This window comes from Chelonia mydas, chromosome 3 (genome assembly GCF_015237465.2).
Source record: "Chelonia mydas isolate rCheMyd1 chromosome 3, rCheMyd1.pri.v2, whole genome shotgun sequence".
NCBI classification, from domain to species: Eukaryota; Metazoa; Chordata; order Testudines; family Cheloniidae; genus Chelonia; species Chelonia mydas.
Genome location: NC_057851.1, coordinates 143913373 through 144038661, shown reverse-complemented (window position 1 = coordinate 144038661; position 125289 = coordinate 143913373). Strand labels below are relative to the sequence as shown.

General features: G+C 50.5%; 2 protein-coding genes across 3 annotated transcripts; one reads left to right on the top strand and one right to left on the bottom strand.

Annotated features, from left to right (window-relative positions):
- Positions 1-5163: 5163 nt before the first annotated feature.
- Positions 5164-94573, bottom strand: TMEM63B (transmembrane protein 63B). Of its 2 annotated transcripts, XM_037895493.2 has the most exons (24): positions 94279-94573; positions 43645-43843; positions 41077-41156; positions 35057-35095; positions 27810-27900; positions 27035-27072; positions 25640-25782; positions 25127-25178; positions 24605-24713; positions 23953-24023; positions 22763-22843; positions 21649-21772; positions 21037-21170; positions 20710-20847; positions 20150-20303; positions 19011-19117; positions 17547-17633; positions 15573-15638; positions 14881-15043; positions 14257-14362; positions 10642-10809; positions 10289-10404; positions 9709-9789; positions 5164-7856 (listed from the first exon to the last, which is right to left on the bottom strand). In XM_037895493.2, the coding sequence occupies exons 2-24, from the start codon at positions 43819-43821 to the stop codon at positions 7689-7691; spliced, it is 2493 nt and encodes an 830-aa protein (XP_037751421.1). In that variant the 5' UTR covers positions 43822-43843; positions 94279-94573; the 3' UTR covers positions 5164-7688. The 2 variants fall into 2 exon arrangements, with proteins under 2 accessions (XP_037751421.1, XP_037751422.1); XM_037895494.2 differs by lacking the exon at positions 35057-35095 and having other exon boundaries at positions 94279-94508.
- Positions 94501-107197, top strand: MRPL14 (mitochondrial ribosomal protein L14). Its single transcript, XM_027833886.3, has 3 exons — positions 94501-94664; positions 103792-103885; positions 106675-107197. Exons 1-3 carry the CDS (start codon positions 94628-94630, stop codon positions 107039-107041), a joined length of 498 nt encoding a protein of 165 aa, XP_027689687.1. The 5' UTR covers positions 94501-94627; the 3' UTR covers positions 107042-107197.
- Positions 107198-125289: the final 18092 nt, after the last annotated feature.

The following is a 125289-nucleotide window of genomic DNA, read 5'->3' as shown; positions in this document are numbered from 1 at the left end:
GTTGCACCTCAATACGTCAGGAGTGATGTGTAACTTGTTTGTACCTGTGTATAAGAATGCATCCCTGGGGCGGTCTCTCTGTCCGGCCCAGGGGCAGTGGAGTGTCCCACACTGACTGAGCTGTGTCCATTGTCAGGGAGCACATATGTACTAGCAGAACTGTAGACATCTGATCCGGGGAGCTAGAGACTGTTTTGTTTGACAATAAACCTGGCCGGGTGCCTTCGTACCTTATCGGAGTCTGTGGTCATTGGGGCTTCTCTCGGGGTCTCCTGTGTCAGCTATCTGCGCAGACCGGGGCAGCGCACAGCGGGAACACACGCACGCAGCCGACTGTTATCAACATTGGATAGAGCGGAGCACTACACCGGGGGCATCTGACAACAGCCTTCTCCCTCAAGACACCTCTGAAAGGATGGACAAGGCACGGTGTCGTTCCCCCCACCCCCGGTAATACGCATTGTCACAGCCTGTGGGAGGGCAGGATGTGCTGCACACAGGGGCCTGGAGGTGTGTGTGTCATTGCACACATGTGGGGGTCTGTACAATGAGTTTGGCTATACAGGTGTATGCTGCATGTATAGCTTTATAGGAACACATGGGTATACAGGTGAGTGCAAGGGACTGCACGTCAGTATTGTGCCCTGAGCAGGCACACATGCACGGAGGGGGAGGGGAAGGCCTTTACACATGCAGGGCAAGAGTGCTGAGTGAGCATGCAGGACACTGCATGGCACTGTCTGCGCAGGGCAAATGCATGGGCTGGAGGAGTGGGGGGTGGAAGGGCGCCTGCACCTGCCCTGGACCTGCTGCATGAAGGGCAGTGATCCAGCCAGCATCCCCTCCCTGGAGCACTGGGAAGGGCATTGCACAACAAGGGGGTGTTGTGCGTGCTGCACTGTGTGACCGTGCGGTGAACATGGCTGGGTGAGTCCTGGCAAAAGAAGCTCTGGCTCAGTGTCTGCTTTAAGCTCACCTGAGCCGCCTGAGCCTCCTGTTTGTTTATTTTCTCAAGGCGCAGGAGAGGCAGGAGCCAGTGAGGGTGGGGACGGGAGAGAGGGAGCAGGTTTCCCCTGGAGGACAGGTTTTCCTTGGTGGTATGACCAGGGCATAATCCTGTGGCTGACAGGCTAAAGCAGGCAGTGATGGCCAGGTACTAATTAGAACTAGCTGCAGGAAGGAAAATGCCCAAGGGGCTATGTGTGAGAGAGAGTTAAGAACGGGAAGATCAGCCCTGCTGTAAAGGGGTCCCAACCCCAGTGACATTGCATACTTAGAGCAGGTTAGGTTTGGCTGAGGATCGTTGCTTTCACCCCTTCCAGCCTCAGCCTACTTCCACTGAAGTCAGTGGGAGATTTTGCGATTAGCTCCAAGGGAGCAGGATTGGGGTCACAGCCTGGCAGTCCCTGCCCCTAAGAATCCCCAGCCAGATGGCTGCATTAATAGAACACCCTGCGGGGACCCCTTCTGTTCTAGGTGTCACCCACTGGTCCAGGGCTAACTCCAAAATACCCAGCAGCCTTTTGTGGGATGCACAAGAAGCTAGGAACCAGGGAACAAGGGCCTTTGCCCCGTGGACTGGGTCAAACAGACAAAGCTAGGAAAGAACAAGGCAAGCTGAATGGAGCTGCCGAACCACTCCCGGTTCTGCTGGAGGCAGTGCTGCCCGTCCGAGGGAAGAGCCACCCTGGCTGAGGGAAAGAGCTAGCGGCCTACCCTTTCAGCCCTTTTTACCAGCCAGGGGACAGACATGGAGTAGCTCAGCTGCAGAGACAGCGGGCACGGCCCAGATGGCGCGAGATGAGTTACGGAGCCCTTGTAGGAGGGAGGCAGGGGTGTTGGGACCTCTGACCCTGAGAAGAGAGGCAAAGGCAGCCTTCGAGAACTGTGCATTTATTGCATGTGTCGGGCAGCCTCTGGGTGGGTGGAGCTGCTCAGTGAGCCCATCAAGGCCCCAGGCATGGTGAGGAGCTCAAAGGCACCCCAGGAGCTGGGCGATGGGCTCATTCATTCTGGTTCCAGTATGGAAAAGCGCTTCCCAAGTTTCAGGGTTTGCTGAATTGTCCATTAGCTCTAGGCCCTGCCTTATCTCAGACCAGGAGGTGGGGGCAACAAGGGCTCCAATTGGGAACACAAGGGGACCATTTCAAGTGGGAACGAGCAGTGAGTAGGGGGTATAGTCAGTGACTTACGGGGGATGCTGGAGAAATCTACACCTCTTGCCCCCAGTCTCCCTGCCCCTCTGGGGTTGCCCTGTCAACTCCTTTCTGGGGCTGGTGTTTCCCCTGTTAATCTACAGCTACTAGGGACCTTGCTTTGAGCTCCCTGCCTTGGGTATCCCTCTGGGCCCCAAACCCTCCTGCCCAGAGGAGCTGCTCCAGCTCCCGCTGAAGTCAATGACAGTCTGGGCACTAATTCTAGGGGAGCAGGAGCGGGCCCAGTACCTCAGTGGAGAGGTGCAACTGGTGAGCGGGCCTGCCCTGGCAGAACGGTGCCTCATGACCCAAGCAGAGACAGAATGGCTCCTGTGCCTTTAAGAGCCCTTGAGAGCCCAGCCCTCTCCTCCTCTTATTCTAGTGACACTCAGCTGCTTTTTCTCCAGAGCCATAGCCCTCTGCATGAGTCAGGCCTCAGCTATGCCTGGCTGGCGCCACACCCAGAACAGGGCCTGGATCCCTCCTGCCCTGGAGGGACATTTGACAGGAGTGGCTGAGTCCTGCCCAGGCTGCTTGGCTAGAGCAAAGCAGCCAGGCAGCCCCCAGCAAAGTGGGGGCCAGGACCCTTCCATCTGCCATTGACATAGCTAGAGCAAGCCACCCCGTGATTGCTCCGTGAGCGCCCTCTGCTGCCAGGAGCTGGCATTGCTGAACCCAGCCCTCCTCGGGGCCTGCCAAGGAGCCTTGGCTCATGCCCCATGTGTACTGTCCCTGCCCCAGGAGTCCAGGGCTGCCCAAGCGTATTCACAGCATGGGCCATATGTCGATAGAAAAATGTTTTGTGGGCCCCTCCACCCCATTTGTGCTCATGCCCTGCCAGTCACCATCACCCAGGATGCAGCTCCCTTCCAACCTCTGCATTGCATCCCTGGAGTCACTAAGCTCCCTGGGATATGTGCCATCAAGAAGGGGCTGCTGCTCTTTAATTGTCTATCATGCAATCGGGGTTCTGAAAACAAACCTTACCCTGCTTCTCTTTGCTCTTCATTTCCTCCCCCTACATCTGTGCTGGCCCCCCTCTCCCTGGCATGTGCCTCCCTGGGGCTTGGCTCCCTTCTCTCCTACTCACCTGAAAGGGCTGCCCCGCCAGACTCCTCTTCTCCATGCCATGCAGCCCAGCTGCATCACCCTCTTCTCCCCTGCACAGTGCTCTCCTCCTGGTGGCTCTGGTCCCTGGGAATGGCACCTCTTTCCTGGGTAGCAGCAGGCCCTGAAGAGGCAGCCAGACTGCCTCCTTGTTCTTTCCATCTGCTTTGACATGGTTTCCTTTGCAATGAAGAGTCTAGAGATTGGTAGAACCAGCTGGAGACAAGGAGGTGCTAGCCCTCAAGTGACCTGACAGCTCTGTACAAAGCAGAGGCTGGGACCCGCTGCTGTAAAAGAGCGATAATCTGTCCCGGGCACAGAGAGGGAACTGCAGCTCACCCAGACACAGTGGGACCCCCACACCACGTGATTTCTCCGCTGAACACACTATTGCTTTGCTGCAGCACCTCAGGCTCCCAACCGCTTTAGCCATGAGGGGCTGCTCCCCGGGCAATGGCAGCGCTTTGAACTGGTGATGTGGTCTGGAAGTGCCAAGCGTTGCCAGTGGGAGCATGCAGCCGTGGGCCTGGGGGTCCTTTGGGCAGTGCATGGAGGAGAAGTGTCAGGGGATTCAGGGAGGTGAAACTGAAGAGCGGAGGGGATGGGTGGGGGTTGGTGTATGATTCAAATATTCCTAGAGATAAGGAAGCTTCAGCTGGGCCCTGCCTGCCAGGTGGGACTGTGTGGTGGGTTGCAAGAAGATCTACTCCCCCTTGCCAGACACCTGGCATGGGCATGCAGAAGCTGGGCAAGATGCTGTCAAGCCTAAGGGGCAGCACAGGCACTGGGCAGGGGGCTGAGGGAGCACAGAAAAGCAACAATAGCCACCCTTTCTCTATAGCCAGAGAGTGGACACTGGGCTGCTGAGAGCACACACAAAGAGTGGGTAACACAGACACCAGCCATGTACACCACATTCCCCAGAGGCCTCAGTTCCCTTCTGTCTCCCTAAAAGAAAGGGCGAGATATTGGAGCCAGCCGATAGATAGCAGGGGAGGCCTAGGAGCTGAGGCTGGAAGGTGCCCCCACACCACTGGTTATTGGACTGTTATCCCACCAGCAAGCCCCCCCAACCCCTATGCTCAGGCAGAAAGAGAGGACCCCTTCCACACACGGCCGCCAAGGGGTTCTCGCTTCAGGCCCCACCTTGGGGCTGCTGAACCTTACAAGGGCTGCTTCCAGCCTCTGCCACCGGGGGGAGGAGGGGCAAATGCCACCCCACACCTGTCTTCTCTTGGGCAAAAGGCCCTGTGGGAGCTAACGGGTGGAGTGGGCTTGAGTGCAGCAGCAGGCAGCAGCTCGGGCGGGGCGGGCGGGACTCAGGGTGTGGCAACCAGGAGCCCAGGCTGGGTTCTGGGCGGGCGAGCCCGAGTCTATCCTGGAGGCAGAGAGGAAGATGGTTTGGGGGCCTGGAACACGTGTGGCTCCAGGCCTGCCTGGCCTTCCTACAGCCCTGTCAGCACACTAACCAGGGGGAAAGGGTCATAATTAAGGCTGGGTAGAGCCTCCCACCCCCAGTGGTGCCTGAGGTCCAGCTCCCAGCTCTAGGTGGAGCCCCCCCAGCATGGTACTTATGGCTTTGGGTGCTGGCCCCAGGCAGAGCCTGCCCCCCTTACCCCTGCCTGAGGCACTGGGTTCTGACTCCAGGCAGAGGTCCCCTCCCCACAGTACCTGTGGCTCTGGGGTTTGGCTCCAGGCATGGCCCACCTCACATGCAGTGCCCAAGGATCTGGGCAGTGCCCTCCGCACACATGGTACCTGAGGCTCTGGGCACCAGGCAGAACCCGCCACCCCACATTGGTGCCCGTGGCTCTGCATCCGCCAGTGCGAACCCATCGACACAGAGAGGCTGGCAATCTGATAAGTTCAATTTTTTTTTCTTTTTTACACAAATATATACAGGGTATTATACACAGCTCGACACAGACACAGTGCCAGTTAGAAGACAGCTCCCCTCCCACCCCCCAGGCAGTGCCCAGGGACTGCGCCCAACAGCTGCACATACAGAGCAACTGCAGCCTGCCCGCCACACTGGGGTGAAGGGGGTGGTGCAGATGGGAATAGGCAGCCATGGGACCAGCATCCTCCCTGCTCCCCTGTCTGGACACGGGCACTTAGAGCCCTGTGCTTCATTTCCCCCAGGCCAAGCTAGAAATCAATCAAAATGAAACAATGTGCATTTCAGCAGGGAGCTGTAGAGGGGAGGGGAAGTCTGCCTGAGGAACCCACTGGGCCCACCCTCTCACAGCCACTACCACAGAAGAACATGCTCCAGCCACCAGCTAGCTGCTAAGAATGAGGCAGGGTCTGAGCCCTTCATCCCTTTGTCTTCCCCCATCAAGGAGCAAGTCCTGCTATTGCCTCTGTCTCTGGCATTCCTATTAGAGGGGCAGGGTAAAGGAAGGACATCTGGTCTCTGTTCCAAACTGCCTTGGACTTGCTGTGTGACCTTGGGCAAGTCTCTTCCCTGCTGTGCCTCAGTTTGCCCCTCCGTACCATGGGGATGACAAGTCTGACTGCCCTCCTGGGAGCAGAGATGGGGAGGGCTGAGGCTTAACTCTTTAGTGTCTATAAAGTGCTTTGAGCTCCTGGCTGGAAGTTGCTAGCAAAGGACCAAGGCAGGTTATTACTGCCTTTCCTGGAGTCTGCTCCGACACACCTACTGGGCTCCAAGCGCTGCTCCGGCTGAAGTTAATTGGAGCAGTGTCCACGTAGGGTGTGCAGTCAGGGCTGTGGCCAGCAGTGGCCAATGAACAGAGCAGCAGGGTGAGGGAGGCAAGGGAAAATAAATATAGCTTACCAGCAGGGAGGTTTATTTTGTGTTCCTGCTGCTCACTCTGCCTGGCACGCAGCCCCCTGTGCAAATCCAGCCTAGCGTGGGTTTGGTGCTAAGGGTCGGAGGGAGGTTTTAGAAATATGCCCAGCAGGCAGCGATGTCCGGGGAGAGTCCCACAGCAGCATGTTACACTCACCCATGGGACCAAGTTCACAAGAGGGATGCAACTCTCCCGGGGACTGGGATTCCAGAGCTGGGCAAGGCATGATGGCAGAGGCTGCTTCTCACGCTGCCTGAGCAATGGGGACAGGGAGCCACAGCCCTATGCTGGCAGGAACCAACACACAGGAAGGGTCATCCAGGCTCTGTACCCGGGCCAGGGAATGACGGTCAGCCCCAGCGCCTGTTGGTAGCTGGGTTCAGTGCCCAGCTGCACTCCACAGCAGTCAGGGAAAGCTGACCCCAGTCCTCCCCCTCGCTGGCCCCGCTGCGCAGACACAGGACAGCATGGGGGGCGGCGGCAGCTGGGTGTCAGTTTTTTATTTTAAAGGGGGGGGGGGGAATGTACAAAATAACGCCACTTAAAACAATGCCACATGCCCCATGGTGAGCCCCCACCACGGCCCGACTGGGCTCCAGCTACCGCAGACGTGAAAAGGCCGTGCCGGGGGAGGGGCTCCCTCTTCTGCTACAGGCTGGATAGGATACACGCCCGTGCTAGCCCCTACGCTCCCCTCGCCCTGCGAGGGGTCCTCCCACTATCCTCGCCACCCGGATGTGCTCTCCACCCATCACTGAGCCTGCGTGGTTTTCACTGGGTGACACCTGCTCCCCGCACTCGGCTGAGTGCTGCCACTGACACTGGGCTCCATGGGGAAGAAGAGCAGGAACAGGCCCAGGCTGTTACACTTCCCCCAAACCGGACCGTGGCCCTCACGTGCCCACAGAGCCAGGGGCTGGGGAGGGGCACCCACACTCCGATGCACATGCGTGTGGGAGACACAGCCGCGGGGCAAAGGGCAAAGCTCCTTCTGCGGCTAGGACCAGTGCTAGCTGCAGGGCTCCCAGCCGCCCGCTACTAGCTGGGGTTGCAATACCTTGATTAAAGCTTTTTTCTTTTAAATCTAATAAATTATTAGTGTTCAAGATTCCAGATGTGGGGGGCTGAGGGGAGGCCGCTGGAGACCGGAGATCCCCTCAACACTTGCCACCTCAAAGCATCCAGGCTTTTGCTGCCCCTGGGTCCTCTTTCTCCCAGAATGGAAGCAGCATGGGTCAAAGTCATCTTCCTCCTCCTCTTTCTTCTCCCTTCCCGGGGTCTCGTGGTCTCAGTATGTGTTAGAGAAGGTAACTAGTAAGAGCAGGTCCCTTCTCACCCACCCAGACGGGAGTGAGAGGGAGCAGGGCAGGGGAAGCAGGGAATGGAGAATTTGATGCACGGCCCCTTCCCACCCTTGGAATGAGCATTAGGGCAGCAGCCTGGGCAGGTGGGAGGGGGCAGGGGCTGGCATCCTCCTTGCCACGCTCCCGGCTCCATTCGGTTCTCTCTCTGTTTGCAGCAGCCACCCCGGCTCCCAGGACTGCCCTGCCCCTCCTGCCCTCTGGGGTCGCTACTGGTGGATCTCGTTCTCTATCAGGCTGTCCTCACACGACTGGAAATCCGTGTCGTTTATGCCGTCCGGGTTGATGAGCTCTTCGTCCTGGGACCCCTGCTCCTCGGACTCGGCCGCGTCGCCCTCCGGAGAGGAATCCTGCAGCACTTGTGCGATGTACTTTTGCTGCGGAGGGGAGGTGGGGGAGGAGGAAAAGACAACAGACCTGTTAGCTCTGTGCAGGCTGCTGGAAAGCCACAGCAGTGCAGTACGGCGGGTAAGCGCCATGCAGACAGGAGGCTGAGTGCAGGGCATGCTGGGGCTGAAAAGAACTCCTACTGCATGGAATGCACAGGTTTCAGCATGAGACGGGGGCAGGGAGAAGGGCTGGATGATTTCAGGGAGGCCGCTTGGATGGGAAATGCTAGCAGCATGGCCAGGGGTGCAGCTCTTGACGTCCCATTACAGGTAACCCCCCCATTTTCTGAAGACCTCGAGGTAGATCTGAACCTTCCAAAGAGCCAGGGGTGGGAGCATTGGGAGTAGTGGGGGTCAGAGCTTCTACAAGACTGGAGGGCTTGATATTAAAGGGGTCTGATTTTCCCCACAGAAGACAGGTGCCCAGCACTTTCTGGCAATCTAAGATGGCTCAAGCTGGGCACTCACATATCGAGGCCCTTTTGAAAGAAGCTTCCCTACTGTGGGGATGGGGCGCAGCAGGGGATCTAACCGGGAGGGACAAAGCCACCCCCTCAGGAAGCTGGAGTTCAGCACAGGACCTGGTTTACCTGTACGGACACCTGTCTGGCTGCATGGCAAATGGGAGCAGTCAGGACAGTTTGGGGAATTCTGCCCATCCCTGCCCCCCAAATCTGCAAATCAGCCATGTCACAGCAGAACTTTACCAAACAGGCCCTTGGGTAACTGGAAAGCGCATGGCAGCAGGACTGCATGGGCTTGGGAAATGGTGACAAGGCCAGGTTCGCCGCAGCGGCCTCTACACATACACACAGCCATTCCAATGAGGCCTCATCAGGCCTCCCCCGTATGCTGGGGTGAATCAGGAGTCAGTGGAGTCACGCTCCTGGAGGGGAATCCAGCCCTTCCTTTACTAGTCACACATTGTTTGCTCTCAGGACAAATCTTGATGTTGCAAAGGACTCACAGCCCCACTTCCTTGTTCCCTTGTTCCCTTCAGAGCACCCTGGCATGGGGGAGTCCCCAGTGGGATCAGGACTGGTGTAGCCAGCTCCTGTAGGAGGCCCAAAGAGCCCTGGTATAGGAGATAAGGGAATGAAGGGGCATGGCTGGGATGCGTTGCAGTCCAGCTATCCCCAGCTGGCAAATGGTCTCTTGGAGATCATTACCAGCTGTCACAGGTCAGAGCAGCCCCCAGGTGGCTCCAACTTACAATGGAGATGCAGGCAGAGTCAGGCAATTGTAACCTGCTCCTTGAGGCTCCTTCCTCCCTCCCTCCACCACCCGCAGATCTTAGCTGCAGCAGAGTATCTGGCCTTGGAAGGAACTTGATTATACCAGAGCCGGTTTGCTCAGGAGAGATTTAAAGCGGCAACCTCAGGGACTCCAGACCCCAGAGAGCTGGGCGGGGGGCGAGAGGTTACCCCAAAATGTTTTCATTCCATCATGTCAGATTGCAATGAAAACAGCTGGCGCTGGGATGTGGCGCTCCCAGCCCTGCAACATTTGCAGCGTGCACTGATGGGCGAGAGCCAGAAAGTGAAACAAAAAGGGGAACTGACCAGTCTGGTTTCATTGTCCCAGCTGAGAGAGAGGCAAAAAGTGAACAAACAGCATCAGGGGCACGAGGGGGGGAGAGAGGAGACGGACAGTACAATTCCTCATCTCAGCTGGCGAAGGACATGCGGAAGGGCATTCTCTTCTGAGCCCTGCCTGCACCCCACGGATGCTGGCTGGGCCAGGCCCGGAGTGAGGCCCTCAGACAGGAAGAGATGTGTGCAGCCCCCTTCCCCTGTCCCAAACCGAGAGACACACGGCAGTGGGGGAACTGGCGACTCACAGCGGATTTGGGAGCTGGCGGCATGGCGGCAGGTTGCCCGTTCACCCTCCCGTCCACGGCGTCCACCTCCGTGTGGTCAATCTAGAGGGCAACAGAGTGAAATGGAGACATGGCACTGAGATGGCGGGGCAGCTGGTCCACTGACCCTGTCAAGCCTTCCCTGGGAGCCTTATCTGACCAGGGAACCTGGGCGCACAAGCAATGGCTGGGCTGCAGGGGGCTGAGTGCCCAGCTCAGGGACAGCCCCATGAGGCTCCTGTTCCAGGAGGCTGGAGAGGGAACAGGCTTATGTGTCAATGATGAGGCATGGCAAGGGGGTGTGCCTCCCAATAAGCTTTCCTGCCCCCCACAAGACCAGTGGCGGTGGTCCTGAGATGGGGGAAGGGCCCTGTCCCAACTACACCCACCTGCATGTGAGTGGGGAGGCAGGAGAGGTATTCGACCAGGGAGCCCATAATGAAGAGGAAAGGCCCTGTGAGGAGCTTCCCTAACAGCCCAACTTGAGGTAACCCCTCATCACCTCATCCACGGTTCCCTCCAACCAGACACCCCCCACCCCCAGTGCCTCCTGGGACCTCACCTTGTAGTTGTGAGCACTGAGGTATTTGAAGTGTCCGAAGCAGACATGACACAGGCAGATCACAATGGTGATCACGAGAACCACAAAGGTGAACATGGAGGTGGGGGCCAGGAACCCTGGGCAAGGCAAAGGGTCACAGTCAGGGTGGTCGCACACCCAGCATGCAGCTCTTGCGGCTTCACCACCCCCAGGGGCCTTTGCCCTGGCCCTTTGCCCACTACCAAGGGGGGACAGCCAGCACGTGGTGCTGGGGGGACGGGAAGCCCAGCACTCTCAGCCAGGCTGAGTTCGGTGTTTATAATTCGGTGCCCGCCACGCGCCCCCTTAGCTCCCTCCCCTCGCCCCGTGCTTACCTGTGCGCATGGTGGAGAAGAAGAGAAGCCAGAAGAGGCAGAGAATGGGGGCTGCCACCACCTGGTTCACAGCCCCCGAATGGATCTTCTTGTCCAACTTGGCTGGCAGGTAAGCATAGTACAGGTTGTACCTGTCAACCAGGTGCTTGAGTAGCATGTACATCAACCCTGAGAGAGAGAGACAGACACAGTGAGCAAGAGCAGTGAGGTGGCTGCTCGGCTCCAGGGTCAGCAGCAGGGGATAGTGGGAGATCAGGGACCGGCTCAGAGGTGCCAGCATGCTCTCTCTGTAAGGCTGCTCAGGGCTGGACTTTAGGGAGACGACTCCAAACTCAAGGTGCTGGGAAGCTGGAGTGAGTTAGCCAATACTCAGGTGAAGCCTCATAATTCTCCTTACCACGCCTGCTGGGAAGGCCCTTCTCCAGTGTCCACTTCACCACTGAACAGAGGGGTCAGAGTGTTGGGGGAGTTGCACTCCACGCAGAGCCCCACTTTCCATAAAGGAAAGGATTCATTCAACGGGGCTAAAGGAGGACTTTCCAGTGTTATCTGACCTATTCCACACTCCCGGTGCCCTCTCCGCCAGGCTGACCTGCTGTGCTAGGCATCTGAGCGTCCGCAGTGACACATGTACCTGCTGTAACACCCCCCCACCCCAGGGAACCCCCGCTCTGGGATGCAAGCAGATTGCTTTGCACCTGCTGGAGAGGGGGATCCTCAGGCCAGGTGCGATACTCAGGGGCTCATTTTCATGTCATTATTTGTGCCCCTTAGTGCCAGCAGAAGCCAGTGCCACCTATGCATGGCAAAGCATCGAGTGCCACACCAAAAATTCAACCTCCTGGAACACCAGCATCAGGCAGGGCATTAACACTGACCACTTCAGCAAGTGTCGAGAGGGAAGCACTTGCTTGGCTGAGAACCTCTGGCCTGGCTCACCCTTCTAGGCATGAGCTCTGCAAACATGGCCTCTCCAAGAAGATATTTCAGGGAACAGCAGACAAGGCCCATGATAATATTGGACAGAGAAGCTTCTCAACCAGCCACACATGGAGCATTATGTAGCTAGGTCATCGCTCTCCACCCTCATGCGGAGACTATGATCCACCAAACAGAGTGGTTCAGGGACTCCAGCATCAGCTGGACTGGGCAATAGGTCCATTCGCTGTCCCCACACACATGCACTTGTCACCCTGTAGGGACTGCTGTCAGGGCAGCAGAGGGGACATACTGCCAGTCAGGAAAGCGTTCTTTTGGGGCAAAAGGGGTCTTTGGGCAAGAGGCAGAGCAGAAACAGCTGTTATGCAAAGACTACCGAGCTGGGAAATCTACAGCTGGGAAATCTACAGCTTTCTTTTCCAGCTGGGAAATCTACAGCTCACTGCCCAGCCTGGCAGATGTTCTCACTGCAGTTACAGGGGCAGCCATCCCCTGAAATGGGGGCAGCAGAGAGCCTCCTGGTAGGGAGCAGGAGGATCATCTTTCTTACCTGCTCTGTGTAATACATGACCAGGTGAGAAACAGCAGCAGGCATGTGGGTGTAGCTTCCAGCTGGTACCTCGCTTGTCCCTTCACTGGGAATGCTGGGCACCAAGAGGGTGCGAGGGCCATTGTGTGTCTATTTACAGCCTGGCTCTCTAAAGGGTCTAATTCGCACAAATGCTCAAATACCAGACCCAGGTGACAGAAACCATGCCACACAAGGACTGTGGGGGTACCATCAATAACAACTAAATATCAAGGCCCTATATCTAAGACACCCCTCAAAATGTATTCAGAGGAACATTTCTAATGACGTTTCTTTGTAAGGGTTCACAAACAAAACTGGGCTTGGAATGGAAGATAAGAAATTGTGCCTTTAAAGAATCATAGCCATGCTTTCCAAACTCCCTTCCCCAAACAGATTAAGGGGATAACATCTACTGACTTATAACACTGAAATATAAGTATGCAGGATGGCTAAATTGTCAAATGAAAAGCTTTGCTAGTTCTAGGTTAAGGATTTGTAACTGTGGACAGCAAATGACCTCAGATGAGGTAACACTTAGGCCAAGACCTTGGTGGCATAAGTGTGGTTTTGCCAATTCTTCTTTTACATAAAATTGCTGATCTGCTTAAAACAGGGGTGAGCAAATTTTTTGGCCTGAGGGCCACATCGGGGAACAGAAGTTGTATGGCAGGCCATGAATGCTCACAAAACTGGGGTTGGAGTCTGAGAGGGGGTGTGGGCTCTGGGGTGGGGCTGGGAATGAGGAGTTTGGGGTGTAGGAGGGTGCTCTGGGCTGGGACCAAGGGGTTCAGAGGGCAGGAGGGTGATCAGGGCTGGGGCAGGGGTGCAGGAAGGGGTGCAGGTTCCGCTGGGGGTGTGGGCTCTGGGGTGGGGCTGCGGATGAGAGGTTTGGGGTGCAGGAGGGTGCTCCAGGCTGGGATCAAGGTTTTGGGGAGCGGGAGGGGGATCAGGGCTGGGGTAGGGGGTTGGGGCATGGGGAGAGGCTCAGGGGTGTAGGCTCCAAGCGCCACTTACCTCAAGCAGCTCCCAGAAGCAGTGGCATGTCCCTTCTCTGGCTCCTACGTGGAGGCGTGGCCAGGCGGCTCTGCACACTGCACCAGCCGCAGGCACCGCCCCTGCAGCTCCCATTGGAGCGCTGGGGGGGAAGGGGGGGACACTGGAGTATGTAGGAGCCGGAGTGGGGCCATGCCGTGGCTTCTGGGAGTCACGTGGTGCGGCCCCCTACCCAGAATCCTGGCTGGAGTGCCGGAGTGGGGCTCATCCACGTGGCATGGCCCTTGACCCAGCGCCCTGGCTGGAGTGGGGCCGAGCCGCTGGTGCAGCTCGCGGGCTGGATCCGGCCCGTAGTTTGCCCACCCCTGGCTTAAAACGATGTTATTGCTGAAGGAACAAAGGTACGTATTGTGCTGGAAGTTTTGAGGTAAAAAGAGACAAACCTGTGACAACAAAAAAATGTCTTCATGGGAAGACCCAGGGCAGTGTGACATAAAATGACATGACCCACAAACTGCAAAATCAAACAGGAAAAATGGTGAAGCTGGGTAATTAAAGCTTGTGCAGGAGTAATGTACGGGTTATCCCAAACCCAAAGGGCTAACGTGTTAAAAGCTGACTGAATAAAGATTGAAGTGATCTGTAACTTAGAAATGTACGAAAGATCTAAGAGAACATGGGCTCACACTGGAGAAACACCACGGCAGAAACTGAAGGAGGGAACTGAAGGATCCCACCGAGGGATCAGAGAAGACGATGACTACCATGGAAGGTGGCAGGATTTCCCAGTGCCCCACAATGTGGTAACTTGGGCCCATTTACCAATTCTGTCTTATCTGTTATTAATTGCCTGGCATAAATGTATGTAGACACTATAAGTGACAATAATTGTCTGAAATTGTATAAACAAAGGTAAAAATTGATTAAGCCTAAATTGGGTGGACTCGTGACTCAGTTTCCCAACTTTTTATCCGTACCAAGGTAATGCCTCCAATCGCACCCTGCAGATGGGGCTCCCCCACTGGAGGCAATGAAAGACACCAACCTCCCTCCTGCCTTTGGCTGCAAGCCTTTCCAAGGGCAGCAAGGCAGAGGGGGGCCGGGCCACCTACCAAAGGGGACGATGATGGGGCAGGTGATGCTGTAGGTCATGACCACGGTGAAGACGCACATCATCCAGGCATAGGCGGCTCCGAACTGGAACTCATACGCTTGGTGCTGCGGGAGGAAGCAGAGAGCACATCAGCATGGTACGCAGAGCTACCCAGCGCCCCGGGTAGCGGGAAGCACGTGGGCATGCACAGGAACGCACGCACTGTTCTGTCCGTGTGCAACGGTCTGTTCAGGCTCTCTGCGGATGGGTCTGTCTGTGAGCGCACACACGGCACACCGCATGGATTTGCCTTAAGAGGAGCTGTGGGAATTCCCCACTCTCCCCAGGCTCTCTGGCTGCAGCTCTGATCTTCCTGACGCGATGCCTGTTAGCAGGCTGTTTCCTTAAACACTAGTCAATGTACACTTATGTGTGAGCATGCGTCTGGATGTGCACGGGTATGGCAGCTTGCACAGGTACAGACGCATGGGTGCACGCTTGCACAAGTCCACAACTACAGGAACACGCCCAGTTTGTTCACCAGCGGCCTGACGTGCATCGGGTGCTCGGGACAGGTCTCCAAGGGTGGCCGCGAACGTGCCCAGTATCTGCTAGGGGAGATGGGGTCGGCTCCACCACGTACCCGCTTGACGTTCCTCCGCTCAGCGGCTGAGCGGGCCAGGCAGAGGCGGATCATGTACATGAGCAGGCCAGGGATGCGCAGCAGGTCCATGGCGTTCCCGATGAAGGCAGAAGCGATGACGTAGTTCACAAAGAAGGCCCCGTTATCAGGCAGGAAGACGCACCTGGGGGAGGGGAGGAGAGCGAGACAGGCAAGTAATGCTCCTTAACCTGACCACAGACATGGAGGGGCATATGGGCTGCAGGTCCGGCTGGGCAGAGAGGAAGCTGACCAGGGCTGGCACTGCCATGCAACGGTCACTGTTCCGCCTCTTTCTCCTGACATTCTGCTTTCTAGGAAGCTGGTGTGTTTTACCACAAACAGGCCAGTCTCCCCACATTTCCCCCCAGGAATAAATCTGGCTAGGAAGAACCAGCTCAACAGCTCTAGAAGCAGCTTTGGCTTTGGAAGACCTCACAGAGACTTAGGCCCCCTCTTCCAGCAGGAGGCACCGGATGGGACGGGGCAGGAGTACTGGCTGTGTGGGGAACTCTCCAGCTACGCCTGTCCCAGGCGCTCCCAGCAGGAGGTGTGGTAAGGAATGGGGCAGGAGCTCAGGCTGTGAGGCGAGTTCCCCCCAAACGCCAGTCCCAGCAGGAGTCACAATTACAAAGAGAGGCTTTCCCCGCCCCCTGGTTTCAGATATCACTTACTCAAATCGCACTGCGGCCTCAGCCAGGAATTTTTTGTCAAACAGCCAGCGGAAAAACACATCCAGACTAGGGAGAACAATTAAAAACAAAGAGTCTTGTGTGAGTATATAAACGTTTGGAGATCAAGGAGCACAAGCTGTACGCACACGTGGTCACGACCCATCTCAGGAGCTGGAACAACAGCTACTGCGAATACACAGTAACCTTGGAACACGGATGCTCTCAGACACGTGTATATGTGAGAGCGTGCTGCTGTCCTCCCCTTTCTAGTCTTTAGGACAGCATGTAAGGAGGAGGAAATCTTTAGTATATGGTGAGATTACTGGGAAAGGGGGCTCAGACCGTGTTGGGCTGTCTGTCTCTGCCGTCCATCCCATACTTCCTCACTCACTTCTGCAGGGGAGTTAGCAGCAACATCTGCTGCAATTCTCTGCTGACCCGGTGGGGAGTTATGCTGGGGCCTTAAATGGCTGCTTTAAAGGAAAACGGCACTACAATAGGAAGTGGTTTCTTGAACCAATATAAAAACTTGAACGACTTGAACCAATATAAAAAAAAATGACTCGAACATTTGACATTATATTATATACATGAAAATTAAAGATGAAATAAGGACGCAGTGATATTGTCAGTCTGAGGATTCATATCAAGACTGGAAGATCAGAACGGCAGACAATTTCTACAGCTCTTTTGAGTGCAAATATTTACACCCCCACCCCCAGAAAAGAAAACATACAGAGCTTGCCCTAACAATAGCTGTGGGAATGGTTTGCTGTCTCTGGCTGCAGCTCTGATCTTCCTGCCTCCTGACATGTCAGTGGCTTGTGTATCCATTGACCTTGAAATCTAATTAATTAAAATACCTTTGATTTCAAGGTAGTCTCAGGCTCCCCGCCCCTCTCCCTGCATCATATTTTTCCTGTTTTTTAAAACATTTCTCTCTCTGCTGGATGAAAGAGCCACACAAACAAACAGGTGAACCCCGCCTATGCAAGGCAAACAGTGAAACTGACTAGCTCCAAAGGCCCAGATCCTAAGATCAGTGGAAGTTAGGTGCCTTAATCCCTTTGAGGATCTGAACCAACCTGCCCTCAAACACAGAATAAACAAGCCGAAAGAAATCCTTGTTCTCTCTTTTAATTCTATTAGGTTTAGGCCCAAATTCTGCAGCCTATGGACTTGCACGCGCTCATTTGCGGAGCGCAGTTTGACCCTGAAGCATTGCTTGTGCAAATAGCCAGTAAAAGATTCTCAGTCAGAAGTGTGATTATTTTTAAACCAAGGGGATCCTTTTAAAGTGGGAGCCCCGTGGGGTCACACAGCTACTCAGCCCATATCAGTGGAGATTCAGATACAGCATCAGCTATTTTCAAGATACTCCTGGAGAATTTCCCTTACTCTTGTAGCACTTTGCACTCTCCTCCATTCCCTCTTCACATCAGTGCAGCCTGGGCTCTGAGGCCTCCAGAGCAGAGGACCTGTCCTAGCAGCAGACAGCCGGTGGGAAACCATTTGGGGTGGCTTTGTGAGTGTTGCCATGGAACATTGGCCTGAGGATTTGGGAAGTGGGTCCAGGAGGAAGGCTGAACGGGTGACACTTCATTGCAACATGTGGGGAGGATGGCTGCATCCTGCCCCCACCTGGCTACAATGGGGAATTGGCTGGTTTCGTACAAATGGGCTTATTTAATAGGTTTGTTGGAAGGGGCCAACTGAGCAGGATCTAAGCCCTGTGCAATTGGAGAGAAATTAACCAGCTTGCACAGAACTAAAAGGGCCAACCCTGTAGCTCTCGGGCAACTGCCACCATCCCAAGCTCAAGGGGAACAATTCCCTATTTGCAGTTATAGAGGCGCCAGATGGGCGTGAGGGCCGTCTCTCCTCCATGATACAGGACAAGGCACTGGGCTAAGGGCATCCGCAGCCCAGTGAATCATGTGGCGCTGAGTCTCCAGACCTGCCTTCGCTTCCCACCTGCTCAGGCCCAGCGAAGGCAGCAGCAAGACCATGAAGATGAGGAAGGTGTAGCACTTGTGCATGGTAGTCCTGTTCTCTCCAGACCTGTGGGCACAGAGGAGGCCATTAGCAAGTGGACGGGGAGCCCCACAGTGGGCGACCACACCCATCTATCGATCCATCGTAATGACTTACAATGCACCCTCTAGGCCCCTTTGGTACTGATCTGTCCATTGTACTTGTCTATTATTATTGTTAATTATTTGTATTCTGGTAGCATCTAGGAGCCCATCATGGACCAGCCCCCGGCTGCGCTAGGCACTGTATAAAAAGACTGTCCCAGGACGTGTGAAGGGCAAATGAGTACAACAGATAGATAAATGGGGGATTGCTGGAATATTTGAGGGCTCACAATCTGCAATGTCTTTATCCTCGGCAGTGCTGTTATCCCCATGCTACAGATGAGGACAGACTTGCCCAAGGTCACACAGGAAATCTGTAACAGAGCAGGGAATTGATCATGGTCCCCTAAACCCCAGACAGGCACTCTAACCACTGAATCATCCTTCCCCTCACCTAGTATACTCCTTTCAGCCCCAGCACTCCCAACCGTCCAGGGGCTCCTCCTGAATCAGCCACAGGAGTGAATGCAGACAGCATCATGCCTGGTGCTTTACAGTCACTGAGGCCTAGTCTACACCAGAAAAGATTTGCTAGTATAGCTGGAATGGTAAAGCTCTCCCCTATGGCAGACACATCTTATGCTGGCTAAAAAGTCCTTTTGTTTGTATAGCTTATAACCGTTCACCTTATTTCGCACTTTTGTTGGTACAGAATCATCACCCCCAGCCAACACTGGATTACTGGCACACACTTCTAGTGTAGACCCAGGCCTAACTCACCATCACAGATCTCCAGCAGGGGGCTGGGCTCATTCTCCGATTTGGAGAGATGTGGAAAGTGAGGCCCAGGGAAGGGATAGGACTTGCCCAAGGTCACTCCCAGCTGAGATTAGAACTCTGGATTTCCAGGGTGCCAGCTCTACGCTCAGACCACTAGACATACTGATTGCAGGCCTGCCGCAATCTCAGCTCAAACAGGCTGAGCCATGTGACCTAACAACATGCGATCAGGGCACCAGGGTCCGACACAGCAAATATCTTGGCTCACAAATACATAATAATCATACGCATACAAACGTAATGCCTGCCAGCCATCTGGAGCCCACGGAGCTTAACAGACTGTGCATATTGCAATCAGTTCATCCAGTCACTGAAGTGCAGCCACCTCTGAGATGGGGTCCAGCACCTGATTAACAGCTGCAAAGCACACTGCCCCCACAGTTTTACGCCAGGAAATGAAATTACAGGAGGATCTTAGGTGGGAGGAATAGGACAAGCAGGCCTTGCTCTTGTGCAAGGTGCTGAGCGCACACAGCTGGCAGTGGTGCTCAGGCTGAGAGCAGGAGCTGGCTGTCCTTACCTGGTCCAGTGAGCTTCGAAGAAGGCGGAGTAATACACAATGGTTGGCAGCAGAGCAGAGAAGCACCACAGCAGCAGGGTGGGGAAGAACTGGGTGATGATGGGGTTCTGGGAAGGCAAAGAACACACTGTTCACTGCAGTCAATGCAAATCCAGAGGCTGGGCACGTGGGGAGGGCAGCAAGCTAACTTGCTGCATTGCCAGTGGCAGAGGACAAGAGCTGCCAGCAGAGCTGAGCGTGACACCGCCCCTTTGGGGGCTGTATCCATAGGGGCACTTTCCTCAACTTGGGAATCCTGGATGGGAACCCGCAGCACCTCTGCCTTATCCCCTGGTGAGAAGCAAGAGTCTGGGAGTTGCATAGGGTGGGGAATGAGGCACCAGGCCTGGCCCTGCCCTGGGACTCATTGGTCTCCATGTAGGGATCAGCAAGGGTGCAGCTACTCCAACTGTCGGGCTGGGGTTTTTCCCAAGTGTAGAGGCAGCCTAATGCAGTCAGTGTATCCCCTATAGCTCTCCTTTGCTCTCATAACACTTTGGTCCCTCAGCACATCAGTGGAGTGTTTTCTTGGTCTCCGTTATGGAAGGGAGAGCCAGGATTTCCTCCCACTTGCCATGCATACAAAACTGAGTGCTGACTGCTGGCCAAAGAGCCCAGCAGTCCCTTGGGAGAGTGCAGATTGCCTGTTTGCCCAGGTTCTGACAAGAGAGGGATCCTCAAGGCCTCTCATAGGGTCACAGGCAGAATCCTTGGCCGCTCACGTCTCCTCTGCAAATGCAGCCACCTTGGATGCTCTGGCTCCAACAACACGTGCTCTCTGTTCTACTCCAACAGGCTCTGTGGTGCCGCAGCTCAGGACAGGGGGACAGGGAGTCTGGCTGCTTTCTGCCCTCACAGAACAGAGCAGTGCCCACACAGCAGTGATGTAGACAAGGCCCTCCCCTCCCCACACAGGAGCACTTGAGACCCGTAGGGACCTTGCTCGGCCTGATGGGGTCAGGCCTAGTCTGTCTGGATATGTGAGGTGGAGGGACCAGTGCACATTCGTGACCCACCCCCACCTCCCCAGGGCTGTTCCATGGGACGGGAGGAAGGGGAGGGCTCCTCATTCCTGCGCCTGTCCCCCTGGCAGGCCTTACATTCAGATACTCCACGGGCTTGGTGACGTTGAACTTATCCATGGTGGTGATGATGATGGCGGGAGTGGTGAGGAAGAAGAGGAGGAGGAAGAGGACGACGTTGATAACAAGGCAGCGGATCCACCAGATGAAACCCCGGATGGAGAGGTGTTCCCTGGGGGGAGACAGGGTGCAGAAGCCAGTCAGGAGAGGATCACAGGGGGAGGCAGAGAGGCGCCAGAGACATTGGTCTGTGCTGGGCAGAGCCTAGGATGTTACTCTTCAAGTGCCTGAACCCCCTTTAGAGGCACCCAGATCCCACTGCTCCCCATACAGAGTCAGACCCACGGCCCAGCCAGGCTGTGACCCTGCACCCAGATGTTTCAGTGGAAGCTAACCCCTCCAGCCAGCTGTGTGGGCCTGTCGATGGGGATACTCCCTCTTCTGAGCCCCTGAGCTGCCAAGGGCAATCCTGGGCTAGGCCCATGGCCCTGATGGTTCCTTCCCTTTACCAGGCTGTCCATGCCCCCATATCCCTGCTGCTGCCCAGACCTGCCCTGCAGGAGACGCGGCCTGCTCACCAGTAAATGTTCTGTGGGTCGGGGGCGTAGGTGACGGTCCAGTTGGAGATATGGAGGGACTCGCTGCAGGAGGAGGCCCGAGGCTCCCCGCGGCACGTGCAGCCCTGGCACTTGCACACGTTGAAGTCTTTGAGGATGCTGGAGGCAAGAGGAAGAGGGGGAGAGCATGAGGCATCCCCAGAAGGGGAGATCAGGGAGGCTGAGCCCCCAGCTATGGGGAGGGGCACCTGGGCATTGTTTTCTAGCCGCTCACACGCCTGCCTGGAAATGACAGTGACTCTCCCTCCCGTCCCCTCCCTAGTCCCATGGCAGGCCCCTTGCACTCACATGGCCGTAATGGTCTCATTGTGGAAAGTGACGAAGGCCATCCCCAGAGGCTTCTCGTTCACCTTCTCCTTCTCCCGCTTGTAGTCATCCTTGAGCTTCTCCTCCAGCTTGGTGTAATACTCGATGGCCTCCACCTGGACACACGGACACGGGTCAAAGCCGAGAGCCACGCAACCCCACCATGCTGCTGCCCCCTCAGGCCCCAGGCCGGGCACGCCCCCAGAGGGCACAGTGACACTGCTCCTCCCCGTGCGTTACAGCCAGCGGTGGGGGGCACAGCAGGGCTAATCCGGACCAGCCGCTTGGTGTTAGGATTGAAAGAATCAGAGTTAACGAGGCAAATGGGTGGGAGCTGGGGCAGGGGGCTGTTTAGCGGGGGGCAGCAGGGACAGTAACAACAACGGAGAAAAACAAGCTCTCTCTCCTTGGAGGGCCCCGGAGACGCTAAGGGCAGACAAAGGGACAGCAACACGCTGGTGTGCCAGGATTTGGGCTGAGCCCTCCTCTACGTGGGGGCTGGCAGGAGCTGGGAGCGGCATGGGGGCGGTCTCCCAGCACCCCCCACGCCACCCATGCTACTGCCTAGTGCCCTTCCGCCCCCTGCCCCCGCACCTCCTCACAGCCCTTGATGACACAGCAGCACAGGTGGCCGCAGGGCTTGGGGTTGATCATCGACGAGGCGTTCTCCTTGGTCTTCAGGTTGGTGAAATAGATTTTCCCACGTTCTGCTTTCTTCCTGCAAGAGGAGGCGGCGGGAGGGGAAGAAGAGGCTCAGACAGGCCCTTCCCCTGGCTGCGACCACCACAGGGGCAGCAAGCAGGGAGAGCGGGTGAGAATGCAGGGAGGGTGGTGGTAGAGAGCACGGGGGCTTGATCTGCGTATGTGAATCTCATATGTGTGTTTTTTTTTTTTTTTTTTTTTTAAGAAGGTTCCCACTCAGCTGAAGCAGAAGCTAGTGGGATTTCATTACCCCAGGGTGAGTAACCAGGGCCCCTATGAGTGTGTAACTAACTCTCCCCCCATGCCGGGTGGAAGCACAGCTCAAAGGTGGCGCCACAGACACTTAAGGCTCCGTGCCGGGGCGTGGGACAATCCCAGGCTCACTGCGTGACTGCAGCAAGTCACTGTCCCTATGCCTCAGTTCTGATCCTTCCCGGCCTCACAGGGGGGCTGAGAGTCAAATCCGTTATGATCTGCGGAGTTCAGACACTGTGGTTGTGGTGGGGGCCATACAAGCAGATTGATAACCCCAGAGCAGCCCAGATAATTCAACTCTGCCCTACCCCACTCTGCCATGCACCCAACACCAATGCTTAATGTCTCCTCAAAGTCCGAGGCTCCCCACACACAGCTCTGCCCATACCCGCCTTGCCATGACCTGCACCCCCTGCTACCCCAGCCCTGGGCTCCCCTCACACAGCTCTGCCAGTGCCCCTCTAAACCTAACCTGCAGCCCCCCGTTATCCCAGCCCTGGGCCCCTCAAGCAGACCCTATCTCCTGAGCTAAATAGTCCCCAATTCCTTTGCTGTTTAGTGGTGCAGACAAGGCCTACATAAGGACTAGCCCGAGACCATCCCATGCTCATTTTTTTGGTGACCTGTTCTCTGTAACCCTCCTGTTGCTGAGTCTCACCCTCTCACCCCAGCTGCATCCCTTGTGCTCTGTGCAACACTCCTGGCCTAGGCTTGTTGGGGGCCCTCCATCCATACCTGCCCCAGACTTTACCTCTCTGTATCAAGGAACATCAGCCTGGCCACGTTGTAGCAGGGGCGCGCCTCCAGCACAGTGCAGTTGGAATATGCCTCCCTGTGGATAGGAAACAACCCCCGGCTCATTAGCGATGAGGTGGAAAGCAGCAACTCAAACAAATCCTCCAGCAGCCAGTGGGATTGCTGTGGGTGGGTGGGAACCCAGACTCCATCTTCAGGCCTAGCCCCAATCATCAGGGAATTCTGCTAAAGCTGTGCTGGGTGCAGGGGGAGGATATCGCCCATGCACTCTGCTCTTATGGGGGAACATGGTGGGGAGGAGAGTGCCTGCTTGGAAAGCAGTGTTCTTGGGCTCCTCTTCAGTCCTTTCCCCCTAGAAGAACCAGGGTCTCATTGTGGGGCTTCTAAAAACAGGTGGTGGGGGGGAGAGTCCTCTACTGTTGGAGAGGGTCTGGGTGTACCTTGGCCACCGCCCCCCACTCCATCTCCCCTGACATCCCTTGGTTTGGTCGTGCCCAGGGAGATTTCTACAGCGACAGGGCTGGTGCTGAAGGGTTCAGCATTCCCTCTCCCCTGAGGGCTGGGACTAGGGCTGCTTTCTGTATTGATTTTTTGACAAAAAACCCCAAACATCTGAAAACCAAAACCACTCAATTCAGAAATGCCACCATAGTGCCTCATGGGAGTTGTAGTTTTGGTGCCTTATGTCTACATCCTCCTCTACAAACCAAAAAGAAAAGGAGTACTTGTGGCACCTTAGAGACTAACCAATTTATTTGAGCATAAGCTTTCGTGAGCTACAGCTCACTTCATCGGATGCATACTCTGTATGTAGCTCATGAAAGCTTATGCTCAAATAAATTGGTTAGTCTCTAAGGTGCCACAAGTACTCCTTTTCTTTTTGCGAAAACAGACGAACACGGCTGTTACTCTGAAACTCTACAAACCAGGCTCCCCTGCCGGACTACATCACTCATGATGCACTGTGGCACTTGGTGCATCATGGGAGATGTAGTCCAGCCCACAGAATAGACCGTAGGCATGAGGCACTTGAACTACAACTCCGATGAAACAGTGCGGTGACAATACTTGTTTTAAAATTTATTAAATTTTCATAGTTTTCAATTTTTTGCCAAAAAGTTGAAATTTTCTGCAGAGGAAAAAAGGTAGCTGAAGCTGGGACCCAGCATGCATGCACAGACTCACTCAAAATGCTTCTTGATCTTCTCCGACTCAGCGTATTTTGAGATCCCATTAATGAAGAGAGTTCGCTTCACCTGGAAGAGACAAAGGGGCAGGGGGAGGTGAGGGCAGTATGGGAACCCAAACTAGGGCAGCACAGGACACCAGGCTGTGGCCAAGGGGTGACGCCAGGTTAAGGTTAATGTCAGGGGAGTGGCTCACATTTTCCCGGCGGTGCCCAGAGCTACACATTTAGCAGGTTGTCTCCCATCCCCCACCGGCTGGCATGGGGGCAACCCGCCACGCAGCCAACATTTGCTCCAGCCCCAGTTCTGTCCTGGCGAGACGGTGATACAACAGATGCCTGAGCAGAGATGGGGCGGGGGCATTAACCATAGGTGGCGAGGTGGCTTTCAGTGGGGGAACCTAGAACGTACCTAGCAGAGGCGGTGCCTAGTGGGAAGGGACAGGAGATTGCACGCTCACTGCTGGAGCTCAACTCACCCAGTGGGGGCCCTGGAGACCCTGGGACTGTTACAGTTGCATCAGGGGTGAGGTGCGGGCAAGAACCCTGCACGGGGAGTCACCCCCAGCATGAACGGGAGGCATGGCTGGGGCAGCAGGGAGAGGGAGGCTGGAAGAGCAGAGAAAGGGAGGCTGGAGGAGCCAGCCTTACCAGGTCATCCTCTTTGTAGCGCATCTTGGAGGTGTGCCGACGCATGCTGTACACCGTCAGCAACAGGTACAGGAAGGCAAAGGACGTGTGCAACCACAGCAGGTTATTTCTGTCACCAGAGAGATACCACTCAGCTGAGGCCACCCGGTCAGTGCCGTGAACCCACCCCCACCTGGTGCCTGGCCAGTCAGCCAATGTGGGCTACCCCACTCCTTCCAGGGCCAGGCTACCAGCCAAGGGCACTGCACCTGGGGACAGTCCAACTGGCTGGCATGGTGCATGCATGCTGAAAGCCTGCTACCCAGCACAGGGCTCAGTGGTGGCATCCCAGAGGCTGCTCCCAGGTTTTTGTTCTGGAGACCGCGGCTGGGACCTGGCTCTGCAGAGCGAATGAGCTGGGACAGCAGCAGCAGGGGACAGAGGAGGCAGCAAAGCCGCCTCCCAGGCCTTCCTAGGGCAGCACCCCCTGTGGCTCCACCTGATACTTTCCAAGGGCCCCGCTCCGCCCCCTCCTCAACGTACCCAGAATTCAGGTTAGCGATCGTTGTTCTCCCAAAGCTGTAGGGGTTGTTCTCTGGGGAGAGAGCGACAGACAGACACCTTTAATTCAATCCAGAGGGTTGTGGTTTGGGCTGGGACGTCATGGAGCAGGACAGGGTTGCTCTGGGAGTCATCCCTGCAATGCCTCTGAAAATAGAATCACCCTGCAATCCCCGTGAAACACTGAAGGGTCAAAGGTTAAGTTTCTGAGCTCCAGTTTTCCTGGCTGAGTTGCAAGGGGGTGAGGGCTCAGCAGAACTCCCCTCCCCACTGAGAGTGAAGCCCCCCCCAGCAACAGCTTCCCTGCCAGCGGGCGCTCCCAGCTGCCACTGCAGCGCCAGGGCAGGAAGGGATGCTCCCTCACCTCAAGAGCCCATGTCCTGACTGGCCCCCCCTCTGCAAGGACTCTTGCTAGGCTGCTGTGAGCAGGGCTGGCTAATTCCCTTCAAAAGGTGGGAACGCAACAGGGCCAGCAATAGCCCCCCCGCCACTCACCTAGCAGGTCCCCTGAGAAGTTCACAGGCAGCACGATGCCAACGGAGAGCACGCCCACGGCCACCAGCAGCCCTATGATGTGCCGCTGGAAGGAGAGATAATGGACTGCATCGGCCCCGCACTTATCCCGGATCTCATCGTCCCTGGCAAGGACACAAAGGCGGTGAGGCATCACCTAATAAGGGTACGGGGCCAAATCCCAAGAGCCCTTCGGTGCCCAGCGCTCAGCACCTTAAGCACCCAGAGCACTAGCCCCTAACACCAGGGCTAAAGGAGTTCGAATGACGCCATCGCTTAGAGGAGCTGCAGAGCCCTCAGTCCTAGCCCAGGGAGTGGCCAGTTAGGGACCTCAGCACCTTGCAGTCTGGCCTTGCGCTAGCCCAAATACGAATCCACTAGCCAACATCCATCTGCTGCAACTGCACCCCAGTGCTCCCAGCCCCTGCAGGATGGGGATGCTCGCTCGTGGCAGCCTGTCAGGCAACTGTGCCCATGCAATCCACCGTCACTGTAACCCCTGTGGGTTCCCCATCTGCCAGAGGGGGTAATGGCGCCGACCGCACAGACTTCAAGAGCTAAGGATGGAAAACACTAGAGAAGAGCTTTGGGGCACCCTCTTCTTGAGGCCCTGGTAGGTTCTCCTGACCTTCACTGGCACCGGACCCCGCTTTGAGAGCAACGGGCACAGCAGGGACCAGAACGAAGCAAGAAAGGGGGTATCGCCTCCGAGCAGGAGCTCGGTGGGTGGAGGGAAAGGGTTTGTAATTGGGCACTGGGAGATCTGGGCTGAATCCCCTGCTGTGCCACAGGCTCACTGGGCAAATCACTCAGGCCCATCGAGGCAGCCGTTGGCCGGCGTAACCCTCAGCGCAGGTCCCAGATGGGCGCTAGCTCGGCTCCAGCGAGCATGTTACGAACCAGCAGTGTGGCTGCAGCGGGCTAGCGGCACACGTACGTTCTCAGGGGCCCGGTGGGCTTGCACTGGGGTGGCGGGCCCAAGCCGCTGCCAGTGCTGTTGCAGGCACGCTGCTGTTTTTAGGCACTAGCTCAAGCAGAGCTCGTGCATCCGTCTAGCTGCAGTGGGAACCATGCCTGCATAGACCTTCCCTTAGTCTCTTTGTGTCCCAGTTCCTCAGCTGTAAAACAGAACAGTCCGTCCTTTGTCTGCCCTTTCTAGCTGGCCCATAAGCTCTGTGGGGCAGGGGCCGTCTCCTACTGCACGCTCGTACAGCACCTACCGCAAGGGGGGGTTTGAGCCTGCCTGGGGCTTCCAGGTGCTACAACGAGCAACAACCAACCAACCTAGAGCCACACAGCGCCAGGTCCCCCACTGGTCTCTGGGCCCTGGAAGTGACTAAGCTCTAGAACCAACACTTGGATTCAAGGGCCACTTACTTTATCCTGAAGATGGCAGTCAGCCAGGAGCAGAAGCCCTGTGCAAAGAGACAATGGGAGCCCCAGGTTAATGAGGGCTCTCTCAGCCATACTCCCCCTTGGTAGGCCCCAAGTAGACTAGCCCCACTGCTCTCTTCTCCCCAGGCAATATAAGGCTCCTCTTCCCTGTTTTCCCCAGGACCAGTGGTTCCCCCTGCCACAAAAGTGAAGCTGAAAGGGCACACAGACCACAAATGCCCAGGCATGTAGGATCCCAGATATGCCCTTCTGTGATAGGTCACAGGTTCTCCTGACACACTAGTCACTCGCCTGCATATGACATGGGCCAGGCTCAACACCACGACCAACTGGCTGGTCACCCTCCCAGTTGAGTCATGAGGTCAAAGCAGCCATTTTGCTACATTACAGTGAGCGATGGGGACAGTGCAGACCCCAAGGGCCGCCAGTTAGCACAGGAGCTCGGTCAGGAGTCAGCTGTCCCAGTGCAGGGTCACATCCCCAGGGGACACCTCAGCAATCAAACAGGAGAGGAGGAACACAAGATAGACTGGAGAAGGAGCAGGAACTAGACCAGGGCTCCTCATGGCATGGCGCACACCTAGACAGAAAGCATGTCTCCTGGGAGCCACCCTCCTATTTGTCGGCCTACCCAGACCCATCCCATTTCACCAGAGCTGCTTCCGACGGGAAAAGGGGGCAGTAGGGAAACATTGCTCCTCTGATGCGAAACTACGGAAGGGGTTTTTCCACTGGATTAGATTTTGCTCCTACTCACATTGTCCCTCTGGTCGAAGTCCACGGAGCTGGAGACGGAGGTGAGGCGCTCATAGCGGTCGTGGCTGTCAGAGTGCAGAGCGGATGCCACACTGAAATTACAGGGCGGGTGGGGGGAAAACAATCAAAGGGTTAATGAATGAAAAGAGAGCAGCTCAGCCAGGAAGCAGCACCCAGGAGGTCAGAGGTTAGTCAGAGGTCAGTTTGCCCCAGGCGAGATGGAGAGAGAAGAGCCGCAGAGAGAGGTCAGCAGTTAGTGGAAAGCCCCTCCTCAGACAGCACTGTTCACACTGGAGTACCGGGGGTGTGCTGCAGTGCACAGGGCCAGCCTCACAGACACCCAGCTCTGCCGGCCTTCACAGGGACTGACAGAAGGGGAGTAGGTGTGAGCAGCTTCCCTGTCCTTCCACTCTCCCTGCTAACTCCTCACTCCCAGGCCTGGCTGGAGACACCCGCAGCAGCCCAGACACATTATCAGAGAACATGAAGAGTCTGTGCACGTGCACAGGAGAGAGTGAGGACACAGTAGATTACAGCCATACCCACCAGTGAAGAGGGGCCTGCAGAGGCTGCCACAGGAGGAGAGGTTAGGTCTGTTTAGTTTAGAGAGGCGATGAATAAGAGGGGACCCAATAAAGGGACACACAATAACCAATGGTTGCACGTAGGTCAGTTGGGAGCTCCCGTTTTCCCTTTTATAACCCAACAGCAAGGAGGTGCCCCATGAAATTAAGAGGCAAACTTTAAAACTGATGAAAGGAAGAGATACCCCCACACAATGTGAACAGTACCCTGTGGCACGCCACAGGATATTATTGAGGCCAAGAGCCAAGCAAGGTTAAAAGACAGTAAGAAAGAGACATTTATAGGAATAAATATAAATCACAGTTACTAGCTAGGATAGAAATGTCTGAGGGCTAGACACACTTCAGCTGATCATCAATTGCCAGGGCTTCCCATACTGGGAGGTTATTCTAAAATTATCCCCTAGACTCGAGGGGTTCTTGGTCCTTCTTCGGAGGCATTTGGTGTTAGTGAACGATGTCAGAGATAGGATCCTGGAAAAGATGGACCATTGGGATGGTTCATTTCCTATGTCCTTCTGGATGACTAAGCGGGTTGGTGGGAGAGTGAATTAACATACATACTTTTTTCTTTCTTTCTTTTTTTTTTTTTTTTTTTTTTTTTTGTAAAAAACACACACTGTGTAGCAAATATATTAATGCAAATTATAATAAACTATTTCATTTCCAGGATCGTTCCAAATGGCAGATGAAATTCAATGTTGATAAGTGCAAAGTAACACTCAGTAGAAAAAAAAAAAATCCCAACTTTGCATATATAGTGATGGGTTCTAAGTTACCTGTTACTCCCCCAGAAAGAGATTGTGGGAGTCACCGTAGACAGTTCTCTGAAAACCACTGCTCAGTGCACAGCAGCAGTCAAGAAGGCTAACAGTATTTTAGGAACTATTAGGAAAAGGACAGATAATAAGACAGAAAATATCATAGTGCCCCTATATCAATCCATGGTATGCCCACACCTTGAATACTGTGTTCAGTTCTGGTCACCCCATCTCAAAAAGCTCTGGAACTGGAAAAAGTTCAGAAAAAGGCACTGAGGTCCCTAACTGGGCACTCTCGGGGCTACCCTAAACCTCTACAAGAAGCTGGGAATGGAAGACTGCATGCGTCGCTCCATAATTGTTCCTCCATGATTTTCCCAACTCTTTACCCGGAGTGTTTCTTCCCTTGTTCTCTTATCCTGCCTGCACACCTCCACCATGACTCCCTCTCATGCTCTGCAGACTGATTCAAGAGCAGGGGGGCTTGTGCACAGTGGGAATAGCAGCTTGCCCCCCATTCAAATCGGAAATCCTGGAGCTGGGAAACACAGGGGGAGGCGAAAGGAGAGGTCTGGCTGAGGTTCCTTCCCTGCTCCTCAAAGCCAGGCCCAGCAGAGCTTGCTCAATAGCCTCAACTTGGTCCGTACTGCAGAGTCTGGGTGGAAATCCCTTCTCAAAGGGCTAGGAAAACAGAGGGAAGACGGTGTGTGTAGGGGGCTGGGTTAATAAGAACATAAGAGCGGCAATACTAGGTCAGACCAATGGTCCATGTAGTCCAGTATCCTATCTCTGACAATGGCCCTTGCCAGATGCTTCTGGCAGTTGGAGATTTAGGGACACCCAGGGAGTGGGGTTGTGTCCCTAACCATCTTTGGCTAATAGCCACTGATGTACCTACAGTCCATGAACTTATCTAATTCTTTTTTGAACCAGTTATTGGTTTGGCCTTCACAACATCCCCTGGCAAGGAGTTCCATAGGTTGACTGTGTGCTGTGTGAAGAATACTTCCTTTTGTTTGTTTTAAACCTGCTGTCTATTAATTTCATTGGGTGATTCTTTGTTCTCGTGTTATGTGAAGGGGTAAACAACACTTTTTTACTTTTCCCATACCAGTCATCATTTTATAGACCTCTATCATATCCCCCCATAGTCATGTCCAAGCTGAAGCATGCCAGTCTTTTTAATCTCTCCTCATGTGGAAGCTGTTCTATACCCCTAATTGTTTTTTTGCCCTTCTCAGTACCATTTCAAATTCTAATGTATCTTTTTTGAGATACAGATCTGCATGCAGTATTCAAGATGTGGGTGTACCATGGATTTATATAGTGACATTATTATTATATTTTCTATCTTATTATCTATCCCTTTCCTCATGGTTCCTAACACTTAACTTTTTTTGACTCAGCTGCACATTGAGTGTATGTTTTCAGAAAACTATCCGCAATGACTCCAAGATCTCTTTCTTGAGTGGCAGCAGCTAATTTAGACCCCATCATTTTATATGTATAGTTGGGATTAGGTTTTCCAATGTGCATCACTTTGCATTTAGCAACACTGAATTTCATCTGCTATTTGCCCCCCCGAGTTTAGTGAGATCACTTTGCCACTTTGCAGTCAGCTTTGGACTAAACTATTTTGAGTAATTTTGTATAGTCGGCAAACATTGGCACCTCTCTGTTCACCCCTTTTCCACATCATTTATCTGGGTTAAGCAATTCATGGAGCAATAGTAGGGGAGGAGGTAATTTCTGCCCAGAGGAGATGGTGATGATGGAGGTCAGGATCCTGGAATGCTTTGCATTAGTAGCATCACAGCTGAGAAGGAAACGAGGCCAGAGAACATAGTGGGGGACCTGAACATGCACTTGGAGCTTGAGAAAGTGGGAGTTAGGTTGTTGAGGAAGCAAAGGGGGAGCGTGTGATTACCTGAGGTGGGAGTTATAAATGGCAGGACACTCAGAGAGTTCTAGCAGTGAAGAGGGGAGACCTGGAGATGGCTAAGCCCCGAAAGTCTCCAGTAGGCAGAGACCTGCTTCAAGGAGCACACAACAGCTGGGATACAGCGTACGCTGTGGCAGCTGGGCCTCAGGTCTGCGGCACGGGCCCTGAATCACATAGCAGTTGGCTATGGCAGATTCTGGGGCAGCTTGCTGCCTAAGCGTTCAAAGCTGGCTGATGTGGGACATGCAGAAGGCCTCTCGTTATGAGCAAAGACCAAGATGGCTGTCCACAGATGGGCCACAAGCTCGTTGCTGTTCTGGACAAGGTTGGAGCCGTGGGGCAAAGGAACAGCTGAAGTCACCGAGAAGAAACAGTGGGAGAGTCCCAGCAGGCTAAAATCCTGGAAGGGGAAAGGAGGGATGAATTGAAGGAAGTGGGAAAACCTGACAGCAATAGGAACAGAGGGAAATGTGGAGCCATTCAAACTGGATCCTCATAACAGGCACTACCAGGCAGAGGATCAGATGGAGAAGAGCCCAAAGGAGGTCAGGGGCCCAGCAAGTGACCAAGAAGCAAACGGTCCTCATTACTGATTCCATGGTAAGGCCTATGGCCAGAGACACCTGTGACCCAGTTAAAGGAATTAGGATGATACATGCTGCCTGCCAAGTGTCCTGAGAGGAGACTGGAGAAGAGCAGAGCAGCTCCTGAAGAACTTGGCTCTCCCTCCATCCCAGCTGACACCTACATAGGAATTAATGCCATGAGCGAAGGGTGATTAGAAAGGCTTCAAGGGGTGTGGAAAGAAATGAGGGTGAAGAGCTGATGAGACAGATGCTTGCAGGTCTGAGGCTGCATATGCAGACACACCTCTCCACAGGAGAGAGCTGCTCTCTGCACTGCCCTGGGAGACTCAAACTGGGATCCTGCGCTGAGCTCTGGGCCCCTCAATTCCACATGCCTTATGGCCTGGAGCAGGGAGGGGCTAGCTCCTTTCTCTGGCTCCGTAGCTGGGTGACTGTTCTGTTCCGACTCCTCGGTACCAGAAAGACAAACTGAGGATGTGCAGAAAAGGGCAGCGAGAGACCAATTTGGAGAAAAGAGTAAGGAGGGCTATATCTGACGAGCTTGGCTTGGCAATGAGAGAGAGTGTGAACTGAGTGGGAGGAGGAGGAGAGGGTCTGTTTAGGGAGGGGGGCATAACTAGGAGTAACGCCACAACATTAACAAAAGGATTATTCGAATGACACTCAGGATACACTTCCTGACAGAGAGATACGCTGGGCTCCCACGGAGCGTTGGCAGCCCCAGCAACTAGGACGTTTAACGCCAGGCTGGGCAAAGCTCTAGCAAAACTTGCTGTAGGGCCTGATCCTGCCTGGTCCCCAAGAACCGGTCAAGATGGGACCGGGCAGGCCTTCCCTCCATCTGCATCGTCCGGGATTCGATTTCTGCGCAACTATGACTCACTGGAGAAGTTAATAATCCTGCGCACAGGGAAACAAACACATACAGCACCCACCAGGGGGAGCCAGCGGGCAACGTGTTGCCAGGCAGATGACGGGAAGGTTTGCAGCGGTGTGATGTCGCCGTGATGCAGGCAGCTGCGTGGGTGGGGAGCTCTGCAGGGCTGTGAGCTCCCCACTCCTACCTGAGAGATGCGGGCTGGTCTCCTCCTTATGGCATGCAGCTGGCCTTCTCCTTCGCTTCAGCTGACACCCGCTGGCTGACTCACTGATTGCGCCACGGGGAGGGGAGGGGCGCTCTCCGGTGGCCAGATGACCAGACTGGTGTGTGCAGGGACAGACTGACACAAACACACACCACATGAAGCCGCCAGATATTTGCTAGCAAGGAGCAACGTTACAGTGGGAACCTACCAGGCTCACTGTGGTGCTGCTGCCAGCCATGGAGGAGGAGGGGTCTGGCCGGGGTTTCCTCCCTCAGCTCCATGAATTGGAGGTGAGCCTCACATCAAGGTTCAAACAGCAGGTTGGGGAGAGACCCCCCCCCCCACCCAGAGATCTCATGAGGCTTGTGCCTGCTGCTGGCTGAGAAAGAGGGAGGAAGAACTGGAAGGGTGGGAGAAGCCGTGGAGTCTCTCTGGACGGGTTTGCTCTAGGCCCTGGTAGCGGGTGGCGTGAAAGGTCTGCCCCATCTCTGCTGCCTCGCTCACACTGAGTGGACTCAAAGAGCAACCAGTACCTGCCTGCATCTCCCCGGGCAGCACCCACAGCTGGGTCTGCGCCTCCCCCCAGCCAGCACCTTGGCCAGGAGAGATGGGGCCTCTTTCTAGGTGGGGCCCAGCACCCACATTGTTAGCAAAAAGGCAGATAAGTTAATCTGGGAACAGCTCACCCCACAGCCTCACCAAGTGCAAGATTCAAACACAAGAAAAGCTGCAGGATTTGGCACAAGCACAAGATGCCCTCTCCCTGCATAGGTGCACTTAGCTACAGACAGCAGCCCTCCTCCTGTAGTCCCCACACCGGCAGCACAGCATTAGCCGGAGTCCCACCAGCCAGCCAGGGCACACGTGCAGGAGGATGAGCAACTGGGCACTGGCGCTTCCTGGATCATCCCAAGTGAGCCAGACACACAGAACGAGGGCCAGACGCTTTCTCAAGCCAAAGGCTGCAGACGGTGGCTCTGCACCAAGGACCAAGAGTGCCAGAGTGGGGGAATACAGCAGGACGGTCCTCCGTTACCCATGTGCCATGCCCACAGCCCCTACCAGCTGGCTCCAGCAGCAAGCAGAGCAGCAGTGGGAACTTGACAAGCACAGAGCACTCCCGAGATGAGATCAGTTTCTGTTGCTGCCCTACTCTCCCCTGGCGCTGAGCAGAACTAAGAAGACAGGCACCAGTTTGCTGTGCCACTGTGTACTGCCTCCCACCCTGGTCCTGCGTGACGGTGAGAGCCAATCACCCCCCAGCCAGGATAGACCGTCTAGCCAGTTAAAGCAGCACAAGACAGACTCAACAATCAGACCTAAGCCTCTGACTGCCAGGTGCTGGGGTTGGATGACGGGATGGATCACTTGATGATTGCCTATTCTGTTCATTCCCTCTGAAGCATCTGCTACCAGCCACTGCTGGAAGACAGGATATGGGGCTAGATGGACCTTTGGTCTGACCCAGTGTGGCCATTCTTATGTTCTAGACTGTGGCTCTGTGGGAGATGGAGCATTTTAAAGAAGAAGTCAAAATGCAAAGGGACATCCCCAGTGGGGAAACAAGAAGAACGTGCAGCTGTACGAGGGGCTATTCAGTCTATCTGACCGGCCCACACACTTGCTGCTGGGGTCTACAAGGGGCAATGCCAAGCCAAGGTACCAGATGGTGCTGGCAATGGTTCTGTAATAGGAAGCTCATGTCTGCATTACTGGCTGAGCTGGAGGGAGGGACTGGGGAGATGGGACAGTGCACCAGTGCATTATTCACAGCTGCTTATTCTCTGGGTTTGGTAGCTGAATTCTGGCTCCCCTAGGGCTTATCTGACCAAATCCTAGCTCTGAACAGGGGGTGAGAAAAACCTCTTTCCCTGCTCACCCCAACAGAACAGCAATAATGAAAGGTAGTCTGTATCTAGGGTTCCCTGTTGCCTCACTATCCATAGACACACGGGAAGGGTGGAAGAAAAGATCTAGGGGTAAGTAGTGTGGGGACACAGCCAGCCTTTGGAAACGGGCATGATTTGGTCCGTCCCAGTCCCAGCACACACATGAATTTGTGGTGAAGCAGGGTGAGTGCTGTGGTACCCTCCCAGGATCACTGTGGCGTTACTGTTGTTTGAGAGGGACCAGAACGAGCCCCGTCCCCTTCCCAGCTGTGATGTATGGCTGAAGAGTCTGCATTGATCAGGAGACATTAATCCCAGCCCTGAACCCCTAGCCATTTCCAAAGGAAAAAAAACAGGAGAGAGAGGGAAGGGAAAATACCCTGAAAAAACAACAACATACTATTCCCGCTCCTCTCGCTCTGTCTGCCAGTGCCGCCGCCTGGGGGCAGAGAAACAAAAAGGGAGGGTTAAGACAATGGGAACTTTGCAGCACCCACAGGGAGCCTCCTCGGCCCCAGTAGACACAGCGCCGGGCTGCTCCTCACCATCCTGGGGAGAAACCTGTCAACGATCAGATCAGAGAGAGAAAATAAAAGGAAAAACTTCCTTGCAGCACTCTGTTTCCCAGCACACTGCAGGCTCCTCAGGGCAGGGCCCTGTCATGTTTGTCTGGAAATCTCATGAACACCTCTGGTGCTGGCTCCGTCCGTAACACACACACACCGATCAGATCTGCACTGCAGTAGAGGCGGTCACAAGAAGGGTCTTTAGTTTGGAGTGGGAGACCCTAAGATGCGCTGGGCTTTGGGAAACCTCTCGGATTCTACTTGGGTGTGCATCTAAATCTGGGGTTTTGCAGAACATTTGCCCCATCACTTAAACTACTGCTTCCTCAAACGAAATGAAACAAACGTTGTTTTTCCCTCCTGAGCCAGTGCAAACAGTGTCTTCAAGGACAGATTAGCTTGCTCGGCCTCAGGGAATTAAATAAGGAAATACACAGCAGCCCAGAACGCAGGGAACCCCCAAAACTCCAGGTTCTGTCCCAAATCTAGGACCCACAATATACAAGTGGCTCCTAAATCTAGGACCCACAATATACAAGTGGCTCCTAAATCTGGTGAAATGAGTTCTCCACTCCCTAGTCTTAGTGCAAAACGAGTATAAGGCCCAGGGAACTCATACATACCCATGAGGCTTGGCTCTTTACAAACATGCTGAGTAATCTGTCTGGACATTCCAATAGAGGCCCGCCCTGCCGCAACCAGGAGGGACACTCCTATGACAGCTACAAAAGAAAGGGAAAACACCTGCTGATCTTCAGGAACTGCCCTTCCTGGGAATGTCAGCCCAACTCCAGACCAGACTGGGCCAGCTGCTGAAGAATTGAGCCTGGTGAGCTGAGAGAACTGCACTGACTGGGGCTGCTGATCTGGTGCAGCTGTTCCAGGCTAGGCCAAGATCCCTGCAGGGCGAAGTTAGAAAAACCTGCTGGTCCAGCTTCCCTTCCTGTCTCTCTTTTGTTCCTTCTCTTGAGCGGTTCTTGCGCATGGAGGCCTCTCCCTGCAGTGCTGTCCAGCCAGCTCAGACTGACAGAGAGGGAAGGAGGCCCTGTGTTTTATGTTAGGAGAGGGGACAATTTAGGACAAGAAGCTCCGCCTTTCCTAGAGGCAAAGACCACTGAAGAGGATGGCAAAACCCCACTGATTTGACTCGTGTTCCATTGTCTGGTGCATCCCGAATGGGCTACATGAAAGCGTCACACCGCAGAACTCCCTCCCCGCTGGCAGGGACCAAAGAGTCAGCAGTGATGTGAGGGAAGACCAGGAGCCCTGGCGCCAGGGAAGCACCTATCTGGGAGAGCCTCAGATTGAGGGTGCTGCCCTGTGGCCCTCAATGCAGCCTTCCCCACCACACACTTATGCAGCTGACCCAGCTTCCACCAGCAGCAGTGGAAACAGATCAGGGCCACCCACACACAGTGTGCAAGCTTATAGGATGGTTTAGATTAAGAAATTAGTGGTAGTTACATTTGGGGCCTAAATTAGCCGAAGTGTAGAGGAGTCAGGGGAATGGAGGTTGCGAGTTAGAGAGAAGCTGGAGACAGTAAGATGGGAAAACTGCATTTAGCAAGGACGTGAGCCAGGGTTACTGCGGCGTTATGTTTTGGTTATAACTGCTTCAAGCAGGCTTTTTAAATGAGTGTTTTTGAGAATTGTTAATGTTTTTTATAATTCTGTCTGTATTGATAGTATGGGAAGGACATTGGGTCAGACGTTCATTTACACAACGTGTAATGTAAAGCGCCAATAAGGAGGAGGAGAAAATACAATTATGGTAAGGGGAAGTGTAATGTTAGGTAGTATGATGATGGATTATAAAAGGAGTCATTTTGTTAATTTGGAAGGAGTTCCAACTAATGTTCAAAGGGTCCTCTTAGGTTCCAGGATCATCAGGCTGTTGTCAGTGGACTGATCACTCATTGATTAAGTAGTAATTGCATGCCTGTTTGCTTAGCTAAGCATTTTGCTTTTGAATAAAGTTTGGTTTTATCATTCTAAGTGATGCCTAGTGGTCCTCTGCTAAATGCATTTTCTGTATCCCACCTAGAAGCTCACACCTGAAGACTATGTTGGGCTTTGTTGCACCCTTGTCTTTAACAACTTCAAGTTAACTGGAAACATTTCAGCCTACGGTTCCCAAGGAACCAGCTGCAGAGATCTCCCATCCCCACTCCTGCCGATAGACAAATCGGCCCTATGGGTCCATTTATTGATGAGGCAGAGCAATTTGCATTCCCTTGTGGTGCGACAGAACTCTGGCTGCCTCCTCTCAGCCCCCTTTCCAACCCCAGATTCCTCCTTTGACCTGGGGGATGTAATCTCTTCCCATCCACGTCAGAAGCAAACATAGGATCTGAAAGAATGGCCCTGGCCTCTGCACCAGCTCCCCACTATTATCTGCACAAGACTGGAAGAGGCATTCTCACCATCTCCCTGCCCCGGTCAGGAACAGGAGGCAGCCAGGAAAACCCTCTCAGATATTTTTGTTGTTCCAGCTCCTATCTGTTCTGCATGGAGTGTGTCCCTGCCATGGGTTACCCAAGGGGCAAAAGGTTTGTTTGTCTAATTGAGACTACAGGCCCCCTGTGGCAGGGGCCGTGTCTCTGTACATGGGCTGTACATCAGTGCACAGATACAGAGTGTGTTTGGGCTCTGGCCAGCTGTCACCTTTGGGATCCCATGGGGGCTGGGTTTCTTGTCCCAACCCAAAACTAGCAGCACTTGGGCACCACATTTCACGGTAAAATCCAAAGTGTTCCCTAGGGAAGCAGCACCCCAGTCACCTTTGCCCTGCTGCCTGCCCCGGGATGGATAGGAGAACCTGCTTGTCTGCTAGAAGCCCAGCGTGAAGCAGTTGGAACCTGGCACAGTTCTCAAACTAGTGCCCCCCTCGACTCCCTCGCCGGGATCATGGCTTCCTGCAAACACTCCCACATAGCCCTTCCCTTCCAGTTCACACCAGCCCCCACAAATGGCTGTGCTACTGAGGCTTATGGGGATGCACAGATGGGGATGCTTTGCTGCCAATACCTGCTGCTGTCTCAGCGACTCTCCTCTGGGCCTCCTAGTGCCCTAACTTGCCAGCTGGGCATTATTTGTTCCAGGTTAGCTGCGGCTCTCCTTCCAGTTGGCAGCACCCAGACATAATGCGGTGACTCACAGATAGGTGCTAGCAAGGGCAGCAGGCCATCTGAGCACAGGGCGAGGATCCAACCGCTAGCCAAGCTGTGCCAGTGTAACGCCAACAGACCCCGGTCAGTGGCGGGCGGGATTGAACCTGGGACTTCTGAAGCTTAATGCATGAGCTGCTACTGCATGGCTCTTAGTTGAGGCTGCAGCAGACTCATTAATTTCTAAGTGGTCTAGGTGTCACTAGAAGGGGACAGAGCACCACACCCAGCAGGCATGGGTTGCACCAGGACTAAACTGGACCTCATGGAGCATGCGAGTTGGGGCCCATCCCACACAGGAGTCGGCTCTGAAGGTTCTGGAGGGCACCAATATTCCCAGGTCTGAGGGAGCCAAGTTTGGAGGAAAGGTGTGTTGGTGGGTGGGTGGGAGGAGAGGACCAGGCAGGGAGATTTGAAGTTTGCATAGTTCTCAAAGGGACTGAGCGAGTCAATAGAGAAAAAATGTCCCCCTGGGGAAGGGCACGTGGCCTAAAGCTGAAGAACAAATGAGGTTCCCGGGCAGAGCCACCTCTCAAAGGGGAAGAGCGGACCGGGCCAGTTACAAAGGCAGGCAGTTGGCGCTGGGTATATGAGACAGGCAGTATGGCCCAGGCCAGTGTCTCTCAGCTTTTCAGGCTGGTGACCCCTCATTCTATGCCACGATCCCCCTCAATAAAAAGGAAGAGTAGGAGATGCATCAATGCGAACAGCGCAAAGCCTGGATAGTTCATTTGTGGGTGTGGTTAGCCAGGTGGGTAGAGAATACTGGACCTTGAAGTGTAAGGGCATGTGAGATTTCTTTTGCTTTAGAGTGTAATAACTCTTCCAACTCCTTGCCATGACCCCGACTGCCTTTGGTGACCCCCTGGGGTTCTGACACCCTGGTTGAGAAATGCTACTCTAGAGGACTGAGATTGGCACTGGGAGCCAGAAACCCTCAGGCATGGAGGCAGCTTGAAGTGAAGCTACTTGCCAAAAACACAGCGCCAGTCACTTTCTCCCTGGGGACGGTATCCCCTCCCTGCTCTAAAACAATGCCTCTTACCCTGCCACCCATGCTGCCCTGGCCTCACTGCAGCCACATCACACGGCAGGCTCATTAGCTGCGTGTTCTCGCCCTGGGTCTCACACACCATTGCTGCTGACCAGGTTCCTCCGTCCCATTGAGATCTAGTTGTGGATTACTTTCCCCACAAGGGATCAGCTACGTTTCCTCACGTGGCTACCTCCTGCCTGCTTTCCCCTCATCTCTCTGGGTCCCCTGGTGCTGTTTTCTCTAGCTTTAGTAGCACTCACAGCTCCACCTAAGTAAGGAGGAGACTGAGTAGCTCTGGCGATACAGCTTATTCGAATAAAGGTCCTTGTTCAGTGTTAGAAGAAAACGTCTCTGCCATTCTTTCCCTTGTCATGTAACAAGAGGTGCAAACCAGACTAATCTGAATGCTTAACACACAGAGCAGCGAAGCAAAGGTCAGCCTGGTAGCTTGTACAACGGAAAGTGAAACTGAAAATACATAGAACTCCTTTGCCTCCATTGTGGAAGGCAGTGCAAATACCTGGGACTTGGTTCTTCCGAGATTCTCTGAGCGCTTCGTTCCCCAATGGAACTAACGTACCTGGGTGCAATGGCCCAGAGAGCACAGAACCCTTTCTAAAGGCTGTCTCTGACGGAGCTGAACAGCGTTTGAACACAAGATCATCTAGCAGCTGGGATTTGAAACAAAGAATGTCATGGAACAAGGAGACCAGCGCAGCCCCTGAAACTACTCTGCCTCTTGTTGCTTCACTGTTGAGCTGGCATCCTGCGACAAACTCAACAACATTCACATACTCTTCTTCCATTTCAGTAAAGAAAGTCATACCCAGCAGGGATCTTTAGACACCTCCTCCAGCTGGTACACTGCACTTTATCATCAGAACCCTCGGCTCAGTCCTTCAGCCAGTTTTCAGTCCACACGGCAGTGTCTTAGCCAAGCCACGTTCAATTATATTTTAAGACTAAGATTCCATTAGCAGTTAGGAAAAAAGGTTTCCCTTCAGCCACCAACACAGCCATCAATAACTTCACTTGGATCCCTTCTCCAGACTCACTTTGCTCATGCTTCCAGCTCAGAGCCCTGCTCCTGAGCCATCCACGCTTGGCTACCTTTGCTTTCTCAGATTTAGTGCCATGACCTATAAAGCTAAGAACTACAGTACCTGAAAAGCCAGTCCGTGACTCCCAATCTACTTAAAAAGAAATCAGTCAGTACAATCACCTCCAGCTGCATTGCTAACAAAGCAGGTAGTGTGTCAGACCTTGCCCTCCCCGAACCTCTTCCCCATCCCACCCTTTTCCTTGCCCATCCCTGGCTGGGCCATTGCTGGGCCTTTCCACAAGGCAGGGAGCTGCCTTGTGTTGTAGAGCCTGCAAAGCATCATGCACACAGTAGCTGTAGGAATCATAAATCATACATTGCAATCTTATCTCCAGAGCCACCAGAGGTTTGCTCCTGCACAGAAATGAAGTCAGAATGACAAAGGGCTGGCATGTTGGGCTGCAGGGACTCCCCCTGTTCCTGGGATGTATGGGGTTAAACCAACCTGAGCACCACTCCTTCCCCACCCACCCCTGCCATCTGGGCACACAGCAAAGGGTTTAACCCTGTAACCCGTTTGCTTCAAGCCCACCCCCATCCTGACCTTACCTGTCAGCATCAGTCACCAGGGCCAGACGTCCATAGTCCCAGGCTACTTTACGCAAGATCGAAAAGACAAACAACAGTGCCTGTAAAAGTGCCAAGGAGAAGCTATGAGACAAGGCCCCCTCTGGCTGGGGGAGCAGCCCTCCCTGACTCCTGCCCTCCCAGCCGTCTGCCTGGCACGGAGAGAACAATGGCAGGGGACAGAGGAAGCAGCTGGATCTGTGCTTGGCTTGCTTGTGTGGCATAAGAAATTGGACCCTTGTCACTCAGGTGTGGCAGCAAGGCCTGGGAAGAGAGGAGCAGACGGGGAAGTGGGATCCAACTTCACAAGCACAAGATCCCCCCAGTGACCACGTTCGCGCTATCACAGCTTGACCTGCTGTCAGAGGTGGTAGCACTACAGAGCGGGCGTCTGGCTCTGCTTGGGTGCCTCATCTACTGCAGCTGAATGAACGAATGGCAGCGTCCTACAGGGGAGTAAAAGCTTCCCGGAGGCCTGCTCTTGGTGGGGGTGGGGAAAAGATACAGCGTGATGTGGGGGTGGCCACAGCTCGACCTGCAGAGCTCTGCAGGGTGGATCTCCCATCTGGTGGGCAGAGGGGTGGCCCACAGGAAGTACAGTCCCCGCATGCAATGTGCTATGACCTGAGTGAGCGGGTCGCGCTGCGTATTGGGCCTGGAGTCTCTGTGGGTAGCACCATCCCTGAATCAGAAGGGAGAAGGGTGCACTGCAGAACTCCTGGACTCCAAGGGGGCTCCAATCTGCTCTGTTCCGTCTGTGCTGGGTGCAGCCCTGCAGTTCCTGACAAGGCACCAACATGGCTCTTTTTTGGGCACCTTGGCATCTACACCCAGAAAACGGGACTCTGGGATGCAGAATTGTCTGCATCTGTTCCCTGGAGCGAGTCTGTAGCATTCTCCCACGACAGCCCGGAGCTCCGGTACCTGCCCCAGCTGCCATCCCACTCCAAGAGTGGCTGGGAACTTCACTGCTTGCATATTACAGCTCCTTCCTCTGAAAGAACCCCACAGCAGGGCTTGGTAGTATTCACCCTCAGCTGATCCCATCCCAGCCTGGAAATGCATCCGAGCAGGACAGGGGCTGTGAGGAGACAAGCCAGCCACGAGCAGCGTGTGCCCACAGCTTACGACGGAAGCCTGCCGCACCAGAGAGGTGGATCCAACGCAGACACCCCAGATGAAGGAGCTCTGTGAATTTGGTCGTGGGGTGGGGGGCGGGGGGCAGGGGGCACTGTTAGCATTGGGGCCTAGCCCTGGCTGGAGGTCCCACAGGAGCGGCTGCTGGCTGATGCACAGGCAGAGTGAAAGCATGCTGGGTCATCCATCCTGCCAGCCACGCACACAGATCAAGGCTGTGTTTGTCCAACACCTAGCACAATGGGGACCGGATCCATGACTAGGGCTCCGAGGCACTATGGTAATACAAATCAATAATAATAATAATAACAACAACAGGTGGTGACCTGCCCTGTTCTCCAGAGCACAAACAGATGAAACCTTGCCGCCTCCCAAGCCCCGATATCACTAGCGGAGGTCAAGCCATCTGTTCTCAGACTACGCAGGAAGCGGCAAAAGAATCAGAGAAGGGCTTAGGGGCTGGCAAGGCAGGAAAGCCCAGTGTCTTGGCATTAGGTTGGCCCTAGTCAGATACATAGCCCTAGTGGCCACCCTAAACCTCCACATTCCTGACCCTGACCCTCTCCCCATCCCAGTCTTCCTGCCTGTCAAGTTCAGGCCGCTCCTTAGCGCGACATGAGCTAGGGCTGGAGGAACGCGGCACGAGGCCGGGCTGGGGAGGCCTGAATCAGAGTCTGCTCATCAGATCGTCCCAGCTGGCCCTAACTGGCCCCCTCGTTGGCAGCCCCGCCAGAGAAGCCAAAGGACTGAATGGACCACGGAGAGTGAGCTCCCTGGCGCTGTTCCTTCTGGTGGGGCTGCCGGGCAAGCTCGCCCTGCCTGCACTGCGCCACGCCATTTCAGCAGGGACACAGTCACGGCATTTTTTTCTTAAAGCTATTGAAAAAAAACCCAAACATTGTGCTTTGATGACGGAGAGCCAGGGTTCTCCAGCTGGCCAGCCTACCGCTGCCAGGGGAGGGGGCTGCGTTAGAGCAGCACATGGGTGGGTAAGGAGAAGTAGGAAGAACAATACTGTGCTTTTCTAGAGACTGGGTTGTCAAAGCACTTGGCAGATGCTAATTGAATTTCAGAACCACACCGCCTCTGGGAGGTCAGTGTCATTAACCTTATCTCACCAACGGGAAACTGAGGCACAGGGCAGTCAAGTGACCTGCCCATGGTCACAGAGGAGCCAACAGCAAAAGCTGAGAGGAGAATTCAGGAGTCCTAGCTCTAACCACTCCTTGGCAACCAGGGCCAGGAGTCCTGACTCCCGTGCGTCCCAGCTCCAATGAGTAGATTACACTCCTCCTCCCACACCTGGGGATAGAACCCCGGAGTTCTGAATAGTTATGTCCATCCTTCATCCTCACAGCCGTGCCCTCCCCTCCCCCAGCAAACGGCAGCCGCACAATGGTGTGGGAGACTTACCAGAAAGCACATGAAGTCAAGGGCTAGGACGGTGGGCACTCCCCCAAAGGGCAAGCCCTGCAGCACAGTGCTGCGGATGCGGGCACTGTAGCAGTAATCCTTCGTGCTGTTGTTACAGCCGGTGACTTTGCAGGTGGCTCCTGCCGAGCCCAGGGTGGCAAACAGGAAGGGAAGCATCTCTACTGCCTCATCGTCTTACCTGGAGGAGGGGGGGGAAAAGGCACAGTTAGAAACACACCTGACCAACTAGTCAGCAGCCCGCTTAACAGGAGGTAGCGGCAGATGAGGAGCAATCAGGGCCAGCTCACCCATTGCCATCTCCCGCATCCTCCAGCCTCCTCTGCGCAGCAGCCTCTTGCATTACAGTTTCCAAGGGAGCTGGCTAATGAAGTTACTAACTGGCCAGCGATCACGTGTGGGAAGTCCTGGAGAACCAGGAAGGTACCAAAAGACTGGGGAAGAGGAGACCTACTTTGCTTCAGTCTTCTCTCAAAAAACAACACGTGACCAGACAACTAGCAAAGTTACCACAGACAATAAAGGGGAAGGGATGCAGCTCGGGATAAGTAAAAAACACATCAGAGATCTTCTGACCAATCTGAATTAATTCAGATCAGCGAGGCCTGATGCTATTCACCCCAGAGTGCTGAAAGAATTAGCTGAAGAAATCTCAGAGCCATTGGCAATAATATTTGCCAACTCATGGATGAGAGAAGAGGTCCCAGAAGACAGGAGAAGGGCTAACGTGGTGCCCATCTTTTAAAAGGGGGAAAGAGGAGCTGGGAGCTCTAGACCAGTCAGCCGGACTTTGATACCTGCAAAGCTACTAGAGCAATGTAAAAAACATTCAATTTGCAAATACCTGGAGGATGAAGGGGTAGTCACGAGCAACCAGCATGGATTCACCAAGAACAAATCACGTCAGACCTGCTTGATTTCCTTCTCTGACAGGATAACTGGTTTGAGGGATAGGGGGAATGCAGTGGACATATTGTACCTGGGCTTCAGCAAGGCTTTTGACACAGTCCCATGTGACATTTGATAAGCGTGCTGGAGAAACACGGACTTGGCGGAGCTACCATTCAGTGGATACATAGTTGGTTAAACAACCACAACAAAGAGTAGCTATTAATGGAATGATGTCAGATTGGAGAGAGGTCTCAAGTGGGGTTCCACAGGGATCTGTTCTGGGCCCCATGTTGTTTAACATCTTTATTAATGACCCGGATGCAGGAACAGCGATCAAGTTTGCAGATGACACAAAGCTGATGAGGGCTTGCCAATACTTGGGAGGATAGAGCTAAAATGTAGAGGGATCTTGATAAATTGGAGAACTGGGCTAGAGACAACAAAATGAAATTCAACAAAGACACATATACAGTGCTACACATAGTCAAGAAAAACCAAATGCACTAATACAACATGGAGGAGAACTGGCGTGGCAGCAGCACTGTTGAGAAGGATTTGGAGTTGTGGTGGATCACAACCTCAACATGAGTCAGCAATGCAATGCTGCTGCAAAAAAAGCAAATGCAGTTTTGGGCTGCATTAACAGAGGCATCGCATGCCAGTCACGGGAGGCGATAGTAACGCTCTACTCGGCACTGGTTAGGCCTCAGCTGGAGAACTGTGTCCAAGTTTGGTCACCAATGTATAGAGACTGGAAAGGATCCAGAGGTGAGCAACAAAGGTGATCAAAGGGATTGAACACAAGCCATATGTGCAAAAGCTGAAGGAACTGGGTATGTTTAGTTCGGAGAAGAGATTGAGGGGCGACATGATACTTGAAAGGCTGCCATAAAAAAAGATGGAGAAAAGTTGTTCTCTCTTGCCATACAGGGCAGGACACGAGGCGATGGGTTCAAACTACAGCATAGCAGATTTAGATTAAATCTCAGGAAAAACTTCCTAGCTGTGAGAACAGTAGGAGAATGGAACAGACTGCCCAGGGAGGCTGTGGACACTCCTTCACTGGAGGTTTTCAAAAGGAGGCTGGATCCATCTGTCTGGGATGGTTTAGACACAACAAATCCTGCAGCTTGGCAGGGGGTTAGACTAGACGACCCTTGCGGTCCCTTCTAACCCTATGATTCTATGATGTGATACTGGGAGCAGAGCAATCCTGGCAATTGCTGCCCTGGGAGCCCAACCTTGTAACGCTACAGAAACAATAGAACTGCAGCAGGGCCCCTTGAATACAGTAATGCAGCACTTAAGAGCCTCTCGCACTTGGACTCCTCCCTCTCCCAGTGTAATCACCAGCAATCTGGTAACTTCAGTCCCCTTCTCTATGGCAGCTAGAAACGGCCAACCAAGGAACACCTGACACACCCATACAGGAGACCAAGGGGCAGAAAATGGCTTGGGATTTTTAGTTCAGTTGGTCAGAAAAACTCCTGGAAACCTTAAAAGTGTCCTGGACTGTGCAATGGTCAGCAGGAGACAGACAGACACTTCTTCACTGGCCTGGAAGCAGCTCTGTGGACCACATGGAAACGGGCAGTGGATCACAGTTTCAGAAGCAGTGACTAGAACAGAAGCAGCATTAGGGTGGTTTATAAAGGACCTAGCACCACACTGGGATGTTGGCTCATTACTGACCAAGAGGAAAAAAAGTTCCCCTTGCTGAATGGCCAAACACTACTTCCTTGAATGCTTGGGTTTTTCGGGAACATCTCCCATCCAAGTCCTAAGCCAGCCCCACCCTGTTTAGCTTGAGCGTTCGATCATCATCACAGCACAAGGCTGTCTGGATGCTGGTCCATGGGAAGGAAGATTTGCTGCTGTGTCCCACGAGATCTTGCTTGAGAAATGAATCCCCCATTGGATCAGCTGAGCCATAGTCACATGGATTTGAGCTGGCGGAAGAACAGTAAACAAAAGGCCATGACAAAACAGCAGCGTACTGATTGGCTAGAGGTGTCCAGTGGGAACTGGGAGGAGGCTGGGATTTTATTTAAGAGCATCACTTATGATCTGGAAAAGAAGCCAAACATCACCTTAAATTAAATTCACAGATAAGCATAAGAGAGAGGGGGTGCTGACATCATCAGAGAGGAGAGGGAAAAGCAGGACAGCAGGGGCAAGCTGCGACAAAGTGATCAGGGACTAATAACATGAGAGCCAGCCAGCTTTATTCATCCTGGCATAATGAATGAGAAACAGATACTAGGTGGGAGGGAGAGACCTGGGCAGCTCAGAGCAACCTGGGTGAATAAAGCAGGCAGCAGGTGACACAGGAGCCTGCAATGGAGCCCAGCAGCAAAATTAAATAAGGACCCCTGCGATTTTGGGCTGCGTGCAGATCAGAGAGCGGAGGCCCTGTCCGATATAGCGCTGGAGAAACCCCACCTCAAATACTGCAGCCGGCTCTGAGCAAGACCCTCACAACAGGGTATCAACAAACCTGGAAGGCCTGATTCAACAGCCATTGGAGTCAATGGGACTCTTTCCACCAACTTCAATGGGCTCTAAATAGGAACCTTACAGATCATCTAAAAATGGTAAGAAGCTGGAGGGAAATATGAAAATGACAATTAAAGGGGAAAATGGTAACACTCTGCTAGAAATCAGAGCTATGAACATCAGGAGGGGGAAAGCGACCAGAGAGGGAGTCAAGGAGAAGCGATAGAGTGAAATGGCAGAAGAGGAGTATCAAAAACCTTCTTGGCTAAGATCTAGGAGGCCACAGGGCAGTGTCGCAAGGGAAGGGCTAAAACTCCATCAGTCGGGACGTTCAAAACTAGACTGGATAAAGGACCAGGAAAAGTGCTGGAGGGAGCAATGCATGAGTAAGTAGGCATCAGCTTACACTCCAGGGGATCGGGAAAGGGCAGAGATTAGTAATTTATAGACAGACCCAAGTCAAAAGAGAGAAAGAATAGCTCCATCACCCTCACACACACAACACCAGCACCATCAGCAGGAACTAACTCAATTAGCATCGATTAGCCCTCTTGTAGGTAGCTTCACTCTAAGGACTGCATGGGCAATGGAGATCCAACTCCTCTCTAGAGGTAGGTCCCTCCAGGGCAGGACATGGGGGAACCTTGCTTTGTCCTATGGCTGCCTGGGCTCTGTGTATCATTTTCTTCAGCTGTGTCCATCAGATCCATGCATGGGCAGAGGTGAGGATGGGAGCAGTGCCTGGTCAGAAGGGGGCAGGGAGGGGTAGAGGGAGGGACCCTGAGGAGCTGTAAGGGCAAAACCCTTAAAAAGCAAACCCTGGTTAGGCTCCAGAGATGGTTAGCTTGAAAGAGCCTTGCTCTGAGGTAAACCAGACTGCTCAGTGGTCAGCCATGTAGCCTGCAGAGATGCGCCTAAGCTTCCTCGCAGCTCAGAGCATGGTTTCCCCTGAGACTCACTCCTCACCTCTTCATGCAACATCCGCAGCTGCATAGTAATTAGCCTTGCTTAGCTCAGCCCCATCCACAGTAACAGGGCTGAACGGCTGTCAATACTGCCAGTTAGATACAGGTCAGGCAAGAAAGGACCATGACAGTAAGAAGGAAGAGGTGCTTGGGGCACCTGGCACCAGGTGTATGTGAATGCCTGGGCCAGGGGAGCCCTGGATGTGCCATCTGTGCATTCGTGCCTCCCAAGGGTCAGTTCCATGTGGCCCAGCAGCCCTTCACACAGTTTGGTTCTGTCTGCGGCTCCCAATGACCGACAGGGGCAATCACAAAGGCGCCTGGGTGCTCATGCTAAAGGCCAATTAGAGTGGCACTGGCAAAGCCACGGGCTAGCAGACTTGCACAGCTGCAACACGCCGCTCTCAGGAACTGGAGCATGCAGACCATCTGAATCCCCAGGAAATCATTCACAGGATTTCCGAGGAGAAACGTATCGAGGTGGGGAGGAGACACCAGGCAAAGCTGCCTGAACCCGGGAGCCAAACACAGGCTCAGAAGCTGGAGGTGAGGTCAGAAGCTGGCTCTGGGGATCTTGCAGTGAGAGTGGGAGCCTTAACCTCTGAGACTCCAGTTTCCTCCTTGCCCCAGGCTGCAAATGATTGACAATGGCAGGATGGCTGGTCAACGGCCCCTGTGTGAGATGAGCTGGGGACATTGGAACAGACTCACAAAAGGTATTTAGGCTCCTAACGTCCATTGAATTCAATTGTCATTTGCAGTGAAGAAGAAGAGCTCTCTTAAGCTTGTCTCTTCCATCAACAGATGTTGGTCCAATAAAAGATATTACCTCTCCCACCGTGTCTCTCTCATTGAATACAATGGAAGTTAGGAGCCAAAATACCTTTGCGATTTGGACCATAGCAATTGCCATTCTGGATCAGCCCAGAGGTCCATCTAGCCCTGTATCCTCTCTGTGACAGGACCAGATGCTTCAGAGGAAAGCGTAATGATCCCTGTAGCAGGCAATTGCGGAAAAATCCATCTATAGGGAAGTGTCTTCCTAGCCTCGTCAGGTGAAGGCTGGCACATGCCCTGAAACAGGAGGGTTTCTGTCCTCTCCATTGTACCTCTGGATGGCCTCATTAACAACAGAAAGGTCAACACTTTTTTTTTTTAATCCTGCTACACTCTTGGCCTCAGTGACTTCTTGTGACCGTGATTTCCGCAGGCTAATTATGCCAAAACAGACCATATTCTTTTATCCATATTAAAATCTATTCCCTTTCAATTTTCCTTACACCTGCGTTATAAGAAAGCGTAAATGAGGCCATGTCTACACTAGAGACCTTACAGCAGCACCGCTTCACTGATGCGGCTGCGCCAGTGCCAGGTCTCCCGCATAGTCACTCTATGCTTACAGGAGAGAGCTCTCCCATTGGCATAATTAACCACCCCAATGAGCAGCGGTAGCTATGTCGGTGGGAGAGCTTCTGCTGCTGACATACTGCTATCCACACCAGTGCTTCTCTTGGTATAACTTGTGTCAGTCGGGGTGTGTTTTTTTCATACCCCAACTAACCAAAGTGCTAGCGTAGACATAGCCTAAGAGCATCCACTCTCCCTTCCCTAGATCATTCTTTCTTTTATACACCATTATGCCCACATATATGTGCTTCCTCTCTGAACTAAACAGTCCCAGTTATTTTGATCTCTCTTCATGCAAAGTTTCTCCCAGCCTCTGCTCATTCTTCTTGCCCATCTCTGAATACCTCCTCTGCCTGCAAGGTTTTTTCTGACCTACTAGATGAGGCTGTGCCACTGATTTACATAATGGCATCATAATATTTTCAGTACTTTTCTCTATCCTACTCCTCATGCATCTGAGGATCGTGAGCAGAAGTCGTTAATGAACCATCCTAGTCTTTCCCCTGAGTAATAGTTAATTTAAAACCCTGCGATGGCTGAGCAATATACAAATTATTCCTTTCAATGTGCATTCCCTTGCATTTCTCAATATTGAGTTTCATCTACCATTATTTTGCCCATTCACTTAGCTGTATGTCATGTCACTCTAGAGTTCCTTAGTCTTCTCTGGTCCTGACTAACCTAAATAATTCCATGCCATGTGCTGATTTGGCTACTTCTTTGCTCACCCCCCTGCCCAGAGCATTAATAAATATATTTAATAACACATCTTAGTACGGAACCTTGTGGTACCCTGCTTTCAACCTTTTGCTATGTTGAAAATTTGATCATTTATTCCAATTTTTTGTTACTGGTCCCTTAGCCAGTTTCTGATCCATGACAGTACATCTCCTCCCATCACTAGTTTCCTTAATAGCCTTTTGTGAGAGACTTTATTGGAGACTTTTTGAATGTTTCAGTAAATTAGGATGACCAGAGATCCATTAACCACAATTTTACTGACATGTTCAAAGAATCCCAATTGATTAAGGAGACATGTTTTTCCTTTGTGGAAGCTACACTGGTTAGTCCATAGTTAAGTGTTTTATAATACCATTTTTAAATTATTCCAACCAGCTAGGCTCACTGGTCTATGGTTCCCAGGGCCTTTAAAAAAAACAAAACAAAACCAACCATGCACAACTCTTGTTTTCTTTGACTCCACTGATATAGAAGTTGATTGAATTAGTGCGGAACATTAGTATTAATTGGCAGCACATTTTGAAAGCATGTGTTTCTTAAAGACACAGCCCAAGTTCTGGTGCGTGGCTGGAAGCGGAAACCTCCACCTCTCACATGGGATAAATTGAGGTGTTCTTTGGTGCCAGCACTGCAAGTTCAGACAGGCTTTGCTTGGATGCACTGAGTCTTTCTTGCATAATCTCTAGACACCAGTGTGGAGAGGTACTGGCCAAGGAAAGAAGTAAAACTGCCATGTCAGGTATGCCTTGTTGTGGTTCACATCAGCTACAAAACAGACATGAGTGCAGAAGGGAAGCATTGGTTCAGACACCAGAGGGCTTCCAGCTGCCTAAGTGGTCTGGAGAGTCTGCAATGACTCCAAAAGGACTTCTCCCCTCCTTTCCATCTCCAAGCTCTCTACCTCCTAATGGGGACATCTCAGGTGGTACACAGACCAGACATGATGGACCCCAACACAGTGGCAACACTGAGTACCTACCTAGTGCTTTTCAGCTTCAGAACCTTTCACCACTAGCTGATTAGCTCAGCCGGACACCGCCTGGTCTTGTGGCTCGAAATGAGGTCTGGGAACCAGGAGGGGCCAGGTTGTAGCCTCCTGACTCACTGGGCATTAACAACTGGGAAATCAGGTAATGTCAGGGAGCTCAGTGACTAAATAATGCTGAGTCTGCTCTGAGTTTCCTGAGGGGCAGAGGAAAGGAGAGCCCAGCCCAAGAAGCCGCAAATTCCCAGCGCCTTCTCAGCAGTGGGACACATCGTGCACGTTTGGCCTGTGTGTTAAATAGCTAGTTCAAAGGAGGAAGCTCTGGCTGGGTGCTCAGAGAGATGGGAGAGGTTTATCTCTTGTCCTTTCTCATCTATCCCTAGGCTGCAGTGTAGAATTATTCCCTGCTATTTCATTGTACTGGTACACCTGTCTCTCGTGACAATTCCCGTCTCCTTCACTGACACCAGCTGATGCTACCATGCCCATTGTCAGCTTTCTCCCAGCCTGGCTGAGGTGGGGGATTTCCTTCTCACCCTCCCCCCCCGCCCCACCCCCGCCCTGAAGCAACTCCTGAAAAGTGTGGTGTGTGGTCAAGGAGGACAGAAGGGGAGCTGCCCTCAAGCCTAAGCCACAGGGCAAAAGATGGAAGCTAGACAGGGCAACTGTTCAGTTAAAAGCTGTCCCCTGCCCCACCCCAGCCCAGTTGTGGCACTGGAGTGCCAGGCGCAGCATAGTCCGTGCTGATGCAGCAGGAGGGCCCAGCCCTGGCACAGCAATGGGCAGTGAGATTTACTCCCGGCCAATGAATAGGGGTGAGAGAAGAATCCCAAGAATGGCCCAAGCCTTTATGGCTGGGTGGGAACAAGGTCCCTCAGTCTGTGAATGCCCATGGAACCAGGAGGGGAAGCAGTGTGTCCATTCTGGGCATAGCTCACGGGGGAAGGATTCCCTGGGCCCTCTGGAATAGACTCTGGGTACAGGCCTGGGAGTGGGCCGGAGAAATGCCACTTGCCATTTCTGTCTCAGCACCACCCATATCAGCCTTTCACTTGGAAGGTGAAAGCCAGGTCTTAGGCTGGATCAACAGTTTCATGCAACCTGCCTGAGCAGACAGCTTAACATACACCCACTGTCCACGTCTGCTCCTGGATACAGCCTCAACAGCTGGCTAGCCAGAGCATTAGCTGTAGGCATGGCTCTCCCAGACAGCTGAACCGACAGGAATTGCTCCAGCTGGCTATGCTCTCCCTGGGCACCAGACATCTCACGCTGTTTCTGCTGGAGACGGGACCACGAGAAAACATACCTCTGCCCCAGTAGGGTGTGCGGGCAAAGACACATCGGTCTTCCTCACAGCTCCGGTGGAGGTGCCTCAGTAACCAGTGTCATTCCCCAGGAAGCTCCCAAACCCATAAATGTCCAGTCAGCAGGTTCTGAGAACCATAATTAGACCCACCAGCACCACCCACATGCTGGCAGCTACAGATCAGCCTCCCTGAGGGGTTCTCCTCCATCTAAGAGACTTGGGAGTCTCAGGTCAGGAGGCTGATGGGCAAATTAGATCCTACTTCTCTACCCAGCTCTGTGACTGTCAATTATTCTGCTTCTCCCAAGATACGCTAACAACACACCCACCACTGGACTTGCACCAGGACACCTTTGTGCTCCATGTATCCCACCTGTATTGTCTGGGTCTGAACTGGACTACGTGGCCGGGATTGTGCCTCATGTGTCTGCTGAGCAGGTGCTTGGGTCCCGCCAGAGGAAGGGTCTCTTCACCTCTCCTAGGCTTGCCCAGAGTTTGATGATTCAGCAAGAATGAGGAAGTAAGGGAAAGAGAAAGAGAGGGAGTGCAGGCTTCCTGGATGGGAATCCGGGTCAGACCTTGCATGAGGCTCCTGGCAATCAGCTGCCGTGACAGAGACGTTCCACAGACATGAGGAGCTGCCCCACCAACCGAGATACAGACCCTGCCCCAAACAGACCGGTTCTACCGATTTCGGGCAGCTCCCCCAACACTGCTGCTACCTCTCCCCTCCCTACTGTGCTTGGCTATTGCAGAGCAGCAGAGTACATGCTACTGGCCTGGGACTGTGCAGCTGACAGATCGTCATACCCGGCAGCTCCAGGGACACCAGGAACAACAACATAGCCTGTGACACTTTACAGCTGCTTCTGGGTGCCTTCCCTACTTATCAGCGTGACGAGGACAGTGTCAGTCCCAAGGGCATTCGTTAGGGCTTAATGCACACCACATGCCTCCAAGAGGGGGACCCATAGATCAGATGGACTGTTTCAGGCGAGGAAAAGGTGCGTGTGTGAGTAAACGTGGGGGGCTTGTCGGGGGTGCAGCCCTGGGGTTTGGGGGCATGCCTCCTACTATGAGAAATAAAACAACCCATGTTGCAACAAGAGAGGCCCATCCCTGCACCCAAACTCCCCACCCCCGATGTCTGACTCTTCCCCAAGGTGCAGCTCCGCCCTGGAACACAGAACCATTTGCCAAGGGAACTCCCCCCTCAGCCCCACCTCCTCCCCCCTCCCCCCCCCCCGCCGGCTGCCAGCCGCAGCCCAGGAAGTACATATGTCCACAGCAACACAGCACAGGGGAAAGCACCCAGCATCACACGCTGCAGCCTGGAATCCAGCCCACTGAGGCCTGTCTGCAGGGGGAGTGGGAAGAGGGTCCAGCATGTGGAGGGAAAGGGGCCAGGACAGGGCAGTGAAGCGGCAACAGTAAGGATGGGAATGCTCAGGGCTGCACAGGCATTAATGGCACAATTCATTTGTCTGTGTCACAATTCACGGCCCTTATCCAGAGTATATTTCACTCTCCCATCCAGTGGGGGATGATGATCCAGCCTCTAGAAATTCCCTGTGGAAACCTCACTGGAAACTCCAGGGGTGGGGAGAGACTCACGCCCCTACCTACATTTTAGAACCTGCAATAGCTGCCTGGCCAGGGGCTCTCCTAGCCACAGTTCAGCCACTTCCAGGGAACACCTCCTGGGTCGTTCTTGCTTGTAGGGAAGCACGGAGCTCAGACAATGGGGGTACTATGGGCTTCAGGCTCCCACGAGAGGAGAAGGAAGGTGGGAGGAGAAGGTAACGTGCGCGTTAGCCTACCCTCATTGTTGTAGTGGAGCCCCAACTCCACCCACACTGCGTCACTGCAGCCGATTATATTTCTGTAGTCACATAACACTCAGGAGCCAACTGAAGGGCAGAGGGGGGGCCGCTGGTGGTACCACTTTAGAGTCGCTCCTCCTCCAGCCCCAGACCCCAAAGTGCTGCCTAGACAATGAATTTAGCTTTCCAGCAGGGTACGTAGGGCAGGATCATTACCCCCATTTCACAGAGCAGAAAACCGAGGACTTTGTGACAGAGCCAGGAATCGAACCAAGTTTTCCCAAGTCTCCATCCTGCGCTCTGGCCCCATGACCACCCTGCTCCTTCTGCACTCCGTTTATACCTTTCTCATATAGACTTGTTTACAGCTGTAATAGCCCCTTACATGCCAAGTGGATAGTCAAATACATATAATCCATTCATCAAAACATACCTTTCATAATGAACAACACTGACCCCACGCCGGGCACAAAAGGGCCAAGACCCTGGGGTAGCATTGCAGAGAGGGCATGCAACTGTCTCATATTCGACAGCAGTTCTTGGCTTGAGTTCCCCCAGATCAGCAGCCTCTGTTAGAAGTCTCTCTGTATTGGGAATGCACCCTCACTGGGGCCTTTAAAGCTTTCACACCTCCCCAGGCATCCACCTGAAGGCAACAAGAACAAAGAGTGAATCCCAGAGCCAGAGCCATTCACAGATCTCAGGCCAGGCCACTAATCTGCAGTGCTCCGGAACACACCCAGATCTAAGGGTGCAGCTCTAACTCCAACCCTAGGCTGGAGAAATTAACCAGCACAGGTCTCCCCTACCCAGAGCATCAAATAGTTTCTAGCATCACTGGCTATGCTCTAGAGACTCCATCTGAGCACTGAGCAGGTCTACAAAGGCAAGGTGAACGGGGATGGGGAGGGAGGAGGAGAGGTTGGAGAGGATTGGGTGAAATTCCTCAGCCCAGCACCTTACGGTCTGAGAGACAGTGGCAAAAGAGGCTGACTCCCATTCAGTGAGTCCCATCCCAACTGGGTTTGGAGAGGCCACCGCCTCAATCAAAGCACTGAAGGCAAAAAGTCAGTCAAACCCCAACCCTGTCCTCCCCCACAGGCCTGGGCCTGACCTCGCTAGGGAGCCAGTGACTGTGTGTCACCAAAATGGAGATCACAGGGCCCGGCCCCAGGGGACAGCAGCAAAGAGAGCCTTCGTCTGTGTGTGAGAGGATGCTGCTGACAGGACAAGGCCCACGGCACCAAGGTGCCCTCTGCCTCTCCGTGGGCCCCACAACCCAGGCTCCCTCTCAATAACACTGCTGTTGCTGTCGGCACGGAACAGTTAAGTATGGAAGGTCTTGCACGCATGCTCAGCAGCAGCCTCCCATCCTAGCTACTCCTGCACCATTCTGCAATACCCGCCACAAGCTTCACCGTGCTGTTCCCAGTCCGAGACCAGGCGCTCACCTGGCCACCCAGCAAGCAATGAGAACCCAGCCCATCCTTCTGGTGGTAACCACTAGACTAAACAACTCCCCATGGCACACTAGGTACACTAATACTCAGGCACGTCAACACTGCAATTAACAACCCGTGGCTGGCCCCGCAGGGCTCAGGCTAGGGGGTTATTTAACTGCAGTGTAGACATTTGGGCTTGGGCTGAAGCCTGGGGTCTAGGATGCTGGGAGAGTCCCAGAGCTCGGGCTGCAGCCTGAGCCCAAACATCTACACAACAGTTAAACAGCCCTGCAGCCTGAGCCCCACGAGCCTGAGTCAGCTGGCATGGGCCAGCTGCGGGTGTCTGACTGCAGGGCAGACGTACCTAGAAAGCACTGAACTGCTGCACAGCTGTGGCAATGTAGCTGATGATGATCGGTGCATTTTGGGAGCCTTTTCACTCTTAGCAGTGGGCCTGGGGAACTCGCTGAATGGAACTTTGCATAGAATGTATAATCTGCAAGTCACACAGAGCAGAAAGATACTGCCCATTAAGAATAACCCTTGGGGAGAACAGTATGGCTCTGTCTTGAGTAGCTGGTTTGGAGGCTTGCAAATGGCTGAGCTTGCTAATTAGCCAGGAGCCTCTAATGCAAGACAGCAGCAAGAAGAAAGAGCAAGTATCATTTTGGCTGCACGCAAGGAGGCATCGCAGGATGGCTGGAGCTGCCCAAACAATATAGCTTAGCTGTGACCGGACCCCACACACAGCATTCACTGCCGGGCAATTCAGTACTAGAGAAGTATCGACAGCTGGAGGGAGTAGGGAGAAACGCAGTCTGCTAGGCTGAGGAGTAATCTGCTAAAGGGAGCAGCAGAAACCCCATCACTTGGGATATTTAAAACTAGATTGGACAAAACACTTGACAGTACACAGGAGGGAACAACCCTATGGTGGCTGGAAAGGGGGTAGGACTAGGCAGAACCTAGTAAAGCACCACGCAAGAGCTAAGCATTACTTCCATAGGAATCTCTCAATGGACTGAGTGGGCTCTGGGTCAGGTCCCGGATGTCTCGCTCCCAGCACAGCTACAAGTCCTGGGCGGGCTGTGGTACAGCCCAGTGGTGCTGCGGCTTCGCTGCTGTTATTAGTATTTTTTTAAAATAGACAGCTAGATCCAAGCTAGCTCCGGAGCGTTTACACGTGCTGCAGTCACACCTCTGACTGCAGTCTGTAGACCTATCCGCAGACATGGAGAAGAGCTTTGAGAAATCTAACCCATCGCTGGTACCCAGAACAGGACTGTGCCCTACAGTACAAGGTCGAGAGCTCTGCCCAGAGCATCTGAAGGGTGCCAAGCAATGGGCTTCTCTCCCCTGCCTTTGGGAGATTATTTCTCAGCCAGGAAGATTTTTTTTTTTTTGGGGGGGGGGGGGGGGGGGAAGGAAGAAGATTCAACCTAAAACAACAATTTCCCTTTCTTAATTTCATCCCAGTTCCTCCAAGTTAAATCCCCTGGTGCCAGACTAATTCCTCTCCCTCCTTCGTGTCTGCACAGTTCAGCCAAGATTTTCACAAGCGACTCGTGATTTTGGGTGCTCAGCTTGAGACCCCTAAAGGGGCCGGGTTGCTAGAGGCAGGTGCTTGACTCATTGTGAAATCAAGTTGGGCACCCAAAAATCACACGTCACTTGTGAAAAGTGTGAGCTTCATATAATTAGTAAAACATTTCATTTCCTCTTCTCCCTCTTATAATTGTTGCCTAGCTGAGCTACATATTTTTAGCTCTTTTCAGGTCCTCCAGACCACTAGTCATTCTAATTCCTCTTTGTAGAACTCCCATCAATCTCTCAACAGCTTTCTGCTAAAGGTTCCCAGAATGCAATGCAGGATTCCAGGTGTGGGGGCATCCAAGCCGTACTGTGGCTTAAAGCCTCTGCATGCAGAGGTCTTCTTCTCTACCATCTCTCATTGTAGACTATCAATTTGCTGTCACCCTGAAGTCTTTCAGCCATTACTGTTCTGGATTCTCCTCAGATGTATTAGGGCCATTTTCTCTCCATGGTCAATCTCAGTTATTTCTTGCCTATTTTTCAGTTTTCTCCAAATCCTCTGGATTTCCTGTCCTCACTGGCGTTCTCAGCTCCTCCCAGTTTAATATCCCTTACGAATGTCATTTATGTGTTGTTTACTCCTCCCTCTAGATCATCAGTGAAGATATTCACCATGACCAGAAATAACACCGCTCCCTTCAGTCTTCACACGGCACCTCCCACTTTGGCTATGTCTTCACGGCCGAAAAGATGGGGTTCTTTACAGCGAGATAGCTAATGTGATATTCTCTCGCTGTTAAAGCTTAGTGGACACAAAGGCACTTGTAGCTTTTACCACGATGTAGCTAGCCAAGATCAACACTATTCTCTGGGCCATGGTTAACCACATCTAGTTCACGTTACAGTAAAAACTACAGGTGCCTTGTCTCTACTAGGATTTTACTGCAGGATAGCTAATGTGTATTATCCCTCAGTAAAAATACCTTTAAAAAAAAAAAAAAAAAAAAAAGCAGTGAAGACATAGCCTTGCCATCCAACTACTTCCTTTGGTTTGTGATCCTTCAGCCACTTTTCAGTCCACACAACAGCGTCATAGCTGAGCTGATTTGCATTAAATCTGGAGCGTTCAGTTTCATGAGTCACTGAATCAAACACTTTACTCAATTCCAAATACATCCACCTGCTGCTTTCCCGTCAGCCATGCCATTTGTCGTTCTACCAGAAAGCCATCAAGTTCACCTGACTAGCTGCGCTTTATCACATCACCCCTTGCAAATACTGTTAATTGCTCAGGTTCCCATTACCCTGTAAGGTGCTCAATGACTTTTTCTTCTAAAGCCAGTAGGATTTCTGAACAAAGAAGTCAGACTTAAGGGGCAGTAATTGTACTTAGATTGTACACTCTTTGGGGGCAGAGTTGGTCTTTTCCCCCCTGTGTTTATACAGTACCTAGCACAAAGGAGTCGTGGTCCATGACCAGGGATCCCAGGTGCTATGGAAATGCAATCAAAATAAATAATAGTTGTTTGGGTTACTTTTTCCTGTTTTACAAAGATCACTACCAGGCAAGTTTTGCTTCAGTTTTCCAGGAATCCTTTTACAGTACAGATTTGTGAGTTTCCTGCCCCCCCCCATCTCTAAATCAGACTTTTGATTTCCTCCATCAAGGTCACATTGGCTGCCTGTTCTTCCTTGCATCTTCAGAAGAGCCCTAGCCTGTTGCACCTTAGGCCTTGTCCATACTGGGATTTCAGCTGCTGGCATAGCTGCATCACTGCTAACTCCTCCAGTAGACCTAATTCGTGCTGCTGCAGTGCGATTTGCATTGTACACCAAGGTAAGCTGTATGAATGCAAATCCTGAAGCACTGGTTGATGAAATCCCAGCGTAGGCAATGCCTTAATTCTGGTGCTTTTTAGGATCCCACAGCCCTCTCCCATATGCATGGGCCTTAAAACTTCATCTCATTGGGCCTTATTCACTGGATTCTCAGAGTTTGCTCTTCTGAAATCTGGGTGCTGGTGAATTACGAGGGTCCCCAATTCCTCACTGGGCTGGGTTCAAGTAGACTCTAGTTCACTAATACTGAGTTTCCCAACTATCGTCACATCTTCAGCAGGAAGAAAGATCCCAGATGGCTTCTCTCTGCCTTTTTACATCACACTCATTGGTGCAGGATCTCAGCTGGAGTTTCCATTCTCGGAATCATACGGGTATCTTCTGCCCAACACAGCAGAATTCCTTTGAGGATGCCCTTTTTGCTGTCGCTGTCACCCCACAGATATCCAGGGCGCAGGAAACCCCACATGAGCCCGGTGTCTTGTGGTTCTGAGCACCTTGAAAACAAAGAGCAGTAGCTCTCTTAACAGGGCACCCAATTAATATCACGATTTGTATTTCCAGAGCACCTAGGGGCTCCAGTTTTGGCCAGGACCCTGTTGCACCCCTGTGCAAACACAGAACAAAAAGGCAATCCCTGCCCCCCAGGGGATTACAGTCTCTCTTCACTTAACTGGAATGCTGCACGTGGCAACTCCGAACACGAGAAGTTGGGGCTTCATTTCCAGGATTGTGGCCAGAAAATATTTAACATCCTCCATGAATCAGAGGGAGGTGGTTTACAGTTCCCAGTTATCCCCTCATGCCCCCGAATGGTTCAGTCCTCCAGCTGGAAAATTGAAGAGGCAAAGGAAAAAGAAAGGGGAAATAAAAAGTTTCCTGAACGGGCTGGAGGCAGATGGTTACTAGCAGCTAATGCAGGCAGCAGTTTGGAGCAGAGTCCAGGACACTGACTTGCCTCCAGCTCTAAATATTTCTCAGGTCTGCTGGCAGGGACCAGGTACCTGTTCCCTACAGATGCTTTTTAGTTTCTGCAGTTAAAGAGGCTGTTTGCAGATTGCAGACCTTTTATCTACTTTATTAGAAACCTAGAGAAATACCCTACACAGCACGCTGTAGTTCAAAGTGTTGGCAGGCGGGAGATGGTCACACTCCTTTACCCCATCCCTGCTGCTCCTGGGAGGGGCTCACTCAGGGACTCTCACCTGCACGGAACTGTCTGGTAGGTCGCAGTGGCTCAAGAGAGGAATGCAGAGAAGTGAGGTCAGGCAAGGTCTTAGAGTCAGGGATCTTTGTAGGACTAACTATCTAGCCAGTGTCAGATACTAGCTTGTGAAGCCAAACAGGAACCAGTTAGCAGATGGATCCGCTGCACAGGGACGGTGCAGAGGAAAGGTGAGCACAGCCACTGCCCAGCAGTGGGTAGGATCTGGCTCCCCCAGCAACCCCTCCATGAAAAGAGATTTGGCAGCTAAAGCACAGGAAGGAATGAGATCAAGTGCTCCTGACTGACAGCCGACATCCGCAAAGGGCCCTCAGCGCCAGAGATGACCCAGCAGGCCAGGATGATTACAGGCAACAGGAGAGCAGCTCGGGACAGGCATGCCGCATTGGCTGAGGAAGATTAACAGGAGCCAGAACATCCAATATGCCCCTCAGCTACCTCCACGATTCAAACAGACAGACGGACACACTGATCGGCGTCCAAGAGAGACTGACAGCAATGACAGCACGGACCAGCCTGGGGCAGAGCGTAAAGAAAAGCATGCAGGCAAGGCACAGGTCCCCAGGTACGTCCGGGACTAGGAGTGGAATCTAAGCCCTGCCACTGGACAAGGATCTCTGAGGTAACAAAGATCACAATGAAGGGATATGTCAACGTGGCATGCAGGCTGCGTCCCTTCCCCTTCAGTTCAGGCAGGGCCAGCCCAGCTGCTGCCACGGATCTATCCATCAGTGGCTGGAGAGACTCACCAGCCACATGAAGTACGTTAGGGGTCTCAGGCTAGGCAATACTCACCCCAATCAGCACTAACTCAGGGGCCCCCTGGGCTGCCCGTGTCAGCAGTGACATACCAAGGAGTGACAGGAACACAGAGCGTGAATGCCCTGAGGGAGGATGCTGCCAGGGCAGGGGTGAGGGTGGGAGGAGGAAGCTTGCCCTGATGCTGCCTGTGCTGTACCTGCTCCGGGGGTAGCCAGAGAGCTGCAGCCCAACCCCTTTTGCTGCCTGTAAGGAAAGTGGGAGAGAGCTGTACCTGCCAGCTGGTGTCATGGTGGGACTCTGCCACGTGGTGTGAAGGAGTCAGTCGCATGTCCCAGGAAAGGAGTTCAGTGGCTTCAGATAGCCACCAACACTTAGGAGACAATGACGGGTCCTTGCTGGTCTCCCTCCACGCCGGTGTGCTCACCAGAGCCGTTTGGCAAGGGGAAGGGGACAACAGAGAACAAAGGGGCCTGCCTGGTGTTAAAGAGAGACACCCCACAAAGCTCAGTGGGGGACGGGGGACTCAGAGGTGGCGTGTTCAGGGAAGCAGCCTGAACCCCAGTCCCCAGCAAGCCTAAGCTTTGAGGGAATGCTAAGCTTTAGGTAAGACCCAGGCGTGCTGGCCGATGGTTGTGTTAACCCTTTGCTCCCTGAGTGCTACGGTCACATGGATCAATGAATGACCCTTTGTTTTGAAGAGGCTGTTCTGTGTCACTGCACTGAAGACTGGTTACGGCTCCCGAAGGGAAGTCTCTTGCAGGTGCCACACCCAGCTGGTGCTGCTGAGGACTCCTGGTTGCTACACAGAGGTGCTGTCGCCTGGAGACCCAGTTGAAAAGTGGGATGAATGGCAGGATTCCACCCTGAGAGATGTGCAGGCCCCGGGTCTGTCACTTGAAAGGGTGCCCGTGGAAAGACAGAAAGAGGTCAAAGGTGCAGTTAGTCTTGACCCAAACTATGCTCATTGGAAGGAGAAGCTTTGCACCCCTGCCAACGAGTGGCATTAACTTGGAGAGAAAACCAAGGACCACGCCCCAGGGCCTCAACAGGTGAGGTTAGGAGGCCACTTGCTCCTCAACCCCAAAGGCGGCATAACAGCACAGTGCAGCATGAAACTTTGGCACTTTTCTCTGATGCACCCGGCACTGATCCCATCCTGGCTCTGACCAGGACTCCTGCCTCCATCCATAGGCCCTTTCCGTTGGCCTGAAGGCGGGACGGGGAGGGGTCTCGCACTCAGAGATCACCAATCCACCAGTGTCTAGGGCACGAAGGAGGCATGGCAGGGAACTGCCACAAGGCAAGCTGGGCACCAAGAGGCTGAGGCACACGGATGGCTCTGCTCCCAGCAGTATATACCTCAAACCAGACTTCCTCAGCAGCAGCCGAGCTGGGGATCACGTACAACGGAACCTCAGAGCTCCCTCCTCTTGCTCTGCCAGGCGTGTTCCTTAAGCACGGGGTATGAAGTACCTGCTCTCTGGTCCCATGGGTGCCCAGCCCTCAGGGAGAGCAGATAGGGAGCACAGGGTGACCTCTCTCTTGTAGCCAGGTCATGCCGGATTTTGGGGCCAGTGCCATGTGTCACTCAAAGGGTTCCTTTCCCTCAGAGCTCCCTGCAACTCTTCCCTGCACCCACTACACTTCACTTCGCACCAAAAGCCTGGGGGCGGGGTGTGTCCTCAGCCGCTGCTTTGCCTCTCTGCCCTAGCATCGGGCTTGCTCACCACATTAGAGAAAGCAGAACAGTTTGACAGTCTGGTGAGAAAGTCACTCCCTCCTCATAATCCTACCCACCTCTGCCAGGCTTCCTGACACAGCCCTGCTGGGTCTTACGTTACCTGTAGTGGGGTGGGGAAAGGGGATCTCCTGGCAACCTGGGCATTTCATGGCACCATAAAATGCCAAGGGCTGAATATCCCATCCATTCCTTCCTAAAGCCACGAATGGAGCAATGCATCATGGCCTCTAGGGCAGGGAGGCAAGATATGCCAAATGTCACTCAGGAACTGGCAGAAGGATCAGTACACCTGGTCAAAACAAGAGCCAGCAGCCCCCCCCAAGACAGCAGCTAAGCCTAGTGACAGGCAGCAAATTTCCTGGGAACTGAGGCAAATCTACTCCCTGTGCATGCACATGGGAGTTTCAGATGCCACATCCTCGCTCTGAGATTTTACCCACGGCCAAACGTGAAGCTGGATCAGGAGACGCGCCATGCACAGTATAGGAAATAACTGTGTGAGAAAGTGAGAGACCGGCCTTTCTAGCCTAAGACATCACTGCCTAGTACAATTCCTCCTGTGGTCTCACTACTGAAGTGATGTTCACCAAGACATACATTAACGGAAGCTGTACCCAGGGAAGCCATCGCTGGCTTGTAGCATGCTGAGAGATTAATTACTGCCGGGAAATAAAGCATACGCGATTACTGCCTATTACAAGAGATTCCACCTATTAGCTCTCTCGGTGAGCGGTAAACTGTTGCCGTTATCCAACGGTTGCCAATGAGCGAAAGGCAATTTTGCAGGACTGCAGCCAGGGAAGAAAGTGCTGGGACGTGTTGAGACTCATCTACAGGTGGGTTCAAGGGGCTGCAGCCCTGTAAGGAAGAGCTGGGGCAGCACAGTACCTCTCCCAGTGTTCTCTGGGCTGTGTCCTGCCCTGGTACATCCCAATACCCTTGCTCCCCATGGAAAGCCCCAGCCATGATGCTAGGGCAGGCCACGGCCTGGAGAGCACAGAGAGAGGCACTGTACAGCCCCGCGGTCCCCTAGGCCACCAGCTCCGTGCTGTCATCTGGGCAGCACCTCCCACCCCAGGGTCCCAAATTAAGGAAAGCATCCCCATCCAGGAATGCTCTTAAGTACATGCTTAACCTTACGCATGGCCCATTCAAGCGATTGGGACTTAAAGCACATGCGTAAAATTAAATGCTCATCTGACTCAAGATGGACTTGAGCATGTGCTAAGGTGCTTTCCCGAATTGGGGCCCTACCTTTTGTGAGGCCATTAACCAAGCAGCACTATACACACACCTGGGATGCTGGGAACAAAACAAGTCCTACTCAAGCAAGGATTGGCTAGATCACCCAGGTCAGGGGTCGGCGTGATTTTCACTGGCATGCCGCCGGGCCGAGTCGCTCAGCTGGCCGCCGGGCCGAGTCGCTCAGCCGGTCCACTACTTACGGTCCACTATTTACGGCTGCCAGTCCTGGTGCTCCGCAAGTAGCATGTTCCTAAGGGAAGAAATTTAATACACTACACTGGGGTAGGGAAGGCTGTGCCTCCCCAAGCAGCCGGCCCACTTCCCGCTCCCTGACTGCCCCCCTCATAACACCTGACCCTCCAAACCTCCCCGCTCCTTGTCTCCTGACCACCCCTGTCCCAACCACCCCCCCATCCAAGCTCTCCTGCTCCCTGCGCCCTGACTGCCCCGACCCCTATCCACACCCCCGACCCTTGACAGGCCCTTCGGGACTCCCACGACTATCCAAGCACCCCTGGTCCCTGTCCCCTTACCATGCTGCTCAGAGCATCAGCCGTAATAGTACACCGTAAGTAGAGCATTCCTATGGGGAGCAATTTAATACACTACACCTGGCCCCGCTCAGTCCGCTGATGGTCTGGAGTTCTCAAAATATGTTCTCTCACCCCTTATCAAAAATTACACTACAATTAGCTTAAAAAAACTTGAAAACTTAAAAACTTGGTTTGTATATTACAGTAATCGTTAAAAAATGTATAATGTTAATAAATACATAGATTTGATGAAACAAAGTAGTTGTACTTATGTGCCTATGCTTAATTTATGTTTGATGATTTACCTTCTAAAAAAAAAAATAAAGAAAACCTGGCATGTCTCGCACCCCCAGAAAGGACATCTCGCACCTCCAGGGGGTGCGTGCACCCCAGGTTAAGAACCACTGCACTAAACTGATAAGAGCTGCATTTTAATTTAAATTTTGAATGACGCTTCTGAAACATTTTAAAAACCTTGTTTATTTTACATACAACAATAGTTTAGTTACATAACAGACTTATAGCGAGAGACCCTCTAAAAACGTTAAGATGTATTACTGGCACACAAAACCTTAAATTAGAGTGCATCGACGAAGACGCGGCACACCACTTCTGAAAGGTTGCCGACCCCGACCCAGGTCTTCCTGCCAATGCAGGATCGGTCCCTATGGGATCATGTGTAGTGGATAGTTTAAACAAAATCCCAGTCCATGACGCTTTCACCCCTTCTCCAGGGCAATGGTTCTACAGCCTCTTAGATCAGGAAATGTCTCCCAACCACATACATTTTTCTTTTCTTAATTTCATCCCATTACTGCTAGTTCTAGCCCCATGTCCCATGCTTAAATAATGCTTTCCCCTCCTAAGCACTTACAGCCTTCTAACCAGGGTGGATAAAATCAATGATTAAGAAATAAATAAATAAAATAAAAATCAGATTTTTTTTTTGATAGAACGCTTTGAGGGAAAAAAACCCCACCTAAAGATAGTTTTAATTAAGATACTATAGAATTAGAATTTATAATCCCTATTCCATGATGAGATCTCTTTGAGCTATAATGTATGAGACAATATATTCATGTAATGTTTAAAAAAAGTTTTGTAAATGAGTTCCAATAGTTCATGGATCAGGGACCCAATCTTATGGGGTTCCACAGGCTTCTGGATAGATTATTTAGGTTAATCTTTCTATCTACCCAATGGGACTCAGTGCTCAGTCAAGAAGATACCATCAGAGATGCTTAGTTTTGCAGTTCTCAAACTGTGGATTTGTCTCTCCAAAGATAGCATGCTTGTTAACAACAAAAATGTTTTAAAAAAAATATAAAGAGGTGAGAAACAACAAACAGACCTCAACCCTATTGTCCCTCTGCAAATTTGTGTACACAGAGTCCATCCCTTACCTCTCTCTAAAAGTGCAAAGTTTCAAAAAGTTCAATGAATAGAAGATTGTTGGGGGCAGGATAGATCTGGACAAGGAGAAGAAGTCTGGAGATAAATGTGAGAAGGGAGGGACAGGCAGTAGAAACAAAAAAGTGAAACTGTTTGAGCAGCATATTCCAGAAGTCTTGAGGTCTTTCGGAGTGTAGCCTTCATTGATTTGAGATCTACCAGACCAGTCTCTCACTAGAAGGGAAAACCTATAATGGCAGCAGGCCGTAAAAGAGATCCTGTTTGGGAATAAGAACCATTCAAGAAATATTTGTTTTCTGATGATGTTTTAAAGAAAGTCACACTAGTGAACTGGTGGAAGTCACTTAAGCACTTGGATTCTGAGACTGTTGAAGTGACAATCTCACATTTAACAGCAGTAGCTTCTTCTGCCAGTGTAGAAAGAATATTTTCTTCCTTTGGACTAATTCATTCCAAATTGAGAACTCGTTTGGGACCTGAAAAAGCTTGTTTTTCTTTTCCAGATTATGAACAAACAGGAAAATGAAGGTGAAGACGACTGAGTTAGCTGCAGAAGCCAATATTTTAAGTTTCTCATGTTGACCTGGCTGATATAGTCGATTTAATTTTTGTTGTTTTTTTTTTTTTTTAAATATTTCATTCAACTATTTTAGTTAACAATTTTAACAAAAACAAACCTGATATTAAAAAACTTGAAGGTTTAAATTCAAAAATTCATGCGCTTGTTTTGTTAAAATATTATATGTTAGCTGGTGAAGAAAAAAATCCAGAATACATAATTTTGTTGTTTTAGTTAAATAAAACAATTTAAATGTCTGTCTGGTGATGTTCTCCTCCTAATACAGCATGGCAAGAAAATCCTCCAAATATTAATGATTAACCTGTTGAATTGGAGATATTTATGAAGTCATTGGGAGGTGAACTATCTGCTTCAATTTACCTTTGGTAAATGAAATGACCAAACATTCATTTTCTGATATAGCTGTAAAACTAATCTGAAAAGTTTTCAAAATAAATCACTTAAAAATGTATAGAATGTACCTTCTAAAAATGAAACCTACATCTGTGTTGTAAAGAATATGTATTAAGGTTATAACAACCAACAAGAACGCACTTTTATTTAGAAATTCATGATTAAATCGAGTCTTCCTGACTAGTGATTTAAATCAAATCCACCTTGCTTCCAACATTTGTAGACTTATCCCATCCCCCTTTGCTGTCCCCGAGCCAAGCTGCACACATTTAGATTTTCTAACTGTTCTGGTAAGCAAGACCCTCCAGTCCCCTGATCATTTTCCCTGCCCTTCTCTGAACTTCTTCCAATAAGTCAATATCTTTATGGTAAGGCGGTGCCTAGAATGAATACAATATCCCAGAGCCATACAGAGATGGACTGTCACCTCCTTGATATGTGACATGACAGCTTTACACTCAGGGCCCAAAATGTCATAGGCTTTCTTTCATTCAGATCACATTGCAAATATCAGTCTAATTTTCCGTCCACTATCACATCTAGGTCTCTTTAGGCACTGCAGCTTCCCTGATCTCTCTGGCTTGTCCAACCTAGGAAAAAAGTAAGGCTATCAAGTGATTAAAAAAATTAATTGCGCGATCGATCGCACCGTTAAACAATAATAAAATACCATTTATTTAAATATTTTTGGATGTTTTCTACATTTTCAAATATATCGATTTTAATTACAACACAGAATACAAAGTGTACAGTGCTTACTTTATTTTTATTTTTGATTAAAAATATTTGCACTGTAAAAAAAAAAAAAAAAAAAAAAGAAACAGTATTTTTCAATTCACCTAATACAAGTACTGCAGTGCAATGGTTTCTAACCATCAGAGGAGTGAAGTTCTGGAATAGCGTTCCAAGGGAAGCAGTGGGGGAAAAAAGACCTATCTGGCTTCAAGATTAAACTCAATAAGTTTATGGAGGAGATGGTATGATGGGAGAACATGATTTTGGTAATTAATTGATCTTTAAATATTCATGGTAAATAGGCCCAATGACCTGTGATGGGATGTTAGATGGGATGGGATGGGATCCGAGTTACTACAGAGAATTCTTTCCTGGGTATCTTGCCCATATGCTCAGTGTTCAGCTGATCGCCATATTTGGGGTTGGGAAGGAATTTTCCTCCAGGGCAGATTGGAAGAGGCCCTGGAGGTTTTTCGCCTTCCTCTGTAGCATGGGGCACGGGTCACTTGCTGGAGGATTCTCTGCACCTTGAAGTCTTTAAACCATGATTTGAGGACTTCAATAGCTCAGACATAGGTGAGAGGTTTATCGCAGGAGTGGGTGGGTGAGATTCTGTGGCCTGCATTGTGCAGGCGGTCTGACTAGATGATCATAATGGTCCCTTCTGACCTTAATATCTATGAATCTCTTTATCATGAGAGTTGAACTTACAAATGTAGAATTATGTACAAAAAATAACTGCATTCAAAAATAAAACAATCTAAAACTTTAGAGCCTACAAGTCCACTCAGTTCTAGTTCAGCCAATTGCTCAAACAAGTTTGATTTCAATTTGCAGGCAATAATGCTGCCCGCTTCTTGTTTATGTCACCTGAAAGTGAGAACAGACATTCGCATGGCACTGTGGTAGCCAGCTTCGCAAGATACTTACGTGCCAGATGCGCTAAAGATTCATATGTCCCTTCATGTGTCAACCACCATTCCAGAGGACGTGCGTCCATGCTGATGATGGGTTCTGCTCGATAAAGATCCAAAGCAGAGCGGACCGATGCTTGTTCATTTTCATCATCTGAGTCAGATGCCACCAGCAGAAGGTTGATTTTCTTTTTTGGTGGTTCAGGTTCTGTAGTTTTTGCATCTGAGTGTTGCTCTTTTAAGACATCTGAAAGCATGCTCTACACCTTGTCCCTCTCAGATTCTGGACGGCGCTTCAGATTCTTAAACCTTGGGTCGAGTGCTGTAGCCATCTTTAGAAATCTCACATTAGTACCTTCTTTGCGTTTTGTCAGATCTGCTGTGAAACTGTTCTTAAAACAAACAATGTGTGCTGGGTCATCATCCGAGACTGCTATAACATGAAATATATGGCGGAATGTGGGTAAAACAGAACAGGAGACATACAATTCTCCCCCAAGGAGTTCAGTCACAAATTTAATTAACACATTATTTTTTAACGAGCATCATCAGCATGGAAGCATGTCCTCTGGAATGGTGGCCGAAGCATGAAGGGACATTTGAACATTTAGCATATCTGGCACGTAAATGCCTTGCAACGCTGGCTACAAAAGTGCCATACGAACGTCTGTTCTCACTTTCAGGTGACATTGTAAATAAGAAGCCGGCAGCAGTATCTCCCGTAAATGTGTTTGTCTTAGTGATTGGCTGAACAAGAAGTAGGACTGAGTGGACTTGTAGGCTCTAAAGTTTTATATTATTTTGTTTTTGAGTGCAGTTATGTAACAAAAAAACCCCACCTACATTTGTAAGTTACACTTTCACGATAGAGATTGCACTACAGTACTTGTATGAGGTGAACTGAAAAATACTATTTCTTTTATCATTTTTACAGTACAAATATTTGTAATGAAAATAATTAAAACTGAGTACTATACACTTTATATTCTGTGTCGTAATAGAAATCAATATATTTGAAAATGCAGATGAACATCCACAAATATTTAATAAATTTCAATTGGCATTCTATTGTTTAACAGTGTGATTAATCACAATTTTTTAAAATCATGATTTATATTTCAAATTGCAATTAATTTTTTTTTAGTTAACCGCGATTAAATGGACAGCCCTAGACAAGAGGTGTTTCTTTAAAACAGAATAGCTTAATGCATTAGTTGTTACATGATGAACTACGCCTTGTCCTGGCTACACTATGATTGTTTGCAATGTTGTAGCCATGTTGGTCCCACCACATGAGAGACGAGGTGTGTGGAGTAATATCTTTTATCAGACCAACGACTACTGTTTGTGAAAGAGACAAGCTTTAGAGTGCCCCAGAGCCTGAAGAGCTCTGTGGTGCTTGAAAGCTTGTCTCATTCACTAGCAGAAGCTGGGTCAATAAAAGATATTACCTTAGCCACCTTGTCTCCCTACACTAGGAGCGTTAGCTACCACAATTTTAAACAACACAACCATTTACCCCTAGTATGGGCAAGCCCCCACTGAGTACTCTGTGTCAGCTCTCAAATGTTAGCACGTAATACATCAGATCCCCAGAGACAATATCCCACTTCCAACAGGTGCTTTGCTTTCTATGCAACTGTTACTGGTGTGGCAAATTGTCAGCCCTACTATGATGGGTCTCGCGCTCTCTCTTCGGGGGGGGGGGGGGGGGGGGGGGGGGGTGGGGGGGGGGGGGGAAGGAGGGGAGGGTTTCAGGGCACCCTTTCTTGCCCCTGAACTGGGTATTAACTGCCCCACTAGTGTCCTAGGAGGAGGGGAGTGGAGAGGGAGGGACCCAGGTCCGCCCTCTACTCCAGGCCCCAGTCCAGGGGCCCTGGGGATAGCGGTAAACCACTAGAACTAGCGGTTCCTTCCCCTGGGCTACTTCCCTCTCCTGCCCCAGCTTGTGGGGCTTCCTGTCCTCCCTCTGCAGGAACCAGGTGTCCCTTTACCTAGGGTCTTGGTCTCCTTAGCCCACTGCAGCACTTCTCCAAACTCTCCCCTGCTTCCCTCCAAACTGCTCTCTGCTCCAACACCAATCCACTGTTTCAACTCCTCCTCTTGTCTGATTGAAGCTTTTTTATCATGGGTTTTTATCATGTGACTGGCTTCAGGTGCTGTAATTGGCTTCAGGTGCTTTAATTTATAGCAAACTTTCTTCCCTCTACAGGGAATAAGGCTCCCTTCTAACACTCTCCTGCTGCCCTCTGGCCATGCTGTATCACACTGGGTATTCTGAAAGGAAGTAACTCCAAAATCTAAATAAATCTGTCTGCCCTGAAGCTTCAAGAGTGAGGGACAAAGGGTCCCGTGGTGTTTTGAGCCATGTCTGATCATTCTACCCAACAGCTGCAATAATCAGAAAAGCTGTCTGCATCCTCTCTAGAAGAGGATACCTGCAGATACCCAGCGTCAACGAGGACTTCATTACTATGCAACAGAAAAGCAGCTTCCTGACATCTTTATCTGGGTTTCCAATAACAGAGCAGAAAAATATACCCTGCAAGCAAGAGGTAAACTGAGAATCTCTTATGAAGGTGCTTTGTTTTTTACTGCTGGTGGGGGAGGGTGAAGGAATGGGGATGAGCTGGCAGGGCAGTGTCCCCTGCGCTCACTCAGGTCAGTCCAGTCTTCTCCAAACAGAGTTTTTGCTGCTCAGCTTTTCCTCCGTGTCTTGCCCTCAGCTTGGAGGAACCAATCCGATTTCTCACACACCGAACACTCCCTGCTAGGAGCAGAGCCTGGAAGACACCGATGACGCTGTCTGCCCAGGAGCGGGAGGATTCAGTGCCAGAGCTCCTCGGGTTCAGGAGCTTTCGGACAATAAATCCTGTTAGAAAGCCGCTGCCGGGCTCCAAAAAGCTGCTAAAACTACAACCTAGCTCCCATGCCCCAGGAGCTTCCAGCTGGCTACCTGCCTTTCCTAGCATGGCCAGCTCCTGAGCCATGCATGTGCCAACAGAACAAATGCTTTGTCTCTCTCTAGCACGTCCTCTCTCTCTGAGTGCCTTGTGGGGCCCTCTGACCCTTAGTGAAGCACCACCCCCCTCATGTGGCAGTACCCCCCCACCCTTTTTAGAGATGAAGAGTGTAAGGCACAGCAAAGGCATCCCAGGTATCTTGACTCGCAGCCTTCTGTGCTAAGCGCTATTCCAAGGGGTTATTTTCCATACCATGAGCTGCTATTCCATACCAAGACGACACCCACGTGGTAATAAGGAAAGGGAAGCGGGGGAGGCTTTCAGCCCCCAGGCTGAGAACCCATGTGCTGGGCCATGCCCCAAGCTCTCTCCTTTCTGCTCCCGTCTGATTCATTCAGCAGCATCACTCAGCTCCTTCGCCTCCCCCATGAGCTCTCTGGATGGCTCAAGGAGCAAAAGGAACTGATGACACAGGTGAGTGCCTCAACACTTGCACACCAAGGTGACCAGCAGTAACGGGGCAGGAAATGCTGCCCTGGTCCAGGCCGCATAACATGGGGTTTGGATGGACATCATTGAAATGTTGGAGGGAACATTCCTCTGATTGCAATGAGATCACTACTGCTGTTCCCTGGCCACATTAAGCCAAGAGAGTAGGGAGCTGTACACCCCGAACAGGCCAGCTTGTGAGAGAGACAAGCCCAGATATCAGCAGGGCCAGAGCCCACAAGGCGAGCCCATCCCCCTCCAACCAGCTCCTGGGTTATATATAGTCCGCCACAGTCTGAAATGGAGAAGTACAAGGATCCAGGGGTGAGGGCAACACCACCTCCAGCCTGCTGGCTTGTTTATGCTCTATTCCTGTCACTTTAATCTTGCCACAGACCTGTGAACAAGCAGGAGGGATGGAATTTCATCCCTGGCAGCCTGCCCTCTTTTACGTCATCCCACCGGCATCCCAAGGAATCCCAGAGCACAGAAACAAGGCTGCGCTCCACCAGCCCTCCAAAGACCAGCGGGCACAGCAGCGAGTGGTTGGCTGCCACTCCTGGATGGCACTGGGGCAGAGCATTGCAGCCCCGCTGGTGAATGCCTTGAGCCAGGCGCAGGCCTGGTGTGAGTAAATTCACTGGAGTGAGACTTCACTGAAGTGGGACAAACTACAGTGAGCCAGATCCAGCCCTGGTGTCTGCATCATGAGAGGTAGGTATGTGGATGTGAGGGGTAGAATCAGAGACACCTGTTTCGTCCTTCTAGCAAATACCCCTAGGCCCAGGGTAGGAGGGCTACTTAGTCTATTCCTCCGTTCAGTTTTAAGAAACAAACAAAAGGGTTTCCACCCTTTCCCGGCTCAGATTGCTACACAGATGCCGAGATGTCAGCATTAGGAATGCTACGGGCATCCAGCCTACACTTCCTTCCGCTCGGTTTTATTCCATTACTCCTAGTTCTGCCTTCCTGGGCCTCTAAACAAACCCGCTGCCCCTTGGGCACAGCCGGCATCGAGCCAAACTGTTTGCACTCAGTTCTTTCCTCCCGAGGAGCAGAGCCTTTATCACCCTTCTTCTAACTCCCTCCCACATTCTACACCTGGCATTTTTCTCGCTCTAGGGGCCCAGAAATGATCTCACTAGGGCTGAACAGAGAGAAGTTAGCGCCTCTCCAGCCTGGGATAACACTAAGCGCAGTATCCCATGGGTGCCTGCACCAGAACCACAAAGAGATGGAGCATCACCTCCTGGCATTACCAGCCAAGCTGCAGCTCTGTGCACTGGGGCACGCGGCTCCCCATCCCATTACACATAGTGTCCGTCATCAGCAGTGTTCCAAGCTCCTCCTAATTGAGGATCAGCTGCTCCTTTAATAGACATTTACTGCCTCCCAGATCTCTAGCTTGAAAGAAAAGCACAGTGGCCTCCAGATCAAGGCACACCACTGGGAGCCAGGAACTGTTGAATCTGTCTGCCACTGAAGCACTGTGGCACCTTGGGCAAGTCACGTAGGGACTGATTTTTCAGAGGTGCTAATCACCTGCAGCTCCCATTGATCTCATCTGGAGCTGTGGGTGCTCAGCACTTCCGAAAGCCAGGCCCTTAACCTCTTTGTGGATCAATTTCCCTACCTCTAAGAGCAAGAGACCACCACTTATCATTCCTGCCTTTCAGGAGGCGGCGAGCGTTCATTTTGGTGCCTACAGTGCTTTGGAGATGAAAAGTCTACATGAAAAGTTAAATAAGAACAGACTCAACACTGATCTCTGCGGCCCCCATGAGACACCTCCCCACAACTCCAGTCAGCTTAGTTTGGGGACTGACTCTGGCTTCTAGGGGTACATCTACACTACAATTAAACAGCAGCGGCTGGCCCATGTCAGCGGGCCCAAGCCATCTTCTCAATGGGGGGGAGTCCCAGAGCCCAGGCTCCTGCCTGAGCCTGAATGTCTGCACTGCAGATGTACAGCCCCACAGCCTGAGCTCTGCAAGCCCAAGCCAGCCAATGTGGGTCAGCTGCAGGTGTTTTATTGCAGTGTAGACATACCCTCAGGGCCCTGAGCTTAGCGCCATGCTGGGTGTTTGGAAGTGGTCCCTCGTGTTTCAGAGCACACAGGGTTTTTGAGCTGGATGCCTAGATCACAGCCTCAAAGGCCATCCAGGTGAACTCATCAAGGCTTACTCCTGGCTCTTCCCAGACCATCTGATTATCTGCTCACTCTCCCTTGGACAAGTCCCATGGTCCAAGCATGCTGGGCCCATCTTTACGACCCTGCACTTAGCTGTTCCTCTTAGCGAAAGCTAATGCCTTCCTGCTTGACAACAGCCAGAAATGTTCCACTCTGTTATTATTCTGTAATGGATCCCCTGGCTCCGTTCCCCCTCTGTGCTTCCCAGGTTCATTTCCCCCCATGTTGTTAGGCTGCTGGCTCAGAATCCTTGCAAGAAAGAGGACATGCTTCTAAGCGGGATAGTTCAAATCAATTTCTGGGCCTCATACCTCTGCCTGCAAGGCGCCATGACAGTGGGGCGAGCGACTCCATTAGAAGGCCTTGTAAGTGGGTTGAAAGTTTGCTCAGGGATGAGCGTGGAGCACAGGGCCCTCGCTGGGGAGCCCATGTTAAAGATATACATTCTAGTTCCAAACGACTCCAGTCTGCTCAGGACAAGGGTTAGAGGACGGCACGGGGGAAGACACAGTGAAGGGAGAACACAGCATATAAAACAGAAAAAAGACCTGACTGGATTTTCAGCCCCCAAATAACCTTCACTTCCCTATGTGCTGTGTGAACAACGAGCAGAGCAGAGCACACACCTTGGGAGAACAGGAGCAAGCTCCAAGCCAAGAGGCTGCCTCTAGAAATAGATCCCCAGCTCTCCACATTGAGCTCAATGTTCTCTTTCACCTTGGGGAGCGGGAAGAACCTCACTGCCCCTGGAGCAGCTCAAGCCCTCGCAGAGCGGCCCTCCGTTTAATCCTCACTCCCAGTTAGCTTCCCCAGGGTTTCACTTTGCAGCTCCTCTTGATGAAAGGCATCCTGACTGTTTTCATACATGTCCTTCCCCTCCGCCCCACCTGCCCCGTGCAGTCGAGTCATTCTCCCACCCCCACATTCACATACTCATCCACTCACCTCCTCCCACCCTCAGAAATCCTAAAATGCTAAGTCATCGATGTTTGTAGGGCTACCGAATGGGACAGTCAAAACCCACAAGCCCCACACAATTCTGGGTATCTCTTTGCGGAATTCCCTATTCAGCATACAAACCCATGGCTATTTATTCACACGCACACACATGCTACTAGTCTCAGTTCCTGCAACAGCTCAGGTTCACTATGGAAGTGACAGCGGTATCTCTAGGGCTTAGATCACATGGGTTTAGAGTTCAGTGAGTAAGCAGTATGGGTTTGTGGCAAATGAACTCAGGAGAGTCAGTGGTTCTATTTCTAATCCTGCCAATGACTCACTGTGTGACCTTGGGCAAGTCACTGACAGATTGGGAAACTGAGGAACAGAGAGGGGGCAAATAGGGATGATATTTAGCCCCCCTCCCAGGGGTGTTATGAGGTTAATGTGTTAGTAGAATACCCTGTGATTCTCAGATGGAAGGTGCTAAATAATGATAACAGCAGGTTTCATCAGCAGACATCAAAGCGCTTCCCAGTCTTTTAATGCATTTATCTTCACACCATCCCGTGAGATAGGGCAGTGCTATTATCCCCATTATACAGATGGGGAGCTGAGGCACTGAGACACAGTGAAGTGACATCCCCAAGGTCACACAGGAAGTCTGTGGCAGAGCAGGGAGTTGAACCCTGGTCTCCAAGATCTATGCTAGTGCCCTAGCCCCTGAGCCATCCTTCCACTAAAGACAGACAAAGGGTTATTATTGCAGACTGTGGTAAACCAGGGCATGACAAATCACCAGGAACCTGTCCTAAAGTGTCCTGACAGCTCTGCAAGTGGTGGGAATGAGGCTTGTGTCTGCTGCCTATGCCCCCGGTTGCCATGAGTGGGGAGTCTCTGATAGTCGAAGGGTGTGTCTACACTACAGTGCGGTAGCTCTTGCTGCAGAAAGCGCCTATGCCACAACATCTACGGAAGGGGCTTTTCCATTGCTGTGGCTAATCCACCTCTCTGAGAGATGGTAGCGAGGCTGATGGAAGAAGTCTTCCCTGGACCTACCTGCATCTACAGTGAGGAGGTTAGATGGACCAAACTACATCGCACAGGGTGTGCAATTTTTCACAATCCTGAGCACTGTAACTAGGTTGATCTAATTTGCAGGTGTAGACCAGGCCCTATCCTCTCCCACCCTCCACATTTTTGGATCCTCCTCCCTTATGAGTAGCTCCTGCCTCTGCTGCTGCTCAGAGCTTGACAAGCTACAGCATTACAATGAACATGGTTCTGATCAGTTTCACAGCAGCCTGAAAGATTCGGAATGATGACCGTGAAACTGGCCAGAGTGTACTTCCTGCTCTTGCCCCAGAGGTTTAGCTCTGACAGCAGGGAGACTCTGGAATGGCCTGTCTGCAGGCAACATGGCACCTTTGGAACGTTTTCTTTGTAACCATGAGGACTGAAAGTTTTTGAAGAGACAAATGCTTAGCTTAGGTACCCCCCACCCAGACTTTCACTCGCCAGGGGAAGTTGGCAAGTAGCGTTTTCAAGCCCTGAGGTGAGCATTATTCCCTACCGATGCTACGGCTCCACTACATCTCAGGTGGATACAACTTATGTCACTGAGGGGTGACAATAAGCTACCCCCCTGTGCGACGTAGGTTACACTGACTTAAGCGCTGTGTGGACAGTGCTGTGTTGGCGGGAGAGCGTCTGCACTAGAAGCACTACAGTGGCACAGCTGCATAGGTGCCACTGTGTAGCCATAGCCTAAGCGAATTTAAGTGGTAGCTTGAATGGGTTGGCGCATGTGCAAACACACACACACACACACACACACACACACGGATGTGTCTGTGGGAAGCTAGCTTGACTGTTTTGGGGACTGTAAATTTTCCTTGCGGCGCTAATGTGGCTGAGAAGCAGATCTCACTCAAAAGCAACAACGTCCTGCCCTACACATGAGATAGCCTGCGGGAAATGAACCTTTATTGTAACACGCTGAGCTACAGTATATACTGCCTGGTTCCCCCCAGATCCCTCCCCCAGGTATTCCTATAGCCTTCCTAATACGTCAGCTTCTACTAGAATGGTAGATGTCACCCACTTGTAGCAAGACAGCTAGAGTGCTGCAGGAAGCGACTTTGCCCAATAGGAATTTGCTTGAGATGGCCAATTAAGAATCCTCATCAGTCTGCGCTCCGACACCACCTCCTCTTCTTCTTTCCTGCTGCTGCCTCCCTCCTCTTCCTCTCTCCCCCACACCCCTAGTTAAGAGACAGACAGACAGGAGGTCACAGAGGGGCTTCCCATTCAGCTCTATGAGTTCTACTGGCTGCGTTATTCACTTAGGAGACCCAAGCAGATCCACCCAGGCTGACAACACACCAACTTCATAAACAACTGTTTGATCGGCTCCGTGGGAGGGGAGGGCGTGGGAAGTACCTTCACAGTGCGATCAGGGCAAAGAACTGGCAGCTGGCTGAGGATACACGAACGATAGGGATACTTCTTCTGCAATGCAGGCTGCATGGGCATATTTCTCCCCTCATGATGAGGGAAGAACTACTCATGGTGAGTGGAATTCAGACACATGATGAGCCCAAACCAAAATCCACTAAAGTCAATGGGAGCTGTATGTACATGGCCTTTGCGTCATATTTCATTCTTATCTGGGACTGTATGTGATGTTTAACAGTTCATTCAAATAAGTCAGGTGCAAAGTACGCTTAGAATCAGGAAAGTAACTGACACACCTCATGGAAGTGGTACCTTTGTTATTTCTCAGCAACATCTCCTCCACCTTGCTGGCACATCTTGCTGCTGCTTTACCAGGCAAAAGAGTCGGGCTTGCTCTCCCACAGCTGTACCGGCTCCCCAGGAGTAAAACCTGTTTGTGTCAGCAAAGCAAGCGGCTGTGACTCAAAGGCCTGTGAGGTGCAGAGATGTTGAGTAAGAAGCGGCCAACTGCTTCTCTAGCCATAAATGCCCTGTCAACAGCGCCGTTAGTGTAGGGGGTCTCAGTCCTGGGCTTCTCTCCTGCTGGGATTACTCAGGGGTGGGGGGGATTTTGCAGAACAAATGCTGGCAGCAGATGGCTCTGAAATGCCATTTGTAAGGGAGGGGGAAAAATACCAAGCAAAACCTCCCAAACTCACTTCAAACCCAACCAGCAGTTAATTCATAGTGGATAAGATTCACCCCATGTAGCAGCCCAGCACTGTACAACCAAGTGAAACATAGATCTTGTGGTGGCCCTCTGCAAAGGGGTGAATTTCATGCACTAAAAATTGCTTCTTGGCATGGGAACTCGTTCCAAGCCCACGGGGACAGCAGTTCTGTGATCATACAAAGGTGGAGGATAACAATGCAGGTGTATGCAAGCTGTACACTTGCGTACATGCCTCTAGGGGAGGCTAACATCAGGTACAGGTATGTGCATGTGTGTTTGAGTGGGAGAACTGCAGTGAAACTTCCCCCGTCTGCCCCAAAACTAAATCAAATCCGTACTTGTCCCAATATAAAGGGGTAATAAGAGATCAGTTCTGGATTCAACCCGGTACAGCTCACCATGAAAAAAAAAAAAAATTAAAAAAATCCAGCTTTTATAAAACAGGTAGGCAGGGAGAAGTCATCAGGAACAATCTGCACTCTATAAATAATCCGTGAACAGCAGCTAGGGATGTACAAGGTCAGGTTGCTCTGAAACACTAGGGTTGCGTGGGAGGTAATTATAGCTATTTGGGGGACTGTTAATGCCGACGGGAGGGGTTAATCCACCTCTCCAAGCGGCGGTAGACAAAAGAATCCTTCTGTCCACCTAGCGCTATCTACACCAAAGGTTAAGGTGGTGTTACTATGAGTAGTGTGGATTTTTGAGCTGGGTCAACCAAGTCTGGGTGTTTCCAGCACATGTTTACGTTCATCCAGGCCAACATTCCTTTTCTTTATTATTAGATGATTATTATTAGATGATCATCACCACCACTGATTACATAGATGGGTATAAAACCAACCCAGTTAATTCCGCTATCCTTTTTCCCAACTGCAACACTGCATAGACAACACTGCATACAAAACATGCATGGCATTTTGTAGAACACAGAAAAGATATTGAGCTGCCTATAAAATTGTATTACTTCTCCATCGATAACAGTGCACTTCCAATCCTCCTTTTATACCTATGGAGCAGCCTTTCCTAGAGATCTTTAAAACAGCCTCCATAGAACTGCACATATCCTACCATTTTTGGTAACCCATCTTTACCGGACCCAGTCTGGCTTGTGCACTGCTAAACAAGGCAGCGCTGCCGTAACTGCCAGGGATCTGTGAGCAGCTGCATTCACCTGCCATCCCACACCGTCTCACTTCTTTGTCTCAGCCACCTGTAGTGTCTTGCCTTTTAAACTGTAAGCTGTACAGCAGGGACGGTCATTCACTATACAGTTTGTACAATGCCAAGCAAATGGGGCCCAAACCTAGTTGAGGCCTCTAGACACAACCTAATTTAAATGTCAGATAATGCATAGTGAGTTACACCTAGCAAGGTACAAATATGGCAGTAAGAAGAGGTTCTATAAATACATTAGGAGCAAAAGAAAGACAAAGGAAAGTGTAGGTCCTCTACTTAGTGGGGAAGGGGAGCTAACAACAGATGACATGAAGAAGGGTGAAGTGTTCAATGTACATTTTGCTTCAGTCTACTCTTCACTAAAAAAGTTCATTGTATTTAAGCATCTGGTCACAATTAACATTAACCGTGGGAAGCAACACAAGCCAGAATAGGGGAAGAACAGGTTAAAGAATATTTGGATAAGTTAAATGTATTCGAGTCAGCACGGCCTAATGAAGGTCACCCTAAGGTACTTCAGGGGAACTAGCTGAAGCAATCTCCGAACCCTTAGCAATTATGGGAACACAGAGGATCTGGGGAATTATAAGCCAGTCAGCCTAACTTTAATACCTGGAAAGATGCTAGAACAAATTATTAAACAATCAATTTGTAAGCATCTAAAGGATAATAGGGTAATAAGTATTGGCCGACATGGATGTGTCAAGAACAAATCATGCCAAACCAACCTAATCTATTTCTTTGACAGCATTACTGGCCTAGTGGACAGAGAGGAGAAGCAGTAGATGGGATAGAACTTGATGTTAGTAAGGTTTCTTACACATTCTCATAAGCAAACTAGGGAAATCTGGTCTAGATGAAAGTACTAGAAGGTGGGTCCACAACTGGTTGAAAGGCCATATTCAAAGAATAGTTATCAGTGGTCTGCTGTCAAACTTGGGGGTGGGGGGGGAATGTATCTTAGTGGGATCCTGCAGGTCTATTCTGGGTCTGTACTATACAATATTTTTATTAATGACTAAGGTAATGGAGTGGAGAGTATGCTTATAAAATTTGTGCGTCACTCCAACCTAGGAGAGGTTGCAAGTACTTTGGAGGACAGGATTAGAACTCAAAATGACCTGGACAAATTTGAGACCTGATCTAAAAATCAACAAGATGAAATTCAATAAAGACAAGTGAAAAGTAATTAGGAAGGAAAGGATCAAATGCAAAAAATACAAAATGGAGAAAAACTGGTTAGGTGGTAGTGCTGCTAAAGAGATCTGGGGGTTATAGTGGATCACAAATTGAATATGAGAGTCAACAGTGAGATGCAGTTGCAAAAAAGGCTAGTATTCTGGGACGTATTAATGGGAAGGTCACTTGTAAGACATGGGAGATAACTGTCCTGCTCTACTCAGCACTGGTGAGACTTCAGCTGGAATATTATGCCCAGTTCTGGGTGCCACACTTCAAGAAAGATGTGGACAAATTGGAGAGAGTCCAGGGGAGAGCATCAAAAATGATAAAAGGTTTAGAAAACTTGATCTAGGAGGAAAAGCTAAAGAAACTGGGCATGTTTAGTCTTGAGAAGAGGACTGAGGGGGGGACCTAAGAACAATCTTCAAATAAGTCAAGGGCTGTTATGAAGAGGACAGTGATCAATTGTGCTCCATGCCCCCTGAAGGCAGAACAAGTAGTAATAGGCTTAATCTGGAGCAAGGGAGATGTAGGTTAGATATTAGGAGAAACTTTCTAACTAAAAGGGTAGTTAAGCACTGGACTAGGTTACTAAGGGAGGCTGCAGAATCCCCATCTTTGGACATTTTAAAGAACAGGTTAGCAAACACCTATCAGGAACAGTCTAGGATTTAGGTATAGTTGATTCTGCCTCAGCATGTGATGGGGATAAGGAGGTGTCTGTGTGGAGTAAATGACCTCTCAAGATCCCTTCTTTTCTAGGATTCCATTCTGATATCTTCTGAGTTGCAAAGCTGGTTCAAGGACACCCCTGCTTTATCCTGACGCGATCATAGGATTAATTTGTTATCACTGTGCTTGGAGAGATCCACATTGCTATTTCATGAGACGTTCCCTTTGGACACACTCACTCTACCTTTGACAATTACGTCTGATACCTCCTGGCAAACTGATCTTCCAAAAAGGACACAAGAATGATCTTTGCAGTTATTGCCCAAACGTCAAAATTCTATTCCCACTAAAATAATGGAACAAAGATTCAAAGGAAAGAAAGAAACAATTAACCACTGGGGGAAAGGGGGGTGGGATTTCAGAAGTATAAATACATACCCAACTCCTACTGACTTTCAAAACAGAAGTCAAGAGCCTAACTGGACTTCGTAAATCCCCTCCCTTCCCACAGAGGATAATGAAACATGCCTCGATACTACAGCACACCATGAGCAACAAGCAGCATGGATGTATCAATGATAGATCTTGCCAGACAAATGGGATCACGTTTTATTTTGAATAGTATTAAAGTGTTCGTGGACAAAGGGAAAGTTGTACCTGTAATATAGATGGAGTTTAGTAGAGCATTTGTGGCAGTGTTTCAACAGCTCTCACTCTCAATATTAATTCAAACAGGCTTGAGTAGGAAATCTGTTGCCTACACTAGAAACTGGACCCTAAACAAAGGGGAGCTTTAAATGACGAGATACTGAATTGAGGAGTGTGGTCTAGTGGGGGTTGCAGGAATCTGCGTTAAATTTGGTTTCATCTGACTTCACCAGTGATCTAGAAGACTAGCTTGGTGTGTGTTGGGAAGGTGGTACGTGCAGTACTGGGATCTGTGTTGACTGCTCTCCATGGCATCTGGGAGATGGGCACACTACAGAAACCTAGAGAGATGGAATGTAGATGGGCAGGGCTGCATACATGGCGAGGTATGGAGAAGCGGTGTGTGTAAAAGGAGGGAACGTTGCAAAACAATTCTGGATGGACAGACAGCAGAGCTGACTCGATTGAAGGAGCCACCATGCCTGTATCTCCCATCTGATGACTCGCCAGTAGCAACAGGCAAGGGCATTTGGCTGAGAGGGAAGCAGACAGCGAGGCAGCTGCCTCAGGAAGAGCAGAGGGACTCTTGCTGGAGCTGGAGGGACTTCCTGACTGATAGCTCTTCCCCCTCCTCTCGCTGCCTGTTGCTGTGAGAACAAGGAAGTTCAATGGCTACCAGAGAGGGGAATTACAGGACATGCTCCCTCCACCTGCTAGCCTAGGAGCTCAGTCATGTGCCCTAGTACACTGGGCCTAGTGGGGAGGTGTCCAGCAGATTACAGAAACCGGGCTACATTCTGGGTGGTGGGCTACCACTTCCTGTGCAGGACCAACCAGCCCTGATTCAGAAGGGCTCAGCATGGGGCAGCAAATCCCCCCCCGCAGCCTTTGTTCCCATAGGCTTCATTGTCTTATACGCACACACAAAGCTGTTAGGTGTATAGAAAGGAATGTAACTCAGTCCTGGCCCCTTGGCACGTGAGTCTCACCAGCTTACTCCCCTTTGACTCAGGAGCAATGTGTTAATTACATGTCAGTAAGTGGGTCTTAGGGCTTGTCACTTGTTTCGCTTAAGGGGTGAATTTACACCAATATTGTTTAAGCAGTGCAATCCCCTGTGTGGACACGCTCATTTTAGTTTGAGAAGGGCTTTTGGGGACTAAGCAAATCTAAATAAACCACTCTTAATAAGAAATAAGAATGTCCACACATGGGATTGCACCAGTTTAACTAAACCAATGCAAGTCTGTGTGTAACTGAGGCCATAGTCTTAGGGAGTCCAAAAGATCCTCAACACGCATAAGTTACACACGGGGCGAGGGGTGTGTGTGTCTGGGGCGGATGTTAGTTACACTAACTTCAGCTCACCTTTGAATCTCCATAGTCCAACAGCTTTGCATGGAAGGAGACAATGAGTCTCAGACAAACGGATGCCCAGATACTGTGGACAGAGTCAGAGTCAGCAGAGCCCTTTGGGATCTGAAAATACCTGCACCTTTGGTGAAATAGCCTGAGACGAAAGCAGGAGGATTTCCAAAGTCAGATGTTGTAACATTTCAGTGGGAGTTTCCATCAGGTTCTAGCCCCAGCCAATCAATACAATTCCTTGGTGACTATTTCACACTGCAATAAACATTGGCCTGTTGCCACCTGAGTTTCCCCTCTGCAAGGGAGTCCTGTGATGAGCCCAGAGTTCCTATTTTGCTCACTGACTTTGAGAGGCTGCTGGGGTGATTCAAGGACAGTGACTGCTAAAGAGCTCTATTTAATTAACAAATTCAGCACATGACCCTCTCCTCTGTTGGCACTGGAGTTTTCAAACTTCACCCAACCTGGAGCTGCAGCAGGAGATGAGCAAATTGGAGCTGCCTTCCTTCTCAACACATCGTTGGTCATCAGAGACTAGAGTGCAGCATGCAATGCTCTCTCTCGATCCAAGCAGCCTGGCTGTATTGCATGCTGGGACACATGGTCTTCAGAGATCACATCTCAGACGGGCCACCATGTGCCACATTGCTTGTGAGTCACAGTCCACCCTCTCCTGGCACAGCCAGCAAACCTGCAACTGGGACGGCAGGTGAACACAGCTATTCACAGATCCCTTGCAATCATGGTGGGGCTGTTTTGTTCAGCACGAGAACCGTGGCTGATAAAGAGTCTGTAAGTTCCCAGCTCCTCCACATCCAATAAAAGATCCCTAGAGATCCTCACATCTGCAGACTCCTTTCAGGGAAGAGGAGGGGTTCACACATCACAGAGAATCAGAGGAATCAAGGGGGAAAAGAAGAGGCTGAAACGCAACAAACAGAGCACATCCAATACGAGAGCATGTGGGGCTAGCCTGTGGAGGGTGGTTGTTTCAGGGAGAGATCAGATCAGTAGCAATGAGCTTGAACAGACAGAGAACATGAATCTCGCTATCCAAGGGCTCAATGCAGGAGCAGAGAGGTCCACACAGGTCACTTCTCTAGGAGGAGAATAGAGGGGAGGGCAGCATGAAGAAGAGACTTGATGGAGATCATTGTATTGAATGATCATAGAGCAGCTGCTCTGGTACCTGGAGCTTTCAGAAATAAATAGTGGCTGTCCTCTGGTGCTGATGCAACAAGACTTTGGGATCATGGCCATGCACAGTGCCTGAGGAAGAGCATCCCCTTCCCCTAAAGCAGTAACACTCACAAGTGAGGCTCCTCTAAACTCATTCATACATTAGAAGGAGGTTGGTGGGGGGAGAAGGGGGAGGAGGAAGGCAGGGATATCTCTGCGTATCTGGGGAAGGGCAGGAATAAATCTTCAAGCACCGCTGCTAGGTTTGTGTGAGGCTGTATGATGGGGTGCATGTGAAGAGGAATTATGGAGCGGAGAGGAATTAACATGGTACGTTACAGGATGGAGAACAAAATTCTGCACTTTACACTGTGGGTCATGGATTCCCTGCTGCTAATTTGCATTGAAACAAGTAGCAGATGCCCAGACTAACTCTGGGACAAGAACAAGTTGAAAGGGGGGCAGGACTGTGGCTGGGAGTATGGGCTCTGGAGTGGGGCCAGGGATGAGGGGTTTGGGGTGCAGGAGGGGGCTCAGGGCTGAGGCAGGGTGTTGGGCAGGGTGCAGGGTCCCAGCAGTGCTTACCGCAGTTCCCAGGAAGCAGTCATCAGGTCCCTGCGGCACCTAGTGCACGGGCAGCCAGGGAGGCACCGCATGCTGCCCTCATGCCTGCAGGTGCCGCCTCCGCAGCTCCCATTGGTCGCGAACCATGACCAATGGGAGCAGCGGAGCTGGCACTCGGGGCGGGGGCAGCATGTGGAGCTTCCCTGGCCGTCCATGCGCCTAGGTGCTGCAGGGACCTGATGGCTGCTTCTGGGAGCTGCGTGAAGCCAGGGCAGGCAGGGAGCCTGCCTTAGCCTGGGGCCCCCGCAGTGCTGTTTACTAGACTTTTAACAGCCCCAGCCGGAGCCACCAGGGTCCCTTTTCGACTGGCCGTTCTGGTCAAAAACTGAACCCTGGCAACCCTAAGCTTAATTGACTCAGTCACTCCCGTTCTTTAGAGGGGAAAAAGATGCTTCCATGGGGCAAAGTTAGCACCTTGTCCCCTGGTAAAGCCCTCTATACCGCTTTCGCGCTTCTACTCACACTCTGCGCTGCACTGCTGGGAAGTTTCAGGTCCCCTTCCTGCAAGTGTGCACAAGCCTGAAAGGGAAAACTTTTCTTGAAGATGCACCATCAGCCAGTCCAGTTCCCTGAGCTGTGGTATCTCCTTTGTCTCAGATCAGAGCTCTCTGAGGTGGGGACAGTTGGGCCCATTCAGGCGTTGCACTGGAATGCATTCCTCCTGCTGCCCATCCCATCCACAAGCCTTTCAGATACCGCAGAAGGCAGGAGATTCAGCTCTGCACTGTCCAGACCTGCTCAGTTTCACGTGGCATCTCACAGAAAGTGCAGTGGCACCATTAAGAATTGCAACCTTCCCCCTTCCGCCCTCCGAGTCCATTATGCACAATCTGGGACTCTGCAGAGCCTGTTCAGGGGGTAGAAATCCTGTCCTTTCACTTCCAGCTTTCCACAGGCCTTCAGTTTCCTTCCTGTGGTCAGCAAGCCATGTGGAAAATACAGAGCAGAAAATATGCATCAAGAATTGGATCCTATTTGTGCTTTTCTCTCCTAGCCCTGGCTATGCCAGTCAGCAGATTACAGGAGTGGGCCGAGGGCAAGAAGACCTCCTGCACTGCACACATTGGGAGCACCAGCCTCCTGCCTCCTCCTAGGCGCCCTCAGAAATTCCAGCTGCCATCTGTTCTAACAGCGTTCTGTGAACAGCCTCACCGAAATCTAGATCAGAAACTGGCTGGATTTGGGATTTCCCATCATTTAGTTCCCCACTCCTGATCAGAGTTTCCAGTTCCCTTTTCCCAGTTAGAAGCTCAACACTGGAGTTTGCTTCCTTAGCAAAGCTCTTTGGGGCAGACACTGCCTGGATTTGTATGCACCATGCAGTGCTAAGCAAACTGATGGTAACAAGGAAATAACAAACCATCTTTCACAAAATGGGCTTGGCTGCACACCAGTTTGTTATAGGGTCTGCTTGTGAGCGCGGAGCCAAGCAGGATCGTTTGGGACAACTGGACAATGGGGGGGGGGGGCGGGGATGGGGGGCGCGGCGGCATTCACTGCTGTCAAGACAGCACAGGGAACCAGGGCTGTATTTGCTGGGGCTTGTTACCATAGGGACAGAGATGCAGGCTGGCATGGTTGGCACACATTTTAAAATAAAACATCCAAGCTCTTGGGCTGAAACAAGAACAAAGTTACACGGGCCCAGGCAGAAAAGTCGGGCAGATTCTGGCCTCTGGCCAGCCTGTTTATTATTTGTCTAATGCCATGTTGCCCGAGGCACTTCACAGGCAGGAATATGCAAGGCCTTGAAGGGCTAGCAATCAAATGACACAGCTTCCAGATGAGTTAGGGGAAAGGGCTGCAGCAGGATCCCAGGGAGCGACTCTTCCTGCTTAAAGGGGTAGCACCAAGGACTTATGTTTAGATTTGCTCTCATCTGTTTTGTTCCCATGTTTTGGAAGGCAGCTTTACAGTGGATAGGCTTTGACAACACATTTGTTAAAGGCCACAGATGCAGTTCAGGGGGTTGTGCTTTCCCAGGACTGCCAACCAGAAAAAGCTGGGGGCAGATTTACCCCAAACTCCAGTAAGCCATGGTGTGGGAGGGGAGGCATCAGATTCCAGAGCTCACAGATCCTTTGATATGCAAACTGGCTTTTGGAGCCACAATCACTGCTTGCCTGCAATTAACTCAGTGGGGGGAAGGGGCTCCCAAACAGAGGCTGGTAGCTAAACAGGGGTTGGTAATTAAACAGAAGCCCCACGGCCAGACATGGTTACATCCAACAGAGCAGATCCCAGTGGTCTTAGCTTTAACGTGGAGGTGCCTCCCGCAGAGACTAAAGGGATCTACAGAGCTTGTGGGGCTTTAAAACTGCAGTGTAGATTGTTTGGGCTCAGGCTGGACTCTGGGATCCTCCCCACTTGCAGGGTTCCAGAGACCAGGCTCCAGCCCCAAGCCTCAATGTCCACACTGCCATTTTACAGCCCCGGAGCCCCATGAGCCCAAGTCAGCGGACAAGGGCCAGCTGCAGGTGTTAATTTCCTTGCAGCGTAGACATACCATATGGGCCCCAGCATGCAACGTGCCATCCGGGCTGTTTGGATGAAGACCGAGCACTGCATGCTGTGATGTGCACTCTTCCCAGGCTGCATCTCAGCATAGGTGAAGGTAGCACTATGGTCTGTGGGAGAATTCCATGAGGCTACCTGCAGCCTGAGGCACTTCAGCCTGGCTCCATGAAAGCATAATTAGCACCGGACAAAACTCAGTGCTGCCAATGTTAGGGCTTAATCACAAATCTCATGATATTTGGTGTTTTTCTTAAAGCCCCAGCTCCTGGAGGCAAGTGTTAAGGGGGGAATCTCAGCTCCCTCTTTTTGGAAAAGTCTTCTAGTCTCATGGCTGCAGAGAAAAGCTGGGAAACGTAAACTGAGGGCCCCATGAAGGCTCAGAATCCAACATTTTTTTAAAATCCCATGATTTTTGTATCTGATTCATGATTTTTAGACGTTTGAAGTTGGCAATATTGTGTCAAAGGGGAAGAGGTACCAGCGTGCAAAGCCCAGGAGAGATCTCCTGACTACAGCGCTAACAGCCAAAATACTCCGAAAATCCTGTAATCACAGTTCTTTCCAAGGTTACTTACTACAACACAAACAAAACACACAGAGCGTTGCGTAACACAGTCTACTCACCAGCCCCCACTGGGGTCTCTCCCCTACCCTCTTCGGTGCTTCATTTCCACATAACTCCCACCAGTGCTAACTGGATGGCTAAGGCAGAATAGACTCCCTCCCTCAGTGACAAGAGCATATTCTTCAGGCTAAAAGGTTCTGGAGAGGAAAAGGCATTTTCTAGGTAAGACACGAGCTAATTGCCGTCATTAGAAGTAATATCCTTAATGCTTTGCTATTTCTGGTTTGCACTGAGTCCTCCTGGAGTTACTTACTAGCTGAATGCTTGCTCTCTGCACAGATTCTGAAACGTTAGAGAGGGATAAAAAGCTATTAAACCCCACCCTGTGACCTGTAGCTAGACTAGATGGGCTTTATCCCTGCAATGTAGTCTCAAAGGTTTTCTCCAGTCATGGGGTGAGGCATCTGCAGAAGTCAGGATACATTGTCCTAAAGGGGACCAGAACTAACACAAACCACTTGGTCACTATGAGCTATTACTGGAAATGGACATTCCTCCCAAACAGCCAATGACCATCCACCCAGATTAAGGCGTGAAACAGACTGCCTCATCAACCAGAATGGGGGGTGGGGGGGGGGGAAGGGAAGGGTTCCTGGTACAGCATGTACTGTACATCTAGATCAGTGTTTCCTAGGCACAGACATACATATCAGCGTTGGGCTTCAGGTCTGTGTAACGGGCACTCTAAGCTCCTCTTTCCCCCCCATATATGACCCCAGTACATTCCTCACTACTTGTCCTCCATTCAGTTGCGAGCTCTGTAACCAGCAATGGACTGTGGGCTGCCCACAGTCATATTCCAGATTCTCTGTGTGGCATTTACATCCCCCAGCGGACATGCTTTTGGGTAGGAAGAAGCAACATGCAGTGACACTCAGATCTTAGTGGGTCAGGAGCCAAATTAGCGATCAACATTACCCATAAGAGCCACGGCAGTGTGAATTTATTGTTTCATTTACTATAACACTGTATATTCATATTTAAATAGTGTAATGGGAAATATTTCTGTTATATATATTATTCTTACAGCAAAATGACTGACCAAGTATTATTATTTTAACAACTATAGTTGGTTAATAACATAGTAAAAGTATTTTGTTTGGTTAATAATTATATCACACCGTGTTTTACTATCATGCTGCAGAGAGCCGCAGGAGACACATTAAAGAGCCACTTGCAGCTCGTGAGCCTCTGTCCGAGTATCACTGGCTTAGTAGTTGGAGCAGGGGTCTGAAGGACAGCAGAGTGAGTCCTAGCCCTGGCTCTGTCTTGGTGTACAATGGTGGGCAAGTCCTTTACCCCCATGCCTCAGTTTCCCCACTTGCAAGACAGGAATAATACTTAACTACCTTTGCAAAGTGCTTCAAGACTCTTGGAGGCTCTAGAAGCGTTGTTATCCTCCCCCTACCCTCCCCTATCCTCCCCCTGTTGTTATCCTACCTCTACATATCTGCCTGACCCCAATCTTGGCTTGTCCCCAGCTGCTGTCAGTTGTCACAATGCTACATGTGGGGAGAGGCAGGTCTCCCAGGTGGCCAAGACCCATTCCACACACAAGCTTTATAGAGCAATATCAACATCTCAAATTGTACTTGGAATGGAAGAGGAAGCCAATGTCATATTCGGGGAAACTGGTGTAATGTCCCCTCTAGCTAATACAGCCACATTCTGTGCAACCGGTCCTTTCAAGGCCAGCCCCATGCACAGCATAGTAGAACAGTCCCATCCACAAAGCCAGAGGCAAGGATAGACAAACTAGGGAATGGATGCTACTATAGATGGAGATATTATAGGTTGATGCATAACTGGTTGGAAAAACATTCCCAGAGAGTAGTTACCAGTGGTTCACAGTCAAGCTGGAAGGGCATATCAAGGGGGGTGGGGGGTGTCTCACAGGGATCAGTTCTGGATCTGGCTCTGTTCAATATCTTCATCAATGATTTAGATAATGGCATAGAGAGTACATGTATAAAGTCTGAGGACGATATCAAGCCGGAAGGGATTTCAAGTACTTTGGAGGATAGGATTAAAATTCAAAGTGATCTGGACAAACTGAAGAAATGGTCTGAAGCAAATAGGATGAAATTCAATAAGGACAAATGCAAAATACTCCACTTAGGAAGGAACAATCAGTTGCACACATACAAAATGGGAAATGACTGCCTAGGAAGGAGCACTGTGGAAAGGGATCTGGGGGTCATAATGGACCACAAGCTAAATATGAGCCAACAGGGTAACATTGTTGCAAAAAAGCAAATATCATTACGGGACGTATTAGCAGGAGTGTTGTAAGCAAGACGTGAGAAGTAATTCTTCCACTCTACTCCAGTTGAGGCCGTATCAGCACGGAGTAATGTGTCCAGTTCTGGGCACTACATTTCAGGAAAGATGTGGACAAATTGCAAAAAGTCCAGGGAAGAGCAACAAAAATGATGAAACATTGAGAAACATGACTTATGAGGAAAGATTGAAAAATTGGGGCTGTTCAGTCAGAGAAGAGAAGACTGAGAGGGGTAATGATAATTTTCAAGTACATAAAAGGTTGTTACAAGGAGGAGGGAGAAAAATTGTTCTCCTTAACCTCTGAGGCTAGGACAAGAAGAAATGGGCTTAAGTTGCAGCAAAGGCAGTTTAGATTGGACATTAGGAAAAACTTCCTATCTGTCAGGGTGGTTAAGCACTGAAAAATTGCTGAGAGAGGTTGTGGAATCTCTCTCATTGGAGATTTTTAAGAGCAGGTTAGACAATCACCTGTCATGGATGGTCTAGATAATATTTAGTCCTGCCATGAGTGCAAGGAACTGGACTAGATGGTCTCTCAAGGTCCCTTTGAGTCCTACAATTCTATAACTGTGGCGAGTACTCAGAGAGACAGAGATACATGAAAAAAGGTGCTTTTATCCTGCAGCCATGGTGGTCAGTCAGGGACCCAAAAGCACCCACAGATTGAAAACCTCCCTCAGTGAAGGGGCAAGAGCTACTTTCACTATAGCCTCCACACTACTGACACACCAGCATCATCTGTCCTACCAGGGCTGAGCTTCAGCCCACTCACTTTCATTCAAGTCTAGGGTACTGAGACAGCAAGGACACTGCACTGTACAGGTCTTTTGTCTGTCACCAGGAGGAGGTCATCAGCCAATGAGACCAAGCCTGACAGCTGTTCCTTCAAGGGAAGCAGACACCTTGCCCTCCTGCAGGGAAATGTCAACTATCACAACCAACAAATGGTCCAACCCAACTCTTTTTAATTTTACTTGCTGTCAGGGGCATAGGTACATCATCACTCCATTAGACAGCATGAAATACTCCCCCTAGTCACAACCAGGTTCGGTCCCTCCAAGTGATATGGATCTACATCATGCTAAATGCAAAGGATAAGATGCTATGACCGTCACTTGTGTAATTTATCATTGAGAGGGGGGTCATATGGGATAGCTATAGGTATCAGCTTTTCATCAGGAATATGGTTTTATGTTACAATATTTCTGCAGCTACAAAAGTAAGATTCCACTGATTACATACATACATATTTATGCATTCTAACCCCACTAAGTATAGTCCTGAAACTGTAACCCAGGGCATGTCATGCAGGTGCAAAGGTATCCCAATTTGGATCTGACTGTAGAACGAGGGCTTTAAATTATAAGCTCTTTGAGGCCAGGGTTATGTTTATTATTTTTCTGTTTAAATGGAGCTAGAGAACTAGTGAATAATACATACTTGACTGTTAGAATCTCCACACAGAAGGGACTGGTACTTAGATAAATGGGAATACCATGTGATTTACATTTTTAAATGCTAATGGCAATAAAATCAAAGAGGCAATTTAAGCCAAAGCTCTAACACTTCTTGTACAGTTCAGCCCGTTAGTGGGATGGAGACACAATGTTGTTAAGAAAGCACTAACTTCAGAACCAATGCCATCGGTATGAAAACTGCCAGCCAATCACATCAAAGTTTCAAGAGCCCCACAAGGCTCTTGGATGTGCCATTCATGCCCCTCAGAGTCTTCATCAGCTCCCCCTTACCTTTCAAAAAGGCCATACACATGTAAGTTATGTTATAATTCAGCATCAAAAATGTCATTTTAAAAATATTAAGCGATTTTCCAATACAGTGCGGTCAGAAGGGTCATGAGATGTCCCCTAAATACTTTTATTTTATTGCTCACTAAAAATTCAAGTCTTTTAGTATTTTGTTTACTATGTCAAAAGAATAAATTGCATCCAGAATGACAAATCTGAACAAAGCTGGGTTTCAACTCCAAGCCATTTAATAATACATAATACTGTGCACATATCTGGTACTGTACATGGCTCAACATTAGCTAATTCATCCCTGGGGAGGGGAGGGGAGCAGGTCAACACCATGAGATGATGACCCACATTAGCACACCATGACTTGGAATAAAATTAGACAATGTTGCTATCATTAATGGAAGGAGGGAGGTCAAAATGCACAATTCTCAAGTCACAACAAACAGGAATGGAGGCAGCTCAGGATTCACACCCCAGCTCTGCTGGTTGCCTCCTTTGCTTTTAAGACACCTTTTTATTTATAGCAGAGCAGCAGGAGAAAGACACCCTGGAAGAAAGTGAGGAGGAGGAGGAGGTGGTGGTGAAGCACTAGTGAAAGGGGTGGGGAGAAGTAAGCAAGTAAATAGCTGAGGTCAGCATGCAGCAGATAAAGAGTTTAGCAGGTGTAATCTAGCTTAAGATAAAATAATTTCCTTGCACCCTTGCTTGGGCTGAGAAGAATAGTTGCCCCATAGAGTCCAAACCAGACAGAGGAAAGCATCTCCGGTGCCTTGGAGTCAGGTCTCTGACAGAGATCCCAGCTGACCCAGCTGTTTGTTAGCTGCACTCACATTGCCTCAGAGCCTTTTCAGTCCAGCCAGGCACCATTAAAAGGATCACACTGATTGACAGACAATAAGCCACTGGACAGAAGCAAGGAAGTCCTTTAGTTCCCTGAAGAGGCAGGGTGGATTCAACTTTGACTGAGGAGGATGATGGTGGATTTTGCCTCCAGAGCCTGGATCTTCCAGGCCTCTCTCCCAGGAATACTGTTGCAGTTTGAAGGGCTGCTACAGAGCCATCTACAAAGAAGAGCCGCTCTGGAGTGGGACTGTAGCATGAAGTAACTCCCCTCAACTACACCTTCCGTCAGGGAGAAGGAGACTGCAGCACCATGAACCAACATCACATCACGCTACCCCACCCTGCCAAAAGGGGAGAACAATAAAGAAGCACTCAGCCTCCTCTTGCCATCTTGATACACACACACACCCTGTCAGTGAAACCTGGATCAATCCTAACATCCAGCGTCAGTAGCATGAAAATACAACGTTTCCTCCTTGGCGATTTGCTTTTGACATTGGGGGAGAGTCAGGGAACTGCAAGGAGACAGAGCTGGGCCAGGTAAAATAAATAAATAAAAAATTTCGCTACAGAAATGGTGAATGAGTCATTGTGTTTATTGCGATGAGGCTAGCGTGTGTCGGCGGGCAGCCCTGGATACCCTGTATCCTAGCCTCTGAGCCCGCTGCCGGGCTCCGCAAAGGGCGGGGCGGGGGAAATCACACAAGAGGCAAACAGGGCATTTGCAGGAGCCACCTCCCTAGCGATCCCGCTTCTATTGTTCCGGAGGCGGGCAGGCAGGCTGAGCGACACGCACCCCCACGGATCTATTGGAAACCGATCCTGGAGCGGGGAAGGAGAGAGCCCTTCCCACGGGCGGGGAGAGGTGCACACAGAGAGGGAGACATTCACATTTCCAGGCGGCCTTGGAGACAGGTTCTTGGAGCTGCTGCTGCAAAGGGAAGAAAGGCGAGGGGCGGAGGGAGGGGAAAGGAACGAGCCATTGCAATGCAGTGTCTGCCGGGCGGCTCACTTACCCCAGTGTCAGACACGGACCGGCTCCCCACTCCTTCTGCTGGACTCCCCAAGGGCTCCAGCTGGCCCCTCCGAAGCAGGGAGGGCGGCACCGCACCGCACTCGCACACGGGAGGCACCCCGGCCCCACACCAGCTAAACCGCCTGCTCCAGCCTCCGCCTGGCTCAGCTGGAAGAGCGAGGAGGAGACAAGGAGCAAGGGGGCGTGGCCTCTCCCTGCGCAGGAGGAGGTGGCGGCGGTGGTGGGAGGAGCTATTCCGGCGCCGCTCGCCAGTGGCTGATGCGCATGCGCCTCCCCTCAGGCGATCGGATCGTTCCTCTATTTGCCCACACAGGCTACCCCTTTTGCGCATGCGCGCTGGGGATCGAGCCGGGGAGCCTGCGGCCTGTGAGTGACTGGGGGGCGCGGGGCGCCCGCCGGCCCCCTGCCATGCGCGGAGGGCGGGGTGGGGGGAGACCCGGACTCCTGGGTTCCTCGAGTGACCTTGGCCCGGTGCCCTGCGCCACGCGGGGCAGCCAGAGCCCGCGCGCCCCGGCCGGGACCCCGCCGCGGGCCGCTCTCCGGGCAGGGCCGGGGGACCGGGCGGCTTCCCAACCGGTGCGGGGCGCTGCGATGTCGGGGCGCTGCCCGGCCGCGCGTGGCCTGGGGCGGGCCATGGCCCGCTGCTGCTGCCACCCCGGAGGCTGCCGGCGTGGTGCACAGCAGGGGGCTGGGAGGGGGAGACGGGTCTCGCCATGTGTCCTAAAACAAATCATAGAACGAATCATAGAATATCAGCGTTGGAAGGGATCTCAGGAGGTCATCTAGTCCAACCCCCTGCTCAAAGCAGGACCAATCCCCAATTTTTGCCCCAGATCCCTAAATGACCCCCTCAAGGATTGAACTCACAACCCTGGGTTTAGCAGGCCAATGTTCAAACCACTGAGCTATCCCCTTCCTCCTTCCCCACCCGAGGCCACCCCCGAGTCTTGCTGCATCTTCCTCTGCCCACCGCCCTGTGCACCCTCGTTTTCCTGTAGGTGCAGCGTCGCTGTAGATCGGGGTAGTCAGTTATTTTTTTTGTCCAGGTCCAAATTTCCAGACTCCAGGGAAAATGATAACGATAAAAAAAAAGTCAATGACAAGATTGTTCAAAAGTGTCCGGTGGTCTGGATTTGGCCAGCGGTCCACCTATTGACTGTCCCTGCATGGTCTTCTAGCCTGTCCCCTGTAAGCACAAAGTCTCTGTTTTCCTTTCCTGTCTCAAGAACACATTCACAAAAGGAAACTGTACTAAACTCTGCAGCCTCTCTAAAAAGAAAAGGCGTACTAGTGGCACCTTAGAGACTAACCAGTTTATTTGAGCATAAGCTTTCGTGAGCTACGGCTCACTTCATTGGATGCATGCTCACGAAAGCTTATGCTCAAATAAATTAGTTAGTCTCTAAGGTGCCACTAGTACTCCTTTTCTTTTTGCGAATACAGACTAACACGGCTGCTACTCTGAAACCTGCAGCCTCTCTGTTACACCTGTCATGGCCTGCCCTTGTAACCTTTCTGGAGCTCAAGGGACACTTAACTCAGGTTTAGATAGGGCTTGGTGAGGCCATCCTGGTTATTCTTTTGTATTATACTAGTGCCTCCAGTCCCCAACCAAAACTGGGGGCCATTATTTTAGTACTGTACAGACATAATAATAGCCAATCCCTGCCTCAATGAGCTTACAGTATAACTAGAAAAGTCAGCCAATGGGTATGTCTAGGCTAGACCCTTTCAGTAGTCTGGCTGGGATACACCACGTGTATTACAACTTACAAAATTTGTTCTCGAGAACATAAGAATGGCCATACTGGGTCAGACCAATGGTCCATCTAGCCCAGTCTCCTGTCTTCTGACAGTGGCCAATGCCAGATGTTTCAGAGGGAATGAACAGAAGAGGGAATCATCAAGTAATCCATCCCTGGTCTCCCATTCCCAGCGTCTGGCAAACAAAGGCTAGGGACTTTACTCTTAAGGATCAACAAAGGGCAATGTTTCTCAACCGATGCGACCTTCGGGAAAGTTGTTGAAAATGTTATTGCAGTCTAATACAAAGAAAAGCTTGCTCCCTCACTCCTGGCGCACCTTTCAGGGTCCAGTATACCTCCCTCCCCAAATATTATTTATGTTTAGTCTTCTTAGCATCAATGCATTTTTACTCTTACAGTAAATGAATAGGAGTTCTAAACATCATTCCCCCCCCCCTCCCCAGTAAGGGGTCACCAGCCTGAAAGGGTGAGAAACATTGGCCTCAGGTAATTCATAGAATCATAGGGCTGGATCTAGACCATCCCTGACAGGTGTTTGTTTAAACTGCTCTTAAAAATTGCCAATGATAGAGGTTCCACAACCTCCCTAGACAATTTATTTCTTTGCTTAACCACTCTGACAGGAAGTTCTTCCTAATGTGCAACCTAAACCTCCCTAAGCCCATTGCTTCTTGTCTTAGCCTCACAAGTTAAGGAGAACATTTTTTCTTCCTCCTCCTTGTAACAACCTTTGGGATATGCAGAGTTAATTAGGTTGAGAAACGTCTATGCCTAAACTCTGTACTGTTTTCTTTTTTACTTCAACATTATCTTAATAAAATTATTAAATCCGTTCTGGTTAGCTTAACTTGGGTGTGAGCAGCCACAGTGCAAAGCCATACCCAAGTTACTGTGCCCTCCCTAGTGCTGCACTCATCTGGGTGTATCAGTAGGACTTCTGGGGCCATGCCACATGGTTCTTTGTGCTGTAGTATGCTGAGCCTGTCCAGTTCCATCCCGGTGAATTGTGGAAGAATTTTTCTGCCCTTTGGAGGGAATTATGAGAAGGCATCAGAGGACTGTCAGCGCTCAAATGATTTAGTCCTCCCTGCACTATGTGTGAGCTATCAGCCTGAATGAAGATGGAACCCAAATTCTTATTCATACCTCCAGCTGTGCCAGCTAGCCTGTGTTGAAAGCACCACCAAACTTTGGGAGACAGGATTCTGTATGTTGATAGGAGGGGATTGGGGCAGCACCCATGTAAATGCCTGGGCCAACTGCAGTGAAGACATACCCACAGGCAGTTAATGTAAGGTGGTAAATGTCTGGTGAAGACAAGCACAAAGAAGCTAAGGTGAAATGGACGAAGACAGTTTTACATCGAGATAGCTATTTCTCAGTAAAATCCCAGTGGAGACAAAGCACAGATAACGTTTACCTTGATAGGTTTCAGAGTAACAACCGTGTTAGTCTGTATTCGCAAAAAGAAAAGGAGTATTCGGATGCTGATGAAGTGAGCTGTAGCTCACGAAAGCTTATGCTCAAATAAATTGGTTAGTCTCTAAGATGCCACAAGTACTCCTTTTCTTTTTGCGTTTACCTTGATGTAGCCAGTAGAGGTCAGCCCTATACCCCGACCTGGGATTGGCCTCAACTAGCTACCTTAGGGTAAAAACTAGGTTGGTCTGCACCAAGATTTTACATTGAGACAGCTGACTCAGTTAGCTATCTCAGGTAAACAACCTCCGCCCCCTTTTGCTATGAAGACAGCCATGGTTGGATAACAGGTCAGTGGTAGCACTAGGAATAGACCCAGTCTTCTGACTTCCTGTTTGTCCTGTCCACTAGATCTCACTAATCTTTAAAAGAGATAAGTTTGTTTTGAGATTTGAGGTGTATATATGTGCATGTGCACACTCTGTGGGGACTAGAAAGCAAAATCCAGTTATGCAGGTTAATGTTTGGATTAGTTTGCACTCCCAAAAGATTTTAGTGGGAATTTTACTATGAAAAGGTTTTCAGGCATCTATAGCACTAAAAAGAAAGGCCTGAATTTCAATTTGGAACACTTCAGTGTCTTTATTTTTTTCTCTGGTTAATTATGATCCTGAGAACCAATTCCAAATTCTTGTGATTCTCTTGGAAACTATGCAAAAGTAGAATTGTTCCTTCTTAAAACACAGGTATAATGAGTTTCTATTATTGCCTTGAATCAATAAATACTCTGGTTAGTAACCAGTCCTATTACTAAAACTTGAATTCTAGAAGAATTAAGTCCCTCTGTGTGAGTTTTGGCCTCTATAGTGTGTCATTAATGTAAAACCAATTATGCCTTTGTAATGAATATCTCCTGTGTTTTTAACACACACAAGCTCTAAATCACATCTCTTTCTTTCTGAAGAAAAACTCTGAATCGGTTGAGCCCCTGTAGCTCACAGTTGGCTCTTGTAGAGCAGGTTGGCAGACATTCTATAAATAAACCCATACACTGCTGCTGCAGGTTCGGACATTTGCATAGTGCATATCATCTTGAGTTCATTGCCTTCATTTTAATGATGAATGAAGAACTCATTTCAAATCTGTACATCCTAGTGCCCAGAATTTGACTTTTTTTCAGTCTCAGTTTGAAAGAATGGTCAGGCTAGACCCTGCTAAACTGACTATTAAGATAAGATTGCTATAATTAAGAGTGCGAAAGATGTTTTCCCCTGGTTTTTCTGTTGTGTTTTGTGAATTTAACAGCAATTTTGTATTTAGTTGGTTTCAGTGTTTGCCCTTTCACCTAGCAACAGGGGACAGGAAAAAAGTTATAAATAGGAAAATGTGACTGTGAAACTACAAACATTCCCCGGGGACTTGGAAGCAGGTGGTTAACTCATTTTTAAAACTGACTAGATTTCAAGTTAATTGTGTCCCTTAAAAGTGGATGTTCTGGCCTTTTGTTTTAAAATTTCTTTTAATCCTATAGTGACCTAATGTGCCATTAGTAAACAGTTTTGCAGAGTGCATTTCCAATTTGTCTCTGGGTGCTTTTATTACTTGAATTGAGCTATAGAAATGTATGTAGTGATCATGGTGACTGTCTATACAAAGTACCCCTGCAATGGGCATTAAGGTTTTATCACCCAAAATGGAGTTGACGGGGGAGGTGGTCTTGCAACATGTCGCTAAAGTGTGTGGGGGGGAAGCCACCTTTCCTGTTGGCAGACTCACAAATGAAATTAAGAGAATTTGAAGACTCAAGTCTTGTTTCCCATGTGGTTTGAGTCCTGAAGAAGGTACTCAGCAACTTGTGGATTGTTTGGCTCCCTTTGGGAGTAAACACGCATGGTCACTGCTATTATTTTAGTGGTAAGATGTCCTCAGATCATACTAGTTAACGAGGCAGCCCGTGTGTGTTAGATAAAATATTCTGGGTTGGCTACTTTCTGTTCGGTGGAGTGGAGTATTCCAGAACTGCAGTGTATTTGCTTCTGTTGGAAAACACTTACATTTGCAAGATTAATAAAACACATCTATATTGCCTAGTGGAGAGGGGGAAAGGTGAGCTGGGAGTTTTAATACGACGCTTGAAAATGATACAGTGCATAAATAACCTTCAGTGGTTTGTGACCAATGAACAGTTCCTCTTCCTGTGCAGTGTTTGAGCTTTGTGTAAGTCCGCTGAAGGCCTGTTGAAGTGGGGAGAATGCTGCAATACACTTGAGAATGGAATGTTTACTGCAGTGGGTTATTACACATTCAGACTTATCAGGAGACTAGGAATTGTCACTTTGGTGAGCGAATATTTGATTAACTTGTTTTTTTTTTTTTTTTTCTCCCTAAAACTTATTCTGAAAAAAAATTGGTCAGATTGGGGGAAGATGGGTAAAAGAGCTTCAAGGTCCTGGATTTACAGAGTTGGACCCTCTCAATATGAAATAAGTCATTGCTAGAGTTTAGCTGCAGCCATGTGACCTAAATTAGGACGGATTTAACGTGTAGTCATCGTTTAAGTGCTCTAGACATGTTACTGTGTTGCAGTGCCATGATCGTTTCTGTGACAAGAAGCACCTCTTGTCATATAAACTCTATACTGCATGAAATTGGCTTTTGGATTGGTGGCTATCTCGAGTCTTAGTTTTGGTTAGTGGCCATGACAAAGATGGTACAAATGTTAGTCTGCATGAAAACTGGCCTCTTCTGTACTAGCACGAATGAGTCAACAATCAGAAGAATGTTAATATTTAAATATTAAACAGTAATATTCTCTTTCCTTTCTCCAATATTATAAGGCACCCTCATGTGCTGATTGGGCAATCGCAACTACAGATGAGTGGCTCTTGGAAGTGCCCAAAGAAATAATGATTGCATTGTATAAGGCTTGAGAGAAGCTGGGAAGAGCCTCTTACAAATGCACCACAAAGCACCAAAACATGTCCAGAAATGACACTGGAAAGCAAACTTAAGAAGAAAACTAAGTTAATTTGTTGTTCACACATTTGCGGTTACTGCTCTAATAGAATGTGCCAGATGCTGTCGACTCCTCTCTGGTCCACTTTGAAGATTTGCCAGCATGTGGTAACAGCTCTGTGGAGTGTTGAAGTGTTCTGTGCTGCAACTGGTGGGATGGATTTTAGTACTTTATAATGACTGTTAAACCAGCATTAAACCAGGCTTTTAATACTTAGCATTCACATACCGCCATACAGACAGTAAAAAATTAATCTGCCCCTTGGAGTTAAGATGGAGACACTAAGGCAGAGAGGATAAATGACTTCTTAAAGGCTACACAGAGTATATTGGAGCTGGGTCTAAACTTGGGAGTGTCTAGCACCCAATACAATAGACCAAAAAACGGGTCTGGGCTCTTGCTGCCAGTGGTCTAAATTTTCATTTCCTTGGGAAGTTTGGAAATGCTGATGTTAGTCAAACAAATTGAAGATCTGATTTACTGTTCATACAGTATTAAGTGCAAAGTGTGTTTCACTGCATGAGCTGAATTGTGGGGCTATTTCAGCTCAAAGGGAAAGTTAAGACTAGCAGAATGTGATGGGGAAGAGGGGATGGAAGAGTTTCTCAGCATTGCTATAAAGATGGAATACTGATCACACATAGTTCTTGAACACTGTCCACTTTAACAGAGCAAAAGCTATCTTGTGTCAGTGACTGTGTAATCTCATTCCACACAGAAGATTTGGGGTTAGAAATATCCAAGGGCTTTTTATGAGTCAGTGAAATGCTCAGTGTTTTCCAGGAGTTCACCACCGATGACAATTTGTGGGAGAAGGGGGGCAACTTGTGCTGGGGCAGGCTAGTGGAGAACTTTAGTCTTCTCAATGTTGAGGGAAAATCCCAGGCTATGATAGGCACCTGAGAAAAGATCTGGACTGCAAGTCACCCTCAGTGTGCACGAGGATAGCACTGTCGTCAGCATACTGAAGGTCAGTAATAACAGTCCTGGTGACCTTAGTTTTAGAATGAAGACACCACAGTTGAAGAGCTTGTCGTCCATGCAGTACTCAATCCCAATTCCAGAAGAAAGGTAACGAGTAAGAATCAAGATCACAGCAAGATAGATGAAAAAAGGTTTTGGGCAATAACAGCCCTGCTTAACACCAGTCATGGTAAGAGGACCGAGGAAACGCTACAAGGACACCCTGGAAGTATATCTTAAGAAGGGAGGCATTGACCCCACAAATTGGGAAGAGCTGGCTGCCAATAGACTGCTATGGCTTGCATCATACATCAAGCCTCAGCCCGTTTGAAGAGAATCGCCTTGCTCAAGAGGCTGAGAAACGGCAGAGGAGGAAGGAAAGGGTACAGCATCCCGGCCAGCAGTTGTGCTGTCTCAACCACCTGCCGTATATATGGAAAAACCTGTAGAGCACTGATTGGACTCCTCAGCCATCTGAAGTCTCATCAATGACTTTTTTCCCCTGGCAGACATCATCCTCATTTGGAAGGATAGCTGTTGCTGACGAATAGCAAATTTAGAGTTTAAGTAGACAGCATGGTACAGGAAAGGGGCAGACAGGCACTGGTATTTCTCATTGATGCCATCTGTCAGAAAGATCCATGGCTTGCCTTAGACACAGGCTCTGGAGGTAGTGAGAGTAACATGTAAACACTCAAGTATGTGCTTAGTTTTGCTTCCATTAGTAAAATAAAGCATATATAGGAGTGTTAGCAAAACTGAGGACAAAGTCTGTCTCTTCACTGCCGGGAACGTTGTGCATGTTTAGGGTGAGGTAACTGAAGCTATCTTGCTGTAAAATCCTAATGGAGTCAAGGCATAGGTAGTCTTAACCTTCATGTAGCTAGGGAAAGTTACTGTATCTCCCTGCCATAGTTGAACTTGCCTAGCTACATAAAAGTAAAAACTACAGAGTCTTGTTTTCGCTAGTATTTCACAGTGAGATCGCTAATATGTATTAGCGCTCTTGCTATAAAAACACACCTTTTTTGGCAGTGAAGATGGTCACCCTAGGAATAGTGGAGGGGAACTCGGGCAAAATGTTAAGAAATATTGCTAATTTATTCCAGGTTCTGTTCTCTTCTTCTCTCCCCCCCCCCCCCCCCCGGCGCAGTTTTCTTTTGTTTTTTTCTTTGCCACAAAAAATACCGCACTTCCAATGTGGTAAGCCTCTTATTCAAAACCTGCCCATGTGAGGCCACTTGCAGCACAGTTAAGAATACATGCTGTATTGTGTGAGTTTTGGTGCAGAAGTGCTGCGGCAGGTTTTTTCAGATGGTCCTTAAAATGTGCCAGTATGTAAAACGTGGCCCCAAGGTTATCAGAACTGGCTAAAAGATAAGTGGCAACTGTATTTTAATGGTTACTTCAGGAAGGAGAGAGGCAGAAGGGAGCCTTGTTGGAAAGAGTTCAGTTAATCTGTATGGTCATAGGTACAAAGAAATAGAAGCACCTAAAATATAGGCCCTGGAGAAAGTCAGGGAATCTAGTTTTGATAACATTTTGGTATCTGATAATTTCCTGCCCAAGTCTTTACAAAAGGCTATAATGAGGTTGGAATGCCGCAAGGAGTTAAGAATAGCAATACTACTCAAAGCTGTGGCTCCAGAAAGAACTTCTTAGGTTACAGGAGATTGTTTCCTGTGGGCACCGCAGGCGGGGAAATATTGCCTGAAATAGTATTGGGGTCTAGAAACAAGCTGAGGAATGCCTGCTGCTTGCTAAGATTTGGAGCACCATTGATCAGTGGCAGTTGGAGCTTCTTCATTCCTTTCATGTTCTGTGGTGACTTGCCTCCTGCAATCCACAAACCCAAAGAATTTATATCGAAACCTGCGTTAAAGGAAACAGAATTTTCTTTGGCCGTTTTTTGGAGAGAATTTTAGTAGCTGTTAATGGTCGAATAAAGTCTTACATAGTGACTATGTTCTTGCCGTGCGTGCCCACAATTCCCAAAATAATGGTTACATGGCTTGCATTAAGAGGGAAAAGGCACTAAAATGGTATATTTCCCCTTAAGTAGAAAACTGCACGGCAGTGATATTGAACATGCTGCCTATGCTTTATGTCTGAGTTGTACTGACTGTCAGATTCAAACAAGGACTGTTGCTCTGGTTTGTACAATGCTGAGGATGCTGTCAGCACTCAAGTAATGTATGCCCAGCAGTGCAATGTACTATATATCCCAGATGTGTCTTTTGGGGTCCAGTGTATGATTTACCTTTTTTAAAAAACTGAAATCAGCACTATCCAATATCCAGAATCCATAATTCTCTTGTTTCTCCTGCAGGGCTTGTTACCAGAATCTCAATGGCTTTCTTGAGTAGGCGACTGGGCTTGCTGTTAACACAAGTAAACAGAGTGGTCGAGCAGCGGCACTTCAGGTACTTTTCAAATACTGCGAGCAGCCTTTAGTGAATGCCTGTTGTTGTTGTTGTTGTTGTTTTTAAACGGACTGTTTTTTGTAGGTCAAACACAAAAGGTCATGATTCTAATTCTGTAAAAACGGTGTAAGAGAAAAATTGTCATTACAGTCCATGAAAAGCCATTTGTTACTGTTGCCAACTGAGTGAAATGCAGAAAAGATAACAAAAAGCCCCATGTGGTGAAAAGTCAGTTACATGCTTAGAATTCTTCTAGTGTTAATTGTCTGGTGTTTAGACCAAAAAATAATTTTAAAAATTCTTTTCTTGTATCTTGACAGTGTCCTTTACATTGTTTTCTTTTAATTTAAAGTGCCTGTCCCTGCCTCTAGGCATTTATTGATTAGCTTCACTTATGCAATGCATTGACTAACCTTTAGGACCCTGATCCTGCAATATTCTCTGTGAGGATATGTGGAGCCACCAACACAGGTCTCATTGCAGGATTGATTAGAGCCTTAGTTTGCAGGGGGGATTAGTGTTTTAAATTGACTCGCTTATTAGTCATTCACGTCACACCCATCACTGTAGTATCTGGGCTCAGTGTATATGAGGCAAATAAAGACAATTTCCTTATAAAAGGAGCTTCGTTCCTCCCGTCTTTAATGCCATGGGCTACATTTATATGGACATCTGGAATAAGGACCACTGACTCCCACTTACACTGGGGTAAATGAGGGCAGAATTTGTCCCCAAGACTTTTAAAAGGATTGTGACAAAAAGGTATTGATGGTAGATAACTGGGAAACTGAGAGGCTCTGGAGCCATGTGGTGCTAACAATATGAGGCTGTACCCATTCTATGGGGACTGTCGTCTTGTTCTGTGTTTGTGCAGCACTGCTCTTTGAAATGCCAGTTTCTGTTTAAATCAGTACAAGTGTGTGCTGCACTTGATAAGCCAGGGAGCTTGTGTGCCACTCCTTGTGGAGGCGGGCAAAGTTGTGTGCACATACTCTCCATCTTCAAGAGGGAGTGAGGAATCTAGATGTTGTGATTTAGTTACTGTACAATTTATACTCTATAAAACTAGAAAGAACCTGAGTGGATAGGCTGGCCTTTCATCCTGAACTTCTGTGAGTGGTCATTGTGTAATTCAGAAACAAACTACTGGGTTGATGTTTACCAGCAATCAGATCAGTATGGGCCTAAGGGGTCTGGTGAAGTGGATTTGAACAGGGCCCTTGTAGTGGTGAGAGACTTTCCTAGATTTTGGCCAGGTGTCTTCTTTGAATGGGGCCAATAAACCACTTCAAATTTGATATTTTAAAAACTAATTAAAAACAAAAAAAAATGTATTTTAAAGTGAGGTTCTACTCTGAAAAGTGAACATGTAAAAATGACCCCTTACTGTACAGATCTGCCCTGCTCTCCCTGAGTGTATTCAGAATCAGATCTGCTGATTTAACAAACACATTTGTACTTCTTTTTATTCTTGTTAGTCCCGTGGAGCCAGTATAGCTAAGAGAATCCAGCTCACGCTCTGTTCCTTTTGAATCATGAAGAGAATTTTCGACTAAGTGACACCTGTGCACATTCGCGGAAGGCAGTGGGACTTCACAGGTGTCTCTGAAGGGAGAATTTATTCTGCAGAACCTTTATTACTAATGAGGACATGCAAGAAACAAAGAGCCCAGCTTGATTCTCAGGGCATGGCTAGACTTGCAGATGTAGAGCGCTGGGAGTTAAACCACCCTTCGGAGAGTGCAGCAGGGAAAACGCTGCCCTGTGTTTACAGTGTCAGCTGCAAATGCACTGGTGTGGCCACATTAGCAGCTCTTGCAAAGCCACAAAGAGCAGTGCATTGTGGTAGCTATCCCAGTGTGCAAGTGGCTGCAACGTGCTTTTCAAGTGGGGTGGGGTGGAGTGTTACAGGGAGTATGTTGTGTGTATGGGGGGGGGGGGGGAGAGAGTGGGTTTTTGGGGGCTGAGAGTGTGTCAGCATGCTGTCTTGTAAATTCAGACAGCAGCAGGCCCCCCTGCCTCTCTCTCACTCTCTGCAAGCAGCATTCCACAGTAATGGTTGCCGTGTCCTGGAACAGATAAGCATACCGGCTATCAGAAAGGGGATATCCACATTCTTGCAGCTGATTCCAAAACAATGACCAGAGTGGCCACTTGACTTCAGGAGATTATGGGACGTTTCCGGAGGCCAGTCACAGCGCAGTAATGCAACACCTCGTTCACACTGATGCTGGGGCATTTCAGCCTGGGTGCAGCAAGCTTTATGCTTCTCATGGAGGTGGATTACCAGGAACGCTCCAGCTGCAGAGTCCACACACTCTATGTGCCTTGCCAGTGTGGACACGTCGGGAGTTAGAGTGTCCGGGGCTGCTTTAATGCGCTCTAACTTGCAAGTGTAGCCAAGTCCTCAGATCCCTGGTGCTGTTTGTGGCACTGACAAAAAAACAAAACAAAATCCTTTCACTTGTAAACTGAACACATTGCATCTGGAGGTTTTAAAGGGTGCAATCAACGGGAGGCTCCACAACATCATGTTTTAAAGTCACATTGCAGAGTAGAGTGGCCCTTTTGACTCCCTGTTCGCATGAATAATTTATTTACATTTAGTAGCACCTGACTTTCAAAGAACACTTTGCACGCAGTAGATGTGTCATCAGTATGGTATGTATTTCTCACTGACTCCTTATCACTGGCTTATATAACAGCTTGATTCTGTGCTGAGCTTTGCCCTTGATCCCCAAGGATTGTTTGAGAAGCTCTGTCTAGCATTCTTACTTCTCTTTTGCCAGCATCTCTGGAGCATGCAGTGCGTTACAGAAACTGACCCGCGTGCGAGTGGTGGACAACAGTGCCTTGGGGAACACACCGTACCATCGGCCGCCCAAATGCATCCATGTGTATAACAAGACTGGAGTTGGGAAAGTGGGGGATAAAATTCTACTGGCTATCAAAGGAGAAAAGAAAAAGGCTCTAATTGTAGGTCACAGGATGCCTGGCCCTTGCATGACGCCTAGATTTGATTCCAACAATGTGGTGCTCATCGAAGACAATGGAAACCCAACGGGGACTAGAATAAAAACCCCAATACCCTTGATACTGCGGAAGCGCGAAGGAGAGTTCTCTAAAGTGTTGGCCATTGCCCAGCTCTTAGTGTGAAGACTAAGAAAGGTCTCAGGCTGTCCTGCGTCATGGGCTTTGAAACATGGTTCCACTTAACCTAGGAGAGGATCCAAGGAGAATTGAGGTTCATCAGGAGACTTGTCTTCTACTCGTGAATTAAGATCTACAGCTGAATAAAAGATTTTTAAGACACTGAGTATTTTTTTTGATTGCTTTAGCAAAACCATCTAAAAGGATGTGATGCAGTTAGAAAATCAAACTGTTTTAGATGAACCCTTCCCTGCCTGTGGTATTAACCTGACCCAAGATCATTAACACTTAATATGTTAAAACTCTAACTTGCTTTGCCCATTTATGCTGTTTTTTTTTTACTCTTTTGCATTTCTCAGTTCTGGCGACTTGCCTGTTGAGAATATGATTTGTGATGAGTAACACACAAATAAGTGCAATTCCAGCCCCCAAGATCTTGCAAGTCTAAATGACCCAGATAAGACACCGGGGGAGACCCAGAGAAAAGTATACAATCGAAATGAAATGTTGGAGTGCTACAGGCATTTGAGTGATGGGCTAGTCTCTGTGGACCTTGCAGAAAAAAGCAGGTCTTCAGGAGGGATTATAGTGAGGACAGTGTTAGGGGACTGCTCACACTGGTAGTGAGAAGTTGCTCCATGTTTGCGGGCACCCCAGAATAAGGTGAAGAGGTGAGAACTGGAGAGGAAACAAATGGGGACATGAGGCAATGTGATAAGATCTGAGATGCAAGCCAGGACTCAGGTGAGTAGGATCTTGTAGGAAAAGATAAGAAATGTATGTGTGAGCCAGTGGAAGGCTTTGGAAATAACTAGTCGGTTTCATTTTCTGGTTCTCTTCACTAGTTCCTGGGTTCGAGTTGCAAACACCGCTGGGGAAGGCTTATATTCAGTCTGCGTTCAACCTAATTTTAGAACCTAAACCTAAAACTAGACCCAGTCTCTTTTAGAAAACTTCCCTTTAAATCCTTTCAAGTTCCTTTTTGCATCTCCACACTTTCTGCTCTCCAGGTCCTCAGCTTTGTGGCGAAAGGGAAGAGAAGACTCTAGCTTTAGCTTAAACTGAGGGCAGTTTCTCCAGCTCATTTGATAGCAATCGCCTTCCAAACAAACCCTTCCCTGCTTTGAGGGGACGTTTATGTCACTCTTCTGTGCAAGACCTGTTGTGTCTTTGATAGAGGGAAGGGCCTCTTTTCTAACTCTAAGGACAGTTAAGCTCTGGTGTACGCTTCCATGGGAGGTTGTGGAATCCATGTTGTCGGAGGTTTTTAAGACCAGGTTGGACAACCCCCTGTCAGTGATAGTCTAGTTATACTTGGTCCTCCTCAGTGCAGAGGGCTGGACTAGATGATCTCTCAAGGTCCCTTCCAGTTCTACATTTCTGTGATTCTCTGGTCAATAGGAACTCCACTTCTGATGGTTTACAGTGATAAGTGCAGCTAGATTAGATGCCTGAACCTGCGTTTGCTATTGTTCCACCATAACGTAAGGAGTTGCAAACATGTAGGCATTGTATAAAGTCCTTTTTGGTTGAATGTGGGCCCAGAACTACATGGGATATTTTTAGGGAGTCTCAGCTGCTGTGAATGTTGTTCTAAAAGCAGCATTGAAATGTTCCACAGAGTGGCATAGGCATCTGCTACCATGGGAAGCAAACGCCTGTCCTATGATGTTGCATCAAGGCTTAGGAAGTGTGGGCTAAGGACTGGGGGAGATTGCATAAAGCTGATGCAATACAGTCAAGGCTCTGGTTGGAAAAAGAGGTGGTTATCTGAAAAGCCCATGCGTTAAGTTAAATCACACCTGTAACCCTTTTAAAATGTTCCACCTAGAGGAGTAGCAATGTGTTTTTTATTTGTTATAACAATACTACTGAGCGTTTTAGCCATGGGCAGAGGAAATGTCCCTATTGGTTCCTAAAAAAGAATTTCAAGATCCTATTTAAAGGGAGTGAAGACTGAAGCATTCACTATTTTTGCATGCCTGGTGCCCTCTAGTGGCTCCTTACAGCCTGAATGAGTCTTGCAGCTGGGGTTTTATAAAGCTGAAAGCCATCATCTTTCATCTGAATTACCGATTTATAAACCATATGTGGAGGCAGTCCAGACATTCAGCATTGCTTCTCTTGTTGGGATGGGGCAAGCTTTGCCATCTTTATCAGGTACTTGCTGTTGCTTGTTGCAGGTTTGTTCATGCCGTCAACTGAAGTAAAATACACTAAAATTGGAGAGAGAAAAGTAACCCAAAATTACTTAATTCCACTGGCCCAAACCAAAAGGCAGGTCCAGCTACCCAGTAGTAGTAGTAAATACCAGAAGTGCCTAGAAGGTGCATTTGCTTAAAGTACTAGCTTTTCATCATAGGTGATTATGAGCTGAAGCTTGCATGTCTGTCTCTCTCCCTATCCTATTTTACTGCCTGCGTGCATTGCAAAGCCTTGTTTTACTACTAAGCATTTGATGCTTTGTATGAAGGCCATTCTGGAAAAATAAACTTGAACAATGATCTGCTGCCTGTTTAACCCAGATTCCATTCCCTGAAATTAAATGTTACTCAAAGCGAGCCGTGAACTAAAATGCATTGTTCAGTGTGTAACTTGTGTGGTGGTTGTCACTGATTTACAGAAGTAACTTTAAAGGATTACTGGTTCCGAGACAAACTTTTCCCTGTTTTAAAGTTGTTTAGAATCCCAGGAGTATACTGTGACTGAGTATACTTACGTTTAGGAACTCAGAGCAAAGAGCTACCTGGAAAATAGAATTCTTGGTCTGCAAAAGATGTCAGCGCTGAGGGATTGGATTAGCAAGGTTCCTCTGATAAACATTCACCTGGTTCAGGGAGTGTCAGGCTTGCAGGGCTGAATCCCTGCTCCTGTACAGCTTCTGCCAGTGGAATTGCAGGTAAAATGACTCGAGTTAAACCAGCCAAGGTTTATAAAAATCAGTGTACCGTGGTATAGTTTGCTAATAGATCATTAAAGTTAAAGTGCTTTAGAGTACAGCTGTCTGAGTGCTCATCTATTGTGCTACTGACTAAAGCTTTCCAAGTAAAAACTCACTGAACTGAGTATATGTATTGGTAACTATCCCTCCATGCTACTTTTAGGAAACCTTCCTCTGATCTCAACAGCAACCCTCATCTCCAAGAAGCTGTATTTCCTATCAAGTCCCATCAGCTCAGTTGTCCTATCCGTCCTTCCTGAAGACATGGAGAAGTCCGACTTCCTCCTAATGTAAATACTGTTTGAAAGGGAGACTGAAGTAGGGGAAAATGAGGCATGTGGGTTGGAAAACTGCTATACAGGCGCTTTCACTGGGTCCAGAACTTGCGAGGATGAAAATATGTTTCCAAAAGTGTCCCTTGCCACTGCTTTAGGCTTCTGCAAGGAGTCCATCCTTGCCATTATGATCATGAGTATAAGATCCACTATGGGCAGGAACTTGGGACAGCCAAGTTGTCTTATTACTTTGTAAATCATTTAAACATCCATTCCATTATATGTTTCTCTTGCATAAGCAACCACTCAGGTCTTGCAATCATCTTAGAAAGGCTTGGAGTCTCTAACAATTTGCAAACATCCTCCAGTTTTTAACCTTTGAACATCAGGCTTATTCATTTCTTCTGGGATAAGTGGACCCTGCTGTTAGGATATTAAATATTTCACAGCGGAGTCTCAAAACTCTCTAGCGTTTTGCCGTGGGGAGGGGGAAGTGGACAAGACAATGGAATGTATTTAGGATTAAACAGTAAAAAAGACATTTTTATTTGCAAGCAAATAAATATGTGGAACTAAATCCTTAACTGATGAGATTAGTAAGCAGACATGCCAGACAACTAAGCTAATATCCTGTATAGAACCTACTGCTGTTTTTTACCAGTCTTGTCCCAACAAGGAATGAGTTGCTGGAGAGTGGCCCACCAGAAATAAATGTGGCCCTGGTGTTATGCGCTCTGGCTCCAGTCCCTTTGCTTGTAGTGATTTCTTGCCAGGTAACAGTTCTTCCATCTGGGCTGGTACAGGGGGAAAAAAAAACTGTGGCTTGCAGAGAAGATATTAAGTAATTTCTTTGTGTCCTCTAGAATTCTCTTCCGCTCATGGAATTGTAGGATCCCCAATAACTCTGGGTTGGGGTAGCTATAGAATTAATGTAGTGAGGTAGGCTGCTTCCCCCTGTTTTCTGGCTGGCTCAGAGGTCTTTCATGCTCCTCCCTTGATCAGTACAAACTTTCTATTTTCTTTGTTGCTGGTTTTCGTTCAGGACAATATGGGCTTCTTGTTTTACATTTTCTTCCCCCATCTTCACTTTTTCTTCCAACGTTCTTCTCTTGCCACCTATGCTCTCTCTACATGTGTTTGCCTCTGCTATGTGCAGGGGAGCCTAGTGGGAGTCCTTCAGAGGGAGACAGAGACTACCAGCCATTTAGTAGATAACCGCAGTGGGGAACTCAAGGCCGTGTGTCTAGTTCAGGGCTGCCTGTTAACTTTGCGACAAGCATCCTCCACTTAGTTATACTTCAGGGAAAACGTTGTCACCTGTTTGGGACATGTCTTTTTTAGTGTCCAGTCTCCAAAGCAGCTGCCCCATAGGAAATGCAACCAAGGGCCCCAGAGATGGAGACAGAACTCTCCAAACTAGAGTTCTACTGTGCATCTGCACTGCTCATGGCTTAGTCCTGCCTTCTCCCCTACTACTAGTCTCTCAAATCCTTTCCCTGCTAAGGTGTCTGTCACCCTGATGGAATGATGGATCAGGAAAATACAGCTCTGTCTCTTTCATCCATCCCCCGTTCATGTTCATACCTAAGCAGCCAAGTGATGTACATACAAAACAGAAAATCTGACCAGTGTGGGTGGAGTCCTGCCCAGTCCTGTGAAGCTGGCATGGAGCCTAATTTTACGAAAGGCATTCTCCTCATTGTGTCTCCCAAGCAGCCGCTCCTGGAGCCCTGCCACTGAGCCCCTGTGCAAAGGGCGGTGGGCAGAGTTACAAGGAGACCAAACAATGCCCCAGTCCTAGTGACTAGTAATAGATGTTCTCTTTGCACCCCAAACCCTGGTTGTGGGGAGTGCTGCCTCTAAGGGGCTCTGCAGTCCTGCTCGCCTGGGGATTGCCAAATAAACCTGTTTTCTTGTCGTGAAAGGCCAGAGCACTAACCACTGGGGTGGCCCATGTATGGTTTGTTATCAGATGATCTGCTGGGATGTGGAGCTTGCATAGGATTAAAAGCCCCAAACATCGAACTACTATCATGGGGTGGTCTGGTCCTTTAAAGGGAGTTGGGGCCCAGTCCCATCTGGGCCTGCTCTGGTGGTGGGTTTGGGGTTCAGGTACCCAGAAATAATGTGAGGTGGGGTGAAACTTTCCTAGAAGAGACAGCGTGCTTGATTAGAGGGGGAGAGACTTCTAGGAGATGTTTGGCTAGGAAAGACGTGGGGGAAGTCTCTCCCAAGGCCCAGCTTATGCTCCGGTTATGCTCCCCTACCTCAAGGAGACTGGGAGCTGAGAGAGAGCCAGGGCCTGGAGTTCTGTACAAGGGGACTAGGAGTATCTGAGGAAGGAAGTAGCCTGGACAGGATAGTGCTGAGGGATGCTGAAGGGAGAAGACACTCACCCTTGCTTAGGAGTCAAGGCTGGGACTTCCAGTGAGAGTGGGAGGATGTCCCCATTTTGTGACACTGCTGAGCCCAGGAAGGGAACTAAAGCCCAGTGTCAGTGAAAAGCGTGTCTGAGGGTGCACCCAGATCAAACGGAAAGATCCAGCGTGAGGTTGCTGGACATCTGCTTTGTTGAATTTTAATTGCTCCCCAACCCAGAGGCGGGCCAGGGATTCTATGATATAGCTGGAGGGATAAGTCACTGAGAAGCATGAGAACTGGTGCATCGAAGAGTGGGAGAGTGAAGGGCCAGGAGACAGAGGACCACTGGGGGAAGCATGAGCGTTGACCGGAGCAGGGAAACTGAGGCAGTGATGGGGGTCTGATGCTGAATGAGGTAAGACCCTGTTATGATATCACTCAGCAAAGCCCAGCCTGAGCCCCTACCACCAGCACCATAGAAGCAAGAGACTGAAAAGCAAGACCTTTGCTGTCCTTATCTCTACCAGCTACGTCCAGACAGTGCACCTCCCGTTGTCTATTAGGGAGAGCCTTCCCAGAACTTACAGCCACAGCAGGTCTCTGCACAAAGACCCTCTTTCGGCCACTAGAGGGCAGCATGGGTGTGAAAATGCAGCCTAGGAGCCTGCGAAGATGAGCTCCCAGGGACTGTGCAATCTCTAAGCCTGATTGACATGAAATAGCTGAAATCTCTCTCTGTCAGCGCGTTCCCAAGCCACAGGCAACCGCAGCAGGACAAAGGAGTGGCAGCCTGGGGGGAGGCAGCTTGGCCTCATTGTGGGAGGCCTCCCCTGCCCTGGGGGAATTTGCTGTGGTGAGTTTGAGGGCTGTGAGCTAGGTTGCACTGGCAAACAGGCCTGGTCCCAGCCAGGGGGAAGGATCCTACCTGCGAAGTATGTGCTGGGGGAGAGCCCACTTCAGCCTGGGCCCAGCTAAGGAACAGGGCAGGGGAGCTGTAATCACGGTGGCTCAGGGATCCCTCCTATGCTGTGAGCGTCTGCGTGCCCCTGTTCTAACCCGCTCCCCATGCTGGGCTGTGCCATGTCTCTGTAGCTGAGAGGTGCTGGCACAGGTAAAGCCAGGGTCATGCTCTGGGCCCATGAAGTCTGTAGCCAGTGGCTTCTCCTAGCGTTCTGGGGGTTAAGTGTCAAAGCTAATCTCTGCTTCCACTGAAATAAGACACATTCTGGCCTTTTTCACGGCACAGGGCCTGCGAAATGGAAACCCAGCCCTGGGCTGAAAGCTTTTCCTGGTGATTCCCTGGTTTCACACCCACACTACAGCTCGGCATAAACCCACAGCACGGACACCGCCATGATGATGGGGAGTCGAGGGGGGGCTGCTGCTGAGAGCACTCGGGTTGCCACAAGCTGCCTCCCAGCTGTTAAGAACTGAACCAGCGACTTTACTGAGCAGGACAGGCTGCCTGCTGGAGTGGAGTGAGCACAGGCCTGATGGCAAGGATCTCCTGCCTCTGCCCTTGCCTCCGCAGCTTTGATGGGAGGACACAGAATTTCTCAGTGCTTCTAGATTTCAACCCTATGATTTTGGGCCTCTGAGTGCTGCTGCTTCCCTGTGAGATACGACAGTGAGGGCCACTCTAAAATAACGGAGTCAGTGGGATGGACAGAACCGAGCTAACAATATGGACCTACCATGCAGCAAGGTGGCTGTGGATAATCTGTAGTACAGAGAGGAGGGGTGGCACAGGAGAAAGATGTGGTGGTGGTGGTTGGGGGGGAGAGAAATCGAGAATGACAGGAGAGGAGCAAGGTGGGGGAAATCGGGAATGACAGGGAAGAAGCAACAGCCTAGTGCTGGGGAGGATGGAGAGGTAAGGGTGGGGTGAACAGGTGGGTGTGTGGAAGAGAGGAAAAGGGCTGGCGAGGGAGAGAGAAAAGTAATGGAGGGTGGAGGGAAACCTGCAAAAAGACACCCACCCCCCACCCCCCGGTTTTGATGGTAGGGCACTGAATTTCTGTGTGCTCTTAGATTTCTGCCTGGAGGGCCACAGGAACACTGGTCTTATACGCGTGGTACTGGCTACCCTGGATCCCCGAGTTACAGACCTGGGGTAAGAACCTCCTCTTGCCCAGAATGCTCCCAACACCCTGCAGTGGCTGGGGTCCAAAGTGTCCGTTAGCTCCCTATCCACGGGATCCCAAACCTGGTGCTGTCCATAGTGGTGATCGCAGGGCACTGGAATTAGTTAGGTTTGGGGGGCGGGAGGGCAGTCGCAAATGGGTTCCCTGGGCCCAGTGGGAGAGGTGAAGGCCAGGTGTGTCTTGGGAAGCCCCCAACTGGGCACCCAAGCTGGAGCAATCTCCCTATGTGAAATGTCTCCCTGAAAAATCCTCCCTGGCAAGAGCCTTGAAAAATGGGCTGGTGCTTAATCCCAGTGAGTGGGGCTTGGCAGGTCTGCTGAGGGGACGATTTGCAGTCTGAGCAGCGTCTTTGCACCCTGATCACTCCCCTTTGCAGCAGGAGGAGGCAATTCCACCTAGCAGAATCCACTGCTGGGGCAGGGAGTCCGTGTGCCAGGCGGAGGGCCTGCTGCCTGAGACGAATGGAGCTGCCCTAAATGTGACTCTGGTGGGCAGGCTGTGGATAATGCAGCCCCACCAACTAATGGGAAAGGGACCTTTGAAACGCTCCTCCTTCCTTCCTCCGGATGGCCACTTGACAGCTCATCAGCCACCACCTTCCCTCTCCCCCTATGCCCTCTGCACCCCACTCCCTAGCAAGGACATGGTAGGCCCAGGAGGAGGGAAGAGCTGGTAGTGGAGTGGCAATGGGGTTTGCCCAGGAAACCCCTATGTCCCCTCCCACCCACGTGGCCCCCTCACTATTGCTTCAAAAAGAAGGGAAATTCACTGACCCCAAACGTCCCCAACACAGAGGGAAGGTTGCCTGGCGCTGCTGTGTGCTCTCCCAGGACAGGGAGGGTGTGACTCTAGGCATGGCTGAGTTAAAGTACCATCCCACACCCAGCCTACCTTTGTCTGCCCCTTTCCACCACCCTCCTCAGCCACAGAGCTGGCTATGCACTGGGACCAAACCAAACCTGATCCATCCCCCCCGAAGCCTGGGGGTCTGAGGGCGCATGTCACAGTGCTCCACAAGCCTGAGTCAGGGTCAACTGAAGCCAGTGCCCTAGATGGAGTCTTTGGGAGAAGGACAAACAGGTGTTACCATTGGGCAAGTCTTCCGAGATTTGTCAGGAGCAGGTGAAGTGCCGGAGTGTAGTTTGAGTTCAGCGAGCTCATGTTGGCTAAGACTACCCTTAATCCTAGCAGAGACAAGAGCTAATTCCCCCTGCCTCTCATTACTCTCTGGTACTTTAATGGGGAAGGATACCTTCAAATGATCTGACAGGGCCATTGCTCAAAGTGGGCAGAGTTAAGGTTGTACAGGGGTGTTGTATAGACGATGTTAACTCTCTCTTTCCTGGTATTCAGAGGTTTAAGTTTAGTGACCCTCCAGGTTTAGGGAGGACATGAGGCAGCACTAGGCCACCTTCAATGAAGGTGGCCTAATGAAGGTTTAATGAAGGTTTGGGGCAGTTAATAGTGTTAAGTGTGTGGCTTACATAGGGTCCGGCTCTGGCAGGTCACCGTGAGCTGCCTTGCTGTGCCATAGTGTTACTGCATGGAAGAGAGGGTCATATCCCCTGCAATCCCCAACTACAATGGGGTGAATTAAGGACACTTTCTGTTGGGTGTTTGCTGTGAATTTCTTGGTTCTTAGGCGATCCAAGCCTTGACCCTCTTGTGCAATTTAAATGTAGAGTTGGGTGGTTTAGGCCCGGTCTGTGCTATGGGGGTTTCAGCAGTACAGCTCCGGCACTGTAGCTATGCTGGCACGGTGTAGTTTGTAGCGTAGCTGCAGACTACGGAAACGGAAGGGGCTGTTCCGTTGCTGTAGGACCTCCACCTCCCAGCATGGCAGTAGCCAGGATAGGTCAGCGTTGCTACAGCACTCGGGTGGATTTTTCACACCCTGGAGCATCATTGCTATGTCAACCCACGTTTTAATTGTAGACCAGGCCTTGCTTTCATTTGGTGGGGGCCAGAAAGGAAAGGAGCCGCTTCTCTCCTGGGGGTGTGGGGGGTGAGACTGGCTGTCTAATGAGCCCCAAATCATTGTATCTATACTTTAATTGGACTCTGAGATCAGATTATTATGGGCCCTGCTGCCTGTGATTGTCTTCAGAGAATTCTAACAGCGTGTCTCATCCACCTAGCAGGCTGGTTGCTAATAACATCTCCTGTTCCTGTCCTGTTACCCAAACTTGGATTCAGGTTCTTTTCAGAGGCCCTTGGGCAGGGGGCGTTCTCAGTGAGTGGTGACTCCCCTGTACTGGAGAAGCCTGATATCCAACGTGTGGGAGTGAGCCCTGTGCTGGACAATTTAGCTGTGGCCAGTAATGTTCCCATTCTGAAGGCTGAGTCTGTTGGCCAAGTGTCTGTGGTGTCAGGTGCCTGCCCTGCTGTGTTATCAGAGCTGGATTCTCTGAGGTCAGCAGGGGCTTGTGTAAGAAACTCAGCCCTGGCCCAGAGCCGAACAGCCTGCCCTGAGCCTTTATACAGAACTAATCATTGAAGCTCACGTTTTCATGGTGCCTTTGTCTCAAAGCACGGCACAGACTGCATCAACAGGAATTGCTTCCTGCCCCCCTTGAAATGCAGCCACCTCTGAGATGGAATGAGCAGGAGTGCCATTTAGGTAGGGCGGTGGGGAGGGGCAGATGCCCCCCTCATGCTTCATACCGTGTGTTAATTTTAGGAACAATACATATATTGTGTCGTGATACCACCCAGGCTAGAGCTCAGTAGGGGGGAGAGAGGGAAGAGGGCTGGGACCCAATGGCCTGAGGAAGAGGGGGAGGAAGATGGGAGCTCATGGATACTGCAGAGAGGGACTGGGTACTGCAGCCCCTTGAGGAGAAGGTTGATAGGGGAGGGGCTGGGACCCCAGCAGCCCCTGAGGCGGCTCCGCTCTGCATGAACATGCCTCTCCCTCAGTTACCTGAGACTACCGCCGCCGACCCGCCCTGGAACACCCCATCTGCAACCCGCCCACAATATAAACCCTAGCATTGCCCCAGAATGGCTGGGGTCAATGCAGGCGTCTGGTTAACACATTCTCCGTTCCTTGCCAGCGTGCCTCAGCCCCGAGCATAGGTGCTGGAAGTAGGGGTGCTGAGGGTGTTGCTGCACGCCCTGGCTTGAAGTGGTTTCCATCCTATCCAGGGTTTACAGTTTGGTTCCATGGCTCTCAGCATCCCCCTTATGCAAATTGTTCCAGCACCCTCGGCCCTGAGGGGGCACTGTCAGATTCACAGGCCTCCTCGCAGAGCGGCACCCCTTAGTACGGTGCTGGAGCTGTGAGGGCAGCACAGGCCGTGATGGGAGAGCACCCCTACAGACTCACCCATCCTGCTCCCTGGCGTGTAAAGAACATGACACCCCTCCCCCCAGCTGGGAACAAGATCTTCCCTTGTGCCCTGTTAATTGGAGTGCCTTCTTAATGAAAACATTTTCTCTCCGGGTGGGTGTTCAAATGGGTGTTTCTCTTAGTTACCAAACACTGATGAGACTAGGGTGCAATGGGGTACAGCTGCACTGACAGGCACCATAGCGGGGCTGAAAGCCTTAGGTGCTGCTGAGAAGGGTTAACAGTCTGGCCTCCACTCTCTCCAGCGTGCTTGGGGAAGCTTTGTTCATTGGAGTATTAAATTCCACAGCTGTAAATAATCTGCCACGGGAGAGATTATCAAGGCCATGGGAAGAAGCAGCTTTTATTAATAAGATCAGGTCTGCCTGAGAAGGATCACGTAGCCTCTCCCTACCCTTTCCTAGCTGTTCTGTTCCTGCCGTCCCCATGCCGTCTCCCGGCCGTCACTCCTCTCGGAGATCTTCAAGACTTGGCCTGTTTGCAGACGATCCCCGTGTGACCAGGAGACCTCTCCCTTGCCCAGCATGCAGGCCTGGCAGCTGAATCCTTGTCTCGGGTTCTTCTGGTTCCTGCAAGGCGGAGCGAGTCTTGCCGGCGCTGGTCAGCAAATAAGGCTCATTATTGTGATTGGCCGTGCAGCCCAGTAACCTCTGGCTGCCAGCATTCCACGGGCGGCTCTCCACCTTGTCTGAAAAGTCACCGTGGTTTAACATGGCTGGCTCCCATGAACAGGGACGGGGAATGGAACCTCCCCCAGTGCCTGTTTGAATCCAGCCCAACTAGGAGGCTGTTCAGCAGACTAGGAATGAGACACCAAAGGCTTCACCGCTAAGACTGCCAGTTTTCCTGAGCTTGCCCAAACAGCTGTCCTCATCTGCTGGATTTTCAGTGGCCCTGTGTAGCATGAGACGTTGGTCTCTGTCCAGGGCTGTGGATTTCTGGTTCTCATCTATCCAATTATTTCGGTGTCGGAAATAGCGGTGACTGGCAATAGTGCAAAGACTCCATGGGACCCAATTCTCCCCTGCCCACGGAGACTTACGCTTATGAAAAGAGTTGGGCAAGAGCTCCCAAATCAGAATTGTCCACTCACTCAAACCAGTCCAGTAATGGCCTTTTCTCCCCACTTTGCACCCATGGGAATTTCTCAATGCAGAGAGGGCGAATCTGGCCCAACTTGCTGATGTTCATGGATAACGCAGAGAGGGATTCCAGGGAACAGGTGAAGGCATTTCTGGCAATTCAAAGCCAGACAGTATCTGTGTCCAGGGGGGATTTCCCGAGAATTGTCATAGGGAATCAAGGTTGATGTAGGAGAATCACAGTGATTTGAGATTGGATTCGGTGACCCAGCCAGCCTATACCCTCGGGATGAATGCATTTTCCCAAGTCCTGGGGCTCTCCACCTCATCTCTGTGGAGAAAATTCTATAGCCTAATTCCATCTCCCAGCAAGGACATTTCTCTTCAGTCTATCTTCTCCTTTGATCATTTTTACCCTGTTCCTCCTCGACCCACCCCCATCAGTAACTGGAGGCAAGCACAACCTCAACAAATGTAGAGCACAGATGACTTTAGGGTTCCTGCTCAGAGGATGGATGGATCAGGATCCATTGATCATTCTCACCTCATGAAGATGGCGTTTGTTGCTTCCATTCCCAGTGGGTTTGCAGGAATGTCCCACTGGTGTAGGACCTCCTTAGCTTTTGGTCTGACTTTCCTCTCATTCATTGTTCTTTCCACTTAGATGGCGCATAGGCTTGCTCCTTCCCCTTCTCGATAGGGGTGAATTTCACTGCACAAACAGAAATTTCTTCTGCTCTTGAGGTGTGTCTCTCCTGCTATTCTGTACAAGAGTCCCATAGTCCTGATTTTTGGGGGGCTGCATCAGAGTATTAGATGGTTCCCTAATCGCAATTCAGTAGCTTTCCCAGCTTGGACTTTGGACTTTTGGACACACTTCCTAGCAATCTGGCTCTGTGCCATCCAGTTGTACAACCTCCCTGGGAGTTCATTTTTTCCCCTCAGATGTCAGTTACAAATATAACACCATCTTCTCCCCCAGCATCCCCAAACAAGCCCCACACTGCCGATTGCAACACATGTTAATTTGAATGGTCCCACTGCCGTGTGCTGCTCGAATGGCTCATGCTCCCCCCTGCTGGGCTTGGGACAGAGAGACTTGCTGGAGCTGAACAATCTGAGATCTCTGTGAACTCCAGCCAGTTCCCAGCAGGGAAAGCAGTTTAAACTGTCCAGTACCTTTGCCAATTACTTCTAGAGAGGGGGGCAAACCCTGCCCAAGGCTCTGGGAAGCCGGGGCCCACTGGATGCCTGGTGGTAGTGGTTGTTATTGACCCTGCACAGGCCTGAGCTCCAGGGAGCATCTGAGAAAGTGCTGAGCAGGATGGCAGAGTTACGACCCCTCCAGGGACACCTGGTGTGTCGGGCGGCCACAACAGGCCCAGCCCTGGAAGGTGACTGGGGTGGCAGCTGAGCGTTTGGTACCTCATGGGAGAGAGTTTGTAGATATCCTTAGAGAAGAGGAGTCTGCCTTCCCCTGTTGTCTAACTAGCTGGGGAGGAAGAGGGGGGGTGGGTCATGTGAAAGGATCAAGGGTGTCCGAGGGGATGGTCAGCCCCTGGGGCAGGCACCTTCATAAATGGAGAGAAACGTCTCCCTGCGCTCAGAGGTGTCTGGAGTCCTCCTGGCATGTCACAGGAGGGGATTCCAGGACAAAGACCTCTCCTGTCTCATCCTATCCCCAGAAGTCAATGCTTCCTGGGGTGAATGGCTCACGAAGCATGAACTGATTTGCAAGAAACAGCTCCCTTCCTGGGCCACCCACCCCTCCGGTGCTCGGGTCGCAGAATGGCGCCGTCCTGCAGGAAGGGGTCTCTGGGATCCATGCATGAGAGCTATTGACCTAGGTGGCACAAAGTGGGTGTTACAGTACCCCCAAGTGGTGATCAAAAGGTCCCCATGGTTTTCTGAAGTGAGGGGAAGGGCACCTTCCCATGAGTTTTTCTGGGGAAGGGGAGCGTTCCCCTTGGTGGGAAGCAGTTCTGCGGAGAGGAGCACTCCTTTATAGGTCAGTGTCTACTGACTCAGTGCTGTTCTCCCTGGCAAAGAGAGCTGTTATGGAGTTCCTCTCCAGGGAAGTGTTTGGAGAAACCCTGGATGACTCCTAAGCGGGTGGATGGTACTGGGGGAGGATTGTCCATGCGTTTGGGGGAGGGCAGGGGGCTGTGTGCTCAGCTGCTGCTGAATTTTCCTCTAGCTCTAGTGTTTCTGAGGGTGGAACCTCTTCATGCCAAGTGACAAAGGGGTGTGGAGGGGTAACAGAAATCTCATGGGTCTGATGTGTACATTCTGATTTACCAAAGACTATTATGTGAGGCCTCAAATGAAAGCCAGGGTCACAGTGGTTGTCAATAGCATTGTGAGGTGTGTGTACAGGTATTACAGAAGGAGATAAGTATGTACATTGAAAATATGGTTTTAAAGTCTGTATCGAGGTATCAGTCACAAGCAAAGGTGAAAAACAGGTTTTCCTCCAGACAGGAGATAGGAAATTCTCTCTCTCTGTCAGATGTAAGCATTGTAAGCTAACACAAGAGATGCCCGTTTGCATAGGGCAGATGGTAATAAAGAGATGTGAAGGCAACAGGAATGGAGCACACAGGACAAAAGAAGCCACAAAGTGGGGGGGGGGGGGGGGCAGTTATCCTGCCTAGGAGCAACGGCAGTCAACGCTGTGGGGTGTTTCTAGAAGGCAAAGAAGATGCCCCAGTTCCTGGACCCAGGAAGGAAACAGCCAGTGCATGCGCATTCATGAAAGCGGGGTCTCAGCCAGCCTTGGTTGAAAACACTGTAGAGGATGTTGGGTGAGAGAAACACCTTTAGACAGGAGGATAACCTGTTAAGTTTAGTCTCTAGAAAGCGTGTTATGATTTTGTTTTATTTGTAACCATCTGTTTCTCACATCATTCCCCCATCTCTTGAATCTCTGTTCTTTGATAATAAACTCATTCATGTTGTCGCTGTAAATATATCTCAGTGCTGTGGTGGTTGGACCTGAGCTGACTCTTCCAAGCTGTCGTGGCCTGTTCCTTTGGGGACAGCAGGCCTGGTATGTCTGGGAGTGTTCAGTGGCAAAGGGGCTGGCTGCTGCGGGGAACATTTGGAGAAGGCTCAGGGGTTGGTGTATGCCATTCGCTAACCTGCACAGTGGGAGCGCAGCCTGCAGAGGCCCGGAAGGTGCTTGCGCTGCCTGAGGCTGATGGTTTCAGGGCGCTGTCACAGCAGGCAGAGCCCGGGCTAAGGGCAGGTGCCTCACAATCCTGGGTACCCCTTAGGAGCGTCACAGGGGAGAATAGTCCTATGCTTGGGGAGGGTAAGGAGCTGTGCTGCTGCTGAATTTCCTTCTGGCTGTAGTGTTTCTGAGTTAAACAACCCCTGCTCAGCCATACTTGGCACGCTAAACCTGCCACAGGGGTTTTGGCACCAAGCAATGGGTTTTTCCGGCTGCTTTCAGTCTCACTGGAAACAGCCTCCCAGTCCCAACTTGGAGCTGGTGTTTGCATTGCTAGGGATTGGCTGGCAGAGGGCACTTTACCCGCATTGTAGGCAGAAGTAGCAAATGGAGAGTCCTATGGGCTCCATTGCACCTTGCAGAGCGGAGCAGAGGGAAGACTTGGTTTCATACCTGCATTGTTGTGAATGGCTGCAAAGCTCCAGCTAGCACATCCTCAGCCACCCAACTCAGCACTTTGAATTACAAGTCAGTGTCTTCCCCGTTCAAGCTCTGACCGGGTGCCTCAGAAAAGCAGGGGTGAAAGCTTCAGAGATCACAAGTGACATGGCCCCTGGCTCTGATGGGTTTCTCTCAGCACAAGACCACCACACACTTTGGAATGATGGTTCTTCTCAGGAGCAGAACAGAAGGGAGTGCAGATAAGGAGTGAGGGACGTGCGGAGCTGTGGAAGAGGAGGTTGCACTGAGCCTCTCAGAACTTCCTGTCCCATGCTTTAAAGAGAAATAGCCCACTTCTGACCTGCAGCCTCCTGCTATTCCAGTCTTGGGCTCCCCCCACCCAGCTCTGCCAGTGCCCCTCACCCCTGAGCTGCAGCCCCCCTGCTATCCCAGCTCTGGGCTCCCCCCATACAGTTCTACCAGTGCCCCTCACTCCTGATCTGCAGCCCCCCAGCTATCCCAGCCCTGGGCTCCCCCCCACAGCTCTGTTGGTGACCCCTCCTCACCCCTGACCTGCAGTCTCCCCTTTTAGTGTAAGAATCTGACCCATTTTTCATGCTTTCTGTCTCTCATCTCCTGTCCCACACATATGACATATGCAGCCTGAGTGCTCTCTGTTTGATAAAGTTAACCAGGGAGCAGGGACCCAATGAGGCCCCAGTGACTCAGGATGTGGAAATTCAGCCTTGTGCCAGGGAGAAGGCCAACTTATATAACTGGCAGAAGTCTCCAAGGGAGTGTGCTTGCAGCACGATTGGCTGTGTGTGAATGCTGCACTTTTGCTCACACTTGCCTCACACGTTACTTCTGTGCTCACAGTGGTCTCTGCATGCTTACTGTGTGTGTGTAAGAGAACGTGACATCAGTTAACGTTAACTGAAATTCCTTTGCTTCCAGACATTCATTGGCACTTGCAGGAAGTACCTGGACACACGCACGCTGCTTTATTAAAGCATTTGTTATTTTTTCCCTGGCTGATGGGCAGCAGGACTGCCAGCCACGTGCTCTGTGCTCAGGCCCAGTTTGTGGCCCCATCCCAGGAGTGTTAGTTTTGCTCTGCTAATGTGCTGATACTCGGGTTTGCATGAGGGGCTGGCCTACTCCTTCCCAGGCCATTCTCCCTGCTGGCTTCACTCTGTCTCCATCCCTGTGCAGAAGGCTCTGGGTGTCTTTTGTGATGGGCACAGCCTCAGGTCTCCAGTGGGGGTGTGCGATTCAGGGACTTGGCCCATATGTTGGCACCATTCAGTCTGCGCTTGGTAACACAGCTTTCTCACCCAAAGAGATTCCTTCTGGGCTTCAGGGTTATCCCCCAATTGATACCCAGGAACACAAACAGAATTTTGCTAAGGAGGGGGTCCAGGTTACCTGCTGGCTGCTTCAAATTTGAGTAGCGTTGTGACCCCATGCATCAGGTTGCAACACCACTCACTGGGATTTGACCCAGGCTCCCATCGGTCATGGCAGCAGTGAAGGGGCTCTACCATTACGCCCCCCAGCCCTGGTCAGGGGCCAAAGGAGGGGGTGCATGGGCCTCCTGCCTCCCCCCTGCATTGAATCCCTGCTGATACCCAATTCTCCCTCCTTGCAGTGGCAGTGTTAGAACTTGGAGATCAGACAACTCTTCCTGTTGTCTGACCTATTTCCGCCTGGGTTTTTATACCACGCCCATCACCGTGGCATCCGAGCACCTTCCAGAGATCACTGCCCCAAGCAGCCTGTGGGCTAAGTCCCTCCCTCCTTTCCTCAAGGCAGTCAGCTCCACGCAGTATCCACCTGCAGCTCACTTTGTCCCCACTTGAGCCCAAACTTGCTGCTCTGTGGGGGATGCGGGTCACTTCCTGGGGGCCAGGCTGGAGATGTCACCATGTGTGGGAATGCTGGGTTGTGTTCTGTACAGCGCAGAGGTGCAGTCTTGGAAAGCGATGGCTCTGTCTCAGGGTGGGATCACAGAACGGTCATAGCTCAGCTCACAGGATCTGCAGACGCACCAGGCAGAGAATGCATGGACCTCTCCCATCAACTGAATCCTTCACTATTTACTGTCTGTCCCGCTTGGTTTCTGACCCAGCAGCCAGCTATTGTGATGATAGTGAAGCAGAGGAGCAATGCAGGATCAATGGTATATTTAAGGAAACAGATTAAAGTGGGGGAGGAATCCTAGAAACAGCAGCAAGGAGGGAAATTGGGTGAAGATAGCCATAAATAGCTCGATTGTCAGTTGTGTCTGCAGAGAAGCCTGCAAAACAGACAGTGGCCACACGGTGTCACTCAGGGGCTGGGATTCTTGTGGAGGCAGCATTTAATAGCTGGCCACTGAAACAGGCCAGGGACAGAGATGCAGTGATGAGGGTGGGTGAGACAGAAATGGGGAGGGGAGGGAGAACCAGAGAGGCTGGGACAGGCGTGAAGGGCAGAAGCTATTG

Bases quoted from the DNA above. Each gene is read 5' to 3' on its own strand.
- TMEM63B (XM_037895493.2), bottom strand. From the start codon at position 43,821: ATGCTTCCCTTCCTGTTTGCCACCCTGGGCTCGGCAGGAGCCACCTGC. The intron at 15,639-17,546 runs GTGGGAAGCGAA...TGTTCTCCCTAG, and splicing joins CCTTCGCTGGGCCTGAGCAG to TCTGGATGTGTTTTTCCGCT. The intron at 10,405-10,641 runs GTAAGCACGGGG...TGCCTTGCCCAG, and splicing joins CTTCTCCACCATGCGCACAG to GGTTCCTGGCCCCCACCTCC.
- MRPL14 (XM_027833886.3), top strand. From the start codon at position 94,628: ATGCGCGCTGGGGATCGAGCCGGGGAGCCTGCGGCCT. The intron at 94,665-103,791 runs GTGAGTGACTGG...TTTCTCCTGCAG, and splicing joins AGCCGGGGAGCCTGCGGCCT to GGCTTGTTACCAGAATCTCA. The intron at 103,886-106,674 runs GTACTTTTCAAA...CTCTTTTGCCAG, and splicing joins GTCGAGCAGCGGCACTTCAG to CATCTCTGGAGCATGCAGTG.